The sequence below is a fragment of the Thalassophryne amazonica genome, chromosome 3 (assembly GCF_902500255.1).
Source record: "Thalassophryne amazonica chromosome 3, fThaAma1.1, whole genome shotgun sequence".
Classification (NCBI taxonomy): Eukaryota; Metazoa; Chordata; class Actinopteri; order Batrachoidiformes; family Batrachoididae; genus Thalassophryne; species Thalassophryne amazonica.
The window spans coordinates 7,184,635-7,328,813 of NC_047105.1; the positions used below are offsets into that span (position 1 = coordinate 7,184,635).

Below are 144,179 nucleotides of genomic sequence, written 5' to 3' on the forward strand. Positions count from 1 at the left end.
TCTAACCTTACCAACCCCCAGAGCAAACACACAGGCAACAGTGTTAAGAAAAACTCCCTCTGATGATTTGAGGAAGAAACTTCAAGCAGACCAGACTCAAAGGGGGTGACCCTCTGCTTAGGCCATTCTAACAATTACTAGGTTTTGCAAAGTTTTACGAAGCTGAAGAAACAGAAAATAGAAAATCAAACAACATAATATAAAGAAGATGAGAAGTCCACACAGGCATCCACCCACAGGCAGGGGTTGTCCACGCCATCAGTGGGCCTGTTCCCGTGACAAGGTGACTTGCCTCTTGCTTTCATCTCACAGTCGATCTGGGCCCTTCAGTTCTGATCCGTCCAAACATCAGTCATTAGTTGAAGCCTTTTAAAGCCATAAAGTTTTGGATAATTATGACATGGCTGTTTTGGGTGACAGCTAGTGTGCTGGATCCAGACAGCCAGTTCCTAGCAGGTCACTATTGTGGTCGTGTCTGTTGTGAGCGTTTAAGACACATACGGTATCTGAGATAATATGGTTGCTGTGTCATTAACAGACCATCTAAGCCATCTGTGCTCCAGTGAGTTAAATCTGAGTGTTATTTTATTTGTATGTTAGCACCATGAGTGCTAGTTTTTAGATAATATCTGTGCTAATTCTTTATTTTATATTAGCTATCAAGTATTTGTGTTATTTGATTAGAAGTTCTGAGAAACATTACCATGAACTGATCCAGGACTGGTCCTTGACACTATTCTAACTCGATATAACAACTTTAACTTAAGTTTTAAATTAACGTAATGGGCATGCCCCAACTGACTAGTAGTGCACATGGTCAACAGACATAATAACCTATTGAAATTCAGCAATGCAAAAATATCAGGCAACACAAAAGACTGAAATAATGCTGAACATGACAAAAGTTTTTTTTTTTCACAACTTTTCTCCTGTTTTTTTGTTTTTTTTTTTTTTTTGTTTTTTAATGTGTTTCGGGTTGGGCTTGCAGGTGCGACCTGAACGTGTAGTGTATGGTCTGTCATTCTGGATGGGGACCTGCGCAGATAAGTTGGGAGTGGGAGAGGGCAGGGGTGGTGGGCTTGGGGTGTTGGGCTCTCATGTGTGGTGTTTGTGTGTCATGCCTCCCGCTGGAGGAGAGCTGGCATCCTGCCACTCCGGGTCGTGAGGCTGGAGGTGAGGCGGTGGAGGCTCTGCCACGGGGAGGATGTGGCGACGGTTTCTCCTGTAGGTCTTGCCGTTGGCCTGGATGATGTAGGACCGTGGCTCCTTGTACACCTCTGTCAGAGTGCCAAGTCTGTCGTAGCCCTTTTCTGTCTGCATGCGGGACTTGCCCTTCCTGGAGAGGCTGTAGTGGGCGGCTCGACTTGTCATAGTGACGTTTCACTGTCAGTCTTTTTGAGGAGCTGTTCGTGGATGTGCCTGCTGTGCCTTGCAGCAGGCTGCAACAGTTTGCTGCTCACCGGAATGTCAGCGCGAGTCTGCCTGGACATGAAGCGTTCAGCAGGGAATCCCAGTGTCATGTCACGGGGCACATTCCTCAGGTTCAACAGGTTGAGGTAAACATCAGTCCCATCTCTGTGTGACTTCTCCATGAGCTGCGTGGCACTGCGTACAGCCCTCTCAGCAAACCTGTTCGATTGTGGGAACTCTGGGCTGCTTGTGGAGTGAGTGAAGTCCCATTGTTTGGCAAACTACTGGAACTGCTGGCTTGTGTATTGTCGACCATTATCAGTGAAAAGTGTGTGTGGCACGCCATGCACAGAGAAATGTCTCTTGATCTTCAAGATGACTGCCGTCGATGTCATGTCGCGGAGGAGGTCCACCTCGAACCAGCCTGAGTAGGAATCAACAAGGACTTTACTGATTTTTTATTTTTTTTACTGATTTTTTATTTTTTATTTTTTTTTATTTTTTATTTTTTTTACTCTTTCAAAGTGACAAAGTGACAAAGTTTTTTTATTCGGCACACAAAATATTCAAATAGAAAAAAATGAACAATTCCACAAACAAACACAGACAAAACTAGTGAGTCCGAAAGGGTGTGTTGTGTGGGCCGCCAGAAGAGGAGGTACTGCTGGCCCACCACCAGAGGGCGCCCTGCCTGAAGAGCGGGCTTCAGGCACGAGGGGGCGCTGCCGCCTTACAGGAACAGCCGAGGTGACAGCTGTCACTCATCAACTATGACAGCTGTCACCGATCATCTGCACTTCACCCCGGATAAAAGCAGGATGACACCTACCACGTCGCCGAGATATCGTACTTCTTTGGAGGTAACTTTCTCTGCTTTTGATATTTGACCATAAAATTTTAATACAGAGATTAGAGCATGCCATAGGTATTAAAGGCACTGCGCTGCGGTGGTTTGAATCATATTTGTCTAATAGATTACAATTTGTTCATGTAAATGGGGAATCTTCTTCACAGACTAAAGTTAATTATGGAGTTCCACAAGGTTCTGTGCTAGGACCAATTTTATTCACTTTATACATGCTTCCCTTAGGCAGTATTAGACGGTATTGCTTAAATTTTCATTGTTACGCAGATGATACCCAGCTTTATCTATCCATGAAGCCAGAGGACACACACCAGTTAGCTAAACTGCAGGATTGTCTTACAGACATAAAGACATGGATGACCTCTAATTTCCTGCTTTTAAACTCAGATAAACTGAAGTTATTGTACTTGGCCCCACAATCTTAGAAACATGGTGTCTAACCAGATCCTTACTGTGGATGGCATACCCTGACCTCTAGTAATACTGTGAGAAATCTTGGAGTCATTTTGATCAGGATATGTCATTCAAGCATAATAAACAAATATGTAGGACTGCTTTTTGCTTTATGCAATATCTCTAAAATCAGAAAGGTCTTGTCTCAGAGTGATGCTGAAAACTAATTCATGCATTATTTCCTCTAGGCTGGACTATTGTAATTCATTATATCAGGTTGTCCTAAAAGTTCCCTAAAAAGCCTTCAGTTAATTCAAAATGCTGCAGCTAGAGTACGGGGACTAGAGGAGAGAGCATATCTCACCCATATTGGCCTCTCTTCATTGGCTTCCTGTTAATTCTAGAATAGAATTTAAAATCTTCTTCTTACTTATAAGGTTTGAATAATCAGGTCCCATCTTATCTTAGGGACTCGTAGTACCATATCACCCCAATAGAGCGTCTGTTGTGTGGGCCGCTGAAGAGGAGGTACTGCTGGCCCACCACCACCAGAGGGCGCCCTGCCTGGAGTGCGGGCTCCAGGCACCAGAGGGCGCTGCCGCCTTATGGGAGCAGCCGGGGTGACAGCTGTCACCCATCACTGGACACAGCTGTTCCACTCAGCACAGAGGTATATCAGGAGGACGGCGTCTCCACCTCAGTGCCGAGATATCGCCTAAGACTGAGGTAATTCTCTGCATTCATATTCTGAACAACCAGCTAAAACTTGTTAAACCTTTTCAGGACTGTCGACTACTGGTAGCTACATTGCTTGGATAGTACTCACCTTCCTGCTATACATTGACAAGAGGTGGAGGCGGCTTCTCCCCTCTCCGTTACTGGGTGCTGTCGCATCCACACCTGTGTGTTGTTGCTCTCTCCCGCCAGCAGTACCGGATCCGACGAGCGGAGGCAGTGGCCACCTGGGAATTCGGGACTTGGCGGTTCCAGTATTTCCAGGGTTCGGTGGCAGAGGAGATCTGGGTGGTTCCGGTTCGACTGAGACGGACGTCTCCTACCTTCGAGCCTGCCCACACGACACCAGCGGATTCGACCCCAAATTGTGATTGCTGTATTCATTGTGCTCGTTTCACAATAGTAAATCTGTTATTCACCTTCCTCCATTGTCCGTTCATTGCGCCCCTGTTGTGGGTCCGTGTTCTACACTTTCACAACAGGATATCTCGGCCAGCGTCATGTACCCGAGGGGCGTCAACCGGCTGTTGAACGGCCAATGGAAGACCAAGGCGCGTCGGCGGCTTCGGGAGGGGTAATCGGTGAGTTGCAGCGGATCCTCACCGCTTTCACCTCTCGGATCGATTTAATGACCGAGCAGCACGTTCTCCTAAACCGCAGGGTGGAGGCTCTCGCCGCACAAGTGGAGGCGCGCCCTCCGGGCGCCGCTGCGGCTCTCCCTCCTGAGGACCCTGCGCGTGAAAGTGACGTTCCACTGGTCGTTCAACGGTCCCTTTCCGTCCCCAGAAGCATACATAAGCCCTCCAGAGCCGTACGGAGGCTGTGTGGAGACGTGCGCGGATTTTCTGATGCAGTGTTCGCTCGTCTTCGCACAGCGTCCCGTGATGTACGCGACTGATGCTAGCAAAGTAGCTTATGTGAAATCTGCTTCGTGGGGAGGCACGCGCTTGGGCTACAGCGCTCTGGGAGCAGAACTCACGGCTCCTTCACACGTACGATGGGTTTGTACGGGAGCTCAGAACGGTGTTCGACCACCCAACAGAGGAGAGTCCGCTTCAACCGCACTACTGTCATAGACAGGGGCGTCGGAGCGCAGCTGCCTATGCAGTCGCCTTCCGCATCGGGCGGCGAGATCCGGCTGGAATAGCACTGCCCTCCGCGCTGCCTGTGTAAACGGACTGTCACTGGTCCTAAGAGAGCACCTGGTGGCTAAGGACGAACCGCGGGATTTAGATGGGCTCATCGATCTAGTCATACGACTCGACAACCGGTTAGAAGAACGCCGTCGGGAACGAGGCGAAGGGCGTGGCCAGGCACGCGTCGTCCCTCTCCTTCCGGGTCCGATCGAGCTCCGCCCTCCCCACACTCCTCTGTTCCTGCGCTCCGTGCGCCTATGGCTCCCCCTGCTGACGAAGCTATGGACACGAGCAGGGCAACATTTAGGGCACCTGGAGCACAAAGGAGGCGGGCCCACGGAGCTTGTGTTTGTTGGCTCGAGTGAGCATCTCGCAAACGACTGCCCCGAGCGGTTAAACTCCAACGCCCGCCCCTAGAGACTGGGCCAGGGGTGGGCCAAAACATTCACGTGGGACACACCCACATTGCTACACGACCCAGTCACGATCCTGTTTGAGGATTCAACCCTGAAGGCCCCAGCACTGGTGGACACGGGCTCTGAGGGGAATCTGCTTGACAGTAGATGGGCCAGGGAGATAGGGCTCCCTCTGGTGGCTCTTACCTCGCCTGTGCAGGTTCAGGCGCTAGATGGCTCCCTACTCCCACCAATCACACATAAGACACCTCCAGTAACTCTGGTGGTGTCAGGTAACCACCGGGAGGTGATCGAGTTCTTGTGACTCAGGCCACCGTGTGGTTTTGGGATTTCCCTGGATGCTCAAGCACAATCCCCGGATCGATTGGCCGTCCGGGGTAGTGGTTCAGTGGAGCGAAACCTGCCATCGGGAGTGTCTCGGTTCCTCGGTTCCTCCCGGCTCCCAAGCTAAGGAGGAGGTCCGAGTCCCGCCCAATCTGAAGGCGGTGCCGGCGGAGTACCATGACCTCGCTGACGTGTTCAGCAAGGATCTGGCTCTCACGCTTCCTCCCCACCGCCCGTATGATTGTGCCATTGATTTGGTTCCAGGCAGTGAGTTCCCGTCCAGTAGGCTGTACAACCTCTCATGGCCGGAGCGTGAATCAATGGAAACCTACATCCGGGACTCATTAGCTGCTGGGTTGATCCGGAATTCCACCTCCCCGATGGGTGCTGGTTTCTTTTTGTGGGTAAAAAAGATGGCGGGCTTCGTCCATGCAGATTACAGGGGGTTGAACGAAATCACGGTTCGCAACCGATACCCGTTGCCCTTGTTGGATTCAGTGTTCACCCCTTGCATGGAGCCAAATCTTCACCAAGCTGGATCTTAGGAATGCGTATCATTTGGTTCGGATCGGAAGGGAGACGAATGGAAGACGGCATTTAACACCCCTTAGGTCATTTTGAGTACCTGGTCATGCCGTTCGGTCTCACTAATGCTCCCGCGACTTTCCAAGCGTTGGTAAACGATGTCTTGCGGGACTTCCTGCACCGGTTCGTCTTCGTGTATCTAGACGATACTCATCTTTTCCCCGGATCCTGAGACACATGTCCGGCATGTCCGTCAGGTCCTGCAGCGGTTGTTGGAGAACCGCCTGTTTGTGAAGGGCGAGAAGTGTGAATTCCACCGCACTTCTTTGTCCTTCCTGGGGTTCATCATCTCCTCCAACTCCGTCGCCCCTGATCCGGCCAAGGTTGCGGCGGTGAGAGACTGGCCCCAACCAACAAGCCGTAGGAAGCTGCAACAGTTCCTCGGCTTTGCTAATTTCTACAGGAGGTTTATTAAGGGCTACAGTCAGGTAGTTAGCCCCCTGACAGCCCTGACCTCCCCAAAAGTCCCCTTCACCTGGTCGGATCGGTGCGAAGCCGCGTTCAAGGAGTTGAAACGGCGCTTCTCGTCTGCACCAGTTCTGGTGCAGCCCGATCCTAGCCGCCAGTTAGTGGTTGAAGTGGATGCTCGGACTCAGTGATAGGAGCGGTGCCCTCCCAGAGCGGGAAGACCGATAAGGTCCTTCACCCGTGTGCCTATTTTTCTCGCAGGTTGACCCCCGCTGAACGGAACTATGACGTCGGCAATCGGGAACTCCTTGCTGTGAAAAAGGCCCTCGAAGAGTGGAGACATCTGTTGGAGGGAACAGCCGTTGCCGTTCACGGTTTTCACTGACCATCGGAACCTGGAGTACATCAGGACCGCCAAGCGGCTGATCCCCAGGCAAGCCCGCTGGTCACTGTTCTTTGGCCGTTTGACTTCCGGATCACCTACCGTCCCGGGACCAAGAATCAAAGATCGGATGCATTGTCCGGGTGCACGAAGACGAAGTCAAACGGAACCGTCGGATCCCCCGGATCCCATCATCCCGGAGTCCGCTATCGTGGCCGCCCTCACCTGGGACGTAGAGAAGACCGTCCGGGAGGCCCTGACCCGTGACCCGGACCCCGGAAACGGACCAAAGGACAGATTATACGTCCCACCAGAGGCTAGGGCTGCAGTCCTGGACTTCTGTCACGGTTCTAAACTCTCCTGTCACCCTGGGGTGCGAAGGACCGTGACAGTCGTCCGGCAACGCTTCTGGTGGGCATCCCTGGAGGCCGACGTCCGGGACTATGTCCAGGCCTGTACCACCTGCGCCAGGGGCAAGGCCGACCATAGAAAGACCTCTGGGCAGCTACAGCCACTGCCCGTGCCTCATCGCCCCTGGTCCCACATCGGCCTGGACTTTGTCACGGGTCTCCCGCCGTCCCAGGGACACACCGTCGTCTTCACGATAGTGGACCGTTTCTCCAAGGCGGCCCACTTCGTGGCCCTCCCGAAGCTCCCAATGGCCCAGGAGACAGCGGACCTCCTGGTCCACCACGTCGTCCGTCTGCATGGCATACCATCAGACATCGTCTCCGATCGCGGTCCCCAGTTCACCTCGCACATCTGGAGGAGCTTCTGCCGGGAACTGGGGGCCACGGTCAGCCTCTCGTCTGGGTACCACCCCCAGACCAACGGGCAGGCAGAGCGGGCGAATCAGGAACTGGAGCAGACGCTACGCTGTGTGACAGCCGCGCACCCGACGGCCTGGAGTACCCACCTGGCCTGGATCGAGTACGCCCACAACAGCCAAGTGTCATCTGCCACCGGCCTCTCCCCGTTGAGGTGTGCTTGGGGTATCAGCCCCCCTTGTTTCCAGTGGTTGAGGGAGAGGTCGGTGTGCCCTCGGTCCAGGCCCACCTACGGAAGTGCCGTCGGGTGTGGCGTGCCGCCCGCTCTGCTTTGTTGAAGGCCCGGACGAGGGCGAAGAAACATGCAGACCGGCGGCGGGCCCCGGCCCCCAAGTATCGTCCTGGGCAGGGGTCTGGTTGTCCACCAAGGACATTCCTCTGCAGGCAGACTCGCCGAAACTCCAAGAACGGTACATCGGACCTTATAAAATCCTCAAGGTCATCAACCCCGCCGCAGTGAGGCTCCAGCTTCCGGCCTCACTGCGGATCCATCCAGTTTTTCATGTTTCCCGGATCAAGCCCCTTCACACCTCACCCCTCTGCACCCCGGGTCCGGCGCCACCTCCTGCCCGGATCATCGACGGGGGCACCGGCTTGGACTGTACGCCGGCTCCTTGATGTCCGTCGGATGGGCCGGGGTTTTCAATATCTGGTGGACTGGGAGGGGTACGGTCCCGAGGAACGCTCCTGGGTGAAGAAGGGCTTCATCCTGGACCCGGCCCTCCTGGCCGACTTCTACCGTCGCCATCCGGACAAGCCCGGCCGTGAGGAGCGCCCGTTGAGGGGGGGGTCCTGTTGTGTGGGCCGCTGAAGAGGAGGTACTGCTGGCCCACCACCACCAGAGGGCGCCCTGCCTGGAGTGCGGGCTCCAGGCACCAGAGGGCGCTGCCGCCTTATGGGAGCAGCTGGGGTGACAGCTGTCACCATCACTGGACACAGCTGTTCCACTCAGCACAGAGGTATATCAGGAGGACGGCGTCTCCACCTCAGTGCCGAGATATCGCCTAAGACTGAGGTAACATTCTCTGCATTCATATTCTGAACAACCAGCTAAAACTTGTTAAACCTTTTCAGGACTGTCGACTACTGGTAGCTACATTGCTTGGATAGTACTCACCTTCCTGCTATACATTGACAAGAGGTGGAGGCGGCTTCTCCCTCTCCGTTACTGGGTGCTGTCGCATCCACACCTGTGTGTTGTTGCTCTCTCCCGCCAGCAGTACCGGATCCGGCGAACGGAGGCAGTGGCCACCTGGGAATTCGGGACTTGGCGGTTCCAGTATTTCCAGGGTTCGGTGGCAGAGGAGATCTGGGTGGTTCCGGTTCGACTGAGACGGACTCTCCTACCTTCGAGCCTGCCCACACGACACCAGCGGATTCGACCCCAAATTGTGATTGCTGTATTCATTGTGCTCGTTTCACAATAGTAAATCTTGTTATTCACCTTCCTCCATTGTCCGTTCATTGCGCCCCCTGTTGTGGGTCCGTGTTCCTACACTTTCACAACAGCTTCGCTCTCAGACTGCAGGTACTTGTAGTTCCTAGGGTTTGTAAGAGTAGAATGGGAGGCAGAGCCTTCAGCTTTCAGGCTCCTCTCCTGTGGAACCAGCTCCCAATTCAGATCAGGGAGACAGACCCTCTCTACTTTTAAGATTAGGCTTAAAACTTTCCTTTTTGCTAAAGCTTATAGTTAGGGCTGGATCAGGTGACCCTGAACCATCCCTTAGTTATGCTGCTATAGACGTAGACTGCTGGGGGGTTCCCATGATGCACTGTTTCTTTCTCTTTTTGCTCTGTATGCACCACTCTGCATTAATCATTAGTGATCGATCTCGCTCCCCTCCACAGCATGTCTTTTTCCTGGTTCTCTCCCTCAGCCCCAACCAGTCCCAGCAGAAGACTGCCCTCCCTGAGCCTGGTTCTGCTGGAGGTTTCTTCCTGTTAAAAGGGAGTTTTCCTTCCCACTGTAGCCAAGTGCTTGCTCACAGGGGTCGTTTTGACCGTTGGGGTTTACATAATTATTGTATGGCCTTGCCTTACAATATAAAGCGCCTTGGGGCAACTGTTTGTTGTGATTTGGCGCTATATAAAAAAAATTGATTGATTGATTGATTGATTGCCTGCATATTATAATAAGTGATTTCAAGAGCTACTTTGTTGCAGCTGTCTACCCAGAGGACCGGCGTGGGCCGCGACTGTTTCGTTCTACTTCCCACCAGATAAGTGGTTACTCAGATGCTGCACGAGTGTGTGTTAGAGGTGGAGGTGGAATTCCCACCGTTGTTGTTACGGGGTGTACACACACCCACACTTGACTGTCTTTGCTCTTCGCCAGCAGTACCAGATCCGACACGCTGAGACGGTGGCCACTTGGGGGACTCGAGACCTGGCGGCTCCAGTATCCTTCGGGTTCGGTGGCGGTGGAAATCGTGTGGTTCCGGTTCTTCTCCAGACGGACGTCTCCTATCGTCGAGCCTGCCCACACGACACCTTTATCCATTGACTTGTATTTATTCTATAATCTGCTGTGTGTGGTTGTGACATTCACAACAGTAAAGTGTTCAAATTTAACTCTCTCTATTGTCCGTTCATTTGCGCCCCCTGTTGTGGGTCCGTGTCACTACACTTTCCCAACAGGATATCTCGGCCAGCGTCATGGACTCCGAGGGGCATCACCCAGCAATTGAACGACCAATGGGAGAGCAGGGTGCACAGGCATCTGCAGGAGGCGTGATTGGTGAGTTGCAGCACATCCTCACTGCCTTTACGGCTCGGTTGGATCAGATGACCGAGCAAAACATCCTCCTGAACCGCAGGGTGGAGGCTTTCTCCGCACAGGTGGCAGCGAGCGCTCAGGGCGCTGCTGCAGCTCCTCCTCCTGCCGACCCTGTGCAAGATATGAATGTTCCAGTGGTTGTTCAACAACCCCTCCCACCATCCCCTGAAGCATACATAAGCCCCCCAGAGCCGTACGGAGGTTGTGTGGAGACGTGCGCGGACTTTCTCATGCAGTGTTCGTCGTCTTTGCACAACGACCCATCGTGTACGCGTCAGATGCTAGTAAAGTAGCTTATGTAATTAATCTGCTTCGAGGAGGCACGCGCTTGGGCTACGGCGCTTTGGGAGCAAAATTCACGGCTCCTTCATACGTATACTGGGTTTGTGAGGGAGTTCAGAACAGTGTTTGATCACCCTAACAGAGGAGGACCGCTTCAACAGTGCTGCTGTCAATGCGACAGGGGCGCCGGCGCGCAGCCGAATATGCAGTCGACTTCCACATCGCGGCTGCGAGGTCCGCTGGAATAACGTTGCGCTCCGCGCCACCTTCGTAAACGGACTGTCGTCGGTCCTGAAGGAGCACCTGGTAGCTAAGGAAGAACCGCGGGATTTAGATGGGCTTATCGATCTCGTTATACGGTTAGACAATCGGTTGGAGGAACGCCGTTGGGAGCAAGGCGAAGGACGTGGCCGGGCACGCGCCGTCCCTCTCCCTTCCGGGTTCAAAAAGGTTCCGCCCTTCCCACGCTCCACAGCCGCAGCGCTCCGTGGGGCAACAGCTCCCCCTGCTGACGTTGCTAGGGAACACACAGGGCCAAAATGAGAACAGCTGACAGAATGAGGAGGCTGGTCCATGGGGAGTGTTTTATTTGCAGCTCAAAAGAGCACATACAGAAAAACTGCCCCAAACGGCCAAAACGACAACACCCGCCCTTAGAGACTGGGCTAAGGGGGGGTCATAACATTCACGTGGGACACACACATATCGCCACACGACTCCCAGTCACAATCCTGAGTGGGGATTTAACCCTTCAAGCCCCAGCACTGGTGGACACGGGGTCCGAAGGGAATCTTCTAGACAGCAGATACGCAAGGGAGGTAGGGCTCCCTCTGGTGGCGCTTCCTTCGCCATTGCAGGTGCGGGCACTAGATGGCACCCTTCTCCCTTTAATCATGCACAAGACACAACCTGTAACTCTGGTGGTGGTCTGGGAATCATCGTGAGGAGATCGAGTTTTTGTGACTCCTACCTCCCGCGTGATTTTGGGTTCCCGTGGATGCTAAAACACATCCCCGATTGATTGGCCATCCGGGGTGGTGGTACAGTGGAGCAAGAAACCTGCCATCTGGGTGTGTTAGGATCCTCGGTCCCCTCCCGGTTCCCAGCTAGGAGCAGGTCAAAGTCCCTCCCAATCTGTCGGCGGTGCCGGTTGAGTACCACGATCTTGCTGACATTTCAGCAAGGATCGGTCACTCACCCTTCCCCCCGCACCATCCGTAAGATTGCGCCATCGATTTTATTCCAGGCTGGGAGTTCCCGTCCAGCAGGCCTGTACAACCGCTCCACGACCTGAGCGTGAATCGATGGAGACCTACATCTGGGACTCCTTAGCTGCCCGGGCTGATCCGGAACTCCACCTCCCCGATGGGAGCAGGTTTCTTTTTGTGGGGCAAGAAGATGGCGGTCTTCGTCCTGCATTGATTATCGGGGGCTGAACGAGAATCACGGTTCGCAACTGATACCCGTTGCCTTTGTGCCTTCGGTGTTCACCCCCCTGCATGGAGCCAAAATAGTCACAAAGCTGGATCTTAGGAACGCATATCACCTAGTTCGGGTCCGGAAGGGAGACGAGTGGAAGACGGCATTCAACACCCCGTTAGGTCAGTTTGAGTACCTGGTCATGCCGTTCGGCCTCACTAATGCCCCGCGACGTTCCAAGCTTTGGTAAATGACGTCTTGCGGGACTTCCTGCACCGATTCGTCTTCGTGTATCTGGACAATATCTCATTTTTTCTCCGGACCCTGAGACTCATGTACGGCATGTACGTCAGGTCCTGCAGCGGTTGTTGGAGAACCGCTGTTTGTGAAGGGCGAGAAGTGTGAGTTTCACCGCACCTCTTTGTCCTTCCTGGGGTGTATCATCTCCTCCAACTCCGCTGTTTGTGAAGGGCGAGAAGTGTGAGTTTCAACCGCACCTCTTTGTCCTTCCTGGGGTTTATCATCTCCTCCAACTCCGTCGCCCCCGGATCCGGCCAAGGTCGCGGCGGTGAGAGACTGGCCCCAACCTACGAGCCGGAGGAAGCTGCAACAGGTTCCTCGGCTTCGCAAATTTTTACAGGAGGTTCATTAAGGGGTATAGTCAGGTAGTTAGCCCCCTGACAGCCCTGACCTCACCAAAAGTTCCCTTCACACTGGTCGGATCGGTGCGATGCCACGTTCAGGGAGTTGAAACAGCGCTTCTCGACTGCACCCGTCTTGGTGCAGCCCGATCCCAGTCGCCAGTTTGTGGTTGAAGTGGACGCCTCTGACTCAGGGATAGGAGCCGTGCTATCTCAGAGCGGAGATAGGTTCTTCACCCCGTGTGCCTATTTCTCCCGCAGTTGACCCCAGCAGAGCGGAACTATGACGTGGGCAATCGAGAACTCCTAGCAGTGAAAGAGGCTCTTGAGGAGTGGAGACACCTGCTGGAGGGAGCGTCAGTGCCTTTCACGGTTTTTTACTGACCGACCGGAACCTGGAGTATATCAGGACCGCCAGGCGACTGAACCCAGGCAAGCCCGCTGGTCACTGTTCTTCGGCCGTTTTGACTTCCGTATCACCTACCGCCCCGGGACCGAAAACCAGAGGTCGGATGCCTTGTTCCGGGTGCATGAACATGAAGTCAAACCGAGCTGTCGTATCCACCGGAACCCTCGTACCGGAGTCCACTATCATGGCCCACCCTTACCTGGGACGTGGAGAAGACCGTCCGGGAGGCCCTGGCACGGAGCCCAGATCCCGGACAGGGCCGAAGAATAGACTATACGTCCCACCAGAAGCCAGGGCTGCCGTCCTGGACTTCTGTCACGGCTCCAAGCTCTCCTGCCACCCAGGGGTGCGTAGGACCGTGCAGTGGTCCGGCAGCGCTTCTGGTGGGCGTCCCTGGAGGCTGACGTCCGGGCTTACATCCAGGCCTGCACCACCTGTGCCAGGGGCAAGGGCGGACCACCAAAAGGCACAGGGACTCCTTCAGCCGCTTCCTGTGCCTCATCGCCCCTGGTCCCACATTGGTCTGGATTTTGTCACGGGCCTCCCCGCCGTCCCGGGGCACACCACCATCCTCACGATAGTGGACCGGTTTCTCCAAGGCGGTCCACTTCGTGGCCCTCCCGAGGCTCCCGTCGGCCCAGGAGACAGCGGATCTCCTGGTCCACCATGTCGTACGGTCTGCATGGATACCAACAGACATCGTCTCAGATCGTGGTCCCCAGTTTTCCTCGCAGGTTTGGAAGAGTTTCTGCCGGGAGCTGGGGGCCACCGTGAGCCTCTCGTCTGGGTATCACCCTCAGACCAACGGACAGGCTGAACGGGCTAACCAAGAGCTGGAGCAGGCCCTGCGTTGTACCACATCTGCACACCCGACGGCTTGGAGTGAACACCTGGCCTGGATCGAGTATGCGCATAACAGCCAGGTGTTCCTCTGCCACCGGCCTCTCCCCGTTCGAGGTGTGTCTGGGGTACCAGCCCCCTTTGTTTCCTGTGGTGGAGGGAGAGGTCGGTGTACCCTCGGTCCAGGCCCACCTGCGGAGATGCCGTCGGGTGTGGCGCACCGCCCGTTCAGCCTTGTTGAGGGCCCGGACGAGGGCAAAGTCCCATGCAGACCGTCGACGTCCCCGGCTCCCGCATATCAGCCCGGGCAGGAGGTGTGGCTATCCACATGGGACATACCCCTCCAGGTGCCTTCCCCCAAACTGAAGGACCGATACATTGGGCCCTTCAGGATCCTCAAGGTCCTCAGTCCCGCCGCAGTGAGGCTCCAACTCCCGACCTCACTGCGGATCCATCCGGTATTTCACGTGTCAAGGTTGAAACCACATCACACCTCACCCCTCTGTACACCCGGTCCGGCGCCGCCTCCTGCCCATATCATCGACGGAGAGCCAGCTTGGACAGTACGCCGGCTCCTGGATGTCCGTCGAATGGGCCGGGGTTTCCAATATTTGGTGGACTGGGAGGGGTATGGACCCGAAGAACGCTCCTGGGTGAAGAGGAGCTTCATCCTGGACCCGGCCCTCCTGGCCGATTTTACCGTCGCCACCCGGACAAGCCTGGTCGGGCACCAGGAGGCGCCCGTTGAGGGGGGGGTCCTGTTGTGTGGGCCGCCAGAAGAGGAGGTACTGCTGGCCCACCACCAGAGGGCGCCCTGCCTGAAGAGCGGGCTCAGGCACGAGGGGGCGCTGCCGCCTTACAGGAACAGCCGAGGTGACAGCTGTCACTCATCAACTATGACAGCTGTCACCGATCATCTGCACTTCACGCCGGATAAAAGCAGGATAACACCTCCCCACGTCGCCGAGATATCGTACTTCTTTGGAGGTACTTTCTCTGCCTGCATATTATAATAAGTGATTCAAGAGCTACTTTGTTGCAGCTGTCTACCCAGAGGACCGGCGTGGGCCGCGACTGTTTCGTTCTACTTCCCACCAGATAAGTGGTTACTCAGACCGCTGCACGAGTGTGTGTTAGAGGTGGAGGTGGAATTCCCACCGTTGTTGTTACGGGGTGTACACACACCCACACTTGACTGTCTTTGCTCTTCGCCAGCAGTACCAGATCCAACACGCTGAGACGGTGGCCACCTGGGGGACTCGAGACCTGGCGGCTCCAGTATCCTTCGGGTTCGGTGGCGGTGGAAATCGTGTGGTTCCGGTTCTTCTCCAGACGGACGTCTCCTATCATCGAGCCTGCCCACACGACACCTTTATCCATTGACTTGTATTTATTCTATAATCTGCTGTGTGTGGTTGTGACATTCACAACAGTAAGTGTTCAAATTAACTCCCTCTATTGTCCGTTCATTTGCGCCCCCTGTTGTGGGTCCGTGTCACTACACTTTCCCAACAGGGTGTGGGCTGAAGCAAAGCTTATTAGTGCCCACCCCTGCTAGTACAAGTCCAACAATTCTAATCAGTCATATTTACATAAATACAAATTCACTACTACATGTCGACACACAGACATACACATCAATATACTATTTACTTATAATTATATTTATATAGTACCAGATCACAAGAAAGTCGAATCAAGGCACTTTACCGCCAGTAAGGGACTAACCTTACCAATTGGTAATGTTCCCGTGCCAATCAAAAATGTCGGCTGCTACTGTAGACCATTGGAGGTCTGGGACGGGGTGGAGTTTGAGTGGTTCCTTCTGCTGATGCGGTTTGGTGCTATTGCACACTGCACATGAGAGCAGCGCCTCCGTTATGTCCTTTGACATGTCCGGCCAGAAGATGACACTTCTGGCTCTGCGCTTGGTCACGTCGATACCCGGGTGACCTTTGTGGACAATGCTGATGTATTCTCTGTGCAGGGAACGGGGAATGACTGCTTTGTGGTCTTTCATGATGAACCCGTCATCCACGCTGAGCTCATCCCGGTAAGGAAAGAAAGGAGCGATGGCGGCCTGGAGCTGGCCTTCTCTGGATGGCCGCCCTCTGTGGATGACTGAGTTGAGGGCTTGTAGCACGTCATCTTGTGCTGTATGCCTTTTCCGTTCCTTCAGACGGGCCGTGGAGATGTACCCCACAGTCATGACCTCAAACTCTGTGGTCTCGGATCGGCTCTGTGAGGTCTTTGTGCATGGAGCTCTGGAAAGAGTATCTGCAAGATACACGTGTTGCCCTTTTGTAGACCAGGCTGATGTCGTAGCTCTGCAGGTGTAGTAGCATCCTCTGGAGACGGGCAGGAGCGACGTGGATGGGCTTCTTCATTATGGTGACCAAGGGTTGGTGGTCCGTTTCCACGATGATGGACTTTCCGTGAACATTGTCTCTGAATTGGGTGCAGGCGAAGACAACGGCCAGTAACTCCTTTTCGTTTGGGCATACCGTGTTTCAGTGTCTGTGAGAGCACGTGAAGCCAAGGCTATTGGTCTGCCGTTTTGCATGCACGCAGCACCTAGACCATGGGACGATGCGTCACAGGTGAGTGTGACTGGCTCCTCGACGCTGTAGTATGCCAGGACCGGAGGGCTAGACAGACAGGATTTCAGGCGGTCAAAAGCCTCTTGGTGCTGCTGGAACCAACACCATGCAGTCTCTTTGTGTGTGAGCTGTCTCAGGGGTGCTGTGATCTCACTGAGGTTTCTGAATGTACTTGCCAAGGGAGTTGACCATGCCAAGGAACCGCTGCAGGGATGTGACGTCCGTGGGGACTGGCATTGCGTTGATCGCTGCTGGTTTTCGTGGGGTCTGCTTTGAGGCCTCATGGGTGAATTCGTGTCCCACATCGGACACCTGGTCTAGGCCGGAACTTGCACTTGACAGGATTTAGCCTGAGGTTGACCTCTCTTGCACATTCGAGCACTTTGTGTAGGTTGGCATCGTGCTCAGCAACACTGCATCCTCCGATGATGATGTCATCAACGATGACTGAACATGGGTAGCCCACGAACAGCTGTTCCATTGAGCGCTGAAACACTTCCCTTGCAGAGTTGATGCCAAAGGGCATGCGCAGGAATCTGAAGCACCCAACAGGGTACTGAAGGTGGTCAGCATCGAAGATTTCTTCTTCTTCTTCTCTTCTACGTCAAGGCGTATCTGCAAGAAAGATTTCTTGGCATCCAAAAACCGAGAACACTGTCGCTCCTGACATCTGTGCAGCTACTTCTTCTATGCTGTGCATTGGGTGGTGGGGCCTCTTCAACGCTGTGTTGAGGTCTTTTGGATTGATGCACAGCCTGATCTCATGCTTGTCCTTCTTGTGTGCTACTACCATGGATGAGACCCAGTCGGTTGGCTCTCTGACCGGTGTTATGACACCGATGCACTGCATGCACTCAAGCTCGCCCCTGACTCACATTGCAACAGGGACGCAGTGGGCAGGGCGGACCACAGGCTGTACATTCGGATCCAGCTTCATGGAGTACGTGACAGGAAGTTTTCCCAGCTCGTCGCTGAACAGGTCCTTGTACTGAGCTAGTACCCGTGAGCTGAAGTCAGTGTTGCTTTCCACGCTGACCTGGTGGACATCAGGGCTCATTTTGACGATGCCCATGTCTTGCAACGCCCTAAAACCTGGCAGTGGTTGCACCTCTCTGTCCACCACAAAGAAAGGCAAGGGGTGGTACTGCTCCTTTAAGCGACATGGCAGTGTGACTGTGCCACTAGCCTCGATTCTGGTGCCTCCATAAGTGACAAGGCTGACGGTTTTCCCTTGCTTAATCATTGTTCTCCATTTGTCACTCTTTTGAAGTCTTTAATGACGTTACATTGCATCCTGCTCCCGTGTCAACTTCATTTCAATGCGTTTGTTGTTTATGTCTATAGTGACAAATACCTCATCTTTCTCATTTGTTTCAGAGTTAACACAGTCCACCTGGCTGTCTATCTCGACACCATCCACATAAATGTCTCAATCGTCGCATGTTGATTCAATCCACTTCATTTTGTTCACTGATCGTCTCGTGGCTCTACCTAGCTGGCTGTGTGGTTTAGACTTGCAACACTGTTTGTAATGATTAAGCTTCCTGCAGCCGTGGCACTGCTTTCTGAATGCCGGGCAGTTTTCCCGCCTAGCCGCAGGCTACCTCCACAGTTCGAGCAATTTGTGATGATCTGTGGAGCGGACTGTGGCTGGGTTTGAGGTAAACTGCTTGGGGCTGGCTTAACCACGTCGACACTGGTAGCTGCTGTTGCTAGTGTCTTACTGCTTTCCTCAGTCATTTTGTGAATGTGGGTGATTGAAATGGCTTTGCTAGAGTGAGCTCGCTATCCCTCAACAAGGCTTTCCTTGAAGTGTCACTGGTAACTCTGCAGACGATGTGGTCACAGATTAGCTCATCCGTTATCTCTCCAAGTGACAACAACTTGGCCTTAATCCTACGATCACTAATAAATGATTTGATTGTCTCACCTTGTTTCTGATTTCTTGTGTGAAACTTGTGTCTGTCCATTGTCCTGTGTTTTGTGGGTTGCAGATTTCACCGAACTTTTTTTAGGCACTCCGGATCCTCTCTGGACTCGGCAGGAGTGACAATCCTGAAGCCTTCTTCTCTGTCAGGAACACGCACCTCTGGGCTAGATGAATGAACGCTCCCGCTCGATGGCCTCTGGCCCAGCGATGTTGAGGAGGATGTAAGCCTGGGTCTTGGCTGGCTTGTCGTAGTGCGCTGCGGCAATAAAAATGTCGTACTCCCTTTCAAAAACTCAGCAATTCTCGGCGATGTTCTCGTTGAAGACGAGCGGGTCGGGTCTGCGAAATCCGTCAGCCATTACGGGGAAGAGGAGTGGCTCGTTGTTGTTATTGCAGCTAACTTTAAGCAGAATGTAACAGCAAAAAAAAAAAAAAAAACACTATATACTGTACACGGCAACGACAAAAAAAAAAATACTCGCAGGCGAGAAGGTTGATCCGGCTTCTGACACCATGTGGAAAGTTCACTGTGGGTATGAGTCAGTGATCACGCAAGGTTTACCGTTACTGTAATTTAATCCAACTGAAAATATAGCTGGCGCCAGATACATATAACAGAATAGAGCTGGGAGAGGAGCATTCTGATTGGGCCACGTAATACAAGTACGGTGGCCAGTGGTAAACAACAATGCATAGAATCATTTACGAAATGATCTACAGTAGGTATAAATAATACACAGTCTATTTATTTATTTATACTACAGCATATTATAACAGCAGAAATCAGGTGGATCTGTGGGATGTGTGGTCCACTAATATATCGATCTGAGTTTGATTCCATGAGTGTGTTTTGGACTACCTGCCCCTTGGACAAGTCCCTTTATCTGGATGGTCTCAGTCCACCCAGCATGGCTACCAGCCTTGGCTGTGGCAGTAACCTGTGATGGACTGGCACACTGTCCAGGAGGAGCTGTCGACTCTAATCCACTAATCCGACATTGCAGAACTGCAGTGTAAAAAAATTCTGTTGTTTTTACGGAATATTTCTGGCAGCAGTGGTTACCAGGGAATTCTGTAAAAATTACAGAGAATATGTAAATAGTTTTACATAAAATATGTAAATTTTTAAAGTTTAAAACCTGTAAAAAAAAATTAAAACTGTAATTTTTACGGTCCTTGCCTACCGAATTAGCAAGGCCGTGCTGTTATTAAAACAATTTTTTCTGTAAATGTACACATACAGTCAGTCCCTTCAGCTGCACCCTTGTTTTCACTCAGGGTCACCACACAGATCCATGGTGGGTGTTTCATGTTGATTTGGCATAAGTTTTACCCAGGATGCCCTTCCCAACGCAACATCATGTTACATGGACAAAGGTGACGGGTGGAGTTTGAACCGGGAACTTCCCACACGGAAACCAAATGCATTAACCACTTGGCCACCACCCTTGCTAGCTGGGTCTCTCTTATTACAATGCAAATATATGGAACACATAAGCTACACTGAAAAAAAGAGAATGTTTGAACCAACTTGAAGAAGTGTTACAATTTGTAAAAACCTGAATGAATTAAGTTGTTTGAACTTAAGTTTGTAAGTAGAGTTGATTTAACTTTGAAACCATCCCTTAGTTATGCTGCTATAGACTTAGACTGCTGGGGGGTTCCCATGATGCACTGTTTCTTTCTCTTTTTGCTCTGTATGCACCACTCTGCATTTAATCATTAGTGATTGATCTCTGCTCCCCTCCACAGGCATGTCTTTTTCCTGGTTCTCTCCCTCAGCCCCAACCAGTCCCAGCAGAAGACTGCCCTCCCTGAGCCTGGTTCTGCTGGAGGTTTCTTCCTGTTAAAAGGGAATTTTTCCTTCCCACTGTAGCCAAGTGCTTGCTCACAGGGGGTCGTTTTGACCGTTGGGGTTTTTACATAATTATTGTATGGCCTTGCCTTACAATATAAAGCGCCTTGGGGCAACTGTTTGTTGTGATTTGGCGCTATATAAAAAAATTGATTGATTGATTGATTGATTGAAACTTGTAATTGTAACACTTTTTAAAGTTGGTTCAACAGTCTCTTTTTTTCAGTGTATTACAAAAAAATCAAATTCGTGTCATGTTGTAATTTTAACTGTATTGTACAGTTTTGGTATTATGATTTTTCTGTGTTTAAACTAAAGTAATTGGTAAATTCTATAATGTATATGATTTTAACATATTTGTACTGTTAGATTCACAGTTCAGTTTCATTCCACGTTTTACAATTTATTGCTGTCAATTAACACTACTCCATTGTTTTCTTTTCACAGGTTTTTTATGTTGTGAGTTCACAGGATTTTCCTGTTAATTTCAGACTTTTTTTTACAGTGAAACACCTGCCCAATAGCCCTAAGGGCCTATTTAGGATGTACTTCTATATAAAATAACAACAAAATCTTTCTATCTTACATTTTGAAGCTTTTGTTACTGAAAATGTATTACTGATAGAAAACACAATTATTTCAATATTAAAATGTGTATTTAAAGAAAATCAATGACAATCACTTTCCATGTTTAGAATTCCTTATTATACATGGATATTTTTATTTTTACTTGTACACATCATTTTGTATCATTAGCTTCTCCTTATTAATAAAATGTATTCCTTATTCTGTTTTTAACACTCGTACAAACAGCAGATCAGCCATAAAGGAGGTTTGATTATCTCCAAAGCACACTGTAACTCTTTGGCCACAAGATGGCAATGAAAGTGATTCGATGACTCACTGGATTCTAAACGCACACTTGTACCTCTCAAGGAAGGTAATCGGCTGTATAGTTATCACCTGAGTAGGATTCACTCCGTCCCACAAACTATACAACCTACTACCTCATCTTGCTAGGCTCAACTTCAGGCTTCATTGATTTCGGAGGGTCTCTGTTGTGTCTCTGTTTGCCTTTTCCATGTGTGTTCAGTCTTCGGCGTCAACGCAGATTAACCTGTCTCCTTAGGAAAGACAGTAGACTGTATAGTTATCTCAAATGGGGACACAAACCCCACAACTATTCAATCTACTACCTCAGCCTTAAGAACAGACACGGCTGAAGGTTAAACGTGGAAACATCTCCATCAAGCTGCAAGACAAAACAAGAGAGAAAAGTTGTTTGAAAATTCCAGAAATATTCAGTTTCAGTACAACCATGTGAAATTCTACTCAGTATACTTTACAATGACTTTGTCCATTTCTTCAACAAATATCAATGAATTGATTTTTGCAAAACTTGCTGGGGAACAGGTCAACTACTTTCAGTTTGAGGGGTGAAGTCCAGATTGTAAAGATGTTCCTGCTAAGTGGCTTGGTGGGACTTCTCCTTTGGCTGACCTGGTAGTGCTTTGGTCTTGAGAATGAGAAGTCACTAGACACCAGTGTTCAAATCCAACTACAGCCACAAATGTTGGTCACTTGGACACATTAGTGAATTTCTAAAGGTGAAAGTGGCAAACTCTGGTGCCAGTGCAGAAGTGGCATAACCTAAGGCTGGCTCCAAACTGAGTCAATCCCCAAAGGGCACGCATGTTAAGTCTAACAACAGCAGAAATAGAAATGTTTGCACCCTGACACAATTTTTTTTCTATAAAGTTGCTTTGCCTGTTCATGACAACCTTCTGTAGGTAAATCAGTCATTTCAATTTATTTCATTATATAGCACCAAATCACAACAATGTTGCCTCAAGGCACTTCACACACGTAAGGTCTAACCTTACCAACCCCCAGAGCAAACACACAGGCAACAGTGTTAAGAAAAACTCCCTCTGATGATTTGAGGAAGAAACTTCAAGCAGACCAGACTCAAAGGGGGTGACCCTCTGCTTAGGCCATTCTAACAATTACTAGGTTTTGCAAAGTTTACGAAGCTGAAGAAAGAGAAAACAGGAAATCAAAGAACATAATAATATAAAGAAGATGAGAAGTCCACACAGGCATCAGCACCACAGGCAGGGGGCGTCCACGCCATCAGTGGGCCTGTTCCCGTGACAAGGTGACTTGCCTCTTGCTTTCATCTCACAGTCGATCTGGGCCCTTCAGTTCTGATCCGTCCAAACATCAGTCATTAGTTGAAGCCTTTTAAAGCCATAAAGTTTTGGATAATTATGACATGGCTGTTTTGGGTGACAGCTAGTGTGCTGGATCCAGACAGCCAGTTCCTAGCAGGTCACTAGTTGTGGTCGTGTCTGTTGTGAGCGTTTAAGAACACATACGGTATCTGAGATAATATGGTTGCTGTGTCATTAACAGACCATCTAAGCCATCTGTGCTCCAGTGAGTTAAATCTGAGTGTTATTTTATTTGTATGTTAGCACCATGAGTGCTAGTTTTTAGATAATATCTGTGCTAATTCTTTATTTTATATTAGCTATCAAGTATTTGTGTTATTTGATTAGAAGTTCTGAGAAATATAAGTTAAGTTTTACTTCATCATGTGTCCAAGTTTCAGACACAGGGAGATCTCCCCCTGTTGGTGAGTGCCAGTAACATTAGAAATGTGAGACTAAACCACACCCATTGTTAAAACCCACATTGTATAAAAGTGTTGTACAGCTACTTCGGGGGCCTTTCACAAGATGGACACTGTCTGTGAGGGTCCCAGGCCTGGTTTTTAACGTGACCTTTAATAAACTCAAAATGTGGAATACAATGGTTTGGTTTTTGGTAAGGGGCAGAATTGTGCATAAAAGAATCATAGTTTCCAATACCCGAGCCACTCGTATTTTGAGCCACCCCTTTTAGTCTGCAAAAATAAACGTTAACCAAGGTTACCTAGCTTGTTAGCCTTAGCCAACTTAATAACTTTAAGATAGGTGGGCGTGTGTAGACTTCATTTGACTCATCAGTTCATGTCTGTCCAGTCTGTGGCTGATATAACATTACATGTGCAGTCTGAGGCTGATATAACATTACATATGCAGTCTGTGGTTGATATAACATTACATGTGCAGTCTGTGGCTGATATAACATTACATATGCATGTGGTGGTTGGCTCTCACTGCGGTATTGTATCACTTCCTGTTCCGGAACACAGCGGTGTTTTTCTGTATCTGTTAGCTGTTTAATCTGCGCAGTTAGATTGATCTAGTTAACTAGATAACGATTTGTTTCACAGTGTAATCTTCACGTGCCTTAACTAAAGCACTCCCCTCTGTTGAATCACCTCTAAATTATTTACACATTATTCACTTGTGTGTTTTTAGGAATCCGCTAGCTTAGCGCAGCTACTAGCTCTTAGCCGATTTAGCATGGCGGCTTCTCCTGTTTCTCCCGCACTTTTCTGCTCTGGGTGTGAAATGTTTAGTTATTCCTCGGCCTCCTTTAGCAGTAATGGTACTTGTAATAAGTGTAGCTTATTGTAGCTTTGGAGGCCAGGCTGGGCGAATTGGAGACTCGGCTCCGCACCGTGGAAAATTCTACAGCTAGCCAGGCCCCTGTAGTCGGTGCGGACCAAGGTAGCTTAGCCGCCGTTAGTTCCCTTCCAGCAGATCCCGAGCAGCCGGGAAAGCAGGCCGACTGGGTGACTGTGAGGAGGAAGCGTAGCCCTAAACAGAAGCCCCGTGTACACCGCCAAACCCGTTCACATTCTAACCGTTTTTCCCCACTCGGCAACACACCCACCGAGGACCAAACTCTAGTTATTGGCGACTCTGTTTTGTGAAATGTGAAGTTAGCGACACCAGCAACCATAGTAAATTGTCTTCCGGGGGCCAGAGCAGGAGACATTGAAGGAAATTTGAAACTGCTGGCTAAGGCTAAGCGTAAATTTGGTAAGATTGTAATTCACGTCGGCAGTAATGACACCCGGTTACGCCAATCGGAGGTCACTAAAATTAACATTGAATCGGTGTGTAACTTTGCAAAAACAATGTCGGACTCTGTAGTTTCTCTGGGCCCCTCCCCAATCGGAGCGGGAGTGACATGTTTAGCCGCATGTTCTCCCTGAATTGCTGGCTGTCTGAGTGGTGTCCAAAAAATGAGGTGGGCTTCATAGATAATTGGCAAAGCTTCTGGGGAAAACCTGGTCTTGTTAGGAGAGACGGCATCCATCCCACTTTGGATGGAGCAGCTCTCATTTCTAGAAATCTGGCCAATTTTCTTAAATCCTCCAAATCGTGACAATCCAGGGTTGGGACCAGGAAGCAGAGTTGTAGTCTTACACACCTCTCTGCAGCTTCTCTCCCCCTGCCATCCCCTTATTACCCATCCCCGTAGAGACGGTGCCTGCTCCCAGATTACCAATAACCAGCAAAAATCTATTTAAGCATAAAAATTCAAAAAGAAAAAATAATATAGCACCTTCAACTGCACCACAGACTAAAACAGTTAAATGTGGTCTATTAAACATTAGGTCTCTCTCTTCTAAGTCCCTGTTGGTAAATGATATAATAATTGATCAACATATTGATTTATTCTGCCTTACAGAAACCTGGTTACAGCAGGATGAATATGTTAGTTTAAATGAGTCAACACCCCCCGAGTCACACTAACTGTCAGAATGCTCGTAGCATGGGCCGAGGCGGAGGATTAGCAGCAATCTTCCATTCCAGCTTATTAATTCATCAAAAACCCAGACAGAGCTTTAATTAATTTGAAAGCTTGTCTCTTAGTCTTGTCCATCCAAATTGGAAGTCCCAAAAACCAGTTTTATTTGTTATTATCTATCATCCACCTGGTCGTTACTGTTAGTTTCTCTGTGAATTTCAGACCTTTTGTCTGACTTAGTGCTTAGCTCAGATAAGATAATTATAGTGGGCAATTTTAACATCCACACAGATGCTGAGAATGACAGCCTCAACACTGCATTTAATCTATTATTAGACTCAATTGGCTTGGCTTTCAATCTATCTTTGTTAGTTGTCTATGTACCACAGGCTTTTAAGGTGGCAGTAATTAAGCCATTACTTAAAAAGCCATCACTTGACCCAGCTATCTTAGCTAATTATAGGCCAATCTCCAACCTTCCTTTTCTCTCAAAAATTCTTGAAAGGGTAGTTGTAAAACAGTTAACTGATCATCTGCAGAGGAATGGTCTATTTGAAGAGTTTCAGTCAGGTTTAGAATTCATCATAGTACAGAAACAGCATTAGTGAAGGTTACAAATGATCTTCTTATGGCCTCAGACAGTGGACTCATCTCTGTGCTTGTTCTGTTAGACCTCAGTGCTGCTTTTGATACTGTTGACCATAACATTTTATTACAGAGATTAGAGCATGCCATAGGTATTAAAGGCACTGTGCTGTGGTGGTTTGAATCATATTTATCTAATAGATTACAATTTGTTCATGTAAATGGGGAATCTTCTTCACAGACTAAGGTTAATTATGGAGTTCCACAAGGTTCTGTGTTAGGACCAATTTTATTCACTTTTTACATGTTTCCCTTAGGCAGTATTATTAGACGGCATTGCTTAAATTTTCATTGTTGCGCAGATGATACCCAGCTTTATCTATCCATGAAGCCAGAGGACACACACCAATTAGCTAAACTGCAGGATTGTCTTACAGACATAAAGACATGGATGACCTCTAATTTCCTGCTTTTAAACTCAGATAAAACTGAAGTTATTGTACTTGCTTAAATTCCTAGGGTTTGTAAGAGTAGAATGGGAGGCAGAGCCTTCAGCTTTCAGGCTCCTCTCCTGTGGAACCAGCTCCCAATTCAGATCAGGGAGACAGACACCCTCTCTACTTTTAAGATTAGGCTTAAAACTTTCCTTTTTGCTAAAGCTTATAGTTAGGGCTGGATCAGGTGACCCTGAACCATCCCTTAGTTATGCTGCTATAGACGTAGACTGCTGGGGGGTTCCCATGATGCACTGAGTGTTTCTTTCTGTTTTTGCTCTGCACCACTCTGCATTTAATCATTAGTGATTGATCTCTGCTCCCCTCCACAGCATGTCTTTTTCCTGGTTCTCTCCCTCAGCCCCAACCAGTCCCAGTAGAAGACCTGCCCCTCCCTGAGCCTGGTTCTGCTGGAGGTTTCTTCCTGTTAAAAGGGAGTTTTTCCTTCCCACTGTTGCCAAGTGCTTGCTCACAGGGGGTCGTTTTGACCGTTGGGGTTTTTTCCGTAATTATTGTATGGCCTTGCCGTACAATATAAGCGCCTTGGGGCAACTGTTTGTTGTGATTTGGCGCTATATAATAATATTGATTTGATTTGATTTGATATGCAGTCTGTGGCTGATATTACATATGCAGTCTGCAGCTGATATAACATTACATATGCAGTCTGTGGTTGATATAACATTACATGTACAGTCTGCGGTTGATATAACATTACATATGCAGTCTGTGGCTGATATTACATATGCAGTCTGGCTGATATAACATTACATATGCAGTCTGTGGCTGATATAACATTACATATGCAGTCTGTGGCTGATATAACATTACATGTGTTACATGTATCTATCGTATTAGATACATTACATGTATCTAATAGATTACAATTGGTTCATGTAAATGGGGAATCTTATTCACAGACTAAGGTTAATTATGGAGTTCCACAAGGTTCTGTGCTAGGACCAATTTTAGTCACTTTATACATGCTTCCCTTAGGCAGTATTATTAGACAGCATTGCTTAAATTTTCATTGTTACGCAGATGATACCCAGCTTTATCTGTCCATGAAGCCAGAGGACACACACCATTAGCTAAACTGCAGGATTGTCTTACAGACATAAAGACATGGATGACCTCTAATTTCCTGCTTTAAACTCAGATAAAACTGAAGTTATTGTACTTGGCCCCACAAATCTTAGAAACATGGTGTCTAACCAGATCCTTACTCTGGATGGCATTACCCTGACCTCTAGTAATACTGTGAGAAATCTTGGAGTCATTTTTGATCAAGGATATGTCATTCAATGTGCATATTAAACAAATATGTAGGACTGCTTTTTTGCATTTGCGCAATATCTCTAAATTAGAAAGGTCTTGTCTCAGAGTGATGCTGAAAAAGTAATTCATTGCATTTATTTCCTCTAGGCTGGACTATTGTAATTCATTATTATCAGGTTGCCCTAAAAGTTCCATGAAAAGCCTTCAGTTAATTCAAAATGCTGCAGCTAGAGTACTGACAGGGACTAGAAGGAGCGAGCATATCTCACCCATACTGGCCTCTCTTCATTGGCTTTCTGTTAATTCTAGAATAGAATTTAAAATTCTTCTTCTTACTTATAAGGTTTTGAATAATCAGGTCCCATCTATCTTAGGGACCTCATAGTACCATATCAACCAAATAGAGCACTTCGCTCTCAGACTGCAGGCTTACTGTCTGAGTGGTGTCCAAAAAATGAGGTGGGCTTCATTGATAATTGGCAAGGCTTCTGGGGAAAACCTGGTCTTGTTAGGAGATGACGGCATCCATCCCACTTTAGAGGGAGCAGCTCTCATTTCTAGAAATCTGGCCAATTTTTTGGGATCCTCCAAACTGTGACTGTCTAGCGTTGGGACCAGGAGGCAGAGCTGTGGTCTTATACACCTCTCTGCAGCTTCTCTCCCCCTGCCATCCCCCTATTACCCATCCCCGTAGAGACGGTGCCTGCTCCCAGAACCACCAATAACTAGCAAAAATCTATTTAAGCATAAAAATTCAAAAAGAAAAAATAATATAGCACCTTCAATTGCACCACAGACTAAAACAGTTAAATGTGGTCTATTAAACATTAGGTCTCCTTTCTTCTAAGTCCCTGTTGGTAAATGATATAATAATTGATCAACGTATTGATTTATTCTGCCTAACAGAAACTTGGTTACAGCAGGATGAATATGTTAGTTTAAATGAGTCAACACCCCCGAGTCACACTAACTGTCAGAATGCTCGTAGCACGGGCCGGGGCGGAGGATTAGCAGCAATCTTCCATTCCAGCTTATTAATTAATCAAAAACCTAGACAGAGCTTAATTCATTTGAAAGCTTGTCTCTTAGTCTTGTCCATCCAAATTGGAAGTCCCAAAAAACCAGTTTATTTGTTATTATCTATCGTCCACCTGGTCGTTACTGTGAGTTTCTCTGTGAATTTTCAGGACCTTTTGTCTGACTTAGTGCTTAGCTCAGATAAGATAATTATAGTGGGCGATTTTAACATCCATACAGATGCTGAGAATGACAGCCTCAACACTGCATTTAATCTATTATTAGACTCTATCGGCTTTGCTCAAAAAGTAAATGAGTCCACCCACCACTTTAATCATATCTTAGATCTTGTTCTGACTTATGGTATGGAAATAGAAGACTTAACAGTATTCCCTGAAAACTCCCTTTTGTCTGATCATTTTTTAATAACATTTACATTTACCCTGATGGGACTACCCTGCAGTGGGGAATAAGTTTCATTACACTAGAAGTCTTTCAGAAAGCGCTGTAACTAGGTTTAAGGATATGATTCCTTCTTTATGTTCTCTAATGTCATATACCAACACAGAGCAGAGTAGCTACCTAAACTCTGTAAGGGAGTTAGAGTATCTTGTCAATAGTTTTACATCCTCATTGAAGACAACTTTGGATGCTGTAGCTCCTCTGAAAAAGAGAGCTTTAAATCAGAAGTGTCTGACTCCGTGGTATAAACTCACAAACTCGTAGCTTAAAGCAGATAACCCGTAAGTTGGAGAGGAAATGGCGTCTCACTAATTTAGAAGATCTTCACTTAGCCTGGAAAAAGAGTTGTTGCTCTATAAGAAAGCCCTTCGTGAAGCTAGGACATCTTTCTACTCATCACTAATTGAAGAAAATAAGAACAACCCCAGGTTTCTTTTCAGCACTGTAGCCAGGCTGACAAAGAGTCAGAGCTCTATTGAGCTGAGTATTCCATTAACTTTAACTAGTAATGACTTCATGACTTTCTTTGCTAACAAAATTTTGACTATTAGAGAAAAAATTACTCATAACCATCCCAAAATTGTATCGTTATCTTTGGCTGCTTTCAGTGATGCCGTATTTGGTTAGACTCTTTCTCTCCGATTGTTCTGTCTGAGTTATTTTCATTAGTTACTTCATCCAAACCATCAACATGCTTATTAGACCCCATTCCTGCCAGGCTGCTCAAGGAAGTCTACCATTATTTAATGCTTCAATCTTAAATATGATCAATCTATCTTTGTTAGTTGGATATGTACCACAGGCCTTTAAGGTGGCAGTAATTAACCATTACTTAAAAAGCCATCACTTGACCCAGCTATCTTAGCTAATTATAGGCCAATCTCCAACCTTCCTTTTCTCTCAAAGATTCTTGAGAGGGTAATTGTAAAACAGCTAACTGATCACCTGCAGAGGAATGGTCTATTTGAAGAGTTTCAGTCAGGTTTTAGAATTCATCATAGTACAGAAACAGCATTAGTGAAGGTTACAAATGATCTTCTTATGGCTTCGGACAGTGGACTTATCTCTGTGCTTGTTCTGTTGGACCTCAGTGCTGCTTTGATACTGTTGACCATAAAATTTTATTACAGAGATTAGAGCATGTCATAGGTATTAAAGGCATTGCGCTGCGGTGGTTTGAATCATATTTGTCTAATAGATTACAGTTTGTTCATGTAAATGGGGAATCTTCTTCACAGACTAAAGTTAATTATGGAGTTCCACAAGGTTCTGTGCTAGGACCAATTTTATTCACTTTATACATGCTTCCCTTGGGCAGTATTATTAGACGGTATTGCTTAAATTTTCATTGTTACGCAGATGATACCCAGCTTTATCTATCCATGAAGCCAGAGGATACGCACCAATTAGCTAAACTGCAGGATTGTCTTACAGACATAAAGACATGGATGACCTCTAATTTCCTGCTTTTAAACTCAGATAAAACTGAAGTTATTGTACTTGGCCCCACAAATCTTAGAAGCATGGTGTCTAACCAGATCGTTACTCTGGATGGCATTTCCCTGATCTCTAGTAATACTGTGAGAAATCTTGGAGTTATTTTTGATCAGGATATGTCATTCAAAGCGCATATTAAACAAATATGTAGGACTGCCTTTTTGCATTTACGCAATATCTCTAAAATCAGAAAGGTCTTGTCTCAGAGTGATGCTGAAAAACTAATTCATGCATTTGTTTCCTCTAGGCTGGACTATTGTAATTCATTATTATCAGGTTGTCCTAAAAGTTCCCTGAAAAGCCTTCAGTTGGTTCAGAATGCTGCAGCTAGAGTACTGACGGGGACTAGCAGGAGAGAGCATATCTCACCCGTGTTGGCCTCCCTTCATTGGCTTCCTGTTAATGCTAGAATAGAATTTAAAATTCTTCTTCTTACTTATAAGGTTTTGAATAATCAGGTCCCATCTTATCTTAGGGACCTCATAGTACCATATTAGCCCATTAGAGCGCTTCGCTCTCAGACTGCAGGCTTACTTGTAGTTCCTAGGGTTTGTAAGAGTAGAATGGGAGGCAGAGCCTTCAGCTTTCAGGCTCCTCTCCTGTGGAACCAGCTCCCAATTCAGATCAGGGAGACAGATACCCTCTCTACTTTTAAGATTAGGCTTAAAACTTTCCTTTTCGCTAAGGCTTATAGTTAGGGCTGGATCGGGTGACCCTGGACCATCCCTTGGTTATGTTGCTTTAGACGTAGACTGTGTTTCATAATTATTGTATGGCCTTGCCTTGCAATGTGGAGCGCCTTGGGGCAACTGTTTGTTGTGATTTGGCGCTATACAAGAAAAAAGTTGATTGATTGATTGATTACTTGTAGTTCCTAGGGTTTGTAAGAATACGAGGTCTATTAGATAAGAAACCGACACTTTTATTTTTTTTTAACTATATGGATTTGAATGACGTGCGATTACACCAATCATGCTTGAACCCTCGTGCGCATGCGTGAGTTTTTTTCACACGTCGGTGGCGTCATTTCCCTGTGGGCAGGCCTTGAGTGAGATGTGGTCCAGCCCTCTCGGCTGAATTCCTTTGTTTCATACGCTGCTCGAGACGGCGCACGTTGCTTTATCAAAATGTTTTCTGGACCTGTGAGGAATATCCAAGTGGACACTATTCGAGAAATTTAGCTATTTTTCGGTGAAAAGTTTAACGGCTGATGAGAGATTATGGGGTGTTTCTGTCACTGTAAGGACTTCCCACGGAGCGGGACGTTGCGCAGCGCTTCCAGGCGCCGTCGTCGGCCTGTTTCGACCTGAAAACATCCTAATTTAAGGCTTAATTCACCCAGGACATCGTGAGAGAACAGAGAAGATTCAGAATAGGCCGGCATGAGGACTTTATGCGGACATTCCACTGTTTAAGGACATTTTTTAATGAAAGACGTGCACGCAAATTCTGTGTGCATCGCGACAGGAAAAACACCTCCGTGTTGAAAACCATTTGTAAAATTCAGGTGGCTTTTGATGGCTTTCAACAAGTGAGTAACTGAGAAATTGTTTAACAGCTTGGGCATGTTCCAACTTGCCCGTTAAGGTTTCCAACTGAGGTTTTTTTCCTGTCGCGACACCCTGCGGTCGGGTCCGGCCCGACATGCGACTCTGCCCGCACATTCTTTCATTACAAAATGTCCATTAACAATGGAATGTCCGAATAAACTCCTCATGCCGACTTCTTCTGAAAGTTCTCTGTTCTCTGACGACTTACTGGGTCAACAGAGCCTGAAATGTGAAAGTTTTCAACTTGAAACGGCGAGACGCTGCCGCCTCGAAGCGCAGATCGCCATCAGGCACCGTGGGCCATCCTTAAAGCGACACTACCAGACCAAAATCTCTCATCAGCCGTTAAACTTTTTACTGAAAACCAGACGAATTTATCGAATGGTGTCCACTCAGTTGTGCCTTACAGTTTTGAAAAAATTTTGATCAAACAAAGCAGCAGTCTCTGAGCCATTCCTAAACAATGAAAAAATCGACGAGACGGTGGGCCAGTCCTCACTCAAAGACTGCCCACAGGCAAATGACGTAACCGACAGGCGTGAAAAAACTCTTGCATGCCCACGAGGGTTCAAGCATGTCTGATGTAATCACACGTGATTCAAATCCATATGGTTTTTGAAAAAATAATAAGGTCGGATACTTTTCTAACAGACCTCGTAGAATGGGAAGCAGAGCCTTCAGCTTTCAGGCTCCTCTCCTGTGGAACCAGCTCCCAATTCGGATCAGGGAGACAGACACCCTCTCTACTTTTAAGATTAGGCTTAAAACTTTCCTTTTTGCTAAAGCTTATAGTTAGGGCTGGATCAGGTGACCCTGAACCATCCCTTAGTTATGCTGCTATAGACTTAGTCTGCTGGGGGGTTCCCACGATGCACTGAGTGTTTCTTTCTCTTTTTGCTCTGTATGCACCACTCTGCATTTAATCATTAGTGATTGATCTCTGCTCCCCTCCACAGCATGTCTTTTTCCTGGTTCTCTCCCTCAGCCCCAACCAGTCCCAGCAGAAGACTGCCCCTCCCTGAGCCTGGTTCTGCTGGAGGTTTCTTCCTGTTAAAAGGGAGTTTTTCCTTCCCACTGTCGCCAAGTTCTTCCTCACAGGGGGTCGTTTTGACCGTTGGGGTTTTTCCGTAATTATTGTATGGCTTTGCATTACAATATAAAGCGCCTTGGGGCAACTGTTTGTTGTGATTTGGCGCTATATAAATAAAATTGATTTGATTTTGATTTGATTTGATGTGCAGTCTGTGGCTGATATAACATTACATATGCAGTCTGGCTGATATAACATTACATGTGCAGTCTGAGGCTGATATAACATTACATATGCAGTCTGGCTGATATAACATTACATGTGCAGTCTGTGGCTGATATAACATTCCATATACAGTCTGTGGGTGATATAACATTACATATGCAGTCTGCGGCTGATATAACATTACATATGGAGTCTGCGGTTGATATAACATTACATGTGCAGTATGCGACTGATATAACATTACATGTGCAGTTTGTGGTTGATATAACATTACATATGCAGTCTGTGGCTGATAACATTACATATGCAGTCTGCGGTTGATAACATTACATATGCCGTCTGCGGCTGATATAACATTAAATATGCAGTCTGTGGCTGATAACATTACATATGCATTCTACGGTTGATATGACATTACATATGCAGTCTGCAGTTGATATAACATTACATATGCAGTCTGCGGCTGATATAACATTACATATGCAGTCTGTGGTTGATATAAAATTACATATGCAGTCTGTGGCTGATATAACATTACATATGCAGTCTGAGGCTGATATAACATTACATATGCAGTCTGCAGCTGATATAAAATTACATATGCAGTCTGTGGCTGATATAACATTACATATGCAGTATGTGGCTGATATAACATTACATATGCAGTCTGTGGCTGATATAACATTACATATGCAGTCCTGCGGTTGATATAACATAACATATGCAGTCTGTGGTTGATATAACATTACATATGCAGTCTGCGGCTGATATAAAATTACATATGCAGTCTGTGGCTGATATAACATTACATATGCAGTCTGTGGCTGATATTACATATGCAGTCTGCAGCTGATATAAATTACATATGCAGTCTGCAGCTGATATAACATTACATATGCAGTCTGTGGTTGATATAAAATTACATATGCAGTCTGCGGCTGATATAAAATTACATATGCAGTCTGCGGCTGATATAACATTACATATGCAGTCCTGTGGCTGATATAAATTACATATGCAGTCTGAGGATGATATAACATTACATATGCAGTTTGCGGCTGATATTAACATTACATATGCAGTCTGTGGTTGATATAAAAATTACATAGGCAGTCTGCGGCTGATATAACATTAACATATGCAGTCTGCGGCTGATAGAACATTACATATGCAGTCTGCGGCTGATATAAAATTACATATGCAGTCTGCGGATGATATAAAATTACATATGCAGTCTGTGGTTGATATAAAATTACATATGCAGTCTGTCGGCTGATATAACATTACATATGGCAGTCTGTGGTTGATATAAAATTACATAGTACAGTCTGTGGCTGATATAAAATTACATATGCAGTCTGCCGATGATATAAAAATTACATATGCAGTCTGCGGCTGATATAACATTACATATGCAGTCTGTGGTTGATATAAAATTACATATGCCGTCCTGCGGCTGATATAACATTACATATGCATCTGCGGCTGATATAACATTACATATGCCAGTCTGTGGTTGATATAAAATTACTATGCAGTTTGCGGCTGATTAACTTACATATGCAGTCTGTGGTTGAAAACACTTGATATGTTTGCTGTACTCTGAAACTAATACTAATAAGGGAAGGAACCTAATTAAAATGTATTTTTATGACAGATAGGATGTTTGCAGAGGTTTGCCTCCAGGGGGGGGGGGGGGGGGGGGGGGGGTCCTCTATTGAGGTCATGGGTTCAATTCCTGCCTGTGGCCTTTCTGTGTGGAGTTTGCATATTCTCCCTGTGTTTGCATGGGTTTTCCTCCGGGTGCTCTGGGACTCTTTAAATCAGGGGTGCCCATGTTCGGTCCTCGAGATCTACCTTCCTGACACTCGTAGTTGTTTCCCTGTTCCAACACACCTGAATCAATGAAAGCTCATTAAAAGCCTACTAACGAGTCTTTCATAGGATTCAGTTATGTTGGAACATGGAGACAACTAGAGAGAAAGGTAGATCTCGAGGACCGAATTTGTGCACCCCTGCAAATTGTCCGTAGGTGTGGTGAGTGGGTGTGAATGTGTTTGTCTGTTTGTGGCCCTGCGACAGGAGTGGTGTCCTGCCCTGGATGTACCTTGCATCGCGCTCTATGACTGCTGGGATAGGCTCCGACGTTTAATTGGACTAAGCGGTTGAAAATGAGTGTGTGACTGTGCGGCAATACAACAACTAATGGACCTGACTGAATGTGCAGTCAGGAAAACTGAGCTGAAGTACACACGGGCTTACAGTATGTCCACAAATGTACATAAACACTCGTTTGTATAATTTTCACCGCTAGGTGGCAGTGTTGCAACCATAATAGTCAATGGTAATCCTATTTTGTGTTTGACTGTGCCAAATGCAGCAAACTGTAATTACTTCATGATATTAAGTGTTATGCAAGATTGGAAGTTACTATAGATTTATTAGAGATTTACTAACTCATTCAGTTGTTTTTATTTAAATTTTTTTATGCAATTTAAATTTTTTATTTAATTTTAAAAATTTTAATTTTATTTAGATTTTAGTTCATAATGATTATTTTTAAAATATTTTTTCTAATGCATTTATTTATTTATTGGCAAGGTCTAAGCATTGCGTGGCATCAGAAATTTTCCACATTTCTACTTGATGTCAAGTAGGGTAACTGTTGCTAGCCATTGCTAGTTCTATTTGTGTCTTTACATGTGAATTAAATGACATGTACTTATGTAGTAGGCACTTGAACTTTACTTCAACCCTCAAGTGACCAAGCTGTTTTAGCAATTAATATAGTAAGATAATTATAGCATCAAATATAGAAGAACTGATGATTAGCAAATATGCCAATATTTTAACACAAATCTCAACGAACCCACCAGTCAGCTTTGGTGACAATCATGAGCTATTTTCATCCTCACTCTGGGTGTCAAGAATCAGTCTCAAGTGCTTGTTGCAGTTGTAAAATCTTTGCTATTCTAGGTCTGTTGGCCTCCCTGCAAAACAGTAAAATATAATGATTAGAGATGAGATATACTTTATTGATCTCACAGTGGAGAAATTATGTTTACACTCCAGATACCTCAGACAGCAATTAGTCCACAATTATTACTTGTTTACCGTAATAATGGCACACATCAGAATTAAAAGCAACACATATACATTTGACATTGTTTATGTGCACTAAATTGAAGAAGTTCCGTTATTCAAATTGAGGCAAGTGGGTGAAGGTCACGCAGCAACCCTGAGATGCGCCACCTTCAGTTTGGGGGGAGGAACGGGGACCAGCAGCAGCTAAAACTGCACCGCCCCCGCAGAAGGGGATAGGAGTGACGTGAGCAGAAGCCGGAGTGGGGAGTGTTTGATGGGGGGTAGGAGGGGGGGTGGGGGGAGGGAGTGGAGCATGCTTCAGTCCTGTGAAACAGTTTATTGTCTTATGAGTTGAGATAGGAAAGAGCCAAATGATCACCAAGGCCAGAAGACATTCCTCTGGAGGGAAACAGTCGGGCAATTTGTCCTTCAGGCTTGATAAGCCCATCGTGTTGTGGTTTGAGCAGTGAAAAACACTTTTTCCAGTTCCACTTGAACAACCAAATCCCAATGATGAATTAAGAATATTCCCAATTATGAATTAAGAATATTCACCAGCCTCCGAAATCTTCACTTCAAGCACGCATCTGCTCCAAGATGTCATCCAATTTGCGTCTCAGTTCAAGAGTCATCGCAGTCTGAGAATGCACCTGCCTTAATCATGATGGACAAGCGAGGGGCCGTGGTTTTTGATGCCGCCATCTTGCCAATTTTCTGGTAGATCAGGGCAGCACATAAGCCAGAAAGTACCATCCCTGCTACCATAAGACCAAAAATGAATAAATCCTCGACGTCCTCAATGGAGAAAGGCGCCAAGCATGCCACACACCAAGACCCCCTGGAGTCGAGAACATAGCCCACAAGATACGTTCAATCTGGGCAGGTAGGATCCCCCGGTCCTGACCGCAAAAGATAGTGTCAATAGCATTCTGAGACCAGCTGATCAATTCCATGGTAAATCCAATAGTAGTCCAATAGATCCAGTATCCAATATAATTTCAGGAATTCACAGTCTGGTGAAGTAGGGACTTGAAGGTTAAAGCAGAGAGCAGAGATAAGGGAGAGTGGAGGAGATGCGACTGCCCTCGTCGGAGTCCCAAGCTGAATATTTTACATATGTAATTTGCCAACATAGGCAAATTGGCAAATTACAACACCATCTGAAGCTATAATGTCAAAAATCTCATCGATCTTCCCGGGGTGACCCTGCACAAGTTTGGATTATACTTGTTGTGTGGGCCGCCAGAAGAGGAGGTACTGCTGGCCCACCACCAGAGGGCGCCCTGCCTGAAGTGCGGGCTTCAGGCATGAGAGGGCGCTGCCGCCTACAGGAACAGCCGAGGTGACAGCTGTCTCTCATCAACTATGACAGCTGTCGCCGATCATCTGCATCTCACCTGGAATAAAAGCAGGATGACACCTCCACCACATCGCCGAGATATCGACTTCTGCGAGAGGTAATATTCTCAGCCTTAATCTGTGCCGTACTGCACTGTGTGTTTCTGATCTTTGTACAGGAGGTTTCAGTCGTTGTGTCAGCAGGAAGCTGAGCTGGTCAGTAACGACAGGGTGACAGATCGCACCCATCACGATCAGTGAGACAAGTGACTGTTCAGGTTCTGTAAAAGACTGTGTTCATATTTCGGAGGTGGAGGTGGAATTCCCACCATTATTGTTACGGGGTGTACACACACCCACACTTGACTGTCTTTGTTCTCCGCCAGCAGTACCAGATCCGACACGCTGAGACGGTGGCCACCTGGGGACTTCAGGACTTGGCGGCTCCAGTATCCCTCGGGTTCGGTGGCGGTGGAAATCGTGTGGTTCCGGTTCGTCTCCAGACGGGCATCTCCTATCGTCGAGCCTGCCCACACGACACCTTTATTGATTGACTTCTATTCATTCTGTAATCTGCTGTGTTTGGTTGTGGCATTCACAACAGTAAAGTGTTCAAATTTAACTCCTTCTATTGTCCGTTCATTTACGCCCCCTGTTGTGGGTCCGTGTCACTACACTTTCCCAACAGGATATCTCGGCCAGCGTCATGGACTCTGAGGGGCGTCACCCGGCTGTTGAACGACCAATGGGAGAGCAGGGAGCACAGGCGTCTGCAGGAGGCGTGATTGGTGAGCTGCAGCACATTCTCACCGCCTTTACGGCTTGGTTGGATCAAATGACCGAGCAAAACATCCTCCTGAACCGCAGGGTGGAGGCTCTCTCTGCGCAGGTGGCGGCGAGCACTCAGGGCGCTGCTGCAGCTCCTCCTCCTGCCGACCCTGTGCAGGATATGAGTGTTCCAGTGGTGGTTCAACAACCCCTCCCACCATCCCCTGAAGCATACATAAGCCCTCCTGAGCCGTACGGAGGTTGTGTGGAGACGTGCGCGGACTTTCTCATGCAGTGTTCGCTCGTCTTCGCACAACGTCCCGTCATGTACGCGTCAGATGCTAGTAAAATAGCTTATGTGATTACTCTGCTTCGGGGAGAGGCACGCGCTTGGGCTACGGCGCTCTGGGAGCAAAATTCACGGCTCCTTCACACGTACACTGGGTTTGTGAGGGAGTTCAGAACAGTGTTTGATCACCCTAACAGGGGAGAGACCGCTTCAACTGTGCTGCTGTCAATGAGACAGGGACGCCGGAGCGCAGCCGCATATGCAGTCGACTTCCGCATCGCGGCTGCGAGGTCCAGCTGGAATAACGCTGCGCTCCGCGCCGCCTTCGTAAACGGACTGTCATCGGTCCTGAAGGAGCACCTGGTGGCCAAGGATGAACCGCGGGAATTAGATGGGCTTATCGATCTTGTTATACAGTTAGACAATCAGTTGGAAGAACGACGTCGGGAACGAGACAAAGGTCGTGGCCGGGCGCGCGCCGTCCCTCTTCCTTCCGGGTCCGAAAAAGGTCCGCCCTTCCCACGCTCCCTGGCCTCTACGTCCCGTGTGGCGACAGCTCCCCCTGCTGACGAAGCTATGGACACGAGCAGGGCCACATTCAGACCACCGAATAGACAGAGGAGGCTTCCCCGCGGGGCGTGTTTTGTTTGCGGCTCAATTGAGCACCAATTGAGTAATTGCCCCGAACGGTTAAACACCAACACCCGCCCCTAGAAACTGGGCTTAGGGTGGGCCAAGAAATTCACGTGGGACACACACACATTTCCACACGGCTCCCAGTTACAATCCTTAGCGGGGATTTAACCCTTCAGGCCCCAGCACTGGTAGACACAGGGTCAGAAGGGAATCTGCTAGACAGCAGATGGGCCAGGGAGGTAAGGCTCCCTCTGGTGGCGCTTCCTTCACCATTGCAGGTGCGAGCACTAGATGGCACCCTACTCCCTTTAATCACACACAGGACACTACCAGTAACTCTGGTAGTGTCAGGGAATCATAGGGAGGAGATTGAGTTTTTTGTGACTCCTTCTACCTCCCGTGTGATTCTGGGGTTCCCCTGGATGCTAAAACACAATCCCCGGATTGACTGGCCGTCCGGGGTGGTGTTACAGTGGAGCGAGAACTGCCATCGGGTGTGTTTGGGATCATCGGTTCCTCCCGGTTCCCAGGCTAAGGAGCAGGTCAAAGTTCCCCCCAATCTGTCGGCGGTGCCGTTTGAGTACCACGATCTTGCTGACGTTTTTAGCAAGGATCGGGCACTCACCCTTCTCCCGCACCGTCCGTACGATTGTGCCATCGATTTGTTGCCAGGCGTGGAGTTCCCGTCCAGCAGGCTGTACAACCTCTCCCGACCTGAGCGCGAATCGATGGAGACCTACATCCGGGACTCCTTAGCTGCCGGGCTGATCCGTAACTCCACCTCTCCGATGGGAGCAGGTTTCTTTTTTGTCGGCAAAAAAGATGGCGGTCTTCGTCCATGCATTGATTACCGGGGGCTGAACAAGATCACGGTTCGCAACCGATACCCGTTGCCTTTGTTGGATTCGGTGTTCACCCCCCTGCATGGAGCCAAAATCTTCACAAAGCTGGATCTTAGGAACGCATACCACCTAGTTCGGGTCCGGAAGGGAGACGAATGGAAGACGGCATTCAACACCCCGTTAGGTCATTTTGAGTACCTGGTCATGCCGTTCGGCCTCACAAACGCCCCTGCGACGTTCCAAGCTTTGGTTAATGACGTCTTGCGGGACTTCCTGCACCGATTCGTCTTTGTATATCTGGACGATATACTCATCTTTTCTCCGGATCCTGAGACCCATGTACGGCATGTACGTCAGGTCCTGCAGCGGTTGTTGGAGAACCGGCTGTTTGTGAAGGGCGAGAAGTGTGAGTTTCACCGCACCTCTTTGTCCTTCCTGGGGTTTATCATCTCCTCCAACTCCGTCGCTCCGGATCCGGCCAAGGTCGCAGCGGTGAGAGACTGGCCCCAACCTACGAGCCGTAGGAAGCTGCAACAGTTCCTCGGCTTCGCAAATTTTTACAGGAGGTTCATTAAGGGGTATAGTCAGGTAGTTAGCCCCCTGACAGCCCTGACCTCACCAAAAGTTCCCTTCACCTGGTCGGATTGGTGCGATGCCGCGTTCAGGGAGTTGAAACAGCGCTTCTCGACTGCACCTGTTTTGGTGCAGCCCGATCCTAGTCGCCAGTTTGTGGTTGAAGTGGACGCCTCTGACTCAGGGATAGGAGCCGTGCTATCCCAGAGCGGAGAGACCGATAAGGTTCTTCACCCGTGTGCCTATTTCTCCCGCAGGTTGACCCCAGCAGAGCGGAACTATGACGTGGGCAATCGAGAGCTCCTTGCGGTGAAAGAGGCTCTTGAGGAGTGGAGACACCTGCTGGAGGGAGCGTCAGTGCCTTTCACAGTTTTTACTGACCACCGGAACCTGGAGTATATCAGGACCGCCAAGCGACTGAACCCCAGGCAAGCCCGCTGGTCACTGTTTTTCGGCCGTTTTGACTTCCGGATCACTTACCGCCCCGGGACCAAAAACCAGAGGTCGGATGCCCTGTCCTGGGTGCACGAACAAGAAGTCAAGACCGAGCTGTCGGATCCACCGGAACCCATCTTACCGGAGTCCACTATCGTGGCTACCCTAACCTGGGACGTGGAGAAGACCGTCCGGGAGGCCCTGGCATGGAGCCCGGATCCCGGAACAGGACCGAGAAACAGCCTGTACGTCCCACCAGAAGCCAGAGCTGCCGTCCTGGACTTCTGTCACGGGTCCAAGCTCTCCTGCCACCCAGGGGTGCGTAGGACCGTGGCAGTGGTCTGGCAGTGCTTCTGGTGGGCGTCTCTGGAGGCTGACGTCCGGGCTTATATCCAGGCCTGCACCACCTGCGCCAGGGGCAAGGCGGACCACCAGAAGGCACAGGGACTCCTGCAGCCACTTCCTGTGCCTCATCGCCCCTGGTCCCACATTGGTCTGGATTTCGTCACGGCCTCCCGCCGTCCTGGGGGCACACCACCATCCTCACGATAGTGGACCGGTTCTCCAAGGCGGCCCACTTCGTGGCCCTCCCGAATCTCCCATCGGCCCAGGAGACAGCGGATCTCCTGGTCCACCATGTCGTCCGGCTGCATGGGATACCTACAGACATCGTTTCGGATCGCGGTCCCCAGTTCTCCTCACAGGTGTGGAGGAGTTTCTGCCAGGAACTGGGGGCCACCGTGAGCCTCTCATCTGGGTATCACCCTCAGACTAACGGACAGGCCGAACAGGCCAATCAAGAGTTGGAGCAGGCCCTCCATTGTACAACATCCGCACACCCGACGGCTTGGAGTGAACACCTGGCCTGGATCAAGTACGCGCATAACAGCCAAGTGTCCTCTGCCACCGGCCTCTCCCCGTTTGAGGTGTGTCTTGGGTACCAACCCCCTTTGTTTCCTGTGGTTGAGGGAGAGGTCGGTGTGCCCTCAGTCCATGCCCACCTGCGGAGATGCCGTCGGGTGTGGCGCACCGCCCGTTCGGCCTTGTTGAGGGCCCGGACGAGGGCGAAAGCCCATGCAGACCGTCGACGGTCCCCGGCCCCCGCATACCAGCCCGGGCAGGAGGTATAGCTATCAACCAAGGACATACCTCTCCAAGTGGCTTCCCCAAAGTTGAAAGACCGTTACATAGGGCCATTCCGCATTCTCAAGATCCTCAGTCCCACCGCAGTGAGGCTCCAACTCCCGGCCTCACTGCGGATCCATCCAGTCTTTCACGTCTCCAGGATAAAACCACATCACACCTCACCCCTCTGTGCACCTGGTCTGGCGCCGCCTCCTGCCCGTATTATCGACGGGGAGCCGGCTTGGACAGTACGCCGGCTCTTGGACGTCCGTCGAATGGGCCGGGGCTTTCAATATTTGGTGGACTGGGAAGGGTATGGACGAGAAGAACGCTCCTGGGTGAAGAGGAGCTTCATCCTGGACCCGGCCCTCCTGGCCGATTTCTACCATCGCCACCTGAACAAGCCTGGTCGGGCGCCAGGAGGCGCCCGTTGAGGGGGGGGTCCTGTTGTGTGGGCCGCCAGAAGAGGAGGTACTGCTGGCCCACCACCAGAGGGCGCCCTGCCTGAAGTGCGAGCTTCAGGCACGAGGAGGGCGCTGCCGCCTACAGGAACAGCCGAGGTGACAGCTGTCTCTCATCAACTATGACAGCTGTCACCGATCATCTGCATCTCACCTGGAATAAAAGCAGGATGACACCTCCACCACATCGCCGAGATATCGACTTCTGCAAGAGGTAATATTCTCAGCCTTAATCTGTGCCGTACTGCACTGTGTGTTTCTGATCTTTGTACAGGAGGTTTCAGTCGTTTGTGTCAGCGGGAAGCTGAGCTGGTCGGTAATGACAGGGTGACGGATCGCACCCATCACAATCAGTGAGACAAGTGACTGTTCAGGTTCTGTAAAAGACTGTGTTCATATTTTCGGAGGTGGAGGTGGAATTCCCACCATTATTGTTACGGGGTGTACACACACCCACACTTGACTGTCTTTGTTCTCCGCCAGCAGTACCAGATCCGACACGCTGAGACGGTGGCCACCTGGGGACTTCGGGACTTGGCGGCTCCAGTATCCCTCGGGTTCGGTGGCGGTGGAAATCGTGTGGTTCCGGTTCGTCTCCAGACGGGCGTCTCCTATCGTCGAGCCTGCCCACACGATACCTTTATTGATTGACTTGTATTCATTCTGTAATCTGCTGTGTTTGGTTGTGGCATTCACAATAGTAAAGTGTTCAAATTTAACTCTTTCTATTGTCCGTTCATTTACGCCCCCTGTTGTGGCTCCGTGTCACTACACTTTCCCAACAATACTTGCCACATGGATCGGCTGATCCTTGCAAAATTCTATGAACAAATACAAGACAAATAAATTGACAAATTCATGGTAGGAAACTTTTTTCCGATTAAAACTAGAAAAATAGTGCACAAAAATAAGTACATATTAATCAACTAATTAATTAATAATCATGCCCCCACCCACCTCATCAATAAAAAACTAAATCTCTGGAGCCACCAGTGCAGTTTCTTCCTTATCCTATACAGTTTGTCTGAGATTTTAAAGAAACTACTTATTTTGATGATTGACAAAACCACTTCAAGTCTTTTAAAAAGGAACCGTGTTACTGTGCCAGCTACAGTCTGGGACACAAGCCGGCCAGTGCCGTCTGAGCCCCAATGAAGCCATCATGTTTGACTGAGCTCGCTGAGCCCAAACACAGCTATGGTGGACAATAGTCAAACCCCAGCAAAGGCCAGGACACTTTGCATAAATTAGCATGTGAACACTCTGGCTGAAAAGAGGCTGGGCAGCTCATTAACATTCTGAATTCCACTTTGGTATAATTAATGCAGACAGTGATTGAAATGTTTTGGCAGGCTGTGTGGCCACAGTGCCAGAACCTGATCAATGGTAAACAAAGAAAAGCCACAAAACCATCACAGAGCTGGGGTTGGGCATAACTGTCTGTCTGGTCGAAATATGTTAGAAATTAAACGAAGGATTTTGATGAATGTTTATAGCAAGGTGGTTGTTGAGTCAGGGATGATTTTATTATATTTTGATAATCAGTTCATTTTCTATACCAGCTTAGTCCAATTAAGGGTCACACTGGAGCCTGTCCCAGGAGCCGTAGGGCATGAGGCGGGGTAAACCCTGGACAGGACGCCAGTCTGTCGCACGGTAGACAAACACATTCACACCTATGGTCACTTTGAAGTTTTCAGTTCACCTAACCTGCACGTCTTTGGAAGTGGGAGGAAGCCAGAGAACCCGGTGTCCCAGACCAAGCTGTCCCCCTGCCCTGCCTTTATTGCGCATGCGTCATTAGTCACGGTTCACCAATTATGACCTCGTTTCTGCTTCAAACTGCCTCCAGTCATCATCTGTATCAGCGACAGATATCTGAAGCTTTTGTACAACAATCATTTCCACATAAATTCAGCATTATTTCATCATAAAAGACGGAGGAAGCGATCAGAGCGCCACATCCAGACGAGCTGCTGCTGATGCGTTCACTCCGCCTCCATCATTTCAAAGCATCAGCAGTGACTCATCGATTATCACCTCGTTTCTGCTTAAAACTGACTTTAGAATGATTTAAGAGGTTTTACATTGTCAACTGATGGCTAATAATCACATTATTCCCTTTGATTGCTTTGCGTGTCGAGAGTCAGACTCAGAGGAGCTGCTGAGCTCCAAAATGATGCATGCGCGGTGAAGGCAGGACGGACCAATTTTCAGGGGGGGACCATTCGGTCTACAACACTGGAAAAAACCCACGGGAACAGGGGGAGAACATGCAAACTCCACACAGAAAGGCCCAGGTGGGAAGTGATCCCACACCCTTCTTGCTATGAGGTAACAGTGCTAACCACTAATCCACCGTGTTGCCCATTTTGGTGATCATCTGCTACAGAATTTTTCCTTTTCTTTCTTTCTTTCTTTCTTTCTTTCTTTCTTTCTTTCTTTCTTTCTTTCTTTCTCATTGCATAATAAGTTTTCCTTTGCAAGAATGACTTGTCGTGAGATGAGTAGGCCGTATCCGTTTCTCCCAGTGGCTCAGCTTCTCAGTTAGCAACTAAGCTAATTCATTTGCTAACTTTTTTATCAGTGGATTAGCATTATAGCAAACTCTGAAAACCGTTAGCAGACCAATTAACTTGCGCTAAATTTATGTCCCACTAAATTTATGTCACCTAACATTTTTAAAAAATAAAGTTTAACAGTGAAAACTGTTTATAAACCCTAAACTCATACATGTTTTGTGCCTGTTGGAGCACACAGATGAGGAGAAAATTATTAGCCCACCATCTTAGTTTTACTTCGGATGCTTACATTATTTTACTTTGCACACAGAAACAAAATTATTTCACAAAAAAACAAAACAAACAAACAAAAAAACAACAACAACAACAAAAAACAAAACAAAACAAAAAAGAAAACTACCAGGGTCACAGTTACCCCCCAACCCCCCCAAGAATTTACCTTTTTGTTGAAAACAGCACAAACCACCGTTGTGCAATGATGTGCTTGAATGTATAACGCTCAAAGCTTTTAAAATCAAGTTAAAACTGAGGGTTATCCTCCAATGTACGAGGTCTGTCAATAAAGTAACGGTCCTTTTTATTTTTTTTCAAAAACTATATGGATTTCATTCATATGTTCATCCACAAGACATGCGCGCGGCCGGTGGAGACGCACCAGCAGATAACAAATATCGACATCCTGCCTCTTGCATCAGTGGTCTCTGACCACTCGCTTGTTAGGTTTACAATTACGCTGCTGCATTTAGTGGAGCTATCATTGCAGCGACAAATTAAACCTTCAACTTGACTGAACTCGAAGCGAGACTACCTGAAATCCTAACTTCAAGCTTGATGAAATTTCAGTCAGTAGATAGTCTTGCAGATAGCCTGAATTTAGTCCTAAAAACCACACTTGATAAGACTGCGCCTCCTCTATTAAAGCCACACCTTCCCAAAGCACAGACACCCTGGTTCAATAGTTATTTGCGTGACCTTAGGAAGAAGGCTAGAGGGTTGGAACAGAAATGGCGTAGTTCCAAACTTGAGGTGTTTCACCTTGCGTGGCGTGAAGCTATTTTAGATTATAAGCATGCTTTATTGGCTACGAAGCAGGCGTATTATTCTGAATTGATCAACAAAAACAAGCATAACTCAAAGTTCTTGTTTGATACGGTGGCATTTCTTATTCATGGACAGCCACCTGTTGGTCGTTCTCCTTTTTCAGCACAGGACTTTCTGGACTATTTTGAAAACAAAACAGAAGATATTAGGTTGAGCACATCTCAGCATACTTTGGCCCAATCGTATTCAGCTACTGAGCTGGGGACTACCACTGAGGTGCTACCTAGATTCACAGAATTTAACAGTATCTCACAAGGTGTGCTGACGAAACATGTGATGTCTACTAGAAGCACAACTTGTTTATTTGATCCTATACCAACAAAATTGTTTAAGGATCTTTGGCCCATTCTTGGGCCGACTGTGCTGGAAATTGTTAACCTTTCTTTAAACTCTGGATCTGTTCCAAATTGTTTTAAATCTGCAGTGGTTAAACCACTACTCAAGAAATCTAATCTTGATCCGGATGAATTGAAAAATTATAGGCCGATATCAAATCTATCATTCTGCTCTAAAATTCTGGAAAAGGTGGTTTCACGGCAGCTTGTGGACTATCTTACTGAGAATGACCTTTTTAAGCCACTGCAGTCTGCTTTTAGAAGACATCACTCCACAGAAACAGCACTTATTAAAGTAGTTAACGATATTCTGCGAGCAATGGACTCAGATATTACTACAGCATTGGTGTTGTTGCATCTCAGTGCTGCGTTTGACACAGCTGATCGTCATATTCTACTTGATAGGCTAGAAAACTGTTTCGGGATTACTGGAACTGCTCTTGTGTGGCTGACGTCTTATCTGTCTGGTCGTTCCCATTCTGTTTTGTGCAATGACACTACCTCTGACTTTAAGGGCATGAAGTTCGGGGTTCCGCAGGGATCCGTTCTGGGTCCCCTGCTTTTTTCCCTGTATACGGCACCCCTTGGGAACATTTTGCGGCGTTTCGGGGTTGCTTTTCATTGTTATGCTGATGATACTCAGTTGTATATGCCAATAGCTGCTGGAAATCCTGTCCACATAAAATCTTTACAGGACTGTCTTGCAGCAATGAGAAGTTGGTTGTCTAGCAACTTTCTACTTTTGAACTCTGATAAGACTGAAATGATGGTTCTTGGCCCAGCAAGACATCTGCACCAATTTAATCAGCTGGCGCTTAGCCTAGGTTCATGTGTTATACATCATACTGACAAAGTGAGGAACCTGGGGGTAATCTTTGATCCTACGTTGTCCTTTGACCTCCACATTAGGGACATTACGAGGACTGCTTTCTTTCATCTGAGAAATATAGCAAAGATTCGCCCCATCCTGTCTATGGCTGATGCTGAGACTCTGATTCACGCATTTGTCTCTTCTAGATTGGATTATTGTAATGCTTTATTCTATGGCCTGCCGCAGTCTAGCATTCGAGGACTTCAGGTGGTGCAGAATGCTGCTGCCAGAATTTTGACACAAAGTAGAAGGTTTGACCACATTACTCCCATTCTGGCATCCCTTCATTGGCTACCAGTTTCTGCCAGATTGGATTTTAAAGTTTTATTGTTGGTTTATAAAATTGTTCATGGACTGGCACCTTCCTACTTGGCGGACTTGGTTAAGCCCTACGTACCTGCGAGGCCTTTGCGTTCGCAGGGCGCAGGGCTTCTGTCTGTTCCGAGGATGAACAAAAAGTCTGTGGGGTATAGAGCCTTCTCCTACCGTGGTCAGGCTCTATGGAATGATCTACCTGCTGTTATTCGGCAGTCTGACACGGTGGAGATTTTTAAATCAAGACTGAAGACCCACTTTTTTAGACTGTCTTATCATTAATTTTTAATCTGTTTGTGTTTGCTTTGTAATTTCTTTTTATTCTACTGTGTTTTATCTTTTAACTGTGCTTTTCTTGCTTTTAATTTTGACTTTAGATTAATTTGTGTTGTTGTGAATTATGTGAAGCGCCTTGGGGCGACTTTGTCGTGAGAATGACAGCCTCAACACTGCATTTAATCTATTATTAGACTCTATTGGCTTTGCTCAAAAAGTAAATGAGTCCACCCACCACTTTAATCATATCTTAGATCTTGTTCTGACTTATGGTATGGAAATAGAAGACTTAACAGTATTCCCTGAAAACTCCCTTCTGTCTGATCATTTTTTAATAACATTTACATTTACTCTGATGGACTACCCAGCAGTAGGGAATAAGTTTCATTACACTAGAAGTCTTTCAGAAAGCGCTGTAACTAGGTTTAAGGATATGATTCCTTCTTTATGTTCTCTAATGCCATATAACAACACAGTGCAGAATAGCTACCTAAACTCTGTAAGGGAGATAGAGTATCTTGTCAATAGTTTTACATCCTCATTGAAGACAGCTTTGGATGCTGTAGCTCCTCTGAAAAAGAGAGCTTTAAATCAGAAGTGTCTGACTCCATGGTATAACTCTCAAACTCGTAGCTTAAAGCAGATAACCCGTAAGTTGGAGAGGAAATGGTGTCTCACTAATTTAGAAGATCTTCACTTAGCCTGGAAAAAGAGTCTGTTGCTCTATAAAAAAGCCCTCCGTAAAGCTAGGACATCTTTCTACTCATCACTAATTGAAGAAAATAAGAACAACCCCAGGTTTCTTTTCAGCACTGTAGCCAGGCTGACAAAGAGTCAGAGCTCTATTGAGCTGAGTATTCCATTAACTTTAACTAGTAATGAGTTCATGACTTTCTTTGCTAACAAAATTTTAACTATTAGAGAAAAAATTACTCATAACCATCCCAAAGACGTATCGTTATCTTTGGCTGCTTTCAGTGATGCCGGTATTTGGTTAGACTCTTTCTCTCCGATTGTTCTGTCTGAGTTATTTTCATTAGTTACTTCATCCAAACCATCAACATGTTTATTAGACCCCATTCCTACCAGGCTGCTCAAGGAAGCCCTACCATTATTTAATGCTTCGATCTTAAATATGATCAATCTATCTTTGTTAGTTGGCTATGTACCACAGGCTTTTAAGGTGGCAGTAATTAAACCATTACTTAAAAAGCCATCACTTGACCCAGCTATCTTAGCTAATTATAGGCCAATCTCCAACCTTCCTTTTCTCTCAAAAATTCTTGAAAGGGTAGTTGTAAAACAGCTAACTGATCATCTGCAGAGGAATGGTCTATTTGAAGAGTTTCAGTCAGGTTTTAGAATTCATCATAGTACAGAAACGGCATTAGTGAAGGTTACAAATGATCTTCTTATGGCCTCGGACAGTGGACTCATCTCTGTGCTTGTTCTGTTAGACCTCAGTGCTGCTTTTGATACTGTTGACCATAAAATTTTATTACAGAGATTAGAGCATGCCATAGGTATTAAAGGCACTGCGCTGCGGTGGTTTGAATCATATTTGTCTAATAGATTACAATTTGTTCATGTAAATGGGGAATCTTCTTCACAGACTAAAGTTAATTATGGAGTTCCACAAGGTTCTGTGCTAGGACCAATTTTATTCACTTTATATATGCTTCCCTTAGGCAGTATTATTAGACGGTATTGCTTAAATTTTCATTGTTACGCAGATGATACCCAGCTTTATCTATCCATGAAGCCAGACGACACACACCAATTAGCTAAACTGCAGGATTGTCTTACAGACATAAAGACATGGATGACCTCTAATTTCCTGCTTTTAAACTCAGATAAAACTGAAGTTATTGTACTTGGCCCCACAAATCTTAGAAACATGGTGTCTAACCAGATCCTTACTCTGGATGGCATTACCCTGACCTCTAGTAATACTGTGAGAAATCTTGGAGTCATTTTTGATCAGGATATGTCATTCAAAGCGCATATTAAACAAATATGTAGGACTGCTTTTTTGCATTTACGCAATATCTCTAAAATCAGAAAGGTCTTGTCTCAGAGTGATGCTGAAAAACTAATTCATGCATTTATTTCCTCTAGGCTGGACTATTGTAATTCATTATTATCAGGTTGTCCTAAAAGTTCCCTAAAAAGCCTTCAGTTAATTCAAAATGCTGCAGCTAGAGTGCTGACGGGGACTAGAAGGAGAGAGCATATCTCACCCATATTGGCCTCTCTTCATTGGCTTCCTGTTAATTCTAGAATAGAATTTAAAATTCTTCTTCTTACTTATAAGGTTTTGAATAATCAGGTCCCATCTTATCTTAGGGACCTCGTAGTACCATATCACCCCAATAGAGCGCTTCGCTCTCAGACTGCAGGCTTACTTGTAGTTCCTAGGGTTTGTAAGAGTAGAATGGGAGGCAGAGCCTTCAGCTTTCAGGCTCCTCTCCTGTGGAACCAGCTCCCAATTCAGATCAGGGAGACAGACACCCTCTCTACTTTTAAGATTAGGCTTAAAACTTTCCTTTTTGCTAAAGCTTATAGTTAGGGCTGGATCAGGTGACCCTGAACCATCCCTTAGTTATGCTGCTATAGACGTAGACTGCTGGGGGGTTCCCATGATGCACTGTTTCTTTCTCTTTTTGCTCTGTATGCACCACTCTGCATTTAATCATTAGTGATCGATCTCTGCTCCCCTCCACAGCATGTCTTTTTCCTGGTTCTCTCCCTCAGCCCCGACCAGTCCCAGCAGAAGACTGCCCCTCCCTGAGCCTGGTTCTGCTGGAGGTTTCTTCCTGTTAAAAGGGAGTTTTTCCTTCCCACTGTAGCCAAGTGCTTGCTCACAGGGGGTCGTTTTGACCGTTGGGGTTTTACATCATTATTGTATGGCCTTGCCTTACAATATAAAGCGCCTTGGGGCAACTGTTTGTTGTGATTTGGCGCTATATAAAAAAAAAATTGATTGATTGATTGATTGATTTGGCGCTATATAAATTAATAAATTGAAATTGAAATTGCTCTTTCTCTGGTTATCACAAGAGCTGGACATCAGCCATTTTCCGGCAGATTTCACTTTTAACAAGAGATTTTGTCATGGAAAGCCGCGCGGAGGCTTCGCGCATAAAGACCGATTCGCTTTGGAAGCGAGACAAAGGAACACCTCCGTTTCGGCATGTCAGAGGACAAGTTTGGACATGCCTATCTCGGCTTTCAATGCTTACCAGTCCAGTAAGTATCAGAGAAATTGTGGAGAGCTGGACATGTCCAAACTTGTCCTCTGACACGCTGAAACGGAGGTGTTCTGTTGTCTCGCTTCCAAAGCAAATCGGTCTTTACGCGCGAAGCCTCCGCGCGACTTTCCATGACAAAATCTCTTGTTAAAAGTGAAATCTGCCGGAAAATGGCTGATGTCCAGCTCTTGTGATAACCAGACAAAGTGCACACGACGGTCTCGTATCCACAGAGCCATCCGTTTAGAAATTGTCCGGTGGCGTGTGCCATTTCCCGTGCAGTCGGGAAAGCAGGCTGACTGGGTGACTGTGAGGAGGAAGCGTAGCCCTAAACAGAAGCCCCGTGTACACCGTCAACCCGTTCACATCTCTAACCGTTTTTCCCCACTCGACGATACACTCGCCGAGGATCAAACTCTGGTTATTGGCGACTCTGTTTTGAGAAATGTGAAGTTAGCGACACCAGCAACCATTGTCAATTGTCTTCCGGGGGCCAGAGCAGGCGACATCGAAGGACATTTGAAATTGCTGGCTAAGGCTAAGCGTAAATTTGGTAAGATTGTAGTTCACGTCGGCAGTAATGACACTCGGTTACGCCAATCGGAGGTCACTAAAATTAACATTAAATCGGTGTGTAACTTTGCAAAAACAATGTCGGACTCTGTTGTTTTCTCTGGGCCCCTCCCCAATCAGACCGGGAGTGACATGTTTAGCCGCATGTTCTCCTTGAATTGCTGGCTGTCTGAGTGGTGTCCAAAAAATGAGGTGGGCTTCATTGATAATTGGCAAAGCTTCTGGGGAAAACCTGGTCTTGTTAGGAGAGACGGCATCCATCCCACTTTAGAGGGAGCAGCTCTCATTTCTAGAAATCTGGCCAATTTTTTTGGATCCTCCAAACTGTGACTGTCTAGCGTTGGGACCAGGAGGCAGAGCTGTGGTCTTGTACACCTCTCTGCGGCTTCTCTCCCCCTGCCATCCCCTCATTGCCCCATCCCCGTAGAGACGGTGCCTGCTCCCAGGCCACCAATAACCAGCAAAAATCTATTTAAGCATAAAAATTCAAAAAGAAAAAATAATATAGCACCTTCAATTGCACCACAGACTAAAACAGTTAAATGTGGTCTATTAAACATTAGGTCTCTCTCTTCTAAGTCCTTGTTGGTAAATGATATAATAATTGATCAACGTATTGATTTATTCTGCCTAACAGAAACCTGGTTACAGCAGGATGAATATGTTAGTTTAAATGAGTCAACACCCCCGAGTCACACTAACTGTCAGAATGCTCGTAGCACGGGCCGGGGCGGAGGATTAGCAGCAATCTTCCATTCCAGCTTATTAATTAATCAAAAATCTAGACAGAGCTTTAATTCATTTGAAAGCTTGTCTCTTAGTCTTGTCCATCCAAATTGGAAGTCCCAAAAACCAGTTTTATTTGTTATTATCTATCGTCCACCTGGTCGTTACTGTGAGTTTCTCTGTGAATTTTCAGACCTTTTGTCTGACTTAGTGCTTAGCTCAGATAAGATAATTATAGTGGGCGATTTTAACATCCACACAGATGCTGAGAATGACAGCCTCAACACTGCATTTAATCTATTATTAGACTCTATCGGCTTTGCTCAAAAAGTAAATGAGTCCACCCACCACTTAATCATATTTTAGATCTTGTTCTGACTTATGGTATGGAAATAGAAGACTTAACAGTATTCCCTGAAAACTCCCTTCTGTCTGATCATTTTTTAATAACATTTACATTTACCCTGATGGACTACCCTGCAGTGGGGAATAAGTTTCATTACACTAGAAGTCTTTCAGAAAGCGCTGTAACTAGGTTTAAGGATATGATTCCTTCTTTATGTTCTCTAATGTCATATACCAACACAGAGCAGAGTAGCTACCTAAACTCTGTAAGGGAGTTAGAGTATCTCGTCAATAGTTTTACATCCTCATTGAAGACAACTTTGGATGCTGTAGCTCCTCTGAAAAAGAGAGCTTTGGGTCAGAGGTGTCTGACTCCGTGGTATAACTCACAAACTCGTAGCTTAAAGCAGATAACCCGTAAGTTGGAGAGGAAATGGCGTCTCACTAATTTAGAAGATCTTCACTTAGCCTGGAAAAAGAGTTTGTTGCTCTATAAAAAAGCCCTCCGTAAAGCTAGGACATCTTTCTACTCATCACTAATTGAAGAAAATAAGAACAACCCCAGGTTTCTTTTCAGCACTGTAGCCAGGCTGACAAAGAGTCAGAGCTCTATTGAGCTGAGTATTCCATTAACTTTAACTAGTAATGACTTCATGACTTTCTTTGCTAACAAAATTTTGACTATTAGAGAAAAAATTACTCATAACCATCCCAAAGATGTATCGTTATCTTTGGCTGCTTTCAGTGATGCCGGTATTTGGTTAGACTCTTTCTCTCCGATTGTTCTGTCTGAGTTATTTTCATTAGTTACTTCATCTAAACCATCAACATGTTTATTAGACCCCATTCCTGCCAGGCTGCTCAAGGAAGTCCTACCATTATGTAATGCTTTAATCTTAAATATGATCAATCTATCTTTGTTAGTTGGTTATGTACCACAGGCCTTTAAGGTGGCAGTAATTAAACCATTACTTAAAAAGCCATCACTTGACCCAGCTATCTTAGCTAATTATAGGCCAATCTCCAACCTTCCTTTTCTCTCAAAGATTCTTGAGAGGGTAGTTGTAAAACAGCTAACTGATCACCTGCAGAGGAATGGTCTATTTGAAGAGTTTCAGTCAGGTTTTAGAATTCATCATAGTACAGAAACAGCATTAGTGAAGGTTACAAATGATCTTCTTATGGCTTCGGACAGTGGACTTATCTCTGTGCTTGTTCTGTTGGACCTCAGTGCTGCTTTTGATACTGTTGACCATAAAATTTTATTACAGAGATTAGAGCATGTCATAGGTATTAAAGGCACTGCGCTGCGGTGGTTTGAATCATATTTGTCTAATAGATTACAGTTTGTTCATGTAAATGGGGAATCTTCTTCACAGACTAAAGTTAATTATGGAGTTCCACAAGGTTCTGTGCTAGGACCAATTTTATTCACTTTATACATGCTTCCCTTAGGCAGTATTATTAGACGGCATTGCTTAAATTTTCATTGTTACGCAGATGATACCCAGCTTATTTATCCATGAAGCCAGAGGATACACACCAATTAGCTAAACTGCAGGATTGTCTTACAGACATAAAGACATGGATGACCTCTAATTTCCTGCTTTTAAACTCAGATAAAACTGAAGTTATTGTACTTGGCCCCACAAATCTTAGAAGCATGGTGTCTAACCAGATCGTTACTCTGGATGGCATTTCCCTGATCGCTAGTAATACTGTGAGAAATCTTGGAGTCATTTTTGATCAGGATGTCATTCAAAGCGCATATTAAACAAATATGTAGGACTGCCTTTTTGCATTTACGCAATATCTCTAAAATCAGAAAGGTCTTGTCTCAGAGTGATGCTGAAAAACTAATTCATGCATTTATTTCATCTAGGCTGGACTATTGTAATTCATTATTATCAGGTTGTCCTAAAAGTTCCCTAAAAAGCCTTCAGTTGGTTCAGAATGCTGCAGCTAGAGTACTGACGGGGACTAGCAGGAGAGAGCATATCTCACCCGTGTTGGCCTCTCTTCATTGGCTTCCTGTTAATTCTAGAATAGAATTTAAAATTCTTCTTCTTACTTATAAGGTTTTGAATAATCAGGTCCCATCTTATCTTAGGGACCTCGTAGTACCATATTACCCCATTAGAGCGCTTTGCTCTCAGACTGCGGGCTTACTTGTAGTTCCTAGGGTTTGTAAGAGTAGAATGGGAGGCAGAGCCTTCAGCTTTCAGGCTCCTCTCCTGTGGAACCAGCTCCCAATTCAGATTAGGGTGACAGATACCCTCTCTACTTTTAAGATTAGGCTTAAAACTTTCCTTTTCGCTAAGGCTTATAGTTAGGGCTGGATCGGGTGACCCTGGACCATCCCTTGGTTATGTTGCTTTAGACGTAGACTGTGGGGGGGTTCCCATGATGCACTGTTTCTTTTTGCTCCGTATGCATCACTCTGCATTTAATCATTAGTGATCGATCTCTGCCCCCCTTCTCGGCATGTCTTTTTTCTGGTTCTTTCCCTCAGCCCCAACCAGTCTCAGCAGAAGACTGCCCCTCCCTGAGCCTGGTTCTGCTGGAGGTTTCTTCCTGTTAAAAGGGAGTTTTTCCTTCCCACTGTGGCCAAGTGCTTGCTCATAGGGGGTCATTTTGACCGTTGGGGTTTTTCATAATTATTGTATGGCCTTGCCTTACAATATGGAGCGCCTTGGGGCAACTGTTTGTTGTGATTTGGCGCTATATAAGAAAAAAGTTGATTGATTGATTGATTGATTGATTTCGTCGCAGCTCGGAGCGCGGCGTACCAAGCATCCTTAAAGGGGTCCTTAAAGCTGTAGTAACAGTCCTTATTCTCTGTGAAGCCCGTAAAATTTTCACCGAAAGCCAGATAAATTTTTCAAATGGTTTCCAGGTGCCAGTCTCTAACAGCTTCTGAAAAAATTCTGATGGAAAAAAATTCCTTTTCATTCCGCCATTTCCAGACAATGAAAATCCGACGAGGGGGCGGGACCACTCTTTCCCAAGGCGTGCTCACAGGCGAATGACGTAACCGACAGGCGTGGAAAAACTCACGCATGCGCACGAGGGTTCAAGCATGTCTGACGTAAAAACATATGAATGAAATCCATATAGTTTTTGAAAAAAATTAAAAGGACCGTTACTTTATTGACAGACCTCGTACACACAGTATAAAAACCTCAAAAAGGGTTTGAAATATGACTTTTCCTCTGAACAAACTGAAAAAAAACTCTTGTTTGAAGCCTTGGTTTTGATAGAGCCACTTAAAAGCCATTGAACCTTCTATTATTCTACTTTCATCATTATATCATAAAATAATGAGAGACAGATCAAGTTGCTCATGAGGCCTTGTTTCTAATCACATGAGTACTGCTGTTGTTTGTTGTTATTTGGACTAAATGGCCCCTTCACACATAGCACGAAGTTTGGACAACATGGCGAAACAGTTTGAAATTAGCGCACCACAAAACATTGCGCCGATGGGCAAGCGTGCACAAACCTGGTGCGAGAGTTCGTGCATGTGCCAGTGTCTTTCAGGCAAGAACACACAGTGTTGGCTGTGACACATTGCGCCGCTTATGTGGGGAAAAAAAAAGAACATACGACCCACTGGACGCGAACCCACACCGTCTAAAACCTCTGATTGTCAGTCAGAGACTTTACCACTGAGCTACAGAGCTGTTCTTTCAAAGCTGCAGGAATCTGCCTCATATCAGGAAAGACATGGAAGTATTACAAAAATAAAAAAAATAAAATCACACATCATATAAAAACACAGCATTTATCAAGCGAGCAATACAAATATGATCCGTCTGTTCCTGTGTAGATGACCCATGGTCACAGACATACAGTCATGAAATGACATGAATGAGAAGCAGTTCACTCGTCTCATTCATGTCCACATCTGCTGGTGCGTCTCCAACCGGCCGCGCACATGTGTCTTGTGGATGACGCGCCGCAGGACACCACATCATGTGGAACAGAGCTCATGTGGGTGACGTGACAGTGAGATCGCCTGCTGCGTGTTCTGATCTGATGGTCCGTTTCAACCTGGGAGCAGCCTGTCCACATGCATGCCATGCACGCGCTCGCTGGCTGCAGCACGTCACCACAGTGATATATGTTTTTATTTATCTCCACTTGATAACAGCAAACAGACACATGCGCATTACAGTGGGCAGTTGTTTGTCCATGTCCATCCAAACACAGTACGTGGTGTCTTGCTGGGATGCCAGATCCATCGATTTCTATAGCCGCTTCAGTGGGAGGACACACCTTCTGTCATCTCAGCGCACACACCAAAGCCACACTCATGTGGGACAAATTTCTCTGAAAGTATGAAAGTGATTGTCTGCAGTCTGTTGTCATGCCAAGAGTGTGACTGGCCACACATTTTCTAAGTGCAATGCGAGCAGTGTTAGATGTTCGTGTGTGTTAGTGGCACCTGCCGTGAGAGGGTGCAATGGGTTCACACAGTGCACACTTTGTCTTTCAGGCACTTGTGTGCGCAAATAGTTGTAGCAACAGGTGCACAAGGTGTTGAAGGCAGGATGAAATTACACGGTTTGCACAGCCCAGTCTCATGTTTTGTTTTGTTTGCTTGTGATGCTGTAATGAAATGTGTCACATTTTCGTGATGCGGTCAAGTTTCAGTCACTAGTCTTAGCCCTAACCAGCTTGTTGTGCAGATAGCTGACTGGATAAAGATCTGTCCTGCCAATATGCAGACCTGGCTTTGAATCCTGCTCATGCTAACTGTCAGTCTACCCAGCTGGAAGTGGGTACCAGCCTCAGCTGGGCAAGTGACCTGCATTGGACTGGCGTCCCCTCCAGGGGGAGTTGCAGACTCTCATCCGCTTGATGATATGAAATCCGGAGATAAGCACTGGCACCAACGAGCATCAGGGCCTATGTAGGACTTATTTCTTCTTCCAATCATAACGCCAACGGCCCCCCATGTCACCCCAAATTTCGTTATACCATCACAAAATGCGTCATATTTTCGTGATGCTATCACAAACTAATAGATTAAATCACTTTTCGTAACGCCGTCACGTACTGGCGTGAGATCGGGTTGCACCTGCAGCAGAAAATAAGTACATTCATAAAATATATGAATGTAGGGATATTGAAGGTTTAAGAATTTTTTAACAAAAAAGCATGTGATACGTGAATGCTAAGTGCTAGTTCAATTTATATCTGACACCAATCTTTCAGAGAGACAGAGGAAGAGAGAGAGAGAGATCCAACATTCAGAAGTGCTGGTCACAGTCCCTGATTAAACATTAATCAAATGTGTGCTTTGTTATAGTCTAACAAAGAAATATTGTTTGATTTGAATAATTGTGGTCCAAGGCTTCGTCAGAACACACCATTCAAAATATCAGTAGCATTCACTGTCGTACATAGAAGCCCTGAGCTGATGTCGTCTTTTCACAGTAGAAAAGTGTCAAATTCAGGATATCCACTTTGTTGAATGCCCTCATCAGTGCAAAACGACTGAGTATCTGGTGGACAAAGGCAGAGAAATACCCACTGCACGTTGGCGTTGCTCCATGTCAATCATCGGAATACAGTGATGCAATAGACCAGGGGTGGCCAAGTTCGGTCCTTGAGAGCCACCCTGCTCCAACACACCTGAATCCAATGAAAGACTCGTTAGCAGACATTTAATGAGCCTTTCATTGGATTCAGGTGTGTTGGAGCAGGGAGACAACTAAGAGTGTCAGGAAGGTGGCTCTCGGGGACCGAACTTGGCCACCCCTGCAGTAGACTGAGGTTCAATCTTATGTGCCTCTCTCCAATATTTGGTGCCAAGAAAAGGATATTGTCTGCATACCAAGATGAATCTCAATGAGACAAAAAGGGTGATGCTGTGGATGCAGTGTGGCAGTATCACTACACAGGACGGGGCACAGTGTTGGCAGCCAAGCATTGAGACAATGTGATATCAGGAGGGGGTGATAATACAGTAATGTGTGGTGGTTCACTTCAAGGTGCTTGGTGCAGTAAGTTAGGTGCTCTCAATGTCAAGAAAGCTCCACTGTTCCAATAACAGACTTTATCAAGTGGTCATGTTTCATATGAGCGTGGAGTTTCAGTTGTTCAACTGAGTCTCCTCATCTCCTTATGCATCTTCTTTAATAAACCGGGGATTTACATCCATCAGACAAGCTGACTCGTCGTATCATACATTCTGTATTACTTGCTTCTCTCTTGACAGCTTTGATAAAACCATCATTTCCCATTTTTGAACGATTTCAAAACCACTTGAAATAACTGGTCTCGTCTGCGTGTTTTCATCAATGAAATTCTTATTGTTTGAGAATGCATGGTATTGAAATATCCGCTCATCCTGTTGGGTCAGGTCTGGGAGCATGCACCGCTCCCATTCTGTTGCCCCATTCTTCACACTACAGAACCATTTTGGGTCCTGGATGGCAATCATCCAGGCATACAACCCTTCCATCCCCACCTTTCAAAGGTGGCCATCTATCTGCCGTAGCCAGGTGCCTTATCTGACTTTTGGTAAGTAACACTCTATTTGACACATCATTCCAGCGATAGCCAACAACTTTGTACCAAAGGCAAATAGTGGTCACCTTTGGACAGCAGGATGTTGGACTGACGGTGGGATCCCACGCCTGAACTTGTTGCAGCTGATGTTTTGTTTTTCCAAACTTTATAAAACTTTGTTAAACTTTGTAAAACCCTTGTAACTGTTAGAATGGCCTAGAAAGTGGGTCACCTCTTTGAGTCTGAACTGCTTGAGGTTTCTTCCTCAATATCATCAGAGACAGTTTTTCCTTACCGGTGTCGCCTGTGTGCTTGCTCTAGGGGTTGGTAAGGTTTGACCTTAATTGTGTGAAGCACCTTGAGGCAGCTTTGTTGTGATTTGGCGCTGTATAAATGTAATAAATTGAATTAAATTAAATTGAAATTTAGCTCACTGGTTAGCATCCATGTCTCTCAACCATACAGTAAGGGTAGTACAGGCAAAAAACTGATAACTTTCTCATGTGGAATCTCACTGAGTTGGTCCTCCTGACATGCACGCCGAGTGGCCTTCTGTCCTCTGAATGCCATCCGAAGTGGCAGCGAAAATTATGGCCACAAATCTTGAACCGTCCACACACATACCGTGCAAGAGCCACTGACACACACGCGAAAGTCGAGTGGGACTGCCGCAAAAGGATTTGCGCGGCACTCTCACAGATGTTCAGTGCCACTGCTGTGGCTGACACCACGACATGTTTGCGCACACAGTGCTCAGAATGGATGTGGATGTTGTTATATGAAAGAGGCTGTGAAAATTTCACTGACTTTAGGCAGAAAAAGCACTGAAAATAATAGTAAAGTAAAATAAATAATAATCTAATAACAAATTCTAATTAACAACACAAGAAATGTAGAAAGCCACTCATGGACTTGCAGAATAATGTCCAGGAGGTGCTACACATCAGTATTATTGTCCCCGCTGGTGACTGTCCTCTCTGCTGCAAATGAACACACAATTCTCCACCGTGATGTGCTCGATGCACTCGATGCACTGCTCCATGCGCACATGAGCTCTGTGATCCTCTGGAAGCGCTCCGATAAAAAATAAAATACAAAATAATGTCGGAGCGCTGGTGTAGTCCCTATTCACACACAGGTGATGTCCAGCACGCTCCTGCGTGTGCACGGTGGGTGTGCACCAACCAGGAGCAATTCAACTTAATTTCAACTTTCCTTTCAATTTCCTCAGAAAAAAGCAGGACAGGACGCACAGGCACTGTGATCTTTGGAAGCCCTCCGATAAAAATAAAATAAAAGAATAAAGCCAGAGTGCTGACATCACCCGTCCAGCACAGTGTGCATGTGTGCATGTGGGGTGTGCGCTGACCAGGAGCACTAAACTTAAATCCACTTTTGTCCTCGGAAAAATAAATAAATAAATAAATAAATAGAGGTAAACAAAATGAATCCAGTCCTTGCAGCTCGTCTGTGGCTGAACAGGATGCATCCAGGACGCTCACATGTGCACGTTGAATGGGTGCCGGCCGGCTACAGAGCTTCAGCCACTTCCTCACCGATCATATAAAAGGAAAAGTGTGTGTCAACCCTTCAGAAGTTGTCTTACATGCTGTGCACATTCTAAGTTGCAGAGATGACGTGATGAAGGGTACAAGGTGCCCGGCTGATGATTTGGCAAGGGAGTTCATCACGACGATTTTTTTGTTTGTTCAAAATCAAGCACCACCCTGCGACTGAGGCAAGGGGACACTGAGCGGGCTGCGAACCTCACGCTGAGCTTGTGAAAATGCCGTTCACAAGCTATTGTAGCCCAGTGAGATACCAGCCTAACACAGGAAGCACCAGAACCCTAAAGACTAGGACCTTCATCCCCTTGCAAATGTACCGGTGTAACAGTTTATCTTCCCCCCTGGATAACTTCCCCGCAGGGAGAAGATAAACTGTTACACCGGCATTACCAAACACCTTTGTCCAGCAACCTCATGACTCCATAAGCTCTTTCCAGAAGTGCTCAGTCTCAATGAATGCACCTGTTGAGATAACAGCCAACCCCATATTGTTTAAATACTGACTGAAGTGGACTATTTGTCCACAAAACTGACATAATCAGACTATGGGTGTGAATGACTTTTAAACTGGAGAGGATTTACGGGTTTGGGGTGCGTTACAATTCCCAATAGAAATGGAAACAAATGTGCCACTCAGTTATTGAAGTACAAATCAGAGGTTTACACCATTACAGCTGGGAGAATGCCAGGAAAACCATTCCACAGTTATGAATGTGACGCTAATGGCAATGACATGCATAATCTTTGGAAACATGGCTATGAAACATCAATATAAAGCTGCAAAGGCAAATTAAAACACACCCTGGCTGATTTCACTCTTTAATTATATTTAGGAGTTTTGGGAAGCCTTTTATATTATAGTTACCAAAAAAAAATGAATGTGTGATTGAGATAAATGACTGAGATTGTCCTTTGATCAAACTGTAAAATTACTGTACGTCCTCATTTCTTAAATTGCACAAAACTGTTGTGCAAAAGTTTGGTAAATACTTCAAATATGAAATATTCCTTTGAAGTATCAGATGACAATTTTCACCCCTTGATCTATGGTCACAGTTTTCATACAGTGTAAAATGTGTGTGGATGATTTTTCATCTTGCGTCATTGTAAGAGCCTACAGGGTGATATACTGTATTTGCTCCAGTAATTTGGGACGGTAGTTTTCATCAAATCTCATTTGAGTGAATGTTGAAACTCAGATATGTGTTGATGCCCATCATGCCCCTTTCAGCCCAGGGAAATACGTAACCCAACTAAACGGTGTCCAAAATGGTGGTGGAACCTTCACATTATTAGCTTCTGGTGTAACATGCTGTTACTTAGAAATGTTGCCATAACCAAAGTATAAGCCTTTTCGAAAAGTTTTGTTTGTTTTTACTTATCGTACGCTAGAGTGACCATAGTTTCATTACCGAAAACCAGGACACTCGGCCCGGCAATGAGATACTCAAATGATGCTCGGTTGGCAGCGGGTTCTAATCTGGGGAATCGGAACAGTTGGCAGAACCAGAATGATCAAACAATTGATGGAATGATTGACGGAACAGCAGCTTACTATTCCCCCTATGCTCAAGATATTGATAACCAATCTCAGATAATGTTATCATACAAAGCAGAAAGTCCTCCCGTCATGCTCAAAGCACAAACTTATCTATTTTCTGTCCCTTTTAGCACTAATCACCAGAATAGCAGATCATTATATTGGGAAAATTTACCCTCACTAACACTAGATGGCACCACACAAGCTCCCGTTCTGCCATTCCGTCGCTGTTCTGTCAAGAGTTTGTGATTTCTAACGCCGGCCTATAGCTTTATATAGTGGCTAAATAAATTGATTATTTAACAGTGAGACCTATCATCTCATCAATACTTGTTTTGGGTGTAATACAAGCAAAAATGACCCATTCCACCAATTACCAGTTGTTCCAGTTCCATTTGGCCTATAGTTCGGTGATTAGTAGCTCCCCGAATGCTGCTCATTTAATGGCCCATTGAAACACAATGAAAACCAGGACATTGTCATCACTTCTTAAAAAACCCCAGGACAGGCCAGGACAGGACGCGCAAACAGGACATGTCCTGGAAAACAGGACGTTTGGTCACCCTATAAGTATGCAACGTTCACGTTATTAGGAACCAGCTATCTTGAATACAGTGGCCTGACAATCCAGCTAGCTTGCTAGTTCTCACAGGCAAAAAGAAGTGATTAACTCAGCGTTTCTAGCTCGCTTCCTGCTGTTAATTCGTGATGGTGTTTTGCATTCAGATTCAGTGTTGATCCAGTTTCATTAGTTTTTGTCTGGAGTGGAAAGATTAACATCAGAATATCTAAAAATAGAGTTTAGCTTCCACTTCTATTTATTTATTAGCTTTTTGAAAGTTAATACTGTATTCTGGGTGGAGGTGATGGTCCAGTGGTTAAAGCATTGGGCTTGAGACAAGAAGATCCTCGGTTCAAATCCCAGCCTGATTGGAAAATCACTAAGGACCTTGGGCAGGTCCTTAATCGGTGTGTAGTGGCAGGCACCCTGACATCGAGGTGAATATGAGGTATTATTGTAAAAGCGCGTTGAGCGTCTGATGCAGATGGAAAAGCGCTATAATAAATGAGACATTTACCATTTATTTCTGATGAGAGGTGTTCTCTGAGTGTTGTTAGACTTTTACCCAGTTAGGGATTTTGAATGACTTTGATTAAATATTAAAAGTTTCAGGAAGAAGTTCAACCTTAGCAAACTATTGTGTCTTTGCTCGTCCAAACACGAAATCTGTTAGTTGTTTATCTTAGCTGATGAAAGAAAACAAATATTTCTACATTATGTGCAGTATTGTTCAGTACTATGTTTGGCTTGTTTATTACATTATATTTTATGAGCGGTGAAGCGTGTGTGAACAGTCCTACAGTAAAATTTAATGCCGGCTGGGCAAACGTTTATTCTTTCTGGGTCTGTTAGATGTATTCTCTGCTCTACCTATTCCTGAGAGACGTCAGCCAGATGGACATTTACTGCCAAATTCTCAAGCGACCTTGGATGAAAAAATGAATTTGGACATGAGTTTGTAAGTGAAAATTCAGAGCTTCGCGCCAAGATATTGAGTGTCACAAGTGACGATTCCAGAAAAAAGTCTATGATTTTGACTTGTCTTTGTTTTGTCTTGTGGCTATATATGTCTGGGAAATGGTGCCAATCTATATTCTGCACGGTTTCTGCCAAACTACAACATCTGGACTATCCAGATGTTAATATCAAGATGGGTTTCTCATGACTTCTACGGTGTGTTTTTTTTTTTCTTCTTTAAACATCTGCTGATCGGCTCAGGAGTGAAAACGTTTAAAGTGGTACGTTGTGGAAAATGAATGTAGTCAGCAGATTAAATGGTGTTTGTAAGGACTTGAATCAGCTGTGCCCTACGTCTTGATAAAGGCAACAACGACCAACAGCCAGACTTTCATCCTGGTAACTACAGAGTTACTCAAACCGCGGGGAGGAGAGAAACGCAAATCGCAGAGGATATGGCTTTCCAAACAACGTGTCATCAAGCGGCATAGAAAGTTCATCCGAGGAGAACCTGAGGAGGAGGAGGAAATAACTTTTCTCACTCTCTGCCCATCCTCCCTGTGCCCTCCCCTTTTTTTCCTCCCCATTCACCCTTTCCGTACAGTATACCACCACGGCCTCTCTTTATCTCAAACACAAACCACTCAATGCAAACAAAGCCTGACTGCATTCCAAACATCATGCACCAAAAGTGTCTGCAACGAGTATATTAAAGTGCTCATAAACTGTAAAAGGGAATTGTGACGGTAAATCCAGATGACTTTTTAAAGTTTCTTGGGATTTTCTGAGAGCAGGGGCCAGATCCTGCAATACAAGCCTCTTCATGTATTGAATAATGCTTCAGAGGAATCTGGTTCTTAATGTTTTCAGAAGAGGTCTATAAGAGCAGCACTTTGGGGGAAGAATAAACAAAGCAACCACTAATTGTATATTTTGCATGTACGATAAAGGTGTATTTTATGAAACAGAATTTTGCCAGCTTTTCATCTTGTGGTAAAGTTCATGAAAAATTAGGTACATTTTATTCATTCTGGGTTTGACTGATGATTTCACAAACGTACTGAGCAATCTGGCAACACAAATATAAAATGAAGGGAGAAAAAAATTCCTGCCCTCAAATAATTTGTTCAAATCCTCTAAATGGGTGGCGCTTTAGTTGTTTTACCCTTATTTACGCTGCTATAATTATGACAAGAAACCACGTGGCATTCAGAAAAATTACAGTACATCTCCAGTCGCTGAGAAATGGTGAAGATTTGGCATTTTGTCTGATACAAGCAAAGCAAGCGCATGTCCAGTGTGAAAGGTGACAGAAAAAAAAAGTGTAAAAGTGCCAGAGAATAATCAAAAATGAGAAATACCTGGAGGTGCGATTTTTTATTGCACAGGTCAGCTGGTGTTCACCCGTAGAGAATAGGCCGTGGTGGCGATGGAAAAAAGGTGGGTCAGGAAGGAGACAAGAATGCACTTCCACATACCTCTCTTTTGCTTGCAAGATGAGGGAAAGGCTGAGCCGTGTATTAGCAGACAACCCCACTCAAACAGGGGCTGGGACTTGGGAGCCGTTTCTGGGCCATGCCCTCGTCTCTCCCTGCCTACTTTTGTCCCACTGCCAAGAGGGAGACACACAACAAGGAGAAAAGGAGGCAAGAAAAGAAGTCATGAAGTCACTGTCGCTTGCTCCTACGAGAGATATAAAATGTGTGTCCACCCCACAACAAATACTTCGGGCTAAAGCAAATTCGCCTCTTGACGGGGTGTCGAATATGTCGTGAAAGCTGTATCTCACTGGACTGGAGCACAAGAGGCTGGGAGCAAGCTAAAGTGAGAGAAACAAGGTTGGGGAGAAAGATCAGAAGTGGGTACTTACATGTTGTCTTGTGCTGGTGCCAGAAGCTTTGACAGATTTATCTACAGTTAGCCAAACACCTCAGTGCCAGATATTCCTGCGCTTCTATCAGATGAGTTAGAGTCTGCTGCAAAGCCTTTTGTCAGCAGTTGGCATCCTTCCCAGGTAGTACAAGCCTCACAGTTCCCATTTTCGGTAGTCACTTCGCACATCTTTAGCTGTTTCTGCACCTGCCTGTGTTTTAACTTTGGATGTGTCGCACAGCCAAAAGGCAACAACATAAAACCTCCAAGGGTCCCGACAGTCTACATCAGATATATGTGTCACCAAGCTGTATTTAAAAAAATATGATTGCAGACTACGTTCTTGAAATTAATCCAAGGGTATTGTTTCGTTTGGCCCATTATCAAGACATGCAAATCACTAAAATAATCCAAAGTCTGAGTTCAATCCAATAGTCACAAAAACTCATCTTTCTTTTTCCTCAGGCGTTATCCAAGACAGCTTCTTCGCATGACGTCACCGTAGTCTTTCAGTTTGTGTAAGTTCTCCTCACATCTGAGTTCTCTTGATGTAGAAAGTGCAACATGCTCTCAAATGATCTCAACTCCATTACAAATCTTGATCTGTGTCTTTCTCTTCCTGCTCACAACCACTGAGCTTGTAAAAAGTTTCAGCTGCGAGGGTTTGGGCCAGCCTCCACTGGCAAGGTTTCAGAAGAACGCTGCCTGTTTCAGAAAAATGGTGGGGACAACTCCGTGAGGTGAGTGCAGGCGTTTTGCACTCTCTCGCAGCCAGCGATCGCTCTCAGGACTTTGCTCTTTGCTCCTCGGTACCAGCGCATGCCAGTGCAGTCGTAAAGGCAAACACGTCTGTGTTAGGGAGCCACAGTAGTGTCTGGATCCCGACAGGCAGACACCCGGGGAGGAGGAAGCTCAAGCTGCAGTGCTATTTCCTGGATACCTTGTGGTTCATTTCAGATGGATGTCGAGCTCTCATGAGGCTCCTTGTGTTACACTTCACACAAGGATGTGGCTGCTTTGCTTTTCTTTCTGCTGTGACTGACTGAGACGTTCTTGTCTAACATCACAGGTTGCTTCATTTTCAAGACTTTTTATCAGGTCAATTGCACTGTTTTTGTTTTTGCCAAGATTTTTATGCTCTTTCCTCGAAGGAATACACTCAAAAACCGATGCATTGGATGAACTTAATTCAATTATGTGCAGTACAAGTAAATGTTAATAATCAAAAACGGACTGATTGTTTTAATATAAAGTTTATCTAGGCTTGTAAATGACTGGTAGTATTAGTCAAAATACTGAAAATTGTGCACATCACACAAAAACACTTCAGAAACAAGGTTTCAAAACCTAAACAAGAGTAGGCTACTCACTAGGTGTTCACAGCAAACAGTGATTTCTATATGTATTTATTTATTTTCATTTTGACATGGTTTTATCTTTTCTGTTGTGTTTTGTTTCATTAGATTCTTTTTGTCTCTTTCTCTAAAATTTGTATTGTAACATTATTAGTCTATTATTATTGAGTATTATTGTCTATTACGTAGACTATTGTTGTTGTTGTTATGAATAATGAATGTGAATAAAAATAAATTTAAAAAATTACAATTTGACTCTTTTACGACAACAAACGCTGAGCCATTAATTATAGAGAAAACAAATCAACACAAACATGCTGATGTGAACAGCTTAATGCTAACTTTAACATTGAAAACACCATAGACATGCTAACGCGTTAGCATCGGCCCCATTTTTAAGTTATAAAATACATCTATCAACGGTTTCAGAAGACCATAACAGGTCGGTTTAACATAAAAAATATTAAATATTACTCACAGACATATACTCTTCAAGGTTTTAGCGGGAAAAATTAGGAAAAAGTGAAATAAAACAATCAATCCACAAATCATAGATTGAAGCACTGCTTCGACCTGCGAATCACTGCTTTGATTGGTTCAAGGTTGAAAGCAAAGCCGCACTGCCGAAAAGTTGATTACAGTCCCGCTGCAGGTCTGTAATCAATGTAGAAAAATTATAATTTTCCTGACAAACACCCCCCAAGTGTGCAACTGCAAAAAAGCCCACTGGACATGCCTCATGACAAATCGGCCTGACTTTGTTGCAGTCACTAGTAATCAGTGGTGTCTCTGAGTGAAAACACAACTTTTTTCGTGTGTGTGTGTGTGTGTGTGTGTGTGTGTGTGTGTGTGTGTGTGTGTGTGTGTGTGTGTGTGTGTGTGTGTTTGTGTGTTTTTTTTTGTAACGAGTAACGGCATGGCGCATAGAAAATGTATTGGAGTAGAAGTATGCAATTAAGGTTGGAAATGTAGTGAAGTAAAAGCGAAAGTAAGCTGAATTAAAAAAACTCAAGTACAAAGTCTCCCAAAACGTACTTAAGTACAGTAGTGAAGTATTTTTACTTCGTTACTATACAACACTGTATGCCAGTATGCTAGCCATATGAAAGGGAAAATAAGTGCGCCATAAAATAATATAAATACCCTATAAATTATATTTATATATATATAATAAAAATAATAATAAAATAAGATAAAATGGCTGTTTGTGCAAAATTTTGTTTTTTTTGTTTTTTTTTTTTGGGTGGGGGGTGCTCGGAGGGGGTCTCGCCCGGGAGTAATTCATTGTAGAACCACCACTTCCTGTAGCTTGTTTGTACATTTGTTTGAGTATTTGAACCTGCACTGTGTCCTGTTTTAGTTGCCAGATTCTTCTATGGCTCCTTGCGTGTTTGATTATTTCTGTCACCTTCCTTGAGTAATGTTTGTGAGCACTGATTGTCCCTCATGCTGCCGCTGTGTTACATTTTCTGTGTTCAGCGCCCTGTGTTTTTCCCAGTGTGTTCGTTGCTTCCCTCTGCCTGTGATTTCGTTTTGTTTTTTTACTCCTGTGAAGTCCTCTAAACTCTCTCAGCTTGTTGGACTTACTGACAGGTTTTTTGGACAATAAATCATTTTTGTTTCACCTTCCATCCCTTTGGTTACTGCTTTGCAATTTTGGTTCACTCAGAAAACTGCTAAGGCCACATATGTGTTGGATACGGGTCGTGTTTGTTTAGAGAAAGTGGATGTTGGATAAACAAAAGGTCTTCACATACACCACGTGTAACACTGAACATGTGTACATATTTGTATTTGTAAATGGTGTTCACACATTTTTGAGAGCAACGTCTTTGTCTTGCCATCCTTCTTGTACCACCACCATGTAATCTCACCATTTGTTAATATCGCAAAACTCTGGAAGAGTTTGACTGATCTGAGCTCGACTTCTGTCTCTCTTATGGATCGTAATGTACATATCATTATATTCCCATAACATGAGCCCTGTTAAATGTCGGGGAAGATTGCTCTAACAAGGAAGAGATTGCTTGCTTTTTGATTAGATTTGCGTCCAGGGCTCTTGGAGATAGCATAGGGAACTTCCGTTTCATCAATGTCTCTTCTCACAAAATCAGAAGCTGTTAGAGACTGGCACCTGGAAACCATTCGAAAAATGTATCTGGCTTTCGGGTGAAAATTTTATGGGCTTCACAGAGAATAAGGTCTGTTAGTACAGCTTTAAGGACCCTTTAAGGACGGTCGGTGCATTGCGCTCCGAGCTGGACGTCGCGGCACAAACCACTGGATCATTTCTAAGCTGATAGCTCTGTGGATACGAGACCGTCGTGTGCTCTTTCTCTGGTTATCACAAGAGCTGGACATCAGCCATTTCCCGGCAGATTCCACTTTTAACAAGATTTGTCATGGAAAGCCGCACAGAGGCTTCGCGCGTCACGACCGATTCGCTGATGAAGCGAGACAAAGGAACACCTCCATTCGGCATGTCAGGAGGACAAGTTTGGACATGCCTATCTCGGCTTTCAGTGCTTACCATTCCGATTGAGTATAAAGAACTTGTGGAGAGACATCGAAGATATGTATATATTTGGCTTGGTGGTGACCGGCTTTCTGCTGTGTGGAGCGGGCATGGCGCTGGTTTCCCGGAAAATCAACAAAGTGGAGGCAACTTTAATTGGGCCGTCCAGACTGCCCTACATGATTGATTCGATTGGGAAGGCAGTGGCTGCGCAGTACGGCAGGTTTAACCGCAACAGGGAAAACATCTCGGGCAGGATTGCAGCTCTGGAAAACCCGCTTTGACCATCTGTAAAGACCACATTCTACATTCAGATGCTTGAGAGCCACTCTGTTTCTCAGAACTGTGGAATCTTTCAGGCGTCTGCTAATCTGAATATGAATTTGGCCTCCCCAAAACACGCTGGCACTCCAAGGGCCGCTGTGTTAAAAAACCTCCTCAAGAAGATCAACACTTAAGCCTCGCTCCCTGGTCATCCCCCCTCCCCTCAGCTTCTCCAGCTCTGACATTGACTGTGGACAGTGGACTGCTCAGGGCTGAGCCCCTCCCCCTCCAGGGTTGTCGGACAAGGCCGTTGATGGCGCCTAATAGGCTGCCTCTGGAGTGTTCTGATAAACTGGACCTTCAAATCTCGGTTGTCGTCCTGCGTCTTTGTTTCTCTGTGTGATTATTGTTTTTCTGTGCTGATGGGTTTTTTTTCCTCATTGCTGCTGTGTAACGCAGCAGCTATGGGGGGGGGGGGGGTTCTCCTTTTTCCCTCGTGTGTGCTTTTTTAATATGTGTTTTTAATATGTGTACTGGGCCGGCCTATGTGTGTTGTGTATTGTTTGTTACGGGTCGGGTCTTGGTTTGGCTCAGCCCTGCTGTTGACCAGGCAGGGATGTACATCTGGAGCTGGTCCCGGGGCGCCTAATGGCGACTTCTGCTCCTACTGGCAATTAGGATGGGTTAAATGCAGTAGACACATTTCATTGTGCAGGGTACATGTTCTTTTGTGCATATGACAATAAAATTCTTTTGAATCCTTTGAATCCTTTGAATTGAATCCTTTGAATCCTTTATACGCCCTTTTTCTTACCTCACTGTTTGAAATAAAGTTCTGTTAAGGTTTTATTTTGTTTCTTTTTCTTGTTTCAATCAAAGCTGTTTAGCTTTCATGTATGACCGGTCATTTTATTTCAGGTTTTTGCAGTTTAAACCCTATTTTATGTTGCTTTAATATACATTTAAGTTTTGTTTTAGGTTTATACTATTTGATTGTATACATTTCATAACAGTAGTTGTCACTTTGTAATGACATCTTATATACCCTTAAAAGTACACAAAACAATTAATCAAGAAACATTCAAATTAACAGTTAATGCAGAGCAAAATCAAATAAATTGTTTTCCTAAATGTCCAAAAGCTTGCAAAGTCTCACTTGCTCTTTAAATGTTCTGTAATCCAGGGCAGAATCCTTTTGTTTCTACCCAAACCTTGGTCCGATAATGATAAGGTTCTGATGGTAACGGGGCAGCACGCGCGCCTTGTGCAGCTCTGTTGATGGATCCAGGGATTTGTCTGTTCGGTGGCTCGTCTTGCTTGTCAACTCAGGTCCGAGTAATAAAATCTGGGATAAAACCTAAATCAAACCGCTTCACAAGCTACGGTTGCTAGGTAACCACAGGAAATGTCTGGTAACGGTAAACTAGTTGCTTACAGTTGCATAAAAATAAAGTTTCTTAAATACAATTACAGAGTAGCCTTCACAGGTGAAAATAAAATGGCAAATAATGTTTTGTTGCCATGTCTCTGCTCTCCTCAGTCTCAGAGGGACGTTTAAGTGTCTCTTTGTAACCAGTGCAGCGACTTTAGCTACTTAAAGTAGACCTGCATTGAAATAAATGCAGTCAGATCTTTGGACCAAAAAATGACTTATATACTCAACAAAAATATAAACGCAACACTTTTGGTTTTGCTCCCATTTTGTATGAGATGAACTCAACGATCTAAAACTTTTTCCACATACACAATATCACCATTTCCCTCAAATACTGTGCACAAACCAGTCTAAATCTGTGATAGTGAGCACTTCTCCTTTGCTGAGATAATCCATCCCACCTCACAGGTGTGCCATATCAAGATGCTGATTAGACACCATGATTAGTGCACAGGTGTGCCTTAGACTGCCCACAATAAAAGGCCACTCTGAAAGGTGCAGTTTTGTTTTATTGGGGGGGATACCAGTCAGTATCTGGTGTGACCACCATTGCCTCATGCAGTGCAACACATCTCCTTCGCATCATCCATGAAGAGAACACCTCTCCAAAGTGCCAAAACACCAGCGAATGTGAGCATTTGCCCACTCAATCGGTTACGACGATGAACTGGAGTCAGGTCGAGACCCTGATGAGGACGACGAGCATGCAGATGAGCTTCCCTGAGACAGTTTCTGACAGTTTGTGCAGAAATTCTTTGGTTATGCAAACCGATTGTTTCAGCAGCTGTCCGAGTGGCTGGTCTCAGATGATCTTGGAGGTGAACATGCTGGATGTGGAGGTCCTGGGCTGGTGTGGTTACACGTGGTCTGCGGTTGTAAGGCTGGTTGGATGTACTGCCAAATTCTCTGAAACGCCTTTGGAGACGGCTTATGGTAGGAGAAATGAACATTCAATACACGAGCAACAGTTCTGGTTGACATTCCTGCTGTCAGCATGCCAATTGCACGCTCCCTCAAATCTTGCGACATCTGTGGCATTGTGCTGTGTGATAAAACTGCACCTTTCAGAGTGGCCTTTTATTGTGGGCAGTCTAAGGCACACCTGTGCACTAATCATGGTGTCTAATCACATCTTGATATGGCACACCTGTGAGGTGGGATGGATTATCTCAGCAAGGAGAAGTGCTCACTATCACAGATTTAGACTGGTTTGTGAACAGTATTTGAGAGAAATGGTTGATATTGTGTATGTGGAAAAAGTTTTAGATCTTTGAGTTTATCTCATACAAAATGGGAGCAAAACCAAAAGTGTTGCGTTTATATTTTTGTTGAGTGTTACATGAGATCCTTCTGAATGTAGTAAGTAAATCTGCAAGCCCAGATCTGTCATTCAACGGAGAAATCTTGTTTAAAAATGACAAATTTACAGCTAAATTAGTCCTCCGCAAACTGTCAGCACATCCAGGACGCTGCCGAGACGTCAGAGAGAAGACCCTATCCCAGCATGCATTGCGCGCGCCAACTGTAATTTGTGGATTTACGTCAGTTTGCATCTCTTACAAAAGCACCTTTTTATTGTCTTATAGAGGGTTTTCATGTGACGTATCGGTCACGTCATTTTGTGTCCCGTGGCCATTCTGGATTACGACGCAGTGGCTGCTGTGATTACACTTCGTGCATTTGGCGAACAATTGCAGAAGTTTCAACGTTGGAGTGAAGAAGCCTCACGGCACCGTGGCGCTGTGAGAGATCAGAACAGAAATCCACTGCTCCCAGAATTTTATTTTATTTTATTCTGCAATAAAATGATATAAGAATACATAAAAATACCGCAGAGGATAACACAAGAACGCTTCCAATACAGATGCTTATTTACATTGTGGTCCTCGAGCACCGAGCTGCTGATCCACAAGCTGCCCTTCTAGCGCCTGGTGAGAGAAATCGCTCAGGACTTCAAGACCGACCTCCGCTGTCTTGCGGCACGTTTGGCGAGTATACATTTCTTTTACTGTTGCTTGAAAATGATTTTTGGGGACTTTTTCCATACGCCCATTTGATTGAGTGGTGTCGCATTGAAAATGTACTGTCTTTAGCCTCCGGTGTTACCGTCGCGGGGTACGGATGCAGGACCTGCAAAGAATTCAAGTCATTAAAAAGATATAAACCTCTCTCAGCGGCCACGGAGCTCTGCGGCTCTGATTACTGAGACCGTGCGGCGCTGCGGATTTTGCCGCAAGAAGTCTGTCCTTGTGGGCAACAGGTGTCACCGACATCATGGAAATGACCCGGATGTACAAACTGTTTTCACAGAGGGCAAAATTTTAGCTGCAAATTTGTCATTTTTAAACGAAGATCTCTCCACTGAATTACAAATTTGGGCTTACAGATTTACTTTACTGCATTCATAAGGGTCTTATAAATACATATCAGCTATTTCTTTCTGAAATCTGACCACATTTATTTCAATGCAGGTCTACTTTAACAGAAAACTGAGAAAAGCGGTATTCCTTAAACAAAACTCACCATCACTCCTCATCCGTACAGGCCAGGTTTTACATTTTCACCAAACTTTAGTACTTTTCTGAGTGTTTTTGACAGCAAACCGCTGCTCTGTGTCTCTCTGCTGGCTGCAGGTGCGCTGGGCCTCGGCCGGTGGGGGAGGGGCACGCTCCCCCACCATTTCTCTTCGAACGTTTCTCTTCTTTTTAAAATAAAATAATAACTTATGAATTATTTATGCAGTCACTATTTATTTATGTATCATGCATGGGCGCATTTTGGTGGGGGATAGGGGGGACATGTCCCCCCCCACCTTTTCAACTGGGGGGGGCAGACTATGGTATGTCTCCCCCACCTTCTGACATATATGTGTGTACTTGAAACATGCTATGTCAGTTTTATGTGCAAAACCATGTCAGAATAGTATCTTTGTTTCTGCAAGTTTGTATTTTTAGCAGCATGACTTGTTTACAACACCTGTTTCTTGTTTGTCACATTTGGAATTTTCTGGGACTGCATTGCCCAGATTGAAACCAAAAATAGTTGCCTCTAGGGACTAGTGTCTACACATAAGTATCAATGGACCATATGCTAATTGACTAAATTCTGAAAGTTAGAAAAGGAAATCTGAAAAGCTATCTGGGACCTCAGAAAGCCCATCTGCAATTATTGCTTGATCTCCAAAATCAGTCTATGCAAGTGAAATTATGTTCAGTATGAGTGTTGTCATTAGTGCCACTTTGAAAATTAAATTCATGATAAGTAATTTATCCTAAACTTATGATCTGTTGTTTTTTCAAACTTATGCAAAAACAAATCTTGAGAAAAAAATACAGTATGCGATAGTTAATAATTATTAAGAGCCTGTTCTTTCATATTTATGAATACATTTTACCACATTGCAGTTGTTTTTTAATGAAAACTCAACCTATCATTCTTTTTGAGTTCTACACATGTGGTGATTCCTTATTTACACCAGGATGTTAATAAAATCAATGCTGGCTATTCTCAGAATAAAGTACTTAAAAGTACTTATATCCACAGTTTCAAATTGCATAAGTCAAATGGTGTCCACTTTATGGTCTCCTCAAAACATTCAAATTACTGTTCTGGATGCTCAGAATGCATCTGAGCTTATCTAGAAACCGTTGGCTTCTGGGCACCTAAAACGGCCCCCAGACCCCCGACCTATGGGCTTCAGCCCTGCGGGCCTCGCACTTTGTTCCCCCCAATTTCTAGTTCTAAATTGTGCCCTTGGTATCATGTAGTTTATAACTGTTTTAGTGCACATTTTAATTATGTATTTATTCATATTTATTAGAATCATATTTATAACGGTGGTTACACATGCAAAGTGAAAGTCATACATCAACAACATCCAGAAATGCCGCCGCCTTCTCTGGGCCCGAGTTCATTTGAAATGGACAGATGCAAAGTGGAAAAGTGTGCTGTGGTCTGATGAGTCCACATTTCAAATTGTTTTTGGAAATCATGGATGTCGTGTCCTCCAGACAAAAGAGGAAAAAGACCATCCAGATTGTTACCAGCACAAAGTTCAAAAGCCAGCATCTGTGATGGTATGGGGGTGTGTTAGTGCCCATGGCATGGACAACCTACACATCAGTGATGGCACCATCAATGCTGAAAGGTATATCCAGGTTTTGGAGCAACACATGCTGCCATCCAAGCAACGTCTTTTTCAGGGACGTCTCTGCTTATTTCAGCAAGACAATGCCAAGCCACATTCTGCACCTGTTACAACAGCGTGGCTTCGTAGTAAAAGAGTGCGGGTACTAGACTGGCCTGCCTGCAGTCCAGACCTGTCGCCCACTGAAAATGTGTGGCGCATTATGAAGCGCAAAATACGACAACAGAGACCCTGGACTGTTGAACAACTGAAGTCGTACATCAAGCAAAGAATGGGAAAGAATTCCACCTACAAAGCTTCAACAATTAGTGTCCTCAGTTCCTAAATGCTTATTGAGTGTTGTTAGAAGGAAAGGTGATGTAACACAGTGGCAAACATACCACTGTCCCAGCTTTTTTGAAACGTGTTGCAGGCATCCATTTCAAAATGAGCAAATATTTGCACAAAAACAATAAAGTTTATCAGTTTGAACATTAAATATCTTGTCTTTGTGGTGTATTCAATTGAATATAGGTTGAAGAGGATTTGCAAATCATTGTATTCTGTTTTTATTTACATTTTACACAATGTCCCAACTTCATTGGAATTGGGGTTGTACAACACCAGATGGCAGCAGTTAAAAAATAAAATACAATACTTAAAATACAGTGCCATATGGCCACAATAAAATAAAATTCATAAAACTTTTCAAAAAAATGTAAACGCATGGAGCTTCAGGAGCTCATCCGTCCTTGATATAGTACCTCAAGGGATTATATTTTACCTTGTAGCTGACATATTTTCGCTTAAAATAAATACGAGACCTCCTGCCTTTGTATTTCTATCCCCACCTCTGCCCCCAGCTTCCTTCGTTTAACTAATATTTCCTGTATCGTCTTCACTGTTTGCTTTTCCTGAGATATGAGCCCTTTCTCTGTTGATGATTCACCTGACTCAACAGTCCCGGCGGGTTCACGTCGTCACCAGCGTGCAGTTTCAGCACTAATCTCATGAAATGTCATCATCACAACCCCCTTCCAACACGGGTCGTTGCCACTGGAAGCCCTGTTTGTATGTATTTAACACAATTCTTCCTGGCTTTGTGTTTGTACAACTGTCTGAAACGAGCAGACGGTGTCACCGCTACTTTGACTAATGTGTCTTTATTTCACTCAGGCTTGTTATTTCAGTTGTAAGGGTTTTGCAGTCGCCGCGGTGCACTTCTCGTACCGCGTCTCAGCGTTGCCCGTCGTGCAAGCAGCGACGAAACAAAACAGACAGGAAAAAGGAAGCAGAGTTTCTGTCTCTTTAAGATCTTGCTGATGACTCTGCTGCTCCCCTTGAGGTCCCTGGCCTTTCTTCGGCTGCCTGCCAGCTGCCATGTTACTGTCAAAGCGTCTGCAGAAATGCCAGAAAAGCCATTAGTCTGAGGTTCTTTGCAACAGTCAGCAGGCTGGACAGCCAGACAAAAAAAAAAAAAAAAAAATCACTTTTTCTGCTTCAGCTCCTGTCCTGCATGCTCTTATTCACTTTAGCTGATTGCTCTCCTCCCGTCTCCTCATCTCTAACACAGAGACGGCTGAGGATCACGAAAGAATTTTCTCTTAAGTAATTATTTTGCTTTTTTTTGACTCATTCATTTATTCATTCAGTATGATTAAAAATGTTCTTGCAGAAATCTAAGCACACGTCACAAGTCCCACCATGCCTCACAGCTCTTCTTTGTCCCCCCGTCTGTTGAGCTACAGCGGCATCTGGTGGTTACATAAAGTAATTGCACTCCCTGATGAAGTCACACTCAAGTCATATTTTAATTAATTTTTAATGTAACCTTTTTAATTTAACCAGGTTAGTCCCATTGAGATCGAGATCTCTTTTCTAAGGTAGACCTGGACAGTTATAAAGTTTCTGATTCATCTCACCTGCATGTCTTTAAATGTGGGAGGAAACCCACGCAAACACCGGGAGAACATGCAAACTCCACACAGAAAGGCCACAGGTGGGATTCAAACCCATGATCTTCTTGCTGTGAGGTGACAGTGCTAACCACAAAACCACCGTGCTAATATACTGTCAAAAACATCATCATAATTTATTTTTCAATTTTCAATTTATTTTCCTTTATATAGCGCCAAATCACAACAGAGTTGCCTCAAAGCGCTTCACACAGGTAAGGTCTAACCTTACCAACCCTCAGAGCAACAGTGGTAAGGAAAAACTCCCTCTGAGGAAGAAACCTCAAGCAGACCAGACTCAAAGGGGTGACCCTCTGCTTAGGCCATGATACAAACATAAATTACAGAAACAATTCACAGAACAATTCACAGATGAATATACAAGAAATGCTGTTGGTGCAGAGGACAGGAGGGTCGCCAACACAAATACAACTCCCATCTCTGGATGGAGCTGCACCTTAAATGGAGAAAAAACAGAATCAGGCATCAGAAAGACAAAACATACTGTATAATTTGTCAGCATTAAACAAGAAAAACAAAGGAAATACTAAGGTGATCGTCGGCCACTAGCCCTAAGCTTCACTAAAAGACCCAGAATTTAGGTAAAGTTGAGGCCGCGGCCCGCTCCAATTACTAATAAATGAATTAAAAGAGTAAAAAGCGTAAAACAAAACTGTACCAGTATGCTAGCCATATGAAAGGGAAAATAAGTGCATCTTAAGTCTGGACTTGAAAGTCCAGACTTAAGATGCACTTCGTAGGGTATGTCTTCCATGGGATTGGTTTTCATTTTTTCGTTTCAGTGAAGAACAAACTCTTGAATGAACTAGCCTCAGAATCAAATCACTTCTCCCCAAGTTGCATCTCTCCACAAAATTTAACATATATTTTTAAAAACCCTTCTGAGATATCCTGCTGACAGACAACATAAATGGCAATGAAAACATAACCTTTCATTTTCACACATTAAGCTGAATTTAGCTGCAAGTTCACCTTCTTTGCCGGTGAACAAGTGCTGACAGGTGATGACCAGATGATTAGTTGTTAAAAATCCTCTTACAAATCACGCTGACTCTGATCCAAGCTGCTACCTGCTGAGAATATTTCTTTCTTTCTTACTTGCATGCATTTGCAAGCTTTCTGTGTTCTTGCAGATACAACATTTTAAATGCAGTGGTTTGCAGCCTCTCCAAAAACAGACAGTGTAAGAGGCCCAGACATGGTACAGGTATGTAAACTGGTGCACGGTAGATCCTCTACATTTATCACATATTACAACAAAAATCTGCCCTATACTCATAAAACAACCCTCATGAGACACAAGAAAAAATAGGGCTGATAAATCATACGCTTGTCCTGTCAATTGTACTGTCCTGGAAACTGTGGCAATAAATCAGGGCAATACAAATCTTCAAACAGGGCGATACAAAATAGACACTGAAAATACCAGGATTTGTTTCGCCTCACTTTTCATCCAATCATTTCTCAGCCTCACCAATGACACACCCCTATTTTGTGTTACCCTGGTGACAAGTGCAGGATCCTGATACAGGATCATTCAACTGAGATGTCTGATCAAGATGAGAGAGTTTTAGCCTCTCTAGCAGGAAAAATTCTACAACTTGAGTCTCACACTGAAGCTGTGACACACCAAGGAGTTTGTGAAGAAGACGCTCATGACGTTTTAGAGAGACATAAGATCATTCCATAATTTACATATCTACATGATTTACCTGTGTTATTTGTTCTACATGACTCATGTGTTGTTATGTGTCGACGCGGGTTGAGGAGTGGACCTGCGTCTGACGGAACCCAGCGCTAAAACAACCAGAAAGCGGTTCCAATAACAAAACAATTTATTTTCCCCATTTGGTGCATAACAAAGTGTACAAACAAAAACTGTGTCGGTCTGGCGGAGTGAAGGACGGCACGCTCTCCAGCGCCCAAAAGGATCGAAGCCCGGCGCTTCTGGACCCACGTTCACCGCCAAACACCCTCCAGGTGGACACGACAAACCGACTCTGCGAAGGATAGAAAAGGTGAGGTAAGTCAGCAGCTACAACTAATATCCTTCAAAAGGCACACACTATCAGCAACACATTCAGGTCCGAATTCAAGCTTTATGTAAATGAGCAGCTTCTCACAACAGGTGGAGGATCATCAGTCCGCATGCCACGGCAGTGAGAAACGAGCTGCACAACTCTCATCAAAGTTCAAATATACTGCGTAACAAAATACCAAGTTACTGTTAACAATTATTCAGATAATCAATCACCTCTGATGTGTGCTGACAGCATGTGTCCCTCACCCTTCCTCCTTCACAGGCACGATGTGTCAAACCCAGGCGCGGTCCTCAGCATCTCACAAACGAACATCACAAGGTCGAGTTCCCGGCAATTCTGCTTGAATCACACATGACTTAAATGCAGAACGCCATCTCATTATCTGCTTCAGCTGAAAGTCTTTAAGGTTGCACGTGAGCACCATCCACAGGTGCTGCACATCATTTTGATGAGGGTGAAGGACTCTTCTGCCAGCACCTTCTCCACAGACAATAAATCAGTTTGCATACCACCTGGAGAGCAAAGAAAAGAAAAGAACACCAAAATGTCCAGCCACACCCCCCCAACACGCAACAGTACCCCCCCTTTAACGGGAAGCCTCCCGGCGACTGAACAGACCAGGTCCGAGAACAGCACCTCCCTCCGGGGTCCTCGTCGGGAAGCAGACAGCGTAACGTTCCCAAGGTCCACCACAGACAACAGGACAGGGCACCGCAGCTGGAAGGCCGGCTGGCATCAACAAAAACCCCAAAACAGTCCCTAGTACAATCCAGCATACAAGAAAAAACATAAAACCCACCCAAAACCTCCCCAGGGGACCGTCCCATCCAACCCCGGGAAGAAAAGAAAAACTCCCAAATGCAAAAACCCAACACAGCCCCACAAACACAATACAAACATAAATGCACAAAGAAAAATAACAAACAACCCCCCCAGAACGACTTGCAGAGCCCAACACCCCCCCCCCCCCAGAAGGCCTTTACCGCCAGTTCCAGGAGGAATAGCCAAAGCCGGAATCCCACAGAGGTCCCCAGGTACACATGGAGCAATGGCACCCCCCAGAGGACCGTACCATCAAACCCCAGGAGGCACCCTCCCCACAACCCAGGAACCCCAGACCCGGCCACACTTGGCTAGTCGGCCCCACAAGCCAATTCCCCCCCAGAGGACCGTCCCATCAACCCTGGAGGTGGAACCTGGAAGGAAACAAAAAAAAACAAAAGTCCAACCCCCGGAGGACTACATTAAACAACCCCGGGGGCAAATAAAACAACCGATAAACCCTGTTACCTTCCCCAGCACCCCGAAAGACCCCAGATCCCTCCCAGAGCCTTTCGGCGGCTCATTTTGGCGAACGGCACAAAACATCAAGCCGGGGAAGGGAACAGGAAAAACTAACCCGGCCCCAACCCCAAGGTGCAACGGAAAACCGGAAATACGTCCGGTGCCCCAACTCGACCATACCCCAGCCTATCGGGAGGGGTGGAACTACAGAAATGGCGAACGGCAACAGATCGGCCCACCCCTCCGACTGAGGTATGGTCCCGCTGCACCACACCCCGGCAACACCAATGACGAACGGTACAAAGGCCCACCGAGGCTGGAGTGGAACCGGGCCCTAACCAAACCAGAAAAAACGCCCTAACAACCGCCCCCCTAGGTGCAGAGGTCTTCTGAGAACGCTCAGCGTGACCAACCTGCACCACCCCACAACCCACAAGACGAATGGTCTTGGGGCGAGTGAGGTTGGGGTTAGGGAAGTAGGGAAATAAAAAACAACAAAACAAAACGACCCCAGACCCAAACAGAAAATACGTAAATACAAATAATAAAAACCAACGATTAACTGAGTCCAGGACGGGCTTCGAACCGCCTGTCGTACACTCCGCCAGATACGCCCCTGAATCCCCAAACAATATATAACCCCTTTCAGAAAAAAAAAAAACAAAAAAACATTAGCCCAAACAATTTTTTTTTTTTTTTTTTTTGTGTATTATTTCGCCTGTCCCAGAACACCTGGAGAGATGTCACCACTATTTTTCTTGACGCTTCTATGACGGGGCAATATAGCGGCTTCAGCTCGTCCGAGCTGCATGGGCTCATCTGCAAGAGGAGCCAGAGGTCCCGTCGGAGGAGACTCAGTGGGGCGAAGAAGAGGCAGCCCAGATCTGTGTCGGGGGAAAGCCCCGAGACAAAAAAAAAAAACCCGTTCTGATGGCCGCCCTCTCTCGCGTCCACGCTCCTTCATCCGATCATCTAGACGAATCACCAACGATATTAGCTCAACTAAATCATTTGGCTCGTCACGGACTACTAGCTCGTCTTTTAATGGATCATTTAAACCAACCACAAACACTCCGCTTAATGCTGCGGCATTCCAACCGGACTGAGCAGGAAAATTCGGAAATCCACAGAATAATCCGCCGCACTCCGCCTCCCCTGCCTGAGATTCGCAACCGCTGGGCAACGGTATGAGCAAAACCAGAGAACATTGCATCAAAAACGGAGCACAAGCTTCAACGTTTCCCGCATAAGACTCCGGACGACAAATAATCAATGCGGAAGCCGAATCTCTGGGTGACGGAGTTATCTGCACCGGTATCGATGTTGCCGCAGCTGGAGCAGCAGGAAGCGGAACGGCTTGCACTGCAAGCTCCGTAACGCGGACATCTGTTTGTTTAATTTGGTTTGTGAGATGCTGTAATTGCTCCCATATTTTCTCCAAGTGTTCTTGAACTCTTTCGGCGAATGGAACCGCCTCTGCCGCTGGGTCCATTATGGAATGGCCGGGAACTACTGTTATGTGTCGACGCGGGTTGAGGGGCGGACCTGCGTCTGATGGAACCCAGCGCTAAAACAACCAGAAAGCGGTTCCAATAACAAAACAATTTATTTTCCCCATTTGGTGCATAACAAAGTGTACAAACAAAAACTGCGTCGGTCTGGCGGAGTGAAGGACGGCACACTCTCCAGCGCCCAAAAGGATCGAAGCCTGGCGCTTCTGGACCCACGTTCACCGCCAAACACCCCCCAGGTGGACACGACAAACCGACTCTACGAAGGATAGAAAAGGTGAGGTAAGTCAGCAGCTACAACTAATATCCTTCAAAGGCACACACTATCAGCAACACATTCAGGTCTGAATTCAAGCTTTATGTAAATGAGCAGCTTCTCACATCAGGTGGAGGATCATCAGTCCGCATGCCACGGCAGTGAGAAGCGAGCTGCACAACTCTCATCAAAGTTCAAATATACTGCGTAACAAAATACCAAGTTACTGTTAACAATTATTCAGATAATCAATCACCTCAGATGTGTGCTGACAGCATGTGTCCCTCACCCTTTCTCCTTCACAGGCACGATGTGTCAAACCCAGGCGCGGTCCTCAGCGTCTCACAAACGAACATCACAAGGTCGAGTTCCCGGCAATTCTGCTTGAATCACACATGGCTTAAATGCAGAACGCCATCTAATTATCTGCTTCAGCTGAAAGTCTTTAAGGTGGCACGTGAGCACCATCCACAGGTGCTGCACATAACGTTGATGAGGGTGAAGGACTCTTCTGTCAGCACCTTCTCCACAGACAATAAATCAGTTTGCATACCACCTGGAGAGCAAAGAAAAGAAAAGAACACCAAAATGTCCAGCCACACCCCCCCCAACACACAACATGTGTATGATTATTCTTTAACTATTTTGATGATTATATAGATTAGACCTCCTGTGTTATGCTATTTATTATTAGCACAATTGTTGAATGAACATTGTTGGTGTATTGAGTAAATGAGCTGTTATTAAATGGAGTTGACAATAATTATATGGTTCTTTTTCTTTATTTTTGTTGTAATATGTGATAAATATCTTATTACATGTCTGTTTATGTATCAAGTCCTGTATCATGCTCCGATGTGTGTGTATCAGCCTGAGTCCAAAAGGTATAAGTATTCGTGTATTGTGCATGTGTGAGGAACATATGACTTCCATTAGCTCTACCTGAAAGCACAGTTTTCTCAATGATTATATATATATTTTTTTTTTATATTTTCTTTTTTTCCATATTGTCCCAACTTTTTCACAACTGTAAGTTGTGCTTCAGAAGTGAATTTTTTACACATTAATACTCAGAGGTCAAAACTCTGCGTTCCAAAAAATCATGCATTTCTGACATTTATAAATACCTTATTTACTGTTTTGAGGGGGGTTAAGTAGGAAATGTACCAAAAGCCCACAATAGCTCACATTGGCCACTAGATGGTGAGAAAATCTGCTTAAATGTAAGGCAAGGTCTCGATGGTTTATTTATTTTAGAAATTAACTTTTGGCAACAATAAGATGGGCTGGCAGCCAAAAATCAACTGACATTGCCCCTTTAAATTTTTGATTGATGCCAAAATTACTCAGTTACAAGACGTGATATTGAAAAAAATAACAAATAAAAACCTTCTGTGAATTAGATTTGTGATATGGAAAATATTTGTCTCGTTATTTTTGTGTTAGAAGTCACAAAGAGGACAGTCATTCACGAGCACTACAGGTTTTGGTTCAGGTAAAGCAGCAATTCCTTTTTTCTTCGTCGTCTTCATGAATGAGGGCGGGAAACATTCAGGAAAACATTGTGTTAACCTGAACCTACAGACGGATACTGGACACCATTCTTTAATAACGATGTTTGGTCAGAACCCGTTGGCATCACTATATACTTTGACATTAAGCTTTGACCTTTATCCAGTGATACCCTGGGAATTATAGTTTGAGGGGTGGCAGGAATAACTGCATATGTTTGCACATTTTGCTCTACTAACACTAAACCTAAACTGCCACCTTTATTATAACACTACAGTAAATGCAGTAAATGAATTCCTTCGCAACACTAGCAAATGGCCGCCAGAGGGCGATATATTCCCTTTTCTATTAGGAAATAGTGTTTTGATCATGGTTAAATTTTCAGCTTAAAAAAATGAAGTTATTTTCTCAACATTATTATTAAAGATGATTTTATTAATGTTGGGGATTCACAGTTTTTTCCCCAAAAATCATGCAATCTACTTCGTCTTGTTCCAGCGGTCCAGACTCTCACCATGAGGGGGTAAAGTGGAAGCTCCGGTGAGTTCAGCTCCACCTACATTAGAGGACTGATGTGTAGCAGGTCATCTGAAGGTACCAAGCATCATTGCTTCCACCACATTACAGCAACGCCTAGGGTTCTGGATGGCAACCAACCAGGCAGACATCTGGTCCATCCCCACCTCTTGAAAATAACAACCTCTCTGGAGTGGCCAGGTGAAACATGGGCATCCCCTTGGCTTTCTTCAGACAGTGGGGTTCACAACACTGTGGGCACCTGCATCAGGCATCATGCCCAGAAAAACGTACCACATGTCAAAAATGTCACAGCTGACATTCCCTCACAATGTAAGTGATACTCCTCATCAAGCGGTGGCTTGCCTCTACTGGTGGTTGGCTCTCACTGCGGTATTGTATCACTTCCTGTTCCGGAGCACAGCGGTGTTTTTCTGTATCTGTTAGCTGTTTAATCTGTGCAGTTAGATTGATCTAGTTATCTAGATTACGATTTGTTTCCCAGTGTAATCTTTACGTGCCTTAACTAAAGCACTCCTTCTGCTGAATCACCTCTAAATTATTTACACATTATTCACTTTGCGTGTTTTTAGGAATCCGCTAGCTTAGCGTAGCTACTAGCTCTTAGCCGATTTAGCATGGCGGCTTCTTCTGTCTCTCCCGCACTTTTCTGCTCTGGGTGTGAAATGTTTAGTTATTCCTCGGCCTCCTTTAGCAGTAACGGTACTTGTAATAAGTGTAGCTTATTCGTAGCTTTGGAGGCCAGGCTGGGCGAATTGGAGACTCGGCTCCGCACCGTGGAAAATTCTACAGCTAGCCAGGCCCCTGTAGTCGGTGCGGACCAAGGTAGCTTAGCCGCCGTTAGTTCCCCCCTGGCAGATCCCGAGCAGCCGGGAAAGCAGGCTGACTGGGTGACTGTGAGGAGGAAGCGTAGTTCTAAACAGAAGCCCCGTGTACACCGCCAACCCGTTCACATTTCTAACCGTTTTTCCCCACTCGACGACACACCCACCGAGGATCAAACTCTGGTTATTGGCTACTCTGTTTTGAGAAATGTGAAGTTAGCGACACCAGCAACCATAGTCAATTGTCTTCCAGGGGCCAAAGCAGGCGACATTGAAAGAAATTTGAAACTGCTGGCTAAGGCTAAGAGTAAATTTGGTAAGATTGTAATTCACGTCGGCAGTAATGACACCCGGTTACGCCAATCGGAGGTCACTAAAATTAACATTAAATCGGTGTGTAACTTTGCAAAAACAATGTCGGACTCTGTAGTTTTCTCTGGGCCCCTCCCCAATCAGACCGGAAGTGACATGTTTAGCCGCATGTTCTCCTTGAATTGCTGGCTGTCTGAGTGGTGTCCAAAAAATGAGGTGGGCTTCATAGATAATTGGCAAAGCTTCTGGGGAAAACCTGGTCTTGTTAGGAGAGACGGCATCCATCCCACTTTGGATGGAGCAGCTCTCATTTCTAGAAATCTGGTCAATTTTCTTAAATCCTCCAAACCGTGACTATCCAGGGTTGGGACCAGGAAGCAGAGTTGTAGTCTTACACACCTCTCTGCAGCTTCTCTCCCCCTGCCATCCCCTCATTACCCCATCCCCGTAGAGACGGTTCCTGCTCCCAGACTACCAATAACCAGCAAAAATCTATTTAAGCATAAAAATTCAAAAAGAAAAAATAATATAGCACCTTCAACTGCACCACAGACTAAAACAGTTAAATGTGGTCTATTAAACATTAGGTCTCTCTCTTCTAAGTCCCTGTTGGTAAATGATATAATAATTGATCAACATATTGATTTATTCTGCCTTACAGAAACCTGGTTACAGCAGGATGAATATGTTAGTTTAAATGAGTCAACACCCCCGAGTCACACTAACTGTCAGAATGCTCGTAGCACGGGCCGAGGCGGAGGATTAGCAGCAATCTTCCATTCCAGCTTATTAATTAATCAAAAACCCAGACAGAGCTTTAATTCATTTGAAAGCTTGTCTCTTAGTCTTGTCCATCCAATTTGGAAGTCCCAAAAACCAGTTTTATTTGTTATTATCTATCGTCCACCTGGTCGTTACTGTGAGTTTCTCTGTGAATTTTCAGACCTTTTGTCTGACTTAGTGCTTAGCTCAGAGAAGATAATTATAGTGGCCGATTTTAACATCCACACAGATGCTGAGAATGACAGCCTCAACACTGCATTTAATCTATTATTAGACTCTATTGGCTTTGCTCAAAAAGTAAATGAGACCACCCACCACTTTAATCATATCTTAGATCTTGTTCTGACTTATGGTATGGAAATTGAAGACTTAACAGTATTCCCTGAAAACTCCCTTCTGTCTGATCATTTCTTAATAACATTTACATTTACTCTGATGGACTACCCAGCAGTGGGGAATAAGTTTCATTACACTAGAAGTCTTTCAGAAAGCGCTGTAACTAGGTTTAAGGATATGATTCCTTCTTTATGTTCTCTAATGCCATATACCAACACAGTGCAGAGTAGCTACCTAAACTCTGTAAGTGAGATAGAGTATCTCGTCAATAGTTTTACATCCTCATTGAAGACAACTTTGGATGCTGTAGCTCCTCTGAAAAAGAGAGCTTTAAATCAGAAGTGTCTGACTCCGTGGTATAACTCACAAACTCGTAGCTTAAAGCAGATAACCCGTACGTTGGAGAGGAAATGGCGTCTCACTAATTTAGAAGATCTTCACTTAGCCTGGAAAAAGAGTCTGTTGCTCTATAAAAAAGCCCTCCATAAAGCTAGGACATCTTTCTACTCATCACTAATTGAAGAAAATAAGACAACCCCAGGTTTCTTTTCAGCACTGTAGCCAGGCTGACAAAGAGTCAGAGCTCTATTGAGCTGAGTATTCCATTAACTTTAACTAGTAATGACTTCATGACTTTCTTTGCTAACAAAATTTTAACTATTAGAGAAAAAATTACTCATAACCATCCCAAAGACGTATCGTTATCTTTGGCTGCTTTCAGTGATGCCGGTATTTGGTTAGACTCTTTCTCTCCGATTGTTCTGTCTGAGTTATTTTCATTAGTTACTTCATCCAAACCATCAACATGTTTATTAGACCCCATTCCTACCAGGCTGCTCAAGGAAGCCCTACCATTATTTAATGCTTCGATCTTAAATATGATCAATCTATCTTTGTTAGTTGGCTATGTACCACAGGCTTTTAAGGTGGCAGTAATTAAACCATTACTTAAAAAGCCATCACTTGACCCAGCTATCTTAGCTAATTATAGGCCAATCTCCAACCTTCCTTTTCTCTCAAAAATTCTTGAAAGGGTAGTTGTAAAACAGCTAACTGATCATCTGCAGAGGAATGATCTATTTGAAGAGTTTCAGTCAGGTTTTAGAATTCATCATAGTACAGAAACAGCATTAGTGAAGGTTACAAATGATCTTCTTATGGCCTCGGACAGTGGACTCATCTCTGTGCTTGTTCTGTTAGACCTCAGTGCTGCTTTTGATACTGTTGACCATAAAATTTTATTACAGAGATTAGAGCATGCCATAGGTATTAAAGGCACTGCGCTGCGGTGGTTTGAATCATATTTGTCTAATAGATTACAATTGTTCATGTAAATGGGGAATCTTCTTCACAGACTAAAGTTAATTATGGAGTTCCACAAGGTTCTGTGCTAGGACCAATTTATTCACTTTATACATGCTTCCCTTAGGCAGTATTATTAGACGGTATTGCTTAATTTTCATTGTTACGCAGATGATACCCAGCTTTATCTATCCATGAAGCCAGAGGACACACACCAATTAGCTAAACTGCAGGATTGTCTTACAGACATAAAGACATGGATGACCTCTAATTTCCTGCTTTTAAACTCAGATAAAACTGAAGTTATTGTACTTGGCCCCACAAATCTTAGAAACATGGTGTCTAACCAGATCCTTACTCTGGATGGCATTACCCTGACCTCTAGTAATACTGTGAGAAATCTTGGAGTCATTTTTGATCAGGATATGTCATTCAAAGCGCATATTAAACAAATATGTAGGACTGCTTTTTTGCATTTACGCAATATCTCTAAAATCAGAAAGTCTTGTCTCAGAGTGATGCTGAAAAACTAATTCATGCATTTATTTCCTCTAGGCTGGACTATTGTAATTCATTATTATCAGGTTGTCCTAAAAGTTCCCTAAAAAGCCTTCAGTTAATTCAAAATGCTGCAGCTAGAGTACTGACGGGGACTAGAAGGAGAGAGCATATCTCACCCATATTGGCCTCTCTTCATTGGCTTCCTGTTAATTCTAGAATAGAATTTAAAATTCTTCTTCTTACTTATAAGGTTTTGAATAATCAGGTCCCATCTTATCTTAGGGACCTCGTAGTATCATATCACCCCAATAGAGCGCTTCGCTCTCAGACTGCAGGCTTACTTGTAGTTCCTAGGGTTTGTAAGAGTAGAATGGGAGGCAGAGCCTTCAGCTTTCAGGCTCCTCTCCTGTGGAACCAGCTCCCAATTCAGATCAGGGAGACAGACGCCCTCTCTACTTTTAAGATTAGGCTTAAAACTTTCCTTTTTGCTAAAGCTTATAGTTAGGGCTGGATCAGGTGACCCTGAACCATCCCTTAGTTATGCTGCTATAGATGTAGACTGCTGGGGGGTTCCCATGATGCACTGTTTCTTTCTCTTTTTGCTCTGTATGCACCACTCTGCATTTAATCATTAGTGATCGATCTCTGCTCCCCTCCACAGCATGTCTTTTTCCTGGTTCTCTCCCTCAGCCCCAACCAGTCCCAGCAGAAGACTGCCCCTCCCTGAGCCTGGTTCTGCTGGAGGTTTCTTCCTGTTAAAAGGGAGTTTTTCCTTCCCACTGTAGCCAAGTGCTTGCTCACAGGGGGTCGTTTTGACCGTTGGGGTTTTACATAATTATTGTATGGCCTTGCCTTACAATATAAAGCGCCTTGGGGCAACTGTTTGTTGTGATTTGGCGCTATATAAAAAAATTGATTGAAAATTGATTGATTGATCTAAGCTTCTCTAAGTCAGGAAGCACTGAAAGAAATGACCTACATCTGCTTCAAAGTATTCCAAGTGCTCCCTTGACTATGGCCGGTATAGTGTTCTTTTGATTAGCAGTCAGAAGATGATCCATCCATCACCAATAGACCTTTGACATTCCATCTCATGCATACAGAAGGTTCTCAACCTTCTGACATGAGATTCCAACTGGATTAATGCGTTCGTTGATGGATAGTTATCATGATGTGATGAATGCCATGTTTCCTTGATGATGGCAACTCCAGGTCATCTTCAGGACACTGTCTACCTCCTTTTAAATCCAGCTTCCTTCTTCTGTGATTATATTATCCGCTCATGAAGCCACTGCATATTTGGGTTTCTCTCATTTTCAATATTATTTTTCCTTTACCTTATTTTTGCATACATTTGCACTGTTGTTCTATGACTGTTCCTGTGCTCCTCTAACATCCTGAATTTCCTCACCGTGGGACTATTAAAGGATTATCTTATCTTAAAACCTTCTAAAAAGCAAAACGATACAATTTTTTCCCCCATTTTCACAAGTGTTCACTCCCACCTATGTATTATTCCACTATTTTAATATTATTATTACTATTGAACATTATATTCCTATGCAACACTTAAACTATTCAACAGTTCTGAAATATTTGCAGAGGAATAAGTATTCATATGAAATGCACTTGGATTTAGCTGCAGTTTGTGTTTCTTAACATATAGGGTGCATTTGTGTTTATATTCAGTATTTACATTTATATTTAATTTGCACTTAAATGTCAGGAAACTCTGCTACATTTAAATAAAGGCTTAAAAACCTCTTAAAAGACCTCTGATTTTCCAAACAGCACACCATATTAATGCACCAAACAGGCGCAACACTCACAGCGCACCATATTAACGCAACGAACAGAAGCGGCACTCAACAGGAGCCATACTCTCAGTGCACCATATTAATGCACTGAACAGGAGCCACACTCAGCGCACCATATTAATGCACTGAACAGAAGCGGCACTCAACAGGAGCCATACTCTCAGCGCACCATATTAATGCACTGAACAGGAGCCGCACTCACAGCGCACCATATTAACGCATCAAACAGGAGCAGCACTCACAGCACACCATATTAATGCACTGAACAGGAGCCGCGCTCACAGAGCACCATACTAACGCACCAAACAGGAGCAGCACTCACAGCGCACCATATTAATGCACTGAACAGGAGCCGCACTCAGCGCACCATATTAATGCACTGAACAGAAGCAGCACTCAACAGGAGCGGGACTCACAGCGCACCATATTAATGCACTGAACAGGAGCAGCACTCACAGCGCACCATATTAACGCATCGAACAAGAGCGGCACTCACAGCGCACCATATTAATGCACTGAACAGGAGCAGCACTCACAGCGCACCATATTAATGCACTGAACAGGAGCAGCGCTCACATCACACCATATTAATTCACTGAACAGGAGTGGCACTCACGGCACACCATATTAATGCAATGAACAGGAGCCGCACTCACAGTGCACCATATTAACGCACCGAACAGGAGACACACTCACAGCACACCATATTAATGCACTGAAAAGGAGCAGCACAGACAGCGCACCATATTAATGCACTGAACAGGAGCAGCACTCATAGCACACCATAATAACGTACCGAACATTAACAGCACTCACAGCGCACCACATTAACACACTGAACATTAGCGGCATTCACAGCGCAACATATTAATGCACCGAACATTAACGGCACTCACAGTGCACCATATTAACGTATCGAACATTAGTGGCACTCACAGCGCAACATATTAACGCACCAAACATTAACGGCACTCACAGCACACCATATTAATGCACCGAACATTAGTGGCACTCACAGCGCAACATATTAATGCATCGAATATTAGTGGCACTCACAGCGCACCATATTAACGCACTGAACAGGAGAGGCACTCACAGTGCACCATATTAACGCACCAAACATTAACGGCACTCACAGTGCACCATATTAACGCACCGAACATTAGTGGCACTCACACTACACCTTATTAATGCACCGAACATTAACAGCACTCACAGCGCACCATATTAATGCACCAAACATTAACAGCACTCACAGCGCACCATATTAATGCACTGAACAGAAGCAGCACTCACGGTGCACCATATTAATGCATTGAACAGGAGCGGCACTCACAGTGCACCATATTAACGCACCAAACATTAACGGCACTCACAGTGCACCATATTAACGCACCGAACATTAGTGGCACTCACACTACACCATATTAATGCACCAAACATTAACAGCACTCACAGCGCACCATATTAATGCACCAAACATTAACAGCACTCACAGTGCACCATATTAACGCACCGAACATTAGTGGCACTCACACTACACCATATTAATGCACTGAACAGGAGCAGCACTCACGGCGCACCATATTAATGCACTGAACGGTAGCGGCACTCACGGCGCACCATATTAATGCACTGAACAGTGTGGCACTCATGGCACACCATATTAATGCATTGAACAGGAGCTGCACTCACAGCGCACCATATTAATGCACTGAACAGGAGCTGCACTCACAGCGCACCATATTAATGCACTGAACAGGAGCTGCACTCACAGTGCACCACATTAACACACCGAACATTAGCGGCATTCACAGCGCAACATATTAATGCACCGAACATTAACGGCACTCACAGTGCACCATATTAACGTATCGAACATTAGTGGCACTCACAGTGCAACATATTAATGCACCGAACATTAACGGCACTCACAACACACCATATTAATGCACCGAACATTAGTGGCACTCACAGCGCAACATATTAATGCATCGAACATTAGTGGCACTCACAGCGCACCATATTAACGCACTGAACAGGAGCGGGACTCACAGCGCACCATATTAATGCACTGAACAGGAGCGGCACTCACAGCGCACCATATTAACGCATCGAACAGGAGCAGCACTCACAGCGCACCATATTAATGCACTGAACAGGAGCCGCACTCACAGCACACCATATTAATTCACTGAACAGGAGTGGCACTCACGGCACACCATATTAATGCACTGAACAGGAGCCGCACTCACAGTGCACCATATTAACGCACCGAACAGGAGACACACTCACAGCACACCATATTAATGCACTGAAAAGGAGCAGCACAGACAGCGCAACATATTAATGCACTGAACAGGAGCAGCACTCATAGTGCACCATAATAATGCACTGAACATTAACAGCACTCACAGCGCACCACATTAACCCACCGAATATTAGCGGCATTCACAGCGCAACATATTAATGCACCGAACATTAACGGCACTCACAGTGCACCATATTAACGTATCGAACATTAGTGGCACTCACAGCGCAACATATTAACGCACCAAACATTAACGGCACTCACAGCACACCATATTAATGCACCGAACATTAGTGGCACTCACAGCGCAACATATTAATGCATCGAACATTAGTGGCACTCACAGCGCACCATATTAACGCACTGAACAGGAGCAGCACTCACAGTGCACCATATTAACGCACCAAACATTAACGGCACTCACAGTGCACCATATTAACGCACCGAACATTAGTGGCACTCACACTACACCATATTAATGCACCGAACATTAACAGCACTCACAGCGCACCATATTAATGCACTGAACAGGAGCAGCACTCACGGCGCACCATATTAATGCACTGAACAGGAACGGCGCTCACAGTGCACCATATTAACGCACCAAACATTAACGGCACTCACAGTGCACCATATTAACGCACCGAACATTAGTGGCACTCACACTACACCATATTAATGCACCGAACATTAGTGGCACTCACAGCGCAACATATTAATGCACCGAACATTAGTGGCACTCACAGCGCAACATATTAATGCATCGAACATTAGTGGCACTCACAGCGCACCATATTAACGCACTGAACAGGAGCGGCACTCACAGTGCACCATATTAACGCACCAAACATTAACAGCACTCACAGTGCACCATATTAACGCACCAAACATTAGTGGCACTCACACTACACCATATTAATGCACCGAACATTAACAGCACTCACAGCGCACCATATTAATGCACCAAACATTAACAGCACTCACAGCGCACCATATTAATGCACTGAACAGGAGCAGCACTCACGGCGCACCATATTAATGCATTGAACAGGAGCGGCACTCACAGTGCACCATATTAACACACCGAACATTAGTGGCACTCACACTTCTTCTTCTTCTTTGTCTTTCGGCTGTTCCCGTTAGGGGTCGCCACAGCAGATCAATCGTTTCCATCTCACCCTGTCCTCTGTATCTTCCTCTGTCACACCAACCACCTGCATGTCCTCTCTCAGCACATCCATGAACCTCCTCTTTGGTCTCCCTCTTCTCCTCCTGCCTGGTGGCTCCATCCTCAGCATCCTTCTCCCTATATACCCTGGGTCCCTCCTCTGCACATGTCCAAACCATCTCAATCTCGCCTCTCTGACTTTGTCTCCAAACCGTCCCACCAGAGCTGTCCCTCTGATATGTTCATTCCTAATCTTGTCCATTCTTGTCACTCCCAAAGAGAATCTCAACATCTTCAGTTCTGCCACCTCCAGCTCTGCCTCCTGTCTTTTTGTTAGTGCCACTGTCTCTAAACCATACAACATAGCTGGTCTCACTACTGTTTTGTAAACTTTCCCCTTCACTCTTGCTGATATTCTTCGGTCACAAATCACTCCTGCCACCTTTCTCCACCCACTCCACCCTGCCTGCACTCTCTTCTTCACCTCTCTACCACACTCTCCATTACTTTGAACAGTTGACCCCAAATATTTAAACTCATCTACTTTCACCACTTCTACTCCTTGTAACTGCACTATTCCACTGGGCTTCCTCTCGTTCACACACATGTACTCAGTCTTGCTTCTACTGACTTTCATTCCCCTTCTCTCCAAAGCATATCTCCACTTCTCCAGACTAGACTCAACTTGCTCTCTACTCTCACTACAGATCACAATGTCATCTGCAAACATCATAGTCCATGGGGACTCCTGTCTGATCTCATCTGTCAACCTGTCCATCACCACTGCAAACAAGAAAGGACTCAGCTGATCCTTGGTGTAATCCCACCTCCACCTTGAATGAGTCTGTCATTCCGACTGCGCATCTCACCGCTGTCACCCTATTCTTGTACATGTCCTGCACTACCCTAACATACTTCTCTGCCACTCCAGACTTCCTCATACAATGCCACAACTCTTCCCTTGGCACCCTATCATAAGCTTTTTCTAAGTCCACAAAAACACAATGTAACTCTTTCTGTCCTTCTCTGTACTTTTCCAACAGTATTCTCAGAGCAAACATTGCATCTGTAGTGCTCTTTCTCGGCATGAAACCATATTGCTGCTCACAGATCTTCACCTGTTTTCTAAGCCTAGCTTCTACTACTCTTTCCCATAACTTCATGCTGTGGCTGATCAGCTTTATGCCTCTGTAGTTACTGCAGCTCTGCACATCACCCTTGTTCTTGAAAATAGGAACCAGCACACTTCGTTTCCACTCCTCAGACATCCTCTCACTTTCCAAGATTTTATTAAACAATCTGGTTAGAAACTCTACTGCCATCTCTCCTAGACATTTCCATGCCTCCACTGGAATGTCATCTGGACCAACTGCAATTTCCACTCTTCATCCTCTTCATAGCAGCCCTCACTTCTTCCTTGCTAATCTCTTTTACTTCCTGATTTACTCTCACCACATCATCCAGCCTTTTCTCTCGCTCATTTTCTTTATTCATCAACTCTTCAAAATATTCCCTCCACCTTCTCAGCATACACTCCTCATGTCAGCACATTACCATGTGCATCTTTTACCACCCTAACCTGCTGCACATCCTTTCCAGCTCTGTCCCTTTGTCTGGCCAATCGGTACAAGTCCTTTTCTCCTTCCTTACTATTCAACTTCTTGTACAGCTCGCAATATGCCTTTTCCTTTGCTTTTGCCACTTCTCTTCTCGTCTTACGTCGCATCTCCTTGTACTCCTGTCTACTTTCTTCATCTCTCCGACTATCCCAAAACTTTTTCGCCAACCTCTTTCTCCTTTCCTGCTTTCCTGGACCTCTTCATCCCACCACCAAGTCTCCTTGTCTTCCTTCCACTGTCCAGATGTCATACCCAGTACTGTCCTAGCTGTCTCCCTCACCACATCTGCAGTACTTTTCCAGTTGTCCAAAATTGCTTCCCCTCCAACTAGTGCTTCTCTCACCTGCTCGCTAATGCACCGAACATTAATAGCACTCACAGCGCACCATATTAATGCACTGAACAGGAGCAGCACTCACGGCGCACCATATTAATGCACTGAACAGGAGCCGCACTCACAGCGCACCATATTAATGCACTGAACAGGAGCGGCACTCACAGCGCACCATATTAATGCACTGAACAGGAGCCGCACTCACAGCGCACCATATTAATGCAATTGTATTTCAATTCTTTTCAAGCACCAACACTCATTGTCTTCTGCAACATATTAAATGTGACTAAATCTGAATATGAGAGTTTAAATACATTAATATTGACTTTTATTGAGCTAAAATTATGCCTTCATTTTCAGCCTGTACACACCATTTTTGCCTTATTAACTGTGTGGTACAAACACAATTTTTTTTATTGTTTGGCCACCCCAAGAGGATATTCTGCTCCCACACCCTGAAGTATACAGTAGAATAGAAGTGATGGATGTTGTGAGAATTAAAGCACAGAGCCCTCAGACTGCTGTAATAAACAGGCCCCACCTCCTCTGATCCAGTGCTGATTTCTTCTGTTGACGTCTTTCTACAGCAGATGGCTTTACGCATAAATCCTATTATCATCTTTCTGCTGATGGCGACACCGTGAATGCAGGTTCTGTCGCTCTTTCATAGTCTGCACTGAAAAACCTGTAGGTTATTGTTTTTTTTCTTACCTCTGTAGAAGAAGACCTGGTGGAACTGAAGCCACATCATGTCTGCAGAGAAGGTGAAATGTGTTTGTGATATTTCATACACTCATAAGATTATTTTCTAATGGTTGTACAACTGCTTAGTCCTTAATTTTAAAAGTTATTTAAGTAAGTATTAAATAATTTCATGTACATTTTTTGAAGCAATATCATCAAAACTGTAAATCAGTGTTGCATTTAATCACTGAACCAATCTGGCTTCAACCTGCATCTTTATGCGCACGCTAATAAATTAAATGTTATATTTACTTTATCTACTATGCGCCAAAAAGTGGTTGTTTAAATGAGAAACATAATATACATATATACATATATACATTTTATTGTAAGATGTTGTTACAGTGTGTTGTGGGACCAGTTGACATGAGCAATTATAGAAATTGTTTTTTATTTTTTTGTTGTTTTTTTTAGAGTGCATAATATGTAACAGAAATACACATATATAAAACTTGCATGAGGGACCAATGACAGTTATTGATGCTCATGTGTTACAAAGCTCATATTAATGCCACATTTTAACACTTCATTTTTTGTTCTTTCTATCATATACAGAAACCACATCAAAATCCTGTTTCTTCTCCACTATATTAGTAATGTTTGAGTTGATAATGTGATATCTTTATTAAACAGGAAGAAGTGAGATTATTTCACATTTCATGCTGTTGTCAGTGACTAGTTACAATAAACCATTGCAAGTAGTTTAACAATTTTTTACAGCAATCCTCACAAAACAAATACTTATTATCATTGTTATTGTTAAATATATTTTATTATTATTTATTTATTTAGCAGAATTTAGCACAGTGGGCAGACATATATACTCAACAAAAATATAAACGCAACACTTTTGGTTTTGCTCCCATTTTGTATGAGATGAACTCAAAGATCTAAAACTTTTTCCACATACACAATATCACCATTTCCCTCAAATATTGTTCACAAACCAGTCTAAATCTGTGATAGTGAGAACTTCTCCTTTGCTGAGATAATCCATCCCACCTCACAGGTGTGCCATATCAAGATACTGATTAGACACCATGATTAGTGCACAGGTGTGCCTTAGACTGCCCACAATAAAAGGCCACTCTGAAAGGTGCAGTTTTGTTTTATTGGGGGGGGATACCAGTCAGTATCTGGTGTGACCACCATTTGCCTCATGCAGTGCAACACATCTTCTTCGCATCATCCGTGAAGAGAACACCTCTCCAACGTGCCAAATGCCAGCGAATGTGAGCATTTGCCCACTCAAGTCGGTTACGACGACGAACTGGAGTCAGGTCGAGACACCGATAAGGACGCCGAGCATGCAGATGAGCTTCCCTGAGACGGTTTCTGACAGTTTGTGCAGAAATTCTTTGGTTATGCAAACCGATTGTTTCGGCAGCTGTCCGAGTGGCTGGTCTCAGACGATCTTGGAGGTGAACATGCTGGATGTGGAGGTCCTGGGCTGGTGTGGTTACACATGGTCTGCGGTTGTGAGGCTGGTTGGATGTACTGCCAAATTCTCTGAAACGACTTTGGAGATGGCTTATGGTAGAGACATGAACGTTCAATACACGAGCAACAGCTCTGGTTGACATTCCTGCTGTCAGCATGCCAACTGCACGCTCCCTCAAATCTTGCGACATCTGTGGCATTGTGCTGTGTGATAAAACTGCACCTTTCAGAGTGGCCTTTTATTGTGGGCAGTCTAAGGCACACCTGTGCACTAATCATGGTGTCTAATCAGCATCTTGGTATGGCACACCTGTGAGGTGGGATGGATTATCTCAGCAAAGGAGAAGTGCTCACTATCACAGATTTAGACTGGTTTGTGAACAATATTTGAGGGAAATGGTGATATTGTGTATGTGGAAAAAGTTTTAGATCTTTGAGTTTATCTCATACAAAATGGGAGCAAAACCAAAAGTGTTGCGTTTATATTTTTGTTGAGTGTATATAAATGCTAACCTTTGACAACTATAATAATAGACTGTAAATTGGATCTATGAACAATGAATTATGATTTGCTGAATTGTTAACTTTCACACAATTATATGCTGATTGTCTTGTGATGTGAGTGGTGGATTGACACAAATAGGCCTCCGTACAGGCAGAGGTTCTAATAGGATTACTGTTACTGTCTCACACTGTCTACAATCACATTGACCTCTTTCTCTGTGACTTGGAACAGCGAGCACTTGCCTCTGTTTCACTGTGGTCATACGAAGGTTTACTCCTAGTGTGAAATGTAGAGAATATGAAAAAAAATGTATCAGATGTGGCAGAACAAAAGATCAGTATGTTAATAATGAAGAACTAATAAAATGTGCACTTAACTTTTCACATCTTACTAGAAACACCATGGAAATACAGGAGTAGTGATTAAATTACATTTTCATTTACTTAGCTTGATAAAACAAGTGAAGTGAGTTGTGAAAATTGCTAAATCTGGTTGTTGTACACGTCTGCATCACTTCTTTATGTCCTCTTTATATAAAATGAATTTGCAAAAACTAAACCTTAGACAAAGTAAAAAATAAATCAATATAAAACACTAAATGCATTCTGAAGTCAACCAGGTTTAAGTGATTCCAGCTTTTCTGGAAGCATCATGTGTTTACGGCTGTATTTATATTACTGAACAACTACACTGTATGATAACTGTATTTATAAAGAAAACAAATTTTCTGTGTAGGCTCTCAGTTGTCCAGGTGGTTTCCTTAGTATAGAAACTTGAATCTTGGACTGGACTGGGTTGCTTGACGCGAGGACGTTTCGCTTCAAATCACAGAAGCTTCCTCAGCTAAAATTCTTGCTCTGGAAGTCTGACTTCTGTCTTGACTGTTGTAGAGAAGAATAAACAGAAGCCACAAAAGCTGGAGTTTTAAACCTAACCAGACCCCTCCTACCGAGAGGCAGACTGCTATAGGCTAGTGACTAAACAGTAGCTCTAATTAGCACCTATTGTGCTCTAGTTAGCACCCTCCTAATGACAGGGCAGCTGTCCCTCCTAATGATGGGACGGATGCCTCTCCTGATGGCTCCATTGACGACTCTCCTGATGACGTGAATGACTCATTACCATGAACAAAAGACTGAAACTGCTTTGACCTGAGTACCCCATTGTAAACAGGGGACAAAGCATGTCTCAGACCCCCTCCCCGGTTAAGTTTGGGTTTCAACTGTTTCACATAGAATGCCTCCTTGACCCCTCTCTCAAACCATTTCTTCTCTCTGGCTAAGATTTTAACTTCCTTGTCCTCAAACGGGTGGTTAGTGTCTTTAAGGTGGAGATGAACTGCAGACTGAGGTCCACTGGCGCCCTCTCTGCGGTGCTGGTATAGCCTTTTGTGTAAAGGTTGCTTAGTCTCACCTATGTAGTGTTCGTTACAGTTTTCCTGACATCTGATAGAATACACTACATTGCTCTGTTTGTAACTAGGGATCCTGTCCTTAGGGTGAACTAATTTCTGTCTCAAGGTGTTAACCAGTTTAAAGTAAACTGGGGTTTTGTGCTGTCTAAAGATCCTCTGTAGTTTTCCCCTACTCCTGCTAAATAAGGGAGAGACACTCCTCTTCTTCTTGTCTCCGTCTCCTGTCTATCTGGTCTCTTAGGATAATAATCAACGAATAATAAACATGATGTTCTTGTAAAACATGTTCACCAAAAACTTATGAAGTCACACAAGTGAATTCTTAATCATACATTATTTCATGTTTTCATTATTTTTGCTGGAAGTTTCCATACGGTGTTTAGATTTTTACACAGTACTGTATGTTTTTGATATTTTATAAAGGCCCACTGTATTTATCACAGAAGAAAGAATAGAAAAAATAATAAAATATTGGCTTATGGCTTTGACTTTAATTCCATGCATGCTTTCCCATCTGAATTTCTAACGGTGAGTTGTGTGATTTATCTACTAAGTAGAAAACAGAATAACATTTTAATTTTCTAGTTATCTGTGTGTTTTTGTCTTTTTCCCCAGTTTTCTTTTTGTTGAGTTTTTCTGTCATTTACGTCTCTGCAAGTCTTACATGCAGTCTTTCCTGTATCAACAAAGAAAATGAATAGAAACCAAAAAAGAAGAAAGACGAGGCCAATGTCAAAACAGAAGCCAAGTCAAACGGAACTGAGTCCAAGCCCAAAAAAATGAAGACCAAGAAGAATGAGAACACATTAGAAGAGGACAGTCCCGCTATCCAAAGTAAACGCTTCTGAAGATGACATTGCCAAAACTTGTTCATCATAGAAATTAAACAAGAACTATGTAATATTTCAAGTGTTTCTTCACTGGTGTAATCTGACCTCACTGCTCTCTTACTCTTAAATGCTACAGATGGAAAGAAGGTGAAGAAAAAGAAACCACAAAAGGATAAAGAAGAAACAGAGAAAGAGAAAGAACCAAAAAAGAAATCAAAAAGTGCTCCAAAAAAGAAGAAAAGTATGTTATCAGCAATGTCGCCTTCTAAAAATACAGAAATGTATTTTATAGTATTGTTTAAAAAAAAAAGCAGCAAAAAACTTTTGAGTCTTCATCTAAAAGGTCATTTTGAATATTTTTTTGGAAATAAAGTTCAAAAATTGTTTGACGAATATGTTTGCCACCGCTACCGGCTCAGGTACAGATGATGACGATGATGATGATGATGATGATGATGACAATGACACCCCAATAAAGAAATCAAAGAAAAAGACAACAAAGGACAGCTCTCCGTCTGCAACCTCCACCAAAGAGAAGAAGTCAAAATCTAAAGGTAATAACAAATAGAACAATAGAAAACATTTCTCTATTCTGGTATTTGTATTCTTGATAAGAAGGTTCTTAAAACTCCAAACCCAAAAGTACTCAAAGAACAATTATATAAGACAAGGTTAATTTTGTTGAGAAAATCATAATCAAAAAAGCTAAGTATCTACAAAGCATTTGAAACCAGTTTGAACTGTACTCATACTGTACGACCATGAGTATACACTAAACACTAAATAATTCACAGTAAAAATGTGCAAATAAAACAAAATTTGCAAAAAAAAAAAAAAAAAAAAAAAAAAAAACGTGCAAAGGAGAAACAGACAAACAGATTGAAGTTGTACATAAAGTAGATGAATTAGTGAGTTTTTTGGCAGGTTACGTTGTTCATCAGTGTGATGGCCTGTGGAAAGAAACTGTTCCTGTGTCTGGTTGTTTTGGCGTACAGAGCTTTGTAATGTCAACCAGAGGGGAGGAGTTTAAACAGCTGGCTTCCTGGTCCTGGACCAGTATAAGTCCTGGATGGAGGGCAGGCTGTCTCCAGTGATTTTGTTTTCTGCAGACCTGACACTTCGTTGAAGTCTGTGCCTGTCATGTTTGGAGGCAAAGGGAAACCAAACAGAGATGGAGATGCACAGGACAGACTGGATGATGGATGTGTAAAAGATGATGAGCAGTTCCTGGGGCAGGTTGAACTTCCTCAGCTGTCTGAGGAAGGACATCCTCTGCTGTGCCTTTTTCCTGATGGAGTCTATGTGGGAGGTCCACTTCAGATCCCGGGAGATGGTGGATCCCAGGAACCAGAAAGTGTCCACCGTAGACACAGTGTTTTGAAAATGGAGAGGGAGGGGTGGGGTGGTGAGGGTGATGATGGGTTTCTCCTGAAGTCCACTATCGTCTCCACCGTCTTGAGCAGGTTCAGCTCCAGGTTGTTCTGACCACACCAGAGGATCAGCTATTCCACCTCCTGTCTGTATGCAGCCTCATCACCATCCTAGATGAGACCTATGATGGTGGTGTCATCGGCAAACTTCAGGAGTTTAACAGAGGGGTTCCCTGAGGTGCAGTCGTTAGTATAGAGGGAGAAGAGCAGTGGGGAGAGCTCACGCCCCTGAGGAGCGCCAATGCCGATTGTCCATGTGCGGGATGTGATACTCCCCAGCCTCACCTGCTGTGTCCTGTCCATCAGGAAGTTGGAGATACACTGACAGGTGAGAGCTGGCACAGAGATGTTGGAGAGATTTTTGTGGAGAATACCAGGGATGAAGGTGTTGTACGCCGAGCTGAAGTCCATAAACAGGATCCTGCAGAGTCCAGGTGCTGCAGGTTGTAATGCAGTCCCATGTTGATTGCATCCTCAGCTGACCTGTTTGCCTGTTAGACAAACTGCAGGGGGTCCAGCAGGGGTCCTGTGATGTTCTTCAGGTGGCTCAACACCAGCCGTTCAATAGTCTTCATGAGTACAGATGTCAGGGTGACGGTCCTGTAGTCATTTAGTTCTAATATGGAGGATTTCTTTGGGACTGGAATAATAGTGGAGCATTTGAAGCAGGAGGGGACCTCGCACAGCTGCAAATCTGGGTGAAGATAGGCACGAGCTGATCAGCACATGCTCTCAGACATGAGGGAGAGAGACCTCTGGCACACAATCTGTTGGCACACATCCTCTTCATTCACGATCTGTGAAGAGGATGTGTGCCAACAGATTTGCAAATATTCTTAAATATTCTTAAAAAACAAATTATAACAATCTGAACCAAAACTTATTCAAAGAACAATTGTTATTGAGAAGATTGTTATTGAGAAGATACTTAACAATCTAAAACTTAGGTTACCAAAATAATTACAACAAAGTATAAAAACAGCCTGTAAAAATCTGAACCTAAAAGTATCCAAACAAAAACTATACCAGAATAATAATATTAACAAGATTCATATGCATCAAAAACTAAATCTAAAGGTAATCCAAAAATATTGATGCCAGACTAATTTTATTTAGAATTCTCTTAAGCTCTAAAACCCAAAATTTAAATCAGTATTAAAGAACAATTGTAAAACTGGTTTCATGTTGTTAAGAAGACTTTCTAAAGATTGAAATCTGGATCCAAAGGTACTCAAAGAACAATTATGAGACCAGGTTAATGTTGTTGAGAAGATTCTTAAAAGCCAAAGTATAACAATCTGAAACTAAATCTAAATGTACTTGTATTCAAAGAACAATGATAAAGTCAGAATGATGTTACAGAGAAGATATTTAATCTAAAATTTAAGGTATCGGAGTAACTGTTAACACAAACCTACAAACCTAAAGTACCCAAACAACAATTAGAAAGTCAGACTAATAATATTAAGAAATTTAAATCAGTATTCAAAGAACAATTCTAAATCTCATTTCATGTTGTTAAGAAGATTTCCAAAATCTGAATCTAAAGGTACTCAAAGAACAATTGTGAGATCAGATTAACACTGTTAAGAAAACTCAACATCTAAATCTTAAAATGTAAATCTAAAGATGCTTAAAATGAATTTCTCAAACTATGTAAAGTAAAACTATGAATAATCATATTTTATTATGTCGAGTGGAGCAGAAATACCAGACAAATCCAAAAACAAAACCCAAAAAAAGTGTAATGAATATTTCTTTGCATTGTTTAATGTAATGTTTCAACTTTAGTCAAACTTTTGAGGACTGTTCTATAAGTTTGCTCTGTATTTTCTGTATAACATTTGTTTATTGAACATATGATAATGCACCTTTGTCATTCCAACACACGATTCCAGATTTTGAAGAAAAAAATGCTTCTTATGTTAATAATCATATGTTACTGTACATACCTTTAAGTGGAATGAGTGGATGGATTTTACTTGTAGATCAAAGCATCACTGCTTTGTTCTATTTAAAATGTTTTAAATGTTTTGCCTTTGATATTAGTTTATTCTTTCGTCACCTTTGCTTTAAATCAGCATACTAACTTGCATCAAGCTGTGCACACCGTCCTGTATTTCTTGTAAAACCAGTGACTGACAGCAAATGGGGTAACCACACAAACACATCTACAGCATGTCACTTTCAATATCAATTTCAATTTATTTTCCTTTATATAGCGCCAAATCACAACAGAGTTGCCTCAAAGCGCTTCACACAGGTAAGGTCTAACCTTACCAACCCTCAGAGCAACAGTGGTAAGGAAAAACTCCCTCTGAGGAAGAAACCTCAAGCAGACCAGACTCAAAGGGGTGACCCTCTGCTTGGGCCATGATACAGACATAAATTACAGAAACAATTCACAGAACAATTCACGGACAAATATACAAGAAATGCTATTGGCGCACAGGACAGGAGGGTCGCCAACACAAAACCAACTCCTATCTCTGGATGGAGCTGCACCTTAAACAGAGAAAAAACAGAATCAGGCATCAGAAAGACAAAACATACTGTATAATTTGCCAGCATTAAACAACAAGAAAAACAGAGAAATACTAAGGTGATCACCGGCCACTAGCCCTAAACTTCACTGAAAGACCCAGAATTTAGGTAAAGTTGAGGCCGCAGCCCGCTCCAATTACTAATAAATGAATTAAAAGAGTAGAAAGCGTAAAACAAAACTGTACCAGTATGCTAGCCATATGAAAGGGAAAATAAGTGTGGGTTAGGGTTAGGGTTCAAATCAAATCAATTTTATTTATATAGCGCCAGTGTGGGTTAGGGTTAGGGTTCAAATCAAATCAATTTTATTTATATAGCACCAAATCACAACAACAGTTGCCCCAAGGCGCTTTATATTGTAAGGCAAAAGCCATACAGTAATTACAGAAAAACTCCAACGGTCAAAACGACCCCCTGTGAGCAAGCACTTGGCAACAGTGGGAAGGAAAAACTCCCTTTTAACAGGAAGAAACCTCCAGCAGAACCAGGCTCAGGGAGAGGCAGTCTTCTGCTGGGACTGGTTAAGTGTTAAGTGCGTCTTAAGTCTGGACTTGAAAATCTCCATAGAATCTGACTTGCCTGATGTCTGCTCTAATTTCTGTTGCAATATCAAAATTTTAATGTTGTAAATTGATTGTTTTATTTATATATATGTATTTAATTTTTTAAAATCAATTTTTGTGTATACAACCCCTGGCAAAAATTATGGAATCACCGGCCTCGGAGGATGTTCATTCAGTTGTTTCATTTTGTAGAAAAAAAGCAGATCACAGACATGACACAAAACTAAAGTCATTTCAAATGGCAACTTTCTGGCTTTAAGAAACACTATAAGAAATCAAGAAAAAAGATTGTGGCAGTCAGTAATGGTTACTTTTTTAGACCAAGCAGAGGAAAAAAATCTGGAATCACTCAATTCTGAGGAAAAAATTATGGACTCACCCTGTAAATTTTCATCCCCAAAACTAACACCTGCATCATATCAGATCTGCTCGTTAGTCTGCATCTAAAAAGGAGTGAACACACCTTGGAGAGCTGTTGCACCAAGTGGACTGACATGAATCATGGCTCCAACACGAGAGATGTCAATTGAAACAAAGGAGAGGATTATCAAACTCTTAAAAGAGGGTAAATCATCACGCAATGTTGCAAAAGATGTTGGTTGTTCACAGTCAGCTGTGTCTAAACTCTGGACCAAATACAAACAACATGAGAAGGTTGTTAAAGGCAAACATACTGGTAGACCAAGGAAGACATCAAAGCGTCAAGACAGAAAACTTAAAGCAATATGTCTCAAAAATCGAAAAATGCACAACAAAACAAATGAGGAACGAATGGGAGGAAACTGGAGTCAACATCTGTGACCGAACTGTAAGAAACCGCCTAAAGGAAATGGGATTTACATACAGAAAAGCTAAACGAAAGGCATCATTAACACCTAAACAGAAAAAAACAAGGTTACAATGGGCTAAGGAAAAGCAATCGTGGACTGTGGATGACTGGATGAAAGTCATATTCAGTGATGAATCTCGAATCTGCATTGGGCAAGGTGATGATGCTGGAACTTTTGTTTGGTGCCATTCCAATGAGATTTATAAAGATGACTGCCTGAAGAGAACATGTAAATTTCCACAGTCATTGATGATATGGGGCTGCATGTCAGGTAAAGGCACTGGGGAGATGGCTGTCATTACATCATCAATAAATGCACAAGTTTACGTTGATATTTTGGACAATTGAAAAGATGTTTGGGGATGATGAAATAATTTTTCAAGATGATAATGCATCTTGCCATAGAGCAAAAACTGCAAAAACATTCCTTGCAAGAAGACACGTAGGGTCAATGTCATGGCACAGGGTCAATGTCAATGAGCAGATCGGATTTGATGCAGGTGTTAGTTTTGAGGATGAAAATTTACAGGATGATTCCATAATTTTTTCCTCAGAATTGAGTGATTCCATATTTTTTTCCTCTGCTTGGTCTAAAAAAGTAACGTTACTGACTGCCATAATATTTTTTTCTTGATTTCTTATAGTGTTTCTTAAAGCCAGAAAGTTGCCATTTGAAATGACTTTAGTTTTGTGTCATGTCTGTGATCTGCTTTTTTTCTACAAAATGAAACAACTGAATGAACATCCTCCAAGGCCGGTGATTCCATAATTTTTGCCAGGGGTTGTATATGCCATTTGGTAGACACGGCACACATCAAAGAAAACTTTGCCTGTGACCTAGAAGTGAAGTGACGTCCTGTTAGAACACACAAACATTATCACTCTACTTTTCAGAATCTGAATTAACTCTGATGGAGCTCCTAAAAAAATAGACCAGGATCCACGTTCAAAAGTTACCACTGAAAAGTCACAATTTGTGTTTGAATTGTCTCAGAAGTCCTTAACAATTAGCAGTCTTTTAATCTGTTGCACAAACTATGTTGTCTTGTTGTAACGTGCACACGGTTTATAATATTTTTGATCATTCTTTACAACATAATCTCTTTTGTGCCCAAGATGTAACATTAGGAGGTCTTAGTTTTCTAATTTCCTTTTTCCTGTTTAACATTTTCTTGAAGTCTATTAATAATATAGAAGGATTAATTTTCTTATGTGTGTTTCCAGGGTTCTCCAGTATAACCGTATTAAATGCAGCTATTTCTTTCCGTTTTGAACATGAGGACAAATAGTTTCATTCACTGAGTGTGTTTCTCATTTTTCAGAGGACAAAGATGCTGATGGGAAAGAAAGGAAATCCAAATCCAAAGAGAAGGACAAGAAAAAGGAACCTGCTTCAATGTTTCAGATTAATGGAGACAATGATTCTAAAAGCAAAAAGAAAGGTGAAGATGTTTTAGTTGTCAAAATTAAATTATTTATTATTTTTTTATTTTTTAAGGGATTGTTTCTTGGTGGTTTCATCTGAATCTGAGGTTTGTGTTGGTCTCTGTTTGTAAACACACAACAGGAGACCCCAGTGCAGAGAACCACAACGATGGTTGGTAAAGAGCTGGTTTATTGCCCACATTATAGCAGGTTGTATAACAGCACTCGATAAGAATAGTTCACATACAGTAACAGTTCCTGAAGAGGCAGGTGATTGGTTGCGTACTCAGGCAGAGGTCAGATACATGGGAATTCAGTCCAATCAGCAGCCGTGTCCTTAAAGGAAAGTGTATCCAAAAATTCAGCCAGAGGTTCAGTACACAGAGATCTGTCATACCAAATCTGACCAAATCTGGAAATGGCAGGCAAGGCTCAAGAAACATAGAATAGCAACATCTGTTGGCAACATAGAGGCAAACGCTGAGAAACAATGCAAGAGAGTGGGCATGAATCTAGACAATCTGGCAAGGGAGTAACATGGTGTGAGATTTTATAAAGGCTAAGAAAAAAATTTATCATGGAAGCAGAGAAACACGTGAACCCAGAAATCAGTGAAAAGGAAGAAACGTCACATGGAGAGGACACAGATGAGATATAAGAATAAAAGCACAACAAATAAACAACACAGAGGACAATCCTTCCTACAATTTGTGTTGTCTGCAGAGAGGTTTGTTGCCACCCAGCATTATTCTGCCAACAGCTCCACTGAAACGGGTCCAATCACTGCCAAACTATGCCAAGGAATGGATTATGATCACGGGTTTCCGGATTGGGTATTTTGCTGATTTCTGTCTGTTATGTATCTACAAGGCAACATCTTTAGCACCATGGTTGACTGGTCTTGCTACCATCTCATGGACCATGAGACTTCAGTTTGGTTGCTGCTTTTTGATTTATTAAATCCATCATGAATCACCAATTTAAGGCACTTACCTTGGTCATGCCAACAGCCACAATCTGAAAATAGCCTTAACATTAATTAGTAACAAAAATAAAACTACTTCTTCTTATTCTTTGTGTTTATTGGCAGGTTACAAACAAGCTTCAGAGGTGCATGTCGCCACCTATGTTATCGAAGTGTGTGGAGTAATGACATTAATGATTCTAAATCTATCCAATATAGAATGTCATACAATAAAATGAAAAATAAAACAATCAAAATATAGAATAAATGCCTTAACACAGGAACAGCATGTTTGCTCATTTTAGCAAAATCTTATATCACTTTTAAAAGCCTGAACAACAGCAGTCAGTGAGTGATGTTTATTTATAGCATAAAACCAAAGTGTTGATGTGCTGATTCCATCAGTGTGCTTAGAATTTTTTCTTTTAATTAAAAATGCTAACAATTTTGTAACTACTCTTTAGTCATGGGAAAACCTCTGCTAGCCACTGGAACATCACTAGAAAGCAATGAAACGACACATTAATAATAGCACTACATAGCACAAGAAGGGGTAAAGGTTAATACGAGGTCTGTCAACAAAGTATAGGTCCTTTTTATTTTTTTAAAAAACTATATGGATTTCATTCATATGTTTTTACGTCAGACATGCTTGAACACTCGTGCGCATGCGTGAGTTTTTTCACGCCTGTCGGTGACGTCATTCGCCTGTGAGCACTCCTTGTGGGAGGAGTTGTCCAGCCCCTCGTCGGAATTCCTTTGTCTGAGAAGTTGCTGAGAGACTGGCGCTTTGTTTGATCAAAATTTTTTCTAAACCTGTGAGACACATCGAAGTGGACACGATTCGAAAAATTAAGCTGGTTTTCGGTGAAAATTTTAACGGCTGATGAGAGATTTTGAGGTGATACTGTCGCTTTAAGGACTTCCCACAGAGCGAGACGTCACTCAGCGCTCTCAGGCGCCGTCGTCAGCCTGTTTCAAGCTGAAAACCTCGACATTTCAGGCTCTATTGATCCAGGACGTCGTGAGAGAACAGAGAAGTTTCAGAAGAAGTCGGTTTCTGTTATGTGTCGGACGCAGCTCGGAGAACCGACCAGCGTTTGAAGGACCCAGTATGAAATAAGCAGAGCACGGTACAAAGGCTAACTGAATTTAATACATAACAGTGATGTGATACAAAACAACAAAAGAGTGTGCGGTCTGGCGTGGTGGTGATACGGTGCGCTCCCAGCAGCGCTAACGGTCCGGAGCCAGAAGCCGTTCGGACCCAAGGACCCCGCCGACACCCCCCAGGTGGCCGCAACAAACCGAGTCTGTGAAAGAAGGAACCATTATGTGAGTCCACACTCTACACACAGAGAGACCACTCAAAGGTGTACATAAACAGCAAACACTTCCTGGCTTAATTACTAATCAGCTTCCCAACCTGCAGGCATGGAACATCCAGTTCACAAAACTCCACTGCAGTGGAAGCCGATACATGACTAACGTACAGCTCAATATAATAAGGTGTGAGGGACACCACATTTACTGACTGTATAAACGTTAGTCACAAAATCTAACGTACCTCAGGAAGTGTGCTGACGAGCGTGAGACCTCACCCCCTCCTCTTTCACAGACCGTGCATCAAACCCTGGACGTTCTCTGCATCCACTGATGATGAGATGGCTCCCGAGACGACGATCTCACCCGTCTGGTCACAAGGTCAAGTCTCTGGCAAATACACACTGTATACTCCAGTCTTAAATGCCACCATGTTCCAATCCATATAGATGCACCACAGCTGTGAGTCCTGACGAGCCGCAGGTGATCAGGGTGAGGTCCTGATAACCTCAGCTACACAGCCACTCAATCCCAAATGCAAGCCACCTGGAAGGAAAACCAAAAGACAGAAACAAAAAGGCAGCCAGGCCCCCCAGCCATACAACAGGTTTCAGCATTTTATCCGGATATCCCACTGTTAAAGGAGATTTTTTTAATGAAAGACATGCGGACGGATTGCAGCGTCGGCTCGCAGCCGCCGCGATGCTCCGCCACAGGAAAAACACCTCCGTTGGAAGCCTTAAGGACAAGTTGGAACATGTCCAGCTGTTAAACAATTTCTCATATACTCACTCCACTGAAAGCCATCAAAAGCGGCCTGGATTTTACAAATGGTTATCAACACGGAGGTGTTTTTCCTGTGCCGCCGCACCGTGTCGGCTGCGTCCCGACGCGCACGTCCGCACGTCTTTCATTAAAAAAATCTCCTTTAACAGTGGAATATCTGGATAAAATGCTGAAACCGACTTCTTCTGAAACTTCTCTGTTCTCTCACGACGTCCTGGATCAATAGAGCCTGAAATATGGAGGTTTTCAGCTTGAAACAGGCTGACGACGGCGCCTGGGAGCGCTGCACGACGTCTCGCACCGTGGGAAGTCCTTAAAGCGACAGTATCACCTCAGAATCTCTCATCAGCCGTTAAAATTTTCACCGAAAACCAGCTTAATTTTTCGAACCGTGTCCACTTCGATGTGTCTCACAGGTTTAGAAAAAATTTTGATCAAACAAAGCGCCAGTCTCTCAGCAACTTCTCAGACAAAGGAATTCCAACGAGGGGCTGGACGACTCCTCCCACAAGGAGTGCTCACAGGCGAATGACGTCACCGACAGGCGTGGAAAAACTCACGCATGCGCACGAGGGTTCAAGCATGTCTGACGTAAAAACATATGAATGAAATCCATATAGTTTTTGAAAAAAATAAAAAGGACCTATACTTTATTGACAGCCCTCGTATATTATGATTCTTTTATTTGTTTTAAAATCCAAGTGCATTAATTTCAAAATTAAAAATTATAATAATTTAATTAATAATAATGAGGTTGCATTCTCTAGAACATCCTACAAATAGGTGGAATCCCAAAGATGTTGCCGGACATCGTAGCCAGCCTATACACAGGTACTGTGTTTACTGTATGGAGCGAGGCCATAAACTCTAAAATGTTTCAAGGAAAAAGTGGCGTTCATCAGGGAAGTGTTTTGGTGCCTACACTGCTCAATGTGTGCACAGTTGGGTAGGGTTGTGAAAACCAATGGAGTAGGTGTATTAGTAAGCAAGGAAAAGTTTACTGACCCCTACTTTGCTGTGATCTTTGTGGACTCAATTGGTACCATGATTGTAGCACTTGAGTAGTTGTATTGTTGTGAGACTCAGATGCTAACCAGTTGGTTGTGTTATGTGGGCCACTGAAGAGGAGGTACTGCTGGCCCACCACCACCAGAGGGCGCCCTGCTTGGAGTGTGGGCTCCAAGCACGAGAGGGCGCCAGACCCAGAAGAAGTGACAGCTGTCACTCATCACACCAGCTGTTACTCATTTACACCACCACATAAGCCGGACTGCAACTCCACCTCCCCGCCGAGAAATCAACTACCGAAGAGGTAGTATTCTCTGCTGTGATTATTGTTGTCCAAGACATTGTTCTGTGTGCAGCCGTGTTCCTGTGGACTCTGTCGGAGGCTGGATTGGAGGACAGTGAGAGGACGACGTTCTTCGCCTCTCACTCCATCCAGGAAAGAGACCAACAGGAGCTGCATGGGTGAAATTGTTGCTGGAGGTGGAGGTTCACCCTCCTCATTGTGTACAGACTGTGGATTACTGAGTGTGCGAATTCCCACTCATCCATCCTGTCTTTGTTTTCTGCCAGCAGTACCAGGGTCAACAGCTGAAGACAGAGGCCACCTGGGGACTCGGGACTTGGCGGCTCCGGTGTTCTTCAGGCCGTGTGGGACGCGGCTCATCTCTCGTCGGGGGTCTTCTATCTTTGAGCCTGCCCACACGTCACCTGGTGTTACTTGTCTATTCATATCTTGTGTGTTTAGTTGTGTGTTGTCACAACATTAAATTGTTACTTATTGGCTTATTCATTGTCCGTTTCTTTGCGCCCCCTGTTGTGGGTCCGTGCTACGACACCTTCCCAACAGGTTGGATGCTAATCAGCAACATTGGATGTCACTGGTACGATGTCTATTGGTAGGATCCTTGGGTATCGCTGCAGTTACTTTGTCAAATGAGGCTGTACTTAGAGAGATTCAGATGAGGACGATCTTGCATTGTGAGGGAGCACCAGCTATGACATTTTGGACATGTGGTGTGGTTTGGTGGGTGTGATCATCAATGTTGAGAACTCCAGTGGCTGGAAAAGGCCAAGAATATATTAATGTTTCACCTGGCTGTGACAGATAGACGGCTACTTTTGAGAAATGAGGATGGACTGGTGGTCTTCCTTTATTGTTTCTGCAGTGACGTGAGGCAACAGTACTCCCAGATCTAAAATGGTATATTGTTGACAGGGTTTTCACACCACAACATATTGTAACATTCCTTACAAACATAACATTTGTTCTGTTTTTTACATCTTTCTACCTGTTGTCTTTAATCTTTGTACCTGTGGCCTTTAATCTTTGTACCTATTGCCTTTAATCTTTGTACCTGATGCCTTTAAGGTGCTGCCAAATCAGAGAGTGAAGACAGTGAAGAGGAGGCTAAATCAGCAAAGACAAAGAAGAAATCTGCTGCCAGTTCGTTATCCATGTTCCAAGCAACAGGAGACAAGGAAAAGAAGACAAAGAAGAAAGGTAAGTCCACAACTATTGGAGCTTCCCCATTTACTGCATATGCCATGACAGGTTTTCAATAAACCTGCTGTTTGTTTCAGGAAAACCAGAAGAGATTGATGATGAGTCAGACAAAAAAGAAAAACCAAATAAGAAAAAGGGCAAAGGGAAAAAAAAGAAGGTACTCACCGATTCCTGTCATGTCAGTTAAATCTGGTGGCTGATGTAAAATTTTACTAATTCATGCTTTGTGATCAGGAGAGATCTCCATCACCTGAAATTGAGTTTGATAACTTGGAGAAGTTTGTGATGCAGCCGGCTGCGCAGGGCGTGACAGTCAAATGTAGAGTGACACGGGACCAGAGGGGGATGGATAAGAGTTTGTACCCCCTGTATTATCTACACCTCGACAATGAGAAAAAGGTTGGAAATTCATCTCCTACCAGTTTAATCAGCTGCCAATTTAGGATTTATCTTTTAGCCATCAGGAGCAGTCACACAAGGGTATGCAGTGAATACTTTTTGTCTCTGTGAAAGTTGCTTGCTGTGACTCTTGTGGTGTCATTGTGAAGCTAATCGTCTGATAGCACCTGTTCACACTATGATGTGAAGTGGCTGAGGCTGTCCATTGTAGCAGATTCTTAAAAATCTCTGTGAAAAGCCAGAGAAGGCTCACTCCACACTCTGATGATGAGCCTGGTGTTTGCTGATGGAGAGTGAAAAGCTGATTAATGTCAACCAGTGCTGAGGACCGCCAGACTCCATAAAAGCTAAGTTGACATCAGCTGGGCAATGCGTCAACCAGTGCTGAGGACCGCCAGACTCCATAAAAGCTAAGTTGACATCAGCTGGGCAATGCGATTTACGATGCGGCCATTGGAGACTGGCGGAGGTGAAGGGAACAGTAGTGGCGTACTAGCAGAGGTGAATTAGTGGTAGCAGAGCTCAACTCTTGCCACCATTTTAGCATGAACGTGGATGATTTTAAGCATGTTGACCATGAAGGATATCAGCATTGCCAAACCGTCTAGTGGGCCTTGGTGCTACTCAGCTTTAATCACCTAGTCACTGTTCTTCTGCAAACAGCGGGATAATCGTCAGAATTTGAATGCACCCATACATACGAGGTCTGTCAATAAAGTAACGGTCCTTTTTATTTTTTTCAAAAACTATATGGATTTCATTCATATGTTTTTACGTCAGACATGCTTGAACCCTTGTGCGCATGCGGGAGTTTTTCCACGCCTGTCAGTGACGTCATTCGCCTGTGAGCACGCCTTGGGAAGGAGTGGTCCCGCCCCCTTGTCGGATTTTCATTGTCTGGAAATGGCAGAATGAAAAGGACTTTTTTTCCATCAGAATTTTTTCAGAAGCTGTTAGAGACTGGCACCTGGAAACCATTCGAAAAATTTATCTGGCTTTTGGTGAAAATTTTACGGGCTTCACAGAGAATAAGGTCTGTTACTACAGCTTTAAGGACCCCTTTAAGGACGCTCGGTGCGCCGCTCTCCGAGCTGCGACGACGCGGCACAAGCCACCGGACCATTTCTAAACGGATGGGTCTGTGGATAGGAGACCGTCGTGTGCTCTTTCTCTGGTTATCACAAGAGCTGGACATCAGCCATTTTCCGGCAGATTTTGTTGTGTGGGCCGCTGAAGAGGAGGTACTGCTGGCCCACCACCACCAGAGGGCGCCCTGCCTGGAGTGCGGGCTCCAGGCACCAGAGGGCGCTACCGCATCATGGGAGTAATCTGGGTGACAGCTGTCACCCATCTCCAAACACAGCTGTTTCTACTCAGCACCGAGGTATATCAGGAGGACGGCGTCTCCACCTCAGTGCCGAGATATCGCCTTAAGACTGAGGTAACATTCTCTGCCTTCATATTCTGAATAACCAGCTAAGATTTGTAAACCGTTTCAGGACTGCTGACTACTAACAGCTAAATTGCTTGAATAAGTACTCACCTTCCTGCTGTATATTGTCAAGAGGTGGAGGCGGCTTCTCCCCTCTCCGTGGCTGGGTGCTGTCGCATCCACATCTGTGTGTTGTTGCTCTCTCCTGCCAGCAGTACCGGATCCGACGAGCGGAGGCAGTGGCCACCTGGGAATTCGGGACTTGGCGGTTCCAGTATTTCCGGGGGTCGGTGGCAGAGGAGATCTGGGTGGTTCCGGTTCGACTGAGACGGACGTCTCCTACCTTCGAGCCTGCCCACACGACACCAGTGGAATTCGGTGTAAACCCAAAGTGTCAATTGTTGTATTGGTTGTGCATTTTCACAACAGTAAAAATTGTTATTTACTTTCTCCATTGTCCGTTCATTGCGCCCCCTGTTGTGGGTCCGTGTTCCTACACTTTCACAACAGATTTCACTTTTAACAAGAGATTTTGTCATGGAAAGCCGCGCAGAGGCTTCGCGCATAAAGACCGATTCGCTTTGGAAGCGAGACAAAGGAACACCTCCGTTTCGGCGTGTCAGAGGACAAGTTTGGACATGTCCAGCTCTCATTTTCACTGATACTTACTGGACTGGTAAGCATTGAAAGCTGAGATAGACATGTCCAAACATGTCCTCTGACACGCCGAAACGGAGGTGTTCCTTTGTCTCGCTTCCAAAGCGAATCGGTCTTTAAGCGCGAAGCCTCCGCGCGGCTTTCCATGACAAAGTGTCTTGTTAAAAGTGAAATCTGCCGGAAAATGGCTGATGTCCAGCTCTTGTGATAATCAGAGAAAGCGCACACGACGGTCTCATATCCACAGAGCCATCAGCTTAGAAATGGTCCGGTGGCTTGTGCCGCATCGTCGCAGCTCGGAGCGCGGCACGCCGAGCGTCCTTAAAGGGGTCCTTAAAGCTGTAGTAACAGACCTTATTCTCTGTGAAGCCCGTAAAATTTTCACAGAAAGCCAGATAAATTTTTCGAATGGTTTCCAGGTGCCAGTCTCTAACAGCTTCTGAAAAAATTCTGATGGAAAAAAAGTCCTTTTCATTCCGCCATTTCCAGACAATGAAAATCCAACGAGGGGGCGGGACCACTCCTTCCCAAGGCGTGCTCACAGGCGAATGACGTCACCGACAGGCGTGGAAAAACTCACGCATGCGCACAAGGGTTCAAGCATGTCTGACGTAAAAACATATGAATGAAATCCATATAGTTTTTGAAAAAAATAAAAAGGACCGTTATTTTATTGACAGACCTCGTACATACATACAGCATCATAAACTCAAAAAACTGATGCATTGGATGAACTCAGTTCATTTATTTGCAGGATTTACATCTAATAAATATATGTAGCCCCAACTCAAATAAAGCACATCTGTGCAAGATAAATTCATTTAATTTAGTTGGGACTGCATATGTTTATTATATGGAAATCCTGCCCACAACTGAACTGAGTTCATCCAATGGGTTTGTTGAGTGATACACTCAAAAAACTGACTCACTGGATTGGATTCCATCTAATACACATACAACCCCAATTGCAATGAAGTTGGGACTTTGTGTAAAATGTAAATAAAAACAGAATGCAATGATTTGCAAATCCTCTTCAACTAATATTTAATTGAATACACCACAAAGACAAGATATTTAATGTTCAAACTAATAAACTTTATTGTTTTTGTGCAAATATTTGCTCATTTTGAAATGGATGCCTGCAACACATTTCAAAAAAGCTGGGACAGTGGTATGTTTACCACTGTGTTACATCACCTTTCCTTCTAACAACACTCAATAAGCATTTAGGAACTGAGGACACTAATTGTTGAAGCTTTGTAGGTGGAATTCTTTCCCATTCTTGCTTGATGTACGACTTCAGTTGTTCAACAGTCCGGGATCTCCGTTGTCATACTTTGCGCTTCATAATGCGCCACACATTTTCAATGGGCGACAGGTCTGGACTGCAGGCAGACCAGTCTAGTACCCGCACTCTTTTCCTATGAAGCCACGCTGTTGTAACACGTGCAGAATGTGTCTTGGAATTGTCTTGCTGAAATAAGCAGAGACGTCCCTGAAAAAGACATTGGTTGGATGGCAGCATGTGTTGCTCCAAAACCTGGATGGACCTTTCAGCATTGATGGTGCCATCACAGATGTGTAAGTTGCCCATGCCATGGGCACTATCACACCCCCATACCATCACAGATGCTGGCTTTTGAACTGTGCGCTGGTAACAATCTGGATGGTCTTTTTCCTCTTTTGTCCATGATTTCCAAAAACAATTTGAAATGTGGACTCATCAGACCACAGCACACTTTTCCACTTTGCGTCTGTCCATTTCAAATGAGCTCGGGCCCAGAGAAGGCGGCAGCGTTTCTGGATGTTGTTGATATTTGGCTTTCACTTTGCATGGTAGAGTTTTAACTTGCACTTGTAGATGTAGCGATGAACTGTGTTAACTGACAATGGTTTTCTGAAGTGTTCCTGAGCCCACGCGGTAAGATCCGTTACACAATGATGTCGGTTTTTAATGCAGTGCTGCCTGAGGGATCGAAGGTCACGGGCATTCAATGTTGGTTTTTGGCCTTGCAGCTTACGTGTAGAAAGTTCTCCAGATTTTCTGAATCTTCTGATTATATTACGGACTGTAGATGATGGAATCCCTAAATTGTAGGTTGAGAAACATTGTGGTGTATTCAATTGAATATAGGTTGAAGAGGATTTGCAAATCATTGTATTCTGTTTTGATTTACATTTTACGCAATGTCCCAACTTCAGTGGAATTGGGGTTGTACAGTAATTTTAACAGTTAATATGCTGTTAATGCTGTCACCTAATTAGTCATGGGTGTGTTTTGGGCATAATATGAAATTAAGACTGCATTATATTTATATATAATTTTATGTTGCAGACATTCCTGTTGGCTGGGAGGAAAAGAAAGAAAAGCACAACTTCAAATTATCTTATATCCATTGATGCAACAGATTTATCTCGGGGTGGAGAAAATTTCATTGGAAAGCTAAGGTTATTCACCTTCAGTCAGTTATTCTTTCTTTTTCTTTAAAAGGGATCTACTGTGCTTTTTTATAATTTTTATTCATTAATTCATTCATTGATATGATTATTATTTAATTTATTTAATTTATTTATTTATTTATTTATTTATTAGAGCAGTAGCTCGTCTCTATTTAAAGCAACAGACATTTCTGTGAAAACCAAGACAGACGTCTTAGGTCAAGCTTTGGACTACAAATTCTGTTCTTTTAACACCTAGTGACCTACAGTATGTCGGCTTTCTAAACTTTGCATAAAATGACGCCTTTATAACCAGGTGATTATTTGCTGTAAGTTTTAATTCAACTTACTAATTTTCTTTTTTAGGTCAAATTTAATGGGCACAAAGTTCACGGTATTCGACAATGCTCTGAATCCAGAAAGAGCTCTTCCTGATCTGTCAAACGCACGTCAGGAGTTAGCAGGAATCATCTATGTAAGTCATGAGAAACTTGCACATAGAGTATCTCATTTATATGTCGGTGTTTGTGAGTATAACTGATGCAAAAATGGTGAAAAGAAAGTGTAGACACAATTTACAGACAGTAATCTTGCCTGTCTCTGGCATCAGGAGACAAATGTCTTAGGAATGAAAGGACCCAGAAGGATGATGGTTATCATTCCAGGGATGAACAAGGATGATGAACGAGTCCCCTGCCGACCAAGAAATGTAAGCATGTTGTTTGAAAGTTTAACATTGCAAAATATTTCTTATGAATGTTGTGTGCCTTGACATTGAGAAAATTAAGCTAATTGGGGATGTCAAGTAGACTCCAGTTAGATATTGTGATTCACTGTTAAAATAATTTTACTTTGTGTGCAATTTTCATGGAACTTGGAGGCATATCACTGGAGATCAAGGCCAAAATGCCAAAACAAGAGGCCAAAGTTCAGTAATAAAATAATAAAAATAAAATCAAAAATACAGAGGCTGTATCTGCAGCTGATGCTGCATGTATGAAAAATATCTGAAGGCAGTCTGGAGAACAATAGTTTGGGGAGCACACAAACAGAGGCACACACTTTTGTAGTATCTTCTTCCCATTACCTAGGGGATCAAGCCCTTAAATGTAATGGAATTTTTGTCTTCTGTGGACCAAATGTAGAACAAAATTACAATGACAGCATAATTATTACATTTTCACATTCAGGACTGAGATAAAGACATGTTGCACCAATAAGGCAATATTATTTTAACAATTATTTATTTGGTTCTGACTATCTGCAGGATTGTGACGGCTTGTTGATAAGGCAGCAGAATAGAAGGATGGAAAATCTGATCGAACTTCACAACAAGACGCCTGTGTGGAATGAAGAAACTTCTTCTCATGTGCTTAACTTCAATGGCAGGGTCACCCAGGCCTCCATCAAAAACTTCCAGATAGTCCATAACAAAGACTGTGAGTGCTCTCTCTCTCTCTATCAACCTTCCTAACTACCTATCTTCTAACCTCTAGCAGAAACCTTCCCACCTAAGTACCCTATCTACCTATTTATCTATCTATCTATCTACACATATGTTTTATACAAATAATGAGTTCAATGGTACTTCGCCTCGTTGAATGGTTTGTTCCATCTTTCACCAAATTAAATATTTGTTCCATTGAAAGAATGAAAAAACATTTATTATTTGTTTTATATAACGACTAAAATAGATCCTTGTTATTTCATATTTTATTAATTTCTAAACAACAGAAAAGGGACTTACATTTTGGTGTTCTGTGCTTAACAGTCCAACATGAACTTTAAATTGGAGTCCAAAACTGCAAGAATGTAGTCCATGATGCCGTGCACTGATTTCGTGTACGTCCAAAAAAAAAGAAGACTTGATGTAGTTCCTCAGTCCAGTGAAAAATCATGTCAGAAATGCGTTGAGCTTTTTATCCTAACAGCTCTTCACGCCTCCAGATGGCTTACAGTGGAGTGGATTTCTTTGTGTGTGTGTGTGTGTGTGTGTGTGTGTGTGTGTGTGTGTGTGTGTGTGTGTGTGTGTGTGTGTGTGTGTGTGTGTGTGTGTGTGTGTGTGTGTCAATTAGCTCCTTCAAATCGTCGTCCGCCAGACAAACAAACTCCAAAATGTTTAGTTAAATGCCGCTCCCGGTAGTGTGAGCGTCTGCAGTGGTCAGGGCGTGCACTAGCACATTTCATATAGCATCAAAATTGTTGGGAAGGTGTCGTAGCACGGACCCACAACAGGGGGCGCAAAGGAACGGACAATGAATAAGCCAATAAGTAACAATTTAATGTTGTGACAACACACAACTAAATTCACACAAAATATAAATAGACAATTAACACCAGGTGACGTGTGGGCAGGCTCGAAGATAGAAGACCCCCGACGAGAGATGAGCCGCGTCCCACACGGCTTCCACCACCAACGGTCTGAAGAACACCGGAGCCGCCAAGTCCCGAGTCCCCAGGTGGCCTCTGTCTTCGGCTGTCGACCCTGGTACTGCTGGCAGAAACAAAGACAGGATGGATGAGTGTGAATTCGCACACTCAGTAATCCCACAGTCTGTACACAGTTAGGAGGGAGAACCTCCACCTCCAAGTAGGAACACACTAGCAGCTCCTGTTACCACTTATCTGACTGGAGTGTGAAGCGAAGCCGTCGCTGATCACACCAAACGCCAATCTCACAGATAGGGCAGACACCACAGGATAACGGCTGCAAAAGAAGTTCAGATTATTACTCAACGATTTGAGTCAGCAGAGAAAATTACCTCTTCGGTAGTTGATTTCTCGGCGGGGAGGTGGAGTTGCCGTCCGGCTTATGTAGGTGGTGTGATGAGTGACAGCTGGTGTGATGAGTGACAGCTGTCACTTCTTCTGGGTCTGGCGCCCTCTCGTGCTTGGAGCCTGCACTCCAAGCAGGGCGCCCTCTGGTGGTGGTGGGCCAGCAGTACCTCCTCTTCAGCAGCCCACATAAAAATTGCACGCTAAAATAGAACTATTGCACGGTCAATAAAACACAACGGCAAATGGTATAAATAATCCATGTCATGTGACATACAACCCACCAATCAAATGACAAGGATCCACTCAGCCATTATATAGTTACACATATATATCACGTATATCCACCTATTGTCATGTCTATCTCTAATATTTTTTGTCTCTCTGTACCTGTCGAATCAACTAATGCTTTGTATTTTTTTTTTTTTTTTTTTTAGTGGACTACATTGTGATGCAATTTGGAAGAATAGCTGATGATATTTTCACGCTGGACTACCGCTACCCTCTGTGTGCCGTGCAGGCGTTTGCCATTGCACTCTCCAGCTTTGATGGCAAAATCGCGTGTGAATAACTCTCACATTCCTACCGTGTACTCACTCTGAACCTAGTAAGCAACATTACCACACCCACATCAACCCAACTCAGGTCTTTGGACTTGCATTCAACACCTCCTACGCCAGGTGATGAATGACGGCACTTTGAAGGTGGCAATACCTGCTGCTGCAGTACTGCAGCTGCTGCCTTCCTGGAGTTATTTAAAACATGTCATATCACATTGATGTTGTATGCTATTTTGCATAATTTGAACCAGACCTGCTCGACCCTCCAACTACAAATGACTGTAGAGGTACAGGCTATTAAAAATGCTATGCTTTAGCTTTGCTCTCCTTGTGTGTACGTGCATGTGCATGTGTGTTACAGTTTCCAAATGTTAAATACTGATATAAATGCTATTTAAAATGCTGATAGATCACACTGTCTTGTCATCAGTGACAAGACATAATGCGTTATCTCGCTAGGAAGTTGTTAGTTTCTTTGCAGTGACATTTTAATTTGGGCATTTCTGGATGACAACAAAAGTTAATTAGATCTGATCCATCTTGGAATAATGAATTCTAAGATTAGCATGATTTACTGAGGCAGAAAATCAACATTTAAAATAAAAAATGGGATTTGATTGAAGGTGAATGAAAGAATTGCAAGTGATGTTTGAAAAGCAACGACCAATCAAAAGCTATATAAGATGAATATTGTTCTTGCTTTTGGGTTTAATGTAAGTTTTACTTGTGTGTGTGTGTGTGTGTGTGTGTGTGTGTGTGTGTGTGTGTGTGTGTGTGTGTGTGTGTGTGTGTGTGCGTGCGTGCGTGCGTGCGTGCGTGCGTGCGTGCGTGCGTGCGTGCGTGCGTGTGTGTGTGTGTGTGTGTGTTGTTTGTCTCTTTAAACTGTTATTTTGGGCAAATTTTCACTTTTATTTGATTTTTTTGTTTGTTTGTTTCTCCATATATGTGCAAAGATGAAAAGACGGACAGGACACGTGGCATGCATGCTCCACAACAGTATTATAATTATGATTAAAAACTTTTTTTTTAAGTGTTTTTTTTTTTTTTTAAGATTTGGAGCTTGAAAGAAATTCAAAGCAAACTTGATGGTTCATATTTTACGTTGCGTGTGTGGAGGCGCGGTATGATCAGTTGCAGGTTTTGAACTCTGGAGAAAAATTCAACATGATGTAATAAAATTAATTTTATTTCCTGAAAGCCACATTTCTGTCTGATTTGTGCTTATCTATCTGTCTGTGTCTGTCTGTCTAGCTAGCTAGCTGGATAGCTAGCTAGCTAGACTGTTTTCATTTTACTGTCTGTAGTTTGCTAGAAATGTTTTGTTTTTAATATTGACACAGTATAAGTGGGTTAGGGTATTTAAAAGCTAGATAGCTTCAGTCTTTTTCACTCAGATATTGATTCGGCCGCACACCGGGCACTCTGTCTGTGAGGTCTTAGCAACGTGCTTAGCAACGCTGGCTGGGATGTAAACAATCGGTCGCAGAAAGTGTAAGTTGATGCTAGTTTTTTTTTTTCATTTTCACCACTGTTTTAGGTTTTTTTTAATGCCTGGGCAATGCATCATGACACACCAAGAGGATTACGTATCACATCAATCAGTATGCGTTACACTGGGAGGAAATAATCAGCAATGTCACCCCTCCTGGTGTAGACCAACAATTCACGATGCATACATGACATAAATGATATAAAATACAAAACTACCTGGTGTGTCTATGAGGTAGGAATAAATATCAGGATATTGAACATCCTCCACGTCGAAAGGAGTCAGTTGAGGTGGCTTGGGCATCTTTTCCGGATGCCCCCTGGACGCCTCGCTGGAGAGGTGTTCCGGGCACGTCCCATCAGGAGGAGGCCCCGGGGAAGACCCAGGACACGCTGGAGGGACTACATCTCTCGGCTGGCTTGGGAACGCCTCTGGGTTCCCCCAGAGGAGCTGGGGGAGGTGTGTGTGGATCGGGAGGTCTGGGTGGCTTTGCTTGAGCTGCTGCCCCTGCGACCCGACTCCGGATAAAGCGGAAGAAAATGGATGGATGGATGGATGGATGGATACTGAACATCTGGCCATTGTGTAGGGTCATTTTTTCCTCATCCAGCTTCGAGTTGGTACGGCCTGCCCTGCTGCTGCTAATTTGGTTTGATATCGCTCCCGGCCGATATTATCTAAACCCTCTGAATAGTTGAAAGCCACACTAAAGTCCTAACAACAGAAATATTACTAAATTCAAACAAATAATTACTTAAATCTGGAATTCGAGAGGAAATACCACTCCCAAATACATGGTAAAACACGTCGACTGCTGTGTGTTTTCACACCAGCAACTGACCTGACGCGGAAGTAAACTGGCGGTGACCAAGTCAATGTGTGTTTTTGTTTTAGTCAGTATTATATGTATTTTCCTGTTTTTGTTTAGCTTTATTGATTCATTCATTTATTTTTCTGTTATTGCATGAGCATGCTGACTGAAATAAAATAAATCGAAACTGAAACTAGCTAGCTAGGGAGCTAACTAGCTAGCTAGCTATCTGTGTGTGTGTGTGTGTGTGTGTGTGTGTGTGTGTGTAGACACAGTTTGAGAACCCTAATCATTTTGAAAATGGGGTCATATACATTTCTTATCCCAAGGGAACCGAGGCAAAGGAGCATGAATCTCTGTTGAAAAAGTGAAACCCTCACCACTAGTTGACACTACCTCCTGCACACTGTAGCTTTAATAAACCAGTTAAATTCAAATCCCCTGAAACCAGCATTATGACACAAGCCTACAACAGCCCAAACTCCTCAGCTGGGACACACACTGATTTGAGCCAAACATGATTCTCAAGCGAAGTGAGAACCTCGGTTGAGACAAGAAAAAAAAAACCCTTCAGGGTACGTGAGAGGTGTGTATTCTGCCTGAACCTGCTCAGGCAGTTGTCCAGACTGGTAGATTAAATGAAGCCTGAAGTCAGCAGCTCTTCTGGACGGATGCTGTAAAGTGAGTTCTTCCCTCCCGCTTTGTCTTCTCTGTTTTGTGTGTTCAAGCTGAGCAACTTCCCAGATTCCTGTTGGCCTTCTGAGATGACAGCATCACTGGTGTGTGCACAAACCTTTTCTTCACAGCTTCAGTTTTGTGGCTCAAGGGTCAATCAAATCAAGACGTTTCGAGTCTGAGGAGCAGCGTTTGAAGAAAAAGCTGCAGCTATAATGTTGGCCAACAGAAGGAGCTGTTGCAGGCTGAAAATGTGATCAGGGTGTTTGTTTATTATCATAATGTTTCCAATTAGTCCACATAAGAGCAAGAATATTACTTTGACCTTTAAAATTTTTACAATTACAATTTTTAAATTGTTATACTGCAGGCCAAACTGCCATGCTTGTTTTTTGTTGTTGCATAAATAATATTTTATTATTGGTATGTCATGAGTTTGATGGAATCTGGGAACGTTGTAGCAGTGGTTTCCAACTTTTTTCAGCTCATCCTTACCCTTTGCTTAACCCTAAACTAAACCCAGAAATGCTGAGTCAGCCAAAGGACTAAAGTGCTTTTTGTTTGTTTTTTGCAAAAATAAATTTTTAACATATTACATGTAGCACTATGCATGCATTAGAATAACTTTAACTTTTTGATTTTGGCTTTATTTAACATCTGCAACCTCAGAGCTGACAAAACCTCACAGCTGGGATCTTTGGCGTCTCCCCCAAGGGGAGGTTGCATTCCAGGGTGGAAATCAAGGTTCTACAGAGCTGGATCAGTCAGATAATATGAGAAACTGATGCTCAAAACATAAGCAATTTAATTTTTGAATTTTTATTTATTTATTTTTGTGAGGCAGCTGAATTTCACGGGTCAGCTCCAGTCCTATCCTGCCCTGCATTAGAGTTGCCTATACTTGGCCTGATAAATCATCAAAGTATTTAATGCTACAGTATAGAAGATTTATTGACATCTGTTGGTGAGGTTGTAGATTGCGTTGTGTAAGCAAGTTTCTTTCCCTTAAAGCCTCAGTCACACGGCACTAACGAAGGACACTGAAGCCAAAATGAAACAAGAAATTTGGACTTACGTTGACTATCTGAGACATCGTTTAACCATTGTCCAGCTTTGTTCCTGTAGCTAGCGCTTTCTCAGAATTTTCAAACTGTTGAAAAATGTGAACGAATTCCGACAACAACCTCAATTCGTTTTGCTTTCTGTCTTGATGCTTCCTCATCATTTGCGTAGTTCCCGTAACGTCAGCATTCCGTTTGGCTGTCATCCAACTTCGTCAAACCTACCAAGTCCGACGTTTTGTACAAACGTTGACGGTATCTGAATGGATCAATAAAGCTCTGATGAGCTGAACGTAAGATCCTTGTATCGCTGATGACTCGTCCACGTGTGGGACGAAAAGCAACGTTGTCAAACACAAACAGTAGCATCAAGAACGTTTTATCAACTACTTTAACTATTTATGCACGTTCCAGCAGTTTGTGGCTGGCCTGCGTGTGCGCACACATTGTTGTCAACACAACCAGATCCCGCAGCTGCAGGTGGTGCGAAAATGAGGACAAGGCTGGCGGCGCTCGGTGTCGTACCTGCTGTCGGTCATGTCGTCGTGAATGTTTCGTTTTGGTTGACGTTCCCTTTGTTTGTTACAATTTGTTCATGTAAATGGGGAATCTTCTTCACAGACTAAGGTTAATTATAGAGTTCCACAAGGTTCTGTGCTAGGACCAATTTTATTCACTTTATACATGCTTCCCTTAGGCAGTATTATTAGACAGCATTGCTTAAATCTTCATTGTTACGCAGATGATACCCAGCTTTATCTATCCATGAAGCCAGAGGACACACACCAATTAGCTAAACTGTAGGAATGTCTTACAGACATAAAGACATGGATGTCCTCTAATTTCCTGCTTTTAAACTCAGACAAAACTGAAGTTATTGTACTTGGCCCCACAAATCTTAGAAACATGGTGTCTAACCAGATCCTTACTCTGGATGGCATTACCCTGACCTCTAGTAATACTGTGAGAAATCTTGGAGTCATTTTTGATCAGGATATGTCATTCAATGCGCATATTAAACAAATATGTAGGACTGCTTTTTTGCATTTACGCAATATCTCTAAAATTAGAAAGGTCTTGTCTCAGAGTGATGCTGAAAAACTAATTCATGCATTTATTTCCTCTAGGCTGGACTATTGTAATTCATTATTATCAGGTTGTCCTAAAAGTTCCCTGAAAAGCCTTCAGTTAATTCAAAATGCTGCAGCTAGAGTGCTGACGGGGACTAGAAGGAGAGAGCATATCTCACCCATATTGGCCTCTCTTCATTGGCTTCCTGTTAATTCTAGAATAGAATTTAAAATTCTTCTTCTTACTTAGAAGGTTTTGAATAATCAGGTCCCATCTTATCTTAGGGACCTCATAGTACCATATCACCCCAATAGAGCGCTTCGCTCTCAGACTGCAGGCTTACTTGTAGTTCCTAGGGTTTGTAAGAATAGAATGGGAGGCAGAGCCTTCAGCTTTCAGGCTCCTCTCCTCTGGAACCAGCTCCCAATTCAGATCAGGGAGACAGACACCCTCTCTACTTTTAAGATTAGGCTTAAAACTTTCCTTTTTGGTAAAGCTTATAGTTAGGGCTGGACGATTTGTGACTTTGTGACTTCTTTTCCTTTGTTCAGTTATCGCCGTGTGCCGTTTGACCGGTGTTGCAGACCAAACGGTGCCCCCCCAAAATATGTCCGCCCTGCTTTCACTGCACATGCATCATTTGGGACCACAGCAGCTCATCTGAGACTGATTCTCTACACCCAAAGCCATCAAAGGGAATAATGTGATTATTGTGATTTGGCGCTATATAAATAAAATTGATTTGATTAGCGATCAGATGACAGGGTAAAACCTCTTAAATCATTCTAAAGTTAGTTTTAAACAGAAATGAGGTGATAATCGCTGCAGTGAAGGCAGCTCGTCTGGCTGCGCCACTGTGATCGCTTCCTCTATCATTTATTATAAAATAATGCTGAATTTATGTGGAAATGATTGCTGTACAAACTCTTCGGATATCTGTCGCTGGAGTGCTATTTGAAGCAGAAACGAGGTGATAATCGGTGAACCGCGGCTGATGCAGAGAAATGATGCATGCGCAGTGAAGGCAGGGCAGACTGATTTTTAGGGGGGACCGTTCGGTCGGCAACACCAAGCCTTAAAATTTTTGCTTCTGTGGTGATGGAGATTCATGCTCCCTGACCAAGTCCTGTGATAAGTAGTGTGTGTGTGAAGCTCTATGAAGTAGATCCTGTTGGAGCTACCGTAACAACTGGCCACAGCAGATCAATCATTTCCATCTCACCCTGTCCTCTGCATCTTCCTCTGTCACGCCAACCACCTGCATGTCCTCCCTAACACGTCCATAAACCTCCTCTTTGGCCTCCCTCTTCTTCTCCTGCCTGGTGGTTCCATCCTCAGCATCCTTCTCCCTATATACCCTGGGTCCTTCCTCTGCAGATCTCCAAACGATCTCATTGGCGCCTCTCTGACTTAGATGAACAGCTCGCATCAGACGGTTTGGAGACAAATATGTTAATTCCAAATCTTGTCCATCCTCGTCACACCAAGAGAAAACTGCAACATCTTCAGCTCTGCCTCCTCTCACTTTTTAAGCGGTACCATCGCAAAGCTGTACAACATAGCTGGTTTCACTCCTGTTTTCTAAACATTTGCCTTCACTCTTGCAGATATCCTTTTGTCACAAATCACTCTTCCCACCTTTCTCCACCCACTCCACCCTGCCTGAAATCTCTTCTTCACCTCTCTACTCTCTCTCTCCACTCTCACACTCTCCATTACTTTGGGCAGTTGACCCCAGATATTTAAACTCATCTACTTTCACCACCTCTACTCCTTGTAACAGCACTATTTGACCACAGTCCCTCTCATTCAAACACATGTACTCAGTCTTGACTTTCATTCTCTTTCTCTCCAGAGTGTATCTCCACCTCTCCAGACAAGTCTTGCTCCTTTAACTAATTTACAATATCATTGGCAAACATCACTGTCCATGCTGACTTCTGTCTGATCTTGTCTGTCAACCTGTCCATCACCACTGCAAACAAGAAAAGCATTAGAGCTGATCCTTTATGTAATTACACCTGTACCTTGAATGAATCTGTCATTCCTACTGTGCATCTCACCATTGTCACAGTATCCTTGCACTGTTGTGTGTTGGGGGGGGGTGTGGCTGGACATTTTGGTGTTCTTTTCTTTTCTTTGCTCTCCAGGTGGTATGAAAACTGATTTGTCTGTGGAGAAGGTGCTGGTTGAAGAGTCCTTCACCCTCATCAACATTATGTGCAGCACCTGTGCATGGTGCTCACATGCAACCTTAAAGACTTTCAGCTGAAGCAGATAATTAGATGGCGTTCTGCATTTAAGCCATGTGTGATTCAAGCAGAATTGCCGGGAACTCGACCTTGTGATGTTCCTTTGTGAGACGCTGAGGACCGCGCCTGGGTTTGACACATCGTGCCTCTGAAGGAGGAAGGGTGAGGGACACATGCTGTCAGCACACGTCAGAGGTGATTAATTGTTTGATTAATTGTTGATAGTAACTTGGTATTTTGTTACTCCAGTAGATTTGAATTGTGATGAGAATTGTGCAGCTCGCTTCTCACTGCCGTGGCGTGTGGACTGGTGATCCTCCACCTGTTGTGAGAAGCTGCTCATTTACATAAAGATTAAATACAGACCTGAATGTGTTGCTGATAGTGTGTGCCTTTTGAAGGATATTGCTTGTAACTGCTGACTTACCTCACCTCTTCTATCCTTCGCAGAGAGTCGGTTTGTCGTGTCCACCTGGGGGGTGTTTGGTGGTAAAGTGAGTCCAGAAGCGCCGGGCTTCGATCCTTTTAGGCGCTGGAGAGCGTGCCAGCCTTCACTCCACCAGACTGACGCATTTTTTGTTTATACACCTTGTTTTGCACCAGAGGGTGAAATTAATAAATTGTTTTGTTATTGGAACCGCTTTCTGGTTGTTTTGGCGCTGGGTTCCGTCGGACGCAGGTCCGCTCCTCAACCCGCGTCGACACATAACATGCACATGTCCTTCCTGCACTACCCTCACATACTTCCCTGCCTGTCCAGACTTTGTCATATAATACCACAACCCTTCTCTTGGCACCCTGTCATAAGCTTTCTCTAAATCCACAAATACACAATGTAACTCCTTCTCTATACTTCCTCAACAGTATTCTCAGAGCAAACATTGCTTCCGTAGTGCATTTTCTCAGCATGAAACCCTATTGTTACTCACAGATCTTCACCTCCTTTCTAAGCTTAGCATCTGCTACTCTTTCCCATAACTTTTCAATATTTTATGTTACAGCCTTATTCCAAAAATGGGTGAAATTTTTTTTACACAAAATTCTGCACACAGTACCTCATAATGACAATGTGTTTTTTTTGTTGTTTTTTTTTTTTTTAGATTTTTGCTAATTTATTAAAAATAATAATAAAAAAAAAACCCCTAAGAAATCACATGTAAAGTATTCACAGTCTTTGCCATGAAGCTCAAAATTGAGCTCCGGTGCCTCCTGTTTTCACTGATCATCCTTGAGATGTTTCTACAGCTTAATTGAAGTCCACCTGGGGTAAATACAGTTGACTGGACATGATTTGGAAAGACACCTGTCTACATATAAGGTCTCACAGTTGACAGTCAGCGTACAAACCAAGCATGAAGTCAAATGAATTGTCTGTAGACCTCAGATACAGGATTGTTTCAAGGCACAAGACTGAGGAAGGGTACAAAATATTTCTGCTGCTTTGAAGGTCCCAATGAGCACAGTGGCCTCCATCATCCATAAATGGAAGAAGTTCAGATCCACCAGGACCTTCCTAGAGCTGGCTGCCCATCTAAATGAGTGATTGGGGAGAAGGGCCTTAGTCAGGGAGGTGACCAAGAACCCGATGGTCACTCTGTCAACACTCCAGCATTCCTCTGTGGAGAGAGGCGAACCTTCCATAAGGACAACCATCTCTGCAGCAATCCACTAATCAGGCCTGTATGGTAGACTGTCCAGACAGAAGCCACTCCTTAGTAAAAGGCACATGCGCTGTAAAAAAATGAGAAAAAGGGATGTTTGCAGTTTGCATACCTTTTTTAAAAGTTATTTTAACTTAACTCAAGACGTCTTGCGGCATTAATGCAGTTGAAAGTTGAAATAACTTTAAAAAAAATCTATGCAAATTGTTCCATCAGTTTTTCTCGTTGAGACAGCAGTTCCTTTTTAGAGTGTGGCAGCCCACCTGGAGTTTGCCAAAAGGCACCTGAAGGACTCTCAGACCAGGAGACAGGCCCGGCGCCAGAAAAAAAATATTAAGGGGGCGATGAGTTTATCACAGGGGGCGGGGTCCCCCCCCCACACACACACAAAAAAGTGCGCACCGGAGGGTACCTGCCTCTGAGCGTGCGTAATGAATTGGGTGCTCTCCTAGAAAGCTCCTGTATTTAGGCTACACCTTTGTAAGAGACTAAGAGTAAAGAGTGATGACAGTATTTTTTTAATTATTATTTCAACGTATAGACCCTCGGTCAAGTGATCTCCTGCATACCACAAAACCAAACCAACAACTGATCTGAGAAACGACACGAGACAGTAGATTAACCCCACATACAGCCCTCCATCACAAGCGCAAACACAGCGCAATTGGGCATGACAGTCACACAACGGGTCAAAGATAAACCTTTCATGTAGATATACAGTGGTCCCTCGTTTATCGCGGGAGTTACGTTCTAAAAATAGCCCACAATAGGCGAAATCTGCGAAGTAGTCAGCATTATTCTTTACAATTATTATAGACGTTTTAAGGCTGTAAAACCCCTCACTACACACTTTATACACTTTTCTCAAAGAGGCATTAACATTTTCTCACTTTTCTCTCGTGTGTAAACACTCTCAAAGTTCAAACCTTAGTAGAAAAATAAGACCAACCTGTTTTCAGGCCCAAACATTTGTTTGAAAAATAAAAATAGAATTTTTTTCCTATAAATAATTATGATGGCTTTTAGAACTAACGAATTTAATTTTAACGATCAACCTCCGAGGGTTAGGGACACATAAGAAATTATTAATTTGAAACTGCTGGCTAAGGCTAAGCGTAAATTTGGTAAGATTGTAATTCACGTCGGCAGTAATGACACCCGATTACGCCAATCGGAGGTCACTAAAATTAACATTAAATCGGTGTGTAACTTTACAAAAACAATGTCGGACTCTATAGTTTTCTCTGGGCCCCTCCCCAATCGGACCGGGAGTGACATGTTTAGCCGCATGTTCTCCTTGAATTGCTGGCTGTCTGAGTGGTGTCCAAAAAATGAGGTGGGCTTCATAGATAATTGGCAAAGCTTCTGGGGAAAACCTGGTCTTGTTAGGAGAGACGGCATCCATCCCACTTTGGATGGAGCAGCTCTCATTTCTAGAAATCTGGCCAATTTTCTTAAATCCTCCAAACTGTGACTATCCAGGGTTGGGACCAGGAGGCAGAGTTGTAGTCTTACACACCTCTCTGCAGCTTCTCTCCCCCTGCCATCCCCTCATTACCCCATCCCCGTAGAGACGGTGCCTGCTCCCAGACTACCAATAACCAGCAAAAATCTATTTAATCATAAAAATTCAAAAAGAAAAAATAATATAGCACCTTCAACTGCACCACAGACTAAAACAGTTAAATGTGGTCTATTAAACATTAGGTCTCTCTCTTCTAAGTCCCTGTTAGTAAATGATATAATAATTGATCAACATATTTGGTTACAGCAGGATGAATATGTTAGTTTAAATGAGTCAGCACCCCCGAGTCACACTAACTGTCAGAACGCTCGTAGCACGGGCCGAGGCGGAGGATTAGCAGCAATCTTCCACTCCAGCTTATTAATTAATCAAAAACCCAGACAGAGCTTTAATTCATTTGAAAGCTTGACTCTTAGACTTGTCCATCCAAATTGGAAGTCCCAAAAACCAGTTTTATTTGTTATTATCTATCGTCCACCTGGTTGTTACTGTGAGTTTCTCTGTGAATTTTCAGACCTTTTGTCTGACTTAGTGCTTAACTCAGATAAGATAATTATAGTGGGCGATTTTAACATCCACACAGATGCTGAGAATGACAGCCTCAACACTGCATTTAATCTATTATTAGACTCAATTGGCTTTGCTCAAAATGTAAATGAGTCCACCCACCACTTTAATCATATCTTAGATCTTGTTCTGACTTATGGTATGGAAATAGAAGACTTAACAGTATTCCCTGAAAACGCCCTTCTGTCTGATCATTTCTTAATAACATTTACATTTACTCTGATGGACTACCCAGCAGTGGGGAATAAGTTTCATTACACTAGAAGTCTTTCAGAAAGCGCTGTAATTAGGTTTAAGGATATGATTCCTTCTTTATGTTCTCTAATGCCATATACCAACACAGTGCAGAGCAGCTACCTAAACTCTGTAAGTGAGATAGAGTATCTCGTCAATAGTTTTACATCCTCATTGAAGACAACTTTGGATGCTGTAGCTCCTCTGAAAAAGAGAGCTTTAAAGCAGAAGTGCCTGACTCCGTGGTATAACTCACAAACTCGCAGCTTAAAGCAGATAACCCGTAAGTTGGAGAGGAAATGGCGTCTCACTAATTTAGAAGATCTTCACTTAGCCTGGAAAAAGAATCTGTTGCTCTATAAAAAAGCCCTCCGTAAAGCTAGGACATCTTACTACTCATCACTAATTGAAGAAAATAAGAACAACCCCAGGTTTCCTTTCAGCACTGTAGCCAGGCTGAGAAAGAGCCAGAGCTCTATTGAGCCGAGTATTCCTTTAACTTTAACTAGTAATGACTTCATGACTTTCTTTGCTAATAAAATTTTAACTATTAGAGAAAAAATTACTCATAACCATCCCAAAGACGTATAGTTATCTTTGGCTGCTTTCAGTGATGCCGGTATTTGGTTAGACTCTTTCTCTCCGATTGTTCTGTCTGAGTTATTTTCATTAGTTACTTCTCCAAACCATCAACATGTCTATTAGACCCCATTCCTACCAGGCTGCTCAAGGAAGCCCTACCATTAATTAATGCTTCGATCTTAAATTTGATCAATCTATCTTTATTAGTTGGCTATGTACCACAGGCTTTTAAGGTGGCAGTAATTAAACCATTACTTAAAAAGCCATCAATTGACCCAGCTATCTTAGCTAATTATAGGCCAATCTCCAACCTTCCTTTTCTCTCAAAAATTCTTGAAAGGGTTGTGGTATATAAATAAAATTGATTTGATTTGATTTGATTAATAGTGACTGACCAGTATTTCACAGTTCCTCTGATCGCGCCTTTGCGTCCTGGTGCTGCGCCACTATTACGCCTTTTTCCACTCACACCTCGCTGCATGTGTCTTTTTCCGAGTGAAGAACACAGTTATGGGTAGTTGTTGGCGCTCTTTTTTCTTCTGGGTGAGAAGACTTTTTTAAACAGACACGCAGAACACAATGCGCGTACTCTCCCTTTGCGGTGCCGCAACAGGTGTCCTGTCATCTCGACAGAACACCGGCCTGCTTGATGAGGACGCAGAGGACAATGCACTGTAAAAAAAAAAAAAGCATGCAAAATTGGACTAAAAAATCCGTGAAACTGCGAGGCACTATATTTTCCAGTATTTCTTTTTCTTTCTTTTTTATTTTTGATAACTCTCACATCCGAGGGGGCGAGGTTGATGACGTGAGGGGGCATCGCCCCCAAACGCCCCCTCGTGGCACCGGGTCCACCAGGAGAAACAAAATTCTCTGGTCTGATAAGACAAAGACTGAACTCTTTGGCGTCATGTTTGGAGGAAACCAGGCAACATCCCTACAGTGAACCATGGTGGAGGCATCATCATGCTGTGGGGATGTTTTTCAGCAGCAGGAACTGGGAGACTAGTCAGGATTGAGGGAAAGATGAATGCAGAAATGTACAGAGACATCCTGGATGAAAACCTGCTCCAGAGCGCTCTTGACCTCAGACTGGGATGACGGGTCATTTTCAGCAGGACAATGACCCTAAACACACAGCCAAGGCAACTCTGGACAACTCTGTGAATGTCCTTGAGTGGCCCAGCCAGAGTCCAGACCTGAATCCGACTGAACATCTCTGGAGAGATCTGAAAATGTCTGTGCACCGACGCTCCCCATCCAACGTGATGGAGCTTGGGAGTTGGTGCAAAGAGGAATGGACCATAATGCCCAAAGATAGGTGCACCAAGCTTGTGACATCATATTCAAGAAGACTTGAGGCTGTCATTTCTGTAAAACGTGTATCAACAAAATATTGAGCAAAGCCTGTGACTTCAGGTTCAGGTGACTTAATTTGTACCCGTAGGTAGATCTGACTTGCAAACAGAAAAAGGCGTCCATGTTAGTCAAACACAACAATAACAATGAAAACACTAACGAAGAACATATGCAAAACAAAATGTAACACAAACACCACTGGGGACTTTTTTTATGTTAAATAAATTTGCAAAAATTAAAAAAAAGCAAAAAAAACTTTTTCATGTTGTCATTATGGGGTGTTGTGAGCACAATTTTGAGGGAAATAAGTTAGTTACTCCATTCTGGAATAAGCCTGTAACATAACAAAATGTGGGAAAAGTGAAGCGCTGTGAATACTTTGCATGTGATTTTTTTTTTTTTGCAGTTAAACTCAATGGCTACTTAGTGAAATCAGAGTTCATATAAATGTGTTGTATGTAATTTGTGTGTGCGCTTAAGCAGCTCCACTCGCTGGGTCCTTGTGGGCGGAGCGTGGCGTGAAGTCCCCGCCCCTCGTCATGTTGATTGACGCTCCCCAAAGGCTCCTCCTTAAACGTCTTTTTTTTTCCCTCTCTCTCTTTTTCCAGTGTAGTGCGTTGATTTCATACCAAAGTCATACTTAACATTCCACTTATACTGTCAAACCTCTGAGAAATATTACGGAAAACAACAAGGCGCCAAAACGCAGCAAAGTAACAAAATTAAGCAGTTGTCACGTTAGAGGAGAAGCTGAGTTCCAAAATAAAGGTAGGTTCCCTCTTTCACTTTGGAGCCTTTTTGTATTTTTTTTTGGTGTGTGTTTTTTTCGGGGGACTTTTTTTTCCATGTCGCTCGCCTCGCTGAAGTTTTCAAATCTTTGTCATTTTTTGCATTTTTCCGCGGAGTTCCCGGCGCTGGGAGGGAGATTTGATGGTTTGGTGTGTTTGACTTTTCTCACAGTGCATGAATATGTGTGACTGGACTCAACAGTAACGTTTTCACCACTTTAACCCTCTCATTGATGCATTAATGCAGCTATCGTGTTCACAGCAGACAAGTGGCTCACTATGTTTGTTTTGTCTTTCTGTCACAGCTGCTACTTTAATCCAACACTTCCAGATTTGTTCCACTCGGGAATTCCACATTTATTTCTACAGACACAAGAAGAAGAAGAAGAAAAAAAAAAAAAACTTTGGAGGAATAATTCTCGGAATTCACCAGCCCAAAAGGTAAGTCAAAGTTCTACTGAATGATTTTAAAATATTAACAATGACAAAGCAGCTGACACTAATTCACACAAGCGAAATTATCGCAATTTCAAACAAACAAAAAGCAGATTTTGAAATTTTTTGTGTACAGGTCATTGTAAAATTATTTAAATATAAAGTCTTATTTTTATATAAGGTAAAGGCACAATTGATCTAATATTTATAGGATAATCACAAAACAATCATGAATTAAAAAAATAATTTTTTAGAATTTTTTTTTAAACAAATTAAGTTAAAATTATAATGATAAAACGAAACCTTTTTTGCAAATCGAGCTCTCCATTTCAGTTTTTTTAATTTATTTACTTTTGGTGGAATGTCAATCAGACCTTCTGTAGTCACAGTTTCACACTTGCTTAAAAAAAATACACGTTTTGAGCAGAACCCTAATTGTAACAAACTAGATTTTTTTTGTTGTTCTCAGAATCTGTCTGCCATTTCTGGAAGGACGCTACACCCTTTCGGTTTGGGAAGAGGCTCAAAAGCTGATGATGATGATGATGATGACTCTAGTTTTTTGACTGTCTTTAGTTTTTCTTAAATGGTTTAAGGTTTGGGATCGGGATTCATTTTTGTGAAATACATAAAATGTTTAGTAATTTGAGCAATTTCTACACATTTCTGGGAATCTTATGCTGTAGCAGAATTCCAATGTGATCAGGCTCAGTTCCACAATAGTTCCAATTTGCATGCTGTGTGGACCATGTACTTAAGTTTAGAAGTAATATTTAGAGACATTATATACATAAGATCCCATTCAAAACTGCAATTTGTTGATGTTTTTGCCAGTTATTTTATAATTAACCATTTAATCCACAATATGTTGGAAAACTGTGATTCAAAAACATGCAATTTCTAAGTAACAGTTAAAAATGTTTTAAAAGAATCAATTTACACTCATATAAATAAATAAAAGAATAGTCAAACCTCATATTTTATATCAGAATGTCCAAACATGATATTGTGAAACAAAATTAAACAAAATCAGCTGACGCTTTGTTATTCTTGCACAAAATTGTACTGCATTTTGAATAATATTACCTTTGTTGTATTTGTCTTCTTCCGGTTCTGCTTGGGATCACAGCGGCCGATCTGGTATGGATCAACATGTTGATCTGACACGTTTTTTGCCAGATGCTCTTCCTGATGCATACACCATTGTGTTACCATAATATCTTCACTATTATTGAAAACTACTTGATATTGTAGTCACATGCTGCATACCCATTAAGGAGCAAATGGACTTCCCTATTTTTTGCTTACAAACAGCGCAGTGTTGACACACTCTGAAGTCCTACTAAGCACATAATGGGCAGGTGAGGATTTGACTTGCATTGATATGCGTTAAAGCTAATTGTATAATTGTATGGCTTTCACGTCAGGCTTCACATGAAAAAAAAAAATTGAAAAGTTGTGCGAGCACCTGCTTTGTGCTACTTTTGAAAAGTTGAGAGTCACGAGTTGCAGCACAGAGTGAAATCACAGCGACTGCCATTCAAGAAGTCTGACTCAACAGCAGAATGCTGTTTGTCAGGTTGTATGCAGCAAGCAGAATAACCTGTTGAGATTTTGGCCTGTCTCTGATAGTGTTCGTGTGTCTCAAGTTTGACAGTATCCATGTTATTTCCAATTAAATATATAATTCACTATTTTAAGAACTAAGAACCCCACGTCTCTCAAACTGTGCGAGTACTTTGCAGTAATAATAAATGCAGCAGCATTTTTGCAAGATATTTGAAATGAGGCAGCCTCTTGAGTTGTGTTCACATTGTCGAGTTGTGTAGCCTTACATTAAATCTATCATGTAACAAAAAGTAAAACAATATTTGTTGTTTTTAATTCTTCATGGACAATTATGGCGGTATTAAAGACAAGTAACATGCATACCTTTGCGCATACAGACAGCTTTTGAATATGAAATTCATAATTTGATATGGATGCACATTCCTGAACTGTCCAGCAGGTGGCAGTGTTCACCAGGTGACATAGCCCAATTTTTTCGCCCCTTTTCATGCTGACTCCAGAACAATGTTCAAAATACAGGTGTTTCAGTGATGTTGTAAAAATTCTGAACAATGCTTTGAGTTTGTCATGAGTAAATTGTGTGAGTCCGGTGTTACTTTCTGTTTTATATTTTGTACTGTATTTTATGAGCAGGCATCATTATTATTCCTGCCAGTTATTAGGTGAAGTTGTTGGCTAACATGAAGGCAGGCGCCTGTCCCAAAGGTGACCACAGATCTATGGGATATCACACTGGCTAAGAGATTTTTTTTTGAAAAATGACATTTCATCAGAGATGGTGTGTTTCTATATGATGGCCCTATCACACCATGATGATTTAGCCTGCGTATGCCCATGTATTAAAAATTTGGCGAACACACTGGCGTACATCTAATAAGTTATAGGTAAGTTTTGTATGAGTTAAGAGCACATTGAAGCACGCTGTTATGTCATAGTATGGTTGTTGGAAAAAATTTTTTGTGCATGCACAATTTTTTTGACGTATGTCAACATATAGCTCACACATCCCGCATACGCAGGCCTTAAATTGTAGGTAAGTTATGCAATTATTGACACACGTTTCTTGTAAGTTACTGATAAGTCGAAATTGATGCTGTCCATTGATTGCCTTAAAGCTGCAGTCATCCGTCAGTTCAGACCGTTTCAAATATTAAAACCATTCACACAGAGTAAATGCAAAGTCTTGATCTTAACTGTTACATCGTTTCAGTTGGATTCATCATCGCAGCCTGATGAAAAGTTATCCACATAAAGCATCCTGATGTTGGACAACGACGTCTGAAAATATTTTAATTCCTTGTTGTGGTTGAAGAAACAGAGCGTTTTAAAAGCAGTTCTTCTGTGTTTTTTGCTCCCTGTGCATTTGTCAGTCTGAACCAGAGAACACCAGTGCTTTGTGCCACAACAAGACAATAAAAAGTTGAAAGAGTCACAGGGCCTCATTCATTCACACCAGCCTTTACCACAGACATCAGTCAGTTCTTTAGCATTTTGCACAGGATGAAAATAAATTCCATGATCCACCAAGACAAAGTTATAATAAAATTAAATTTAAAAAAGTTAAATTACTCTGTTTGGCCTCCGAGTGGAGGGGCGAGGCTGTGTGAAAGTGTTCCTATTCTCGATGACATGCACATCAACATCTACATGATGTAGATATTGACACATGGCCACCGTCGTTCTGCTGGCAGTGGCTAAGCCAGACATAACAGTTCCGACCCGTACCATAGCTTGCCACACCAAACCGGACCGCTCGGTGGAAACGGGCTGTTGGCATACGCCAGCTAAATCATCACGGTGTGACAGTTGCATAACTTATTCGACTTAGCCAGCGTATTTGCCAAATTTTTCATAAGTCGTTATACGCTGGCTAAATCATCAAGGTGTGATAGGCCTGTTACTTGTAAGTTACACATAAGTTGAAATATGTCGAGATAATGTCTAGTGTACTCAAAACTTATTTCTAACCTATGAGTAACTTGCTTTGAACCTATGTGTAACTTATATCAAACTTACCTCCTCAGCTATTGATGTATGTTGATGTATTTGACGTGTTCTGGACAACCACAGAACTTACTGAATGTTTCAGCTGCGGTATAATGGCGTATTGGCAGCATTTTTTATACGTCGCTACACGCTGGCTAAATCGTCAAGGTGTGACAGGCCCTTGATATGCTTTTGCTTGGAGGTGACCCCTTAGCAATATGGCTGACAACTTTACGTACATAAGCCAATGCAATAAATCTGGAATCCTAAAGATAATAAGTCAGTATTATCTTCTCTACAGTGCATTAATCACTCTTATGTCAGACTGTAAAGCTTAATTTTTCTATCAGGGTTGCTCATTGCATATGAAGGCTGAGGCTTGGTCAAGCAATTGTTTTTTTTTTTTTTTTAATTGTGGGCTTGTGATGCATTCTTATATGAAGATATCAAATAGAGACACTTTGGTCACAGCCCCTTAGTGCCAGTAGATTAATGGGTAAAATTCCACTTATGAGTAGAAATAATATTGTATTGTTGTTATTACCAAACATCTAGGGCTGTAATTTTTATTGTTTCCATGTTATTTAAATGATACCCCGCTACCCTGCAATCAAAATTTTGTTGTTCCTTCGCTGGAAAACTTGCATTCATTTTATGAGTTTATTTCTGAAGGTGTGTGAATGAAATGGTTTGAAACATTTTGTGAACAGTTTGCATGTGTGACAGCAGGTGGTGGTGGCCAAATGCTTAAAAACGCTTGTTTCCAGTGCAGAAGGCTCCCAGTTCAAGGCCACCCCTGCCCATTTTCCATGTAATGTGGAGTTGTGTCAGGAAAGGCATCTGGCATGAGCGTTGTGCCAAGTCAACATGCAGAGCCACCTCAGATCTGCTGTGGCGACCCCGAGTGAAACCAGGAAGAAGCCGAGGGGACTTACTTACTCAACAGTTTAAATGTTCAGCGTTTAATTATGACCTAATCAAAAACCTCATTAATTCATTCATTAATGGTTATAATCCACTCAGAAGGGACACACATAAATCTGAAGTTAGTGCACTTTATGAATGAATCTGAAAGCCATTGAGTGGTTTGCATTTTAAGTGTTGTGGAAAACATCTCAAAAAAAAAAAAACTTAAAAACAACCTGGACATATTTTGTCTTGGATAGATTTCTTTATTGTCACTATGCATACACATAAAGAAATTTCTTTTGGAAGCTCTCGGCAATCAGATGCTTAAAAAACAGTAAATATGTGCAAAGAATGTATGAATATAATGTAAACAAAAAGTGCAAATAGAACAGACTGAACGTTGGGCACATGGAAACAGAGACTGGAATGGACGTCACGTGACTAGCGGCGTGCTGCACGGCGGCCATTACTAAGGGTGGACAGAGCGCCTTGAGCCAGTTAAACAGAAGCGAAATGAGGGGGAAAAAGGCAGCCAGTGCTTCACCATCAACTGCACCAACTACAAAAACAAATTCTCCAAAACTAAAATGAACTGAACAAGAGCCTTAATGTAATTATGTAAAACAAATGTCTATGTTAAAGTCATTATGTCGCAATTTAATATCGATATACTGAGACTATAACTCAACGTCATAAGTTCTTTTCATTAAGCTGCGTTCACATGCGGAAACAAAAATGTTTAAATATATTTGCGTCTATATACTTGCAGTTGTTTAATATGATATGTACATGGTGGTCACAGGCGGCATTTAAATTATAACAGTGTGGTTGGAGGAGGTACTTTTTACCCTGACTGAGGGTCAAAAGTCATAAATTATGAATGGCTTTATATCTACTTGTAATAAAATGTTAGTAAAAAGCATATATACGAGTATGTTGTTGTCATTAAAAGACTAGCAATAATGTTACAGTGGAAAAAAGCAGCAAGGTAAATGACCATAATGGCAAGACTTCAGATTTATATTTTAATACATAAGGATTGTTTATCCAGGCATGTATGGGTTCATTAGAGCTTTTAATCAGCTTGAATACAACTTACAAGGCCTCATTTATAAAAATCCATCGAGAATTATGATGACAGGAAAAAAAAAATCACAGTAAATGAACAGAATGGAATATTTTCCTCAATTTCCACACTTTACATAAAACATTTTTTTCTACCCAGACATGTATGGGTTAATTAGAAAGAGCAATTAAAGGGCTTTAAAACACGCCTACTTTTATTAAAATCTGTTAACAAATAGCGACAATAGAGAGAGAAAAGCAGCACAGTTCAATCAATCAATCAATCAATTTTTTATATAGCGCCAAATCACAACAAACAGTTGCCCAAGGCGCTTTATATTGTAAGGCAAGGCCATACAATATTATGTAAAACCCCAACGGTCAAAACGACCCCCTGTGAGCAAGCACTTGGCTACAGTGGGAAGGAAAAACTCCCTTTTAACAGGAGAAACCTCCAGCAGAACCAGGCTCAGGGAGGGGCAGTCTTCTGCTGGGACTGGTTGGGGCTGAGGGAGAGAACCAAGAAAAAGACATGCTGTGGAGGGGAGCAGAGATCGATCACTAATGATTAAATGCAGAGTGGTGCATACAGAGCAAAAAGAGAAAGAACAGTGCATCATGGGAACCCCCCAGCAGTCTACGTCTATAGCAGCATAACTAAGGGATGGTTCAGGGTCACCTGATCAGCCCTAACTATAAGCTTTAGCAAAAAGGAAAGTTTTAAGCCTAATCTTAAAAGTAGAGAGGGTGTCTGTCTCCCTGATCTGAATTGGGAGCTGGTTCCACAGGAGAGGAGCCTGAAAGCTGAAGGCTCTGCCTCCCATTCTACTCTTACAAACCCTAGGAACTACAAGTAAGCCTGCAGTCTGAGAGCGAAGCGCTCTATTGGGGTGATATGGTACTACGAGGTCCCTAAGATAAGATGGGACCTGATTATTCAAACCTTATAAGTAAGAAGAAGAATTTTAAATTCTATTCTAGAATTAACAGGAAGCCAATGAAGAGAGGCCAATATGGGTGAGATATGCTCTCTCCTTCTAGTCCCCGTCAGTACTCTAGCTGCAGCATTTTGAATTAACTGAAGGCTTTTTAGGGAACTTTTAGGACAACCTGATAATAATGAATTACAATAGTCCAGCCTAGAGGAATAAATGCATGAATTAGTTTTTCAGCATCACTCTGAGACAAGACCTTTCTGATTTTAGAGATATTGCGTAAATGCAAAAAGCAGTCCTACATATTTGTTTAATATGCGCTTTGAATGACATATCCTGATCAAAAATGACTCCAAGATTTCTCACAGTATTACTAGAGGTCAGGGGTAATGCCATCCAGAGTAAGGATCTGGTTAGACACCATGTTTCTAAGATTTGTGGGGCCAAGTACAATAACTTCAGTTTTATCTGAGTTTAAAAGCAGGAAATTAGAGGTCATCCATGTCTTTATGTCTGTAAGACAATCCTGCAGTTTAGCTAATTGGTGTGTGTCCTCTGGCTTCATGGATAGATAAAGCTGGGTATCATCTGCGTAACAATGAAAATTTAAGCAATACCGTCTAATAATACTGCCTAAGGGAAGCATGTATAAAGTAAATAAAATTGTCCTAGCACAGAACCTTGTGGAACTCCATAATTAACTTTAGTCTGTGAAGAAGATTCCCCATTTACATGAACAAATTGTAATCTATTAGACAAATATGATTCAAACCACCGCAGCGCAGTGCCTTTAATACCTATGGCATGCTCTAATCTCTGTAATAAAATTTTATGGTCAACAGTATCAAAAGCAGCACTGAGGTCTAACAGAACAAGCACAGAGATGAGTCCACTGTCCGAGGCCATAAGAAGATCATTTGTAACCTTCACTAATGCTGTTTCTGTACTATGATGAATTCTAAAACCTGACTGAAACTCTTCAAATAGACCATTCCTCTGCAGATGATCAGTTAGCTGTTTTACAACTACCCTTTCAAGAATTTTTGAGAGAAAAGGAAGGTTGGAGATTGGCCTATAATTAGCTAAGATAGCTGGGTCAAGTGATGGCTTTTTAAGTAATGGTTTAATTACTGCCACCTTAAAAGCCTGTGGTACATAGCCAACTAACAAAGATAGATTGATCATATTTAAGATCGAAGCATTAAATAATGGTAGGGCTTCCTTGAGCAGCCTGGTAGGAATGGGGTCTAATAAACATGTTGATGGTTTGGATGAAGTAACTAATGAGAATAACTCAGACAGAACAATCGGAGAGAAAGAGTCTAACCAAATACCGGCATCACTGAAAGCAGCCAAAGATAACGATACGTCTTTGGGATGGTTATGAGTAATTTTTTCTCTAATAGTTAAAATTTTGTTAGCAAAGAAAGTCATGAAGTCATTACTAGTTAAAGTTAATGGAATACTCAGCTCAATAGAGCTCTGACTCTTTGTCAGCCTGGCTACAGTGCTGAAAAGAAACCTGGGGTTGTTCTTATTTTCTTCAATTAGTGATGAGTAGAAAGATGTCCTAGCTTTACGGAGGGCTTTTTTATAGAGCAACAGACTC

At 43.8% G+C, this 144,179-nt stretch overlaps 1 protein-coding gene and 5 long non-coding RNA genes across 6 annotated transcripts; 5 read left to right on the forward strand and 1 right to left on the reverse strand.

Moving 5' to 3' along the window:
* Nucleotides 1-19,068: 19,068 nt before the first annotated feature.
* On the forward strand, nt 19,069-20,887 carry LOC117505916. The gene is made up of 2 exons (XR_004559307.1): nt 19,069-19,391; nt 20,739-20,887. It is a non-coding gene; the product is annotated as an uncharacterized LOC117505916 (long non-coding RNA).
* Nucleotides 20,888-21,161: 274 nt separating this feature from the next.
* On the reverse strand, nt 21,162-66,030 carry LOC117505913. Its single transcript, XR_004559305.1, has 4 exons — nt 65,904-66,030; nt 65,512-65,642; nt 21,430-21,485; nt 21,162-21,357 (listed from the first exon to the last, which is right to left on the reverse strand). It is a non-coding gene; the product is annotated as an uncharacterized LOC117505913 (long non-coding RNA).
* On the forward strand, nt 59,918-65,907 carry LOC117505923. The gene is made up of 3 exons (XR_004559309.1): nt 59,918-59,928; nt 64,094-64,099; nt 65,771-65,907. It is a non-coding gene; the product is annotated as an uncharacterized LOC117505923 (long non-coding RNA).
* A 30,524-nt stretch (nt 66,031-96,554) lies between the features above and the next one.
* Nucleotides 96,555-101,123, forward strand: LOC117507867. Its single transcript, XR_004559853.1, has 3 exons — nt 96,555-96,789; nt 100,830-100,962; nt 101,095-101,123. It is a non-coding gene; the product is annotated as an uncharacterized LOC117507867 (long non-coding RNA).
* A 46-nt stretch (nt 101,124-101,169) lies between these two features.
* Nucleotides 101,170-122,344, forward strand: LOC117505931 (tubby-related protein 1-like). Its single transcript, XM_034165469.1, has 11 exons — nt 101,170-101,199; nt 101,378-101,512; nt 107,647-107,766; nt 113,200-113,331; nt 113,412-113,491; nt 113,569-113,733; nt 118,158-118,270; nt 118,628-118,736; nt 118,872-118,970; nt 119,529-119,700; nt 121,474-122,344. The coding sequence occupies exons 3-11, from the start codon at nt 107,721-107,723 to the stop codon at nt 121,605-121,607; spliced, it is 1,050 nt and encodes a 349-aa protein (XP_034021360.1). The 5' UTR covers nt 101,170-101,199; nt 101,378-101,512; nt 107,647-107,720; the 3' UTR covers nt 121,608-122,344.
* Nucleotides 122,345-135,476: 13,132 nt separating this feature from the next.
* On the forward strand, nt 135,477-137,024 carry LOC117505954. The gene is made up of 3 exons (XR_004559318.1): nt 135,477-135,651; nt 135,977-136,112; nt 136,576-137,024. It is a non-coding gene; the product is annotated as an uncharacterized LOC117505954 (long non-coding RNA).
* Nucleotides 137,025-144,179: the final 7,155 nt, after the last annotated feature.

Excerpts from the sequence above, each read along its gene's own strand:
- LOC117505931 (XM_034165469.1), top strand. The coding sequence starts at position 107,721 with ATGTTTCAGATTAATGGAGACAATGATTCTAAAAGCAAAAAGAAAG. Across the intron at positions 118,971-119,528 it reads TCCCCTGCCGACCAAGAAAT|GATTGTGACGGCTTGTTGAT; the intron begins GTAAGCATGTTG and ends GACTATCTGCAG. Across the intron at positions 119,701-121,473 it reads GATAGTCCATAACAAAGACT|TGGACTACATTGTGATGCAA; the intron begins GTGAGTGCTCTC and ends TTTTTTTTTTAG.